Source organism: Periplaneta americana, chromosome 3, assembly GCF_040183065.1.
Source record: "Periplaneta americana isolate PAMFEO1 chromosome 3, P.americana_PAMFEO1_priV1, whole genome shotgun sequence".
NCBI lineage: Eukaryota > Metazoa > Arthropoda > Insecta > Blattodea > Blattidae > Periplaneta > Periplaneta americana.
In genome coordinates, this window is record NC_091119.1 from 99,738,677 (window position 1) to 99,861,367 (window position 122,691).

General features: G+C 34.7%; 1 protein-coding gene across 1 annotated transcript; it reads left to right on the forward strand.

The window, feature by feature from the left end:
* Positions 1–16,183: 16,183 nt before the first annotated feature.
* Rtf1 (RNA polymerase-associated protein Rtf1) lies at positions 16,184–84,029 on the forward strand. Its single transcript, XM_069821124.1, has 14 exons — positions 16,184–16,350; positions 16,876–17,134; positions 36,305–36,494; positions 36,792–37,000; positions 41,287–41,539; positions 48,719–48,817; positions 51,977–52,067; positions 56,109–56,191; positions 63,487–63,682; positions 65,982–66,076; positions 70,080–70,242; positions 71,819–71,947; positions 75,129–75,306; positions 83,492–84,029. Exons 1-14 carry the CDS (start codon positions 16,279–16,281, stop codon positions 83,596–83,598), a joined length of 2,124 nt encoding a protein of 707 aa, XP_069677225.1. The 5' UTR covers positions 16,184–16,278; the 3' UTR covers positions 83,599–84,029.
* Positions 84,030–122,691: the final 38,662 nt, after the last annotated feature.

The following is a 122,691-nucleotide window of genomic DNA, read 5'->3' on the forward strand; positions in this document are numbered from 1 at the left end:
AACAAATCGTGCATCATCAATATTATGTTTTATGTAGTTTTAATTAAAATTATTATGAATGTGTTTTGCCATAACTTTAAGAACACTGAATGAAAAGGAAATATGTTACTTGATCTAAAATAAAACTAGTAAGTTAATAATGATTCAGTAACATTAATTTCAACAAAGGGATAAAAGTAAAAGTTAGTTAAGCTTCAGATGTTTTAAGTCTAAAGCTAAGGCAAACTTCGCTCTGTTGCTTGATTGCTTAAGGGAACAAGGTAATCTACGTGTTTTCATAGTGCGCAATGCTGATTTTAAGTGGTTATTTCTCCGAAAGTGTAAAAGGTGTTATTTTCAAATTTTTATGTTATTCTACATGCTTTTAGGATTATATTGGTGGTTAGTTTGTTATATTAATTGCTATAATTGAGTTTTAAAAAATTGTATTCAATTGAAAGAAGAAAAAAAAACAAAAAAATTGTTAAATTCATGCACCTTTCTCTTGAAAACTGGTTAATATACAGGGCTAAAATTTTTCATACATATTTGTAATATACTTATCTACGTTTACTATCAAAGTTATAGATCCAGCTCGATTTTATCAATTAAGAAAAGATAATATACTTTTATAAAAATTTACCGAAAAAACCTGAAATTTTCAATACAAAAATATATCTAAATTTTGTAATACATATTATGTCAATGCAAAAGTGCTACTATTAAGTCATTATGATGTACAATGAGCGTGCAAAATTTCAGCTCTGTAACATTAATAGTTTCTGAGATAAAAGTACACAGCCTATATACATAAAAATGTTGTTTTAAGGAAACCGTGTTTAAAAATTGACATTAATTTCTGATTTACTTACAAATTTACACTAATTATAATAGCCTATTACCACTACTATTTAGGCCTACATCATTACTGTTAATTTACAACACTATCACTACTAGTATTTACATCCTGCACAACGTTTTCACTTTCACATTTCAGTGAAGGGGGCGTGACACTACTGATTTAATGAGACATCGCTTCGATTAAAAACTGTTTTTTTGTAGGTTAGACTCATCGCAACATTATAAAACTATAGGCCCTATGTATTCTTGATCAGGAAGATTCAGGGAATTTATTTCCTTTAAAAACAAAAAATTCAATTTTTTTATGATTCTGAGTATCTTGTCCCCTAAATAAATTTATGATAAAATCTATTGAAATGTCGCATACGAGTGAGAGACTTTATATATTAATTTAGATTTATTCATATAATAAAATTATGTTGACATTTCTCATTTCCTTTATATTTTGTCGATTGCTAACTGGCGGACGTCTTTAAATCAATTACAAGCCTGAATCGTATTGTGATTCACATAGTTCGCAACTAACTTTTCCCTCAAAGTTCAGCAGTAAAATGCCGAGCTTGTAACTTGGTACGTGATGTTTGCGCCAGGAAAAATCAAGAGGTAAATACAGAACGGTTTCCGTTACAACGTTCATAACTTCAATTGGAAAAATTTCCCACAATTTCGTAAGTCGCCTTCCGCTATGGCCAAGTTGATCGGTCCTCCTTGGTTATCACAGAATGATGGCAGAGGAACGGGGAATATACCTAACCCGAAAACTTGGTCCATCACAAGCCTGTATGCTGTGACACAAATGTAATATGTGCAAAGTTGGCTATTCATTTATTTGAGGGAGAAAGAGAGATGGGCTACCAAATTTATAATACGTAAGGTAACGTAATCTGATTTTTGAATAGTTTTATATTATGCGTTCATTATAGCATTTCCACTTTTAGGCAAATAAGTTGCTGTTAGTAACGGACATATGAAAGAACAGTAGATAAAGATCTGTAACTAATGTTCAATCAGTAAATACAAACCTCAGTTTGTGATATATTTCAATAAATCACCACCTAAGTAAACCTATTATAAATCTAAATCTATAAATAAATCTATTGCATTAGAGATATGTTGTGGTTTGGCTGCATTTCTTTTGGTCGCATTGTACATGCGCTGCTCGCTTGTTTGTTGCGTCAAGTTTCCGCCGCAGTTGTAGTCCCACAATGCACCGCTTCTGTATTGTGCATTTCACGCCTGCGACAATTCAAGTAGGGGTCGCAACCCCCTCTTGACAATGTGACTATTCAAGGGCCACCCCGGAATTACATAATAATCCCTGTAACAACGACAGATTTGCGGGAGTGGGAACATCAGCCATTACACGGATTTCGATAGTAGGGCGCTGTAGGGTCTGTCTGAGCGACAGTTTGTTATCCGTTCAAAATCTTCAATTGAAACAGCTCAAGCGAAAATTCCACTTTTGTTTTTTTTTTCCCCCGAAATAGCGACAAACAACGTCAAAGGAGTGACAACTAATGTACATGCTGCACAGATTAACGTATGCTAAGCAAAATCTGTGTACTATTAATTACAATGTTCTTCTTTCTTTCTTTCTTTCTGTCACTCTCTTCTTTTTTTTTAATTCTTTCATTAATTTATTTTTTAGTTTTGAATTTCTTCTCTCATTACAGTAGCCTACATGTCGTTATTTCTTTCTTTCTTTCTTTCTTTTACATATCTATTGTTTGTATCATTTATTTCTTAAATAGATTTTTGTTCGTTTTTATTATTTTCTTTCGTTACGTTTTTCTCTCTTTATTCGTTTCCTTCATTCATTTCTCGTTCTCTTTTTCTGAGTCATTTTTTTATCTTTCTTCTGTTTCTTCCTTTCTTTCCTTTCATATGCGATTCTTTATTTCATCCTTTTTTCTTCCTCACTGTCCTATTTTCCTGTCATTATTTTCTTTCTTCCCTTTTTTTTTTTTAGAATTCACTCATTTATTCATTTTTCTTTGTCTTTACTCCTTTATTTTTTACTTTTTTTTGTCACTCTCCTTCCCTTTTTTCGTTTTTCTTTCTCTTTCTTCCTTTCCTTCTTTATTTTTCTTTCTTGCATGATTTCATTAGTTTTTCATAAATAAATAAGTAAATGCAATTACATATAATTTTTTTTGTTCCTAAACTCCTTCATTTATTAACTTACTTTAATTACTACCTTCGTTTCTTTTCTCTTTTTTTTTTCTTTTCTATCCTTTATCTCACTAATGTATAATTAATTAGCCATTTTCGTCCTCTTTTAAATTTTCTCTGTTTATTTTTATTCATTTATTTCATTTCACTTGTACGTATTTACGTATTAATTAATTTACATGTTGAATGTAAGATGGAATAATTTTCTTATATGACTTAGATGTCACTCAAGAACTGTCCTATCGTCTTTCAGTCATAATTGAAGGGTTCAGAGCCATAGTGGGCCATCGCCATTTATTAAAAACGGAGAAAGCAATGGGTTAAAGTTAAGTGAATACCATAGTTTAATGAAGATTGACATATCATTGAGTTTTAATGTGTATACTTTATATTACTTGCTATATGTTTCCATTGAATTGTGGTAATAACTTCATTTTAATCCTTGTTTTCTACGGTTTTAGTAGATGGCGCTTGGCACACTATGGTTCTGAACCCTTCAATTTTTGAAGTAAGAACATGCGGTTCGTTGATCACTTGGTACCTAAATGTACGTCTATGTTTGTGTAAGATGACGATTCAGTGCATTTAATTTGCATCTTATGTAATGATTAGAGCCCGGATTTTATGTAGTATGCAAATGAGAAATATGTAGCTAAAATGGGATAATATCTAAATAAAATTTATTACATAGCTCTATTTAATATGTAATAAATAAAAAATATGTAACTTAAAATCTAAGCTTTATTATTTTCGCACACAGAAAAGAAAACAGAGCTGAAAAAATTACAGGTGCACATATGATTCCACCTCATTTAATTATTGTTTGAAGGCGCAATTAATCCTAATTAATAATTTTTCATATTTTCTGCAGTCATCGATTGCCTTCTGTCTGTTACCATGTTCTTATAAATGGAAAACGATCTCTCAACTTCACACGAAGTAACTGGCGCGTATTTCAGATGAGGAATGAAATGATACTCGGAACAATGTTCTCAGGGAGCTGCACACAATCATCTTTCAGTATTTTGCATACAGTTGTGGATCCTGGGTTCTTTTTCAATAGGCCTACATCATTGAACTTTACTTAAACACACCGATTACTCCCAGCCCAACACTCAATTTATTGGTTGTATCTTCCACTATCGATTCACGGAAGGCCAGTCCAGAAGTTTCCAGGTTTTTAATAGTGTTTGAAATTCAACTGAAGTGACTTGTGATGTAGGCTATTGATGAAACTGCCTTCGAATCTTGAAAGGCACTCATTGACTCATGCACAGATGATACACTTTTAGCAGAAAATATTTCCAACACCGAATTCATTACTTCGAAATGTTCGTTAAAGAAGTTCACAGTTTCTATCCACGTTCCCTATCTAGTAATCACAGGCTGTGGAGGTAAAGGCATATCCGGTAACAGTTTCTTTAGCTTTGCATGCGATAGAGAAATTTGCGGAATACTTTTTTGTTGCTGATATTAAACCATTCACTTCAAGAAATTTATCTCTTATGGCCTCAGTCACCTGGTGTAGTCCATGTGCCAAACACGTGGAGTAAACCATATTGGGTAAAACACAGACAGAGACCTGCAGCTTTTAGCATATAGGATGCAACATCTGAGTAAAACACCAACACCTTTTCTTCGTTAATCCCTAACTCCTTAAGTCCGTTGTTGACGTATCGAGAAAATGTAACATGATTTGTCTGTTCCAGTGGTTTGCAGTAAATTAAATGAGAGTTGGACGGAGTCTCTGGATTCAACGTACCTGCGACGAGATTTGCGATAAAATGATCCAAGGCATTGGCTGTCTCGTCAACGGCAACTCATACCTAGGAATCACCAAGTTCATCTCTATCCGTTCCCATTTTGTCAGTGTATCAGGAGTTAAAATAATTTTTCCGGAATACTGTATTGAAGTCGCAGTATTTGCGTAGGAATATGATACTTGAAACTCTGCCACTCCAAGTTTACACCATGGTATGTTTGCAATAACCATTGCCGTGCACAATCTTCATTAAATTCACTGGTCACCTGGTAGAGTGTAAGAGAAAGTCCTATGGTCTTAATTCTGCCAGTATAAATAAATAAATAAGTTAATAAATAATAATAATAATAATAATTATTATTATTATTATTATTATTATTATTATTATTATTATTATTATTATTATTATTATTACTGGTAGAAGACGAAGAAGGTTTCAGGACCACTTGTGTAAGAAAGACTTGTTTATTTACGGAGCATGTTTTTATTTCTTACATGACGTTCAGTTTTTACGTAAATGCTGTTCTAATTGTGACTTCATGGAGCACCCAATGCATTTGTCACACACTTTGCACAGCACGATTTTACCATCACTAGTAAAGGCAACATCAATTATAATTCAGTCTTTTAACTTGGTTGCGACTGGCACCATAACAATAGACTAGCCAGAGTCCGAGTCCTTGGATACCCAGAGTAACACAATCGGCCGCCATTGTTATTCCATTTCGACACGCTTGGGGTATGAACATTTAAAGTAAAACTCAATTTAGGCCAGTGTTCATGGCTCTTAAAAATTTGATTCTGATATAGGCTACAGAAGCTACATTCACTCTCTATACAACTATATACGTCAAATAACGCGCGCTGGAATAACAATGGCTGAATAATCTGCATTTCCGGCGCAAAGGATTGCGATCTACGGACTCTGAGACTAGTTAGCTGTATCACCTGATGTCAGAATAAGCTAGCATACAAAATTCTATGAGAAACAATCGATACCTCGAAATCGCAAAAAATGGAGTTGTAGACTTTGATACTATGCTCCTCAGATAATCGCGCTGAGGCACGGCTCAGTGGAAGAAAGTAACATTTTAGTAAACTTTGGTTTCTAATCACCTTGATATTTTGAAGTTTTCTATTGTTTAGGAAGCTGCTACTGTGGAATTTTATCACCCGTTCCATTGTATAACAAGGACAAGAAAAGAAAATGAAATGAATGGCTAGAAAATGACATTTGGCTATTATTAGACGTATTGAAAGAATTTAATGTAGATGTGATAAAAGTGAAAAGAAAAGTATTAATAAATGGCATACGAATTATTCATGTATGGAGGGCAACAGAAGGCTGCTGAAAGATATTTCTTTTCAATACGTCTTGGATTGCAAACTGTAACCGATTTATTTAGCAGATTTTTAATTTCAGTCTCCATTACAAATTTATCGTTGAGGTTAGGGTTCATTTTAAAAATATGTTTTATTATAAAATACTGCAATATAAATCGGAGGCTAATTATATAAATTATATAGGTTATAAAATCTCTTTTCAAATAATATAGATAGTAATGGCATAAATTGTATCAGTTTAGATTATAAAACATAAACATTTTAACAAATAAATTCCCATATCAAGCTGCAAGAAACAACAATAAAGAAAAAGAAAAAACGACGAACAAACATCGAAAGAAAGTATGAACTTCATATGTTATCCAGGAAGAAAACAGACATAAAACATTATCTAGTATATACAGTCACGAAGCTCAATACGTAGTAAATATGCATTCATAGATATTGCTAAGCACTAGGATCGCTAATATCGCCTCATTACAGACAATGCGAAATAGTACCGGCACAGTCTATTGTTCCTAGCACCCTCACAACTCAAGCTTCGTGACTGTATATCCTAGACTGTGATAAAAGTGTGTACATAGAGAAAATTGTTTCCTCTATGGCAGTGGTTCCCAAACTTTCTGAGGACGCGACCAACTTTTGGGCGAGACTTTCTTTTGCGACCCCCCCCCCCCCTCGCCTGCCGTACCGGTACTAAACCCCATTCGAAAAATATAAATCCTTGTAAAATCGAAAATAGTGATAATTTTTCTCAAAATCAGTGGATACTACCCAAAGTATGACCAAATTGAATTGTATATAGTGCAACAATTACACGAAATATTAGGTAAACATCATTTCTAGTACTTCAAACCATTAAGATTACCACCGTAGCGCTGTGGTAATAGTTCAATACGAAGTGGTAAATTCAATCAAAGGAAGGCGTTGCAAATTCGTATTTTCAGCAAAATTTGTGAAGAAAGATGAATGGAACAGAGAAAAATTCTCTCCGGCACCGGGATTTGAACCCCAGTTTTCAGCTCTACGTGCTAATGCTCTATCCACTAAGCCACACCGGATTCCCATCCCGATGTCGGATCGAATCCTCTCAGTGTACTATAAGTTCCACCTTTTGGGTTCCCTATAGTGGCCTACTATGTTCCACTCATCTTTCATCATTTCTGCCGGCAAATATCATAATTATGTAGGCCTACATCGTAATAATATATGATATGCGAAAAATAATCACTTTGCGATTTAAGACGGCGCTTACTCCGTCGGATCCTGGCCAGTAACTCAAAACCTCAGCACATGTATGGACATTGTGTCATACATAATATATGTATATATTATATCCGACATAGGGATGGGAATCCGGTGTGGCTTAGTGGGTTGAGCATCAGCACGTAGAGGTGAAAACCCGTGTTCAAATCCCGGTGCCGGAGAGAATTTTTCTCTTTCCACTCATCTTTCAACATATGATGACGCAGAATTTCTGCACGCAAATATCATACACACTTCGGTCATATATACTTCGGTACATTATAATAATATAAAATTTGTGAAGGTATGGGTTCGTTATACGAAAATACTCTTTATCACACGAAGATGACTTTCTTGGGGTAACGTGTTGAAAAGAGGTTTACAGTTGTTAAGAACAGAACTTTTAATAAACCTGACTTTTAATATACAACCTATTTTCCAATTGAAGAATGTGATGTCAAAATTCACTCAGTCCATTTGGCCATTTTTATTATTTGTATATATATATATATATATATATATATATATATATATATATATATATACATATAATATGATTTTTATTTTTTTTTTTTTCAGATTTATATCATTACATTTTAAGCTTCTTTTCTTCCAAAACAACGTCAATCCTTGTCTAAAAGTTTGTGTTATTGTGTATATCACTTGAAAACAAGCTCAGTCCGTAGACCGGTGAATAAAAAACTATTAGCCCAGCCCTTTCATAAAAATGTATTGAACGTGTTTTGAATAATAGTTTACAAGGCCAATATATTAACATTATAACAGCCAGAGATAAAATTAACAGGTTTATAAATAAACTTTATTTCTGGTCAATATCATTTGACAAACAAAAATATATTTGATTCATTCCAGTGTATTAAAGATCCCATGGAAAATTTCACTATATATGATAGGCAAATAGCCTACAGTGTTTTTGCGGACATGCAACCAAGTTTCCACAATTTTAGTCAACAACTTTTTGAGTACATTCCGGAAGAAACTCAAAACAATTACGACTACCACAAAGATGGTGAATCCGTTTTTAGGCAGTTGCGTTCAACTGGTTGAAATTCCAGACACTATGAAGGAAAATCTCATTTAAATATGTACCTAGAAATGGACTGTTTAAATTATACTTTTCTCGCAGAGCGTAGATCAGTTTTGGATCAAAAGAATACATGAATATCTCGAGCTTGCGAAAATACGCAATTTTTTTTTAATTTTTAAATGATTGCAACCTTGTATTTATGCAAAATGAGTTTCTCATCTTTGTTCACCATCATAACAAAAGTGAGAAATTTCCTTGAACTTTAAAATGATATCACTTTGTGTATGGAATGCTAAGTCCAGATTTGAGAAGCTGCTTTCTGAAAAACAGGCATATTAATCGCATTAATTATTTTTTACTTTATAACTACTAAAACATTTTCTATTCTTATGTTCGATATTGTTTATGTTTATGCTTCTAAATACAAAATAAATGTTAATAAGAAAGTGTTTGATTTATTTTGTAAATCATATCGCGACTCCTATCAACCCCTTACACGACCCCCTCCCCGGGGGTCGCGACCCACACTTTGGGAACCACTGCTCTGTGCTATTGACCAAACGGAATCAAGCGTGACCTAATGTGTCCGCACATTTTCGGTGATAGCGATCGGAAATAATCGCCATATTGGTAATCGCGATTAGCGACTGTAGTCTGTCACTAGTAGTATAGAAATGAGGAATATGATAAAAATGGAAAGTCACATTTTTATTCTTGTTAGAAAATATAATTCCAAAAATATTTAATTCAAATTTTAAATAGTTTATAAAAATTAAAATAGAAGATGAAATGAAATAAAAGATTTAGTTTTAAAGGGAAAAATCAAGAAATCCCTAGAAACAATGACTTTAAGATAAATTGTCTCTATATCCCCAAATGACACTCAAATTCCCTAGAACTAGTGATAAATCCCTAGGGTTGGCAACTCTGCCGATAAGTGCGCGCCAACAAACTCGTTGGCGCCAACCTAGAGTTCATTGGCGCCTACAAACGAGAGCTCAATGCAAACGAGCTACATTACTATATCTTAATAATGATTAATTTTATATCGATAAAGACCAAAGATTTAAGTTTGTGAAACAATGGTTATTAACAGGGTTTTAGTTGGACCGGTACTCAATACCGATAGTTATAGAATTGTCCTGGCGTTCAAAGATATCTGTTCTACGATTTTATGATCGTGTAAGCAAACTCTCCAACCACGAGATAAGTCAAAACCAAAGATAATAAATTGACAAACTTTGAGAGTTCCATTAGTTCTCAATAGGTGACACATTGGGGCAGTTAAAGTGTCAGGGAAAATGATTAACTTATATAGATTAAGCCTAAATTATTCATTGACAATATCAGTGGTTTCCAGTTAAGCCGAATGGTTTTTACAATCAGTAGAGTGGTATGAAAAAGTGAATTCTATAATGCGAATATAGGTTATTTATGTATAATATTGAAGAAAGTGATTTATTTTTGCCGCACACTATAAAAAATAGAAAGAAAAATGTGTTTCAACAATGAGTTCTAGTATGACCGAAACCACCACTGGTTTGACCCGCCTGACATTGACGATTGTCGACCGTTTGCATCAAACCAAGTTAAATGTTATGTCTGTAATAGCCAGTACAATTCCTTACGCTTAGCATTGAAATAAAACAAGGTTTTATTTTCGTTCTTTAGTTAACCAGGCTCCTTGTATTTAGAGTTAGGAAACTATTATTTACAAAACAAAATTAAACTTTTCAACGTACTTATGACTTCTTCGCTACAAGACATAAGACGCAACAATGTTAAAATAACTCTGTTTACATTTTAAACAAAATCCCGATCCCAGTTGGTATTTTGAATATTATGACTTGTTAGAAATTAGTTCATACGAATGTGGTCATGAGATAACAAGGCAACAATGAGTTTACTGAAATGGCTGAAACAAAAGCAGTATGGTGAAGGTGAAAGTATTAGTGCACAAGTTTCATATGAAGATACCATAGTGATAAAGCCAAAGTTGAAGTGAAGAGACAATTGCCGCAGTGGAAAGTGCAGCAGGTATTGCCCAGGTATCTCTGAAAATTCTGCAATAAATTGTGTAACGCATTTATCCAATGGCACCCCTCTTTTGCCTCGTAGTTGGACCTCAGATCAGTGGAATTAGGCCTATTTTACTGCTGAGAATTCGTGGATCATTATTAATTAAGGTAAGTTAAGATGTAAGATACGTTCAGAAACAAATTTTATTCCTAACAAGCCTCAGGGACTTCACAATTCGCAGGAATGGGTACATGGAAAAATAAATTGCTAAGGAAATAAGAAAGCTCAACAACGAAGTTTGAAAAAAAAAATTCGTGAACATAAACTATGTAGGCCTAAATCACACATAGCTGCATCAGAAATACACGTAGTAGAATTGAGCAGAAAGCAACACTTAGAATATGGAGTTATAACAATGCAACAAGAAGTAGCTGAAACCACTGCTCGTGTTTTATAACAGCTTACAAAATTACTAAATAGACTATCAGAGACTTTACACTGATATGCCAGTTGATATAGACAGTGGCGTATACTGGTTAAAGGGTTTGGGCTACCACTGACCCTATTATTACACAAAATATATTTTAAAATCCCTATAATAAAATTCCTTACATATTTATGTGAATTCCAGACGTCTTGATTGGGACGAAAATACGTTGATGACTTCGTCCTTGAAATTACAGTTGGGCCACTTGCAAAGTTTCTGTAGCAATGACTTTTCAATGGATATTAGTGCCAAGCCGGATAAACGTTCTTGTGTATGAGTTGATCTACAGTAGGATTTTATTCTCTTCAACGCAGAAAATGTTCTTTCTACCGATGCTGACATAGCTGGTATTGTCACAATTAATGTTGCCAATTTAAGGACTTCAGGAATAACTTGGTTCAGCTGGTTTTCATATATGGCAGATAATATTTCATGGATAGGTTTGTTCGAAAAATCAAAGACTTCTGCTGAATATATTACACTTAATTCATTTTTCAAACGTACTTGATCAAAGTGACTGTTATAGGACTGAAATAATTTGTTTAGTGCCTCATTCGGGAAGTTTTCTCTATAAGCAGAAAATTTTTGAGAATCTAGAAGATGTGTGAACTGAAGCTTTCCATAATCAGAAAATCTGTCAGTAATTTCCATGTGTATACGATCTAGTATGCTGTAGTACAGCTGCCTGTATTTCAATTCATCATCTCCTTTTCTTCGCTTTAATGGTGGTTCCATTGTATTGGCTGAAGAATTTTCATTTTCCATATTACTCCATATGGACGGAAACCCACTACGTCTGAACTCGGATATAGTATTTTTTTTTTTAACTTTGATACCTCTTGCAAGTAGTATGCTATGTCTAGACTTTTTGTCTGAAGAATATTGTAGAGCACATCTGTATGTGCGAACACACTAGCATAGACTTCAAGAAGAAATATATTCTGAAACTGTGTGAAAAAAATTCAAATATCCTTGAGCCTGCACATTTACAGCATCATCCCAGTTTTCTTCAGAGTCATTACAAATGATATTTTTAAAGAAAGCAGTCCGTTTTTCTCTGTATTCCTTTACTGCATTTACAATTTATTTTTTTTAATTTTAGTTGGTTATTTAACGATGCTGTATCAACTACTAGGTTATTTAGCGTCGATGAGATTGGTGATAGCGAGATGATATTTGGCGAGATGAGGCCGAGGATTCGCCATAGACTACCTTGCATTTACATTACGGTTGGGGAAACCTCGGAAAGAACCCAACCAGGTAATCAGCCCAAGCGGGGATCGAACCCGCGCCCGAACGCAACTTCAGACCGGCAGGCAAGCGCCTTAACCGACTGAGCCACGCCGGTGGCTCTGTATTTACAAGCCGAGATGTAAAATTCAATCTAATTGGTGCTACTTTTGGGAGTTTCTTGTTCATAAATTCCTTGAGTTTTCTGATCTTTTAGGAGATGATGAGAAAAATGCAGCTAAACCCGACAGTGTTTTGAAAAAAATGCGGCATTCTGGAATGGATGAAGTAGTTTGTTGCAAAACTAAATTGAGAACATGGCTGTAACAATGGACAAATAGTGCTTGAGGATACTTTTCTTGAACTTTTGTTTTTAAGCCATTAATATTTCCCGCCATAACTGAAGCACCATCGTATGTCTGTGCAATTAACTTATTGTCGACATTGTATTCTGCTATAACACCTTCCACATGCTGAAACAAGCAGCAGCAGTTTTGTCCGAACTGACATTTGTGAATCCTATAAACCGTTCTTGAACATTGGCAGTACTGTCGACGTATCTTAAAACAGTGGACAATTGACTCTGATTAGAGCAGTAACTTGTTTCATCAACAACAATGGCCACAAAAGGTTTTATGTTCTTTATCATAACCCCACTTATAGCAAATATTAAGTCATTCTGAATTGCGAGAGAAGTACCACGAAATACTGTTGAACTCTCAAGATGATTGGCCAGTAAATGGTCAAATTCACTTAAGGAACTTAAATATTCAATATAATTTCCTATATTTTCTGATTCCACACTCTCGTTATGACCCCGAAAAGCCAATTCTTGTTTTCCTAGAAAGCAGACTGCGTTAATAAGATGCAGTAAAATCTCCCGATTTTTTTTTTTCACAAGAGCATTGTGTTGGTTGATGTGTAGAGCTTTTCGCTTATCTAGCTGTAAATCAATTCTTGTCTTCCCAAAGTTTGCAAAGTTCATGCTACTACAAATATGAGCTTTTGATTTGTCGTATTCTAGGAATGCCGTTCGAAGGGAGTTCATATTAGAAAATCTCTCTTTTGACCACACATTAGTTTCGCGGCTAAATAACAAACATGGCCAGCAAAATAGTTTAGATAGTTTAGAAGTACCACACAACCAATTCCACTTACCATATGATATTGAAGTGAAATGGCGTGTGTACTCTCGCTGTTTTTTTTTTTACGTCCATGGACAAATTTAACCCAGGAGTTGGTCTTTCCATTTTCACAATTTCAACTTTCTCGTTGTTATGTACGACGGTTAAAAGGCACTTTTAATAAACCTTCTAGTACACAGTCATTTTCAACACAAACCTCGCCAGAAACTTGTTCTGCCATATTTTTCACAATATCACTTAATTGGGAAATTAAAAACTTAATAATTCACAATTAATATAACTCTTAGACACTCGAACAAATCACAGATTTAAAATAATGCACTGCAAGAACACAATCACATTCAATTGCTAGCGTACTAAGCTATTGCTGCTTCGCGCCTGCGAAGAAACCGATCACGAGAGCGGCAACTCGCCCGCCTACAGTGCACGATGGAAACATAAGGGAGCGGGGGGGGGGGCAGTTGTGCGAAGGACAGCGTGAGCGAAACGGTCACAGGCTACCTCTCGTAGCAAGCGGTTTCTCCAGCGATGCCGCCTTGACAACTTGTTTCTTTTCGAGAGCAGAGAGCGCATATAAATCTAACAATTACTTTAATTTTAATTGCTATTGTAAAACTAATACAAAATTATTACCTTATGTTATATTATAAACTTTTTCTTTTGTAATTTCCTTGGGCTACCGCCGGTAGCCCCAGTAGTCCGCAAAATACGCCCCTGGATATAGATCTCCAATCTCTTAACGGGCTCAGTATGGGAAAAATCCTTAACAAAAGTTTCTTTTGCACTAACATTACATCTCATATAGGCCTATCTCTAAAAGTATGCGTGAAAGGATCATGTACTGCATTGTAGAAGACAAACGGAAAATAAGTATATTAATAAATGAATCTACCACACTAAGAAAAAAGCAGACACTAGTTGTGTTTAAAATTTTCTATAGAGGTCACTGATAGGTGCCAAACTGTGTTTTTAGATCTTATTGAACTCGAGAGTGAAACAACTTGCAGTATTACTACTGATCTTCATGAAGAACTCAGTTTGTTCGGAATGAGTGAAGAATAATTAAAAGACTGTCTTATTGTTTTTCATGTGACGGTTCCTCAACAATGATAGGCATAAAAAGTGATGACACTGCCAACAACAGATAAACTAATAAAAAAGAACTATTTGAGTAGCCTATTTCATTCATTGCAGAAAAATCCAGGTCATTACGCCAAGATAGCTAATAGTATGACTACATTAAGTAAATTCAAATCTGTGCCTCTATCAAGATGCAATAAAATGCAAAGCATCAGACCAAAAATAAAATACAAGGGTTGGATAAAAAGTTATGGCAACACTGCTGTCACATGACAATGGTGCGTTCGCTAGCTGCCAGCTGTGTGAACATGAACAAGGACTGTTGAGTCAGTGCAGCCAGCGGCGACAGTACTCTATCTACTGCAGTGTGTAGAATGTTGACTTTCATAGGGACAGCGCGAGTGCCCTAAGATCATGTTTACAAAACTATAGCAATGTTCTTGCATCAAAATTGATGTGGCACGAGGTCGTAGTGCACAAGAATGTTTTTAGGGACTGCGTGAAGCACCACCACCTTCGTCCAGCGCTCTGGAGAAAACGACGATACTTCGTGGTACAGAACCCCATCATTCTTCACGACAATGCAAGGAGTCACACCACTACCGCTGTCAAGGACCTCTTGCGCCGCTGCCAATGGAAGATTCTTGAACATCCACCGTAGTCACCCGATATGAGTCCATGCGATTACGATTTCTTCGCCAAAGTGAAAGAACAACTGCTAGGTACCCGATACAATACCAGAGATGAACTTATCTGTGCTATAGAGCAATCAATACGGAACATCAACAAACATGGACGCGCTGATAGTGTACGACGCCTTCCAAACATTTGGCAGAAGGTGATAAATAAGGGGGACGACTATATTGAAGATACGAAAATGTTGCACCCCTGTGAATAAAGCCATGTCAGAATTATCGAACTGTTGCCATTACTTTTTATCCAGCCTTTTGTACAAATAGAGTACTGTTACTTCCGTTGACTTTTTTTTAGGTATATATAACTGACGGTACCTTTAATGCAGCTGTTCCCAGGACAGTTGTATAGGAGTGTTACTGCCAATTTAGAATCAAGATTATCATCTCACAGAGTCTCAGTCATCACAGTCATCTCACAGAGGAATGAATGAAGATTTGCGAAATAGTAACTATAATGATCTTCTCTGTCACTTAACTGTGTTAAATCCTAGATCATATATATGATCTAGGGTTAAATCCATCCGAAAGGCTGAGGAGTTAGAGGCCTATGGAGAAGAATGTATAGTGCACCTCTGTAATCAATTTAGAATCTTAGATAACAGGAAAATTACTAGAGCTTTCAGGGAGTACAAAAAATAGAAATTATGAAAGAAAGCCAGATGATCTATTATCACTTCTTTGCACTTCGGACACTATTGCTATATCAACAGCTGAGTGTGAACGGTCAGTTAGCTCCTTGGATGACATTGTAATCCCAGTAAGAAATTCTCTTTTGGTGAAACATAATTATAACTGATTTGATGTTCTTCAATTTAACTGGACCTCCACTTTCTGAATTTGATCCACTGGCAAATGTGAAATCCTGGGAGGCGATCAACAGAAGAACTTTCCTGTCGTAAAATAAACATGACTGCAGAAGAACATTCTTTCGAGCCATTCTGGATAATTTTAAAGGGTGAGCTAAGTAAGTACCAGCAGTTCTAATTTTCCAACTGAAGCTCTGACTATGACTAATGTACTGTATTTCCCGCCACTCAATTTTTTTAATATAAAACAGATTTTGCACGTTGGCATCCCTTCTTCAACATGACTTTAGTTCTGAAATTCGCTGACGCCGGTCGTGGCGCTGGCTATGCCGGAAGTAAGATTATATTTACCATTTTGAGAGGAAGAAAATTGTTTGGATATAAAAATATTTTGAAGGCTTTAGGATGGTAAAGCGAAAGAATTTAATCGATTCTGATAGTGGAGAAAGCGATGAGAGTGGCTCAGATTTGGATTCTGTAAGTGTTATATATTTATCTAGTTAAAAAAAACTAACCTTTTGTGCTATGTAAAGTAACTGATGTCAGGTAACTGCTATTGTTCTAAGGTTTGAATTTATTGAGTTATACCTTTGTTATGTTTGATCAAATAGATTTTACTATTTATGTGCATGCCAACTTACGTGCTTTGTTTTGGAAATGAAATATTAGAGAACCAATGTAACTCTTAGATGTAAAGATTAAGAGTTTCGCCGCCACATACCGTGCAATAGCACTTGCTTAACAGTATCTGTGTTTTCAATTTAATATTTGGTATTATTGCTAGCAAGTATTATTTCACAATAGAGAGAAAGTTATTTTGACATATGCCCAATTTCAAGATTTGAGATAATATATAAGCAGTCTACAGAAAATATAACAATTGTGACTTTTGCATTAAATAATTGAATCTTTTTGTTAGAGTCAGATCCCTAGCATATGCCTGGCAGTAAGCAATGTTACGAATTTGAGTTTTGTGTGTAACTTATGTTACTGCAATTATAGGAATTGTTGTCGCTTGCGAAGAAGAAGAAAACCAAACAACAAGATGAATCTGCTACAGAGGCCAACAAGAAGAAGCCTGAGAATGCTTTTACAGATTCGGATACATCTGATTCAGACGACGATTGGGATGCCCGAGGTAGCAGTAAGAAAAAGAAGAAACCTAAACCAGCTAAGAGGACCGGTAAAAGAACGGTCACGAAATCTTCATCTGGAAGTGATAGTGACAGCAACAAAGGAAAGAGTTCGGAACCTGAAGAAGGTAAGCAAATTCTGTGATTTTAAAGTGGTAGGAGGAATTATGACTTAAAAGTTTGAAATATCAGGTAAAATAGGTTACTAGCCTAAATAGTAAATGACTGTCACGAAATTCGCAACGACACCTACACGCTGAAATTATCGCGTAAGGAAGAAATTTCACGAAAAGAAAGTTAATGTACTCTTAAGTTTTTGGTTGAGTTTTTAAACCGCGTAAACATGATCTTCATTTGTGGGCTTGTCTAATAAGTGACAGAAAATAGTCAAAATTTGTTTCACCTTAAACCTTTTCTTGTCAAGAATCGCATGTTGCTATCTAAACTCTCTTGTCAAGTAAAATCGTTTGAGTGTGACTTAGAGTGAGTGAGAACAGTTCACTATTCTGATACCGTTGTGTAAACTAAAGTGTCCATGCTTGCTAGATCTGAAGGATCCTTCAGTTTGCTGGTAACGATTGAAAGTATAAACTGATATAGGCTACGAACATAATCTCTTTCTCTATTCCCATTTCCGCTGCAATTCATCAGTCAATGGAATTAAAGTATCTATGAAATAACCTACTCAAACCATTTGCTGCGCCAAACGATATTATCATCTGCATATTGCGATTGAAATAGTTGTTCTTAAGTAATTCCTCAGAAACTAAATGTCTTTGCTTGAATGGGTAATCCTCCATAAAAGCTACACTGATGCTGCAGTTCCCCAGAAGCATTCAAACATTGAGGATAGAAGGTGATTTTTGGGCGTGTGGGGATGGGAGTCTTCTGTGTGGAAATGGAAGAACAAGAAGGAAGATTAAAAGTTTCGGATAAATCTGAAAGAACAGATCGCCAATAGGGGAAGTTATCCCCACTCTCACTACACGGCAGCTGCTCTTTCTGTCTGCCACACCGGTGGCTCACTTCCTACGCCCACGAAAATGAAATGTGCATTCGACACTCACATATTATGCATAACACAACACACAATTAACCTACGCCTGCCAAAATGAAATGTGCATTCGATACTCACGTACTTAGCATAATAAAATACTCACCTGTGAATGTAATGCCTTCATCACTTGCATATTGTACACACAATAGTCACCAGAGCCTCGTTTGCTTTAGTCAGGATCTGCTAATGACAGGAGGTTGGTTTGGGAATTGGAGGTTATATTAGTTCTTGTCACATCATTTCCCACTTAGGGCTACTTTCCTTCGAACATAAGTAGATTAATTTTTCCCTCCTTCTCCAAGTCACTTCGTAGCTGAGTGATCTAAAGTGTTACTAATATCGTGCGTTTTGTAGGCAAGTTCGACAGATCGAATCCCAGCCCCAGCGTAAGTGAAAAAATGGGAAGTAAAAAAAAAGAAAGAGAGAGAGAGACATATAATGTGAGAAAGAGAGATAGAGGAGAGAGGAAGGGAGACAGGACGGAGTTCTCATTTTGCTTCATAGATCGTGGTTTCAGTTCCACTTTTGTCGCCTAAGTGTCACCCCACCCAAAACCCCAGTTTCCGCTCTTTCCTGCTAGAGTCTCTGGTGAACTAGTAGGGGAAAAGTGGAGAGAATGGTGGGCAGAGCTTCTACGATCTGTTCTTTCAGATTTTTCCAAAATTTCTCTACTAGGCTATATGTCACTTGCATCTACTCCTGTCTGCTCTCGTCCCTTTTCTCTAGTTCTCTCTCATTTCTTATCTTCGTTTCTCTCTCTGTATAATGTTTCTGTAATCATAAGGTTATAATTACATAACAACTTGTCTCCGATGTATGCAATGATGGGGGAGAAGGAATTGGCTACCCTACCCCATTATCTCCTGGCCTAGTTGCCTCATAAATGGTGCCTTGTTGGTATCACTTGTGAGGTTCAGACCTGTCTCCGGACAGTTGACTAAACAACAACAATTACATAGCTTTTTAATTATAAATTTCTGACCTGAAGTAGACTTGAACCATGAATTTACAGTTGGACTTGCTATCATGGAGCTACCTGTGAGATATTTGCTTGTAAGCTTTGAAATCTTCATAATGGTTTGTCGTTGGCTGAAGAGGTCCAGGGGAAATTATGTAATGAACGGGAATTGTGGTTAGGTGTTAGTCCATAGAAAATACTGGCATGTAACTAGTTTATTGGTGGAATGTATGATTTAATTGTGTGGAATTGAGTGAATCAGGGTATGTTAACTGAAATTTTTCGATTGTGTTATTTTGAAGGGGAATAAAGAAGAATTGTAATGTTTATGTGACCATGGAGTGTTGAAAAGACAGAAAACTTTTGAGCTTTGTGACCGAGATGCAATACGACCACAGTATTTTGAAAGGCTGACAACATGTGAGCATTGTTACGGAGATGCAATACTAATAATTCATCTTGTACCTCATGGCAAAGTGATAGCACAACAAGTGGAATTATTGTGTAAAAACATCTTATTATGACATAATATGTAACCGAGTATTGAGTGGATTATTTTGTTTCTTGGCATGTGTTGTATATTGATGAAGATGATGAAGGATGAAAAGGCAGAAACTTCTTCAGTGAATATGACAGGAGAGAAAAGGGCGGAGTTTGTTTAATGAATATGGCTTACCTGTGTATATTTACTGTATACAAGTAACTATCAAATAATTTTTACGTTGAAAGTATTTGTGACTACTAGCTAAAACCATGTGCTTATCACTATATAGCAGGCATGCGATAATATGATTCCAGGGAATCACGAATACTTTCCCCTTCCATCCCCTTTCCATAACACTCGAAGACTGCCTGTCCCAATGCAATGCAAAGACATCACAGTACATATCTATACACTGTCAGTGATGGAGGTAGTAATATGAGTTCTTCAAATCGACGTCACGTGTTTCATAGTGATTGGGAGGACGTCATTTTTTGTCGTTGTTAATAATAAAATCAGATGTTTGATCTTCTCGACTCAATTCAGTTATGTTTTTCACTTCAATAATAAAAGACATTTTAACAGATCTCATCATATAAACTATGGGAAGCATGTACTTTCAGGTAGCCTACATATAACACTGGTCGACAAGGTTTTTGTAACATGAATGAAAATAGGCATTTTAAATCAATTCCCATTTGCTATTAACGAATATTTCTTTTAAATCATGAAAATATCTTAAATAGAGGAAAAATTAGCAAAAAAAATGCATTTCTGCATATTGCAGTTCTTAAAGAGTCTATAGAAATCTTTTTGTGCACAGATTTACTTACTTTCCATTATTGAAGATCTGGAAAGAGCTCCGAGTCATTAGCTTTATACCATATTTTTGAGTTTGCTATAAGGTAGGATGTTTGCCCCTTTTATTACTCTAAGCACCAGGTCAACAGGAAATTACTTAGATTTGGTTTTGTCTGTGATGAGTAGTTTTAAGTGAGTGTGAACTTTTTTTTTTATTTCATATCCCTTAGGGATGGAGACTGTTTATTGACTCTCCTAAAGTTAGTTTGAAAGCAGTGTTGTTGCACAATGAAAATATTAGACCAACAATACCGTTCTGACACATTCTGTAGAAATCAAGGAAATACATTATGAAAGTCTGACTCTGTTATTAGATGCAAATTCAGTAAAATAAATACTCCTGGCAAATTTGTGGGAACTTGAAAGTTATCACGATATTACCAGGCCTGCAAGGAGGATACACAGAGAAGGCTTATTGCTGAAGACTGGTCGCCCAGAGAGACTTACATTTCAGGAAACATAATGTTAAATATGTCCCATTGGTAAAACCAAACAAAGTGCTTCTTCCTCCTCTGCACATAAAATTAGATCTTATGAAGAACTTGGTTAAGGCTATGGATAGGAGTGAAGAAGGTTTTGCTTATCTCACAAGGCAGTATCCAAAGCTAAGTGATGCGACAGTGAAAGTGGGAATATTTATTGGCTCTCAAATTAGGAAACTTCTGCTACATAGAGACTATGAGAAAAAGTTAAATGCTAAGGAACTAGCTGCTTTGGACGACCTTTTGTGCAGTGGTTAACGATTTTCTTGACAATAAAAAAAAGCTGAAAATGATCAACAGTTAGTCATATATTAACAAATAGTGTCGAATGTCACTAAAAATATTTTTCCTCCATTCTCATCTTGATTTTTTTCCCAAAATTTGGGAGCTATGAGCGACAAAGGAGAGAGATTCCATCAGGATATTAAAATAATGGAGTAGAGGTATCAAAGAAAGATGGGATTCCCACATGATTGGCGACTGCTACTTGTTTCTGGTTAGGGCATGATGCACAAGAGGACAAAGTAACTGTAAGTGTTGCAATTTATACAAGATAAAAAACAATACAGGTACATTGTATACTTCAGTTTATTGGCAATCAGGCTTATAAGAGTGTTTCCTTAGAAGATACTCTTCTTTTAGTCATAATTCGAAATAATTTATAGAATTAAATAAAGGTTTAATAAGTTATTACAAAACTAGCGATTTTTACTAAGTAAAATGGGAATTTATGGTCACTTTTTTAATATAAGCATAAATTCAGAGCTCTTATTTTTTCTAAAATTCTCTTATATCACTTAGTAAAACAATTACATGAATGCTAATATCAGTATTACAATATGTAAAATAAAACCTAAGTAATTGTGTGTTTTTGGGTGAAATCAAGTACACCTCTGTAACAGAAAAATGTTACGTCTTAAGACATTTTTACTACTCTTCATGTTCAGGAGAGTTGATTTAGTAAAAGTGACCTAATTTTGTTCATGTTACAGACAAAAAGTTGAAACTTGTCGATCAATGTAATTATTATTGTGTAGTGTTTGTAGCCATCGCTAGCAGCAATTTATGCATTAATATTGAGCTATTAACTTCTTTTTTTACAAGATGCAGAATGGAAGAAGAAACTGGAGGAAATGAAAAGCAGTTAAATAAACGTAGACTAAATGAAACTCTGTTTGAAAAACAAATTGAGAAAATAGTGAGGGTTAGTTTCACTATCCCAAAGCATATTTCTGAAACATTAAGATCATTTTCGAAGGTACATTCATCAAAGAATGTCTCATATTAGCTGCACAGGATATTTGTCCCCATCAGTCACATTTGTTCATGTCAGTAAGTCTGTTCTGTGATACCATTGCCAATAGAATAGTGGAAATGGCTACTGACATTGAGGAATAGCTTTCTGAAAAGATTCAAACTGTTTATGGTTTTCTCTGGCTTTGGATGAAACCACAGACACAAGTGACACAGCTCAGTTAGCTGTGTTTATTAGGGCCATTGATACCAACCTTAACATAATTGAGGAGTTGTTTGGATTTTGTATCTCATAAAAACAGAATCTGGGGGGAAGTTATATTTGAAGTAGTACTGAATATTGGATGAAAATTCCAACTTAAAAAAAAAAAAAAAAAAAAAAAAAACTAGACGGTATTGTGACCGATGGTGCATCTGCAATGATAGGGAAAACAACTGGTTTTATAGGCAGATTGAGGGAATTTCTGGCAGGTATGGGAATCTTTCCTGATAATTTCAGAGCTGTGCACTGCATAATATACAGAAAGATACTTTGTGCTAAATCCGCAACTATGGAGGCCATCATGAAAGTGGTAATAAAAACAGTGAACTCAAGAAGATCACACTCCCTTCACCACCGCCAAAGAGTTTCTGAAGGAAGTGGAATCTAATTATTTTGACTTGTCATACTACTGCCAAGTAAGATGGTTTAGTAGGTTAAAACAATTTTTCCTTCTTAGGGAAGAAATAGATTATGCAAATCTAGTCTTTCAGGTGAAGCTCCCTGTAAAGCAGATTTGAATAATTTCAGGGGAAAAATCTGCTTTACAGGGAGCTTCACCTGAAAGACTAGATTTGCATAATATATACGTTACTGTGTACGCTAACAGAAAACCACAATTCCAAGTCACACAGAGATTGTGTGCACTCGTTGTGGGTCTCTGGCATTTCGTCAGCCCACGCGAGTTGTGTGGATATAAAGGGAGAAGTTGGGACGGTGTCGGGTGGAGTTCCCGGGTAGCTCAGTGGTAGAGTGCTGGTACGTTCAACCAGAGGTCCCGGGATCGATACCCGGCCCCGGAACAATTTTTCCCTTGAAATTATTCAAGAAATAGATTGCTTCTTAAGGTCGCAGGTTATTGTTTGTTTTGCTGCATACTATATTTAATGAATTAAGTACGCAAATTATTTTGTTTTTAACATTCTTTATTATGCTATGACCTCTTTAACTACAAGTTTAATGCCATAAAACTTGTATAACATTCATAGTTTCTCTTGATTTTTTTGCTCTTTACGTAATTACAAAATAGTAAAGAATGCAGTTTCTTATAAAACGAAACTATTTCCATTAAAGATTCCTTTACATTTTATGTTAACTCGAAAAAACATTATTACGAATAGGCCTTCACATTCTGTAACTCAGTCTCCATTTAAGTTATTATTTTTGAAGAAAAAAAAAAAAAAAAAAAAACATTTTGAAATTTCTGTTTTGTATACTCTGCACTTTATATCACCCCAGAAGAAAAAATCTAGAGGATTAATATCTGGCATTGTAGCGGGGCATCTGATGGGTCCAGAACTTCCAATTCACCTCTGGAAAATGGCGATTTAGATATTAATGAACATTAAGTGTAATATGTGGTGGAGCACCGTTGTGTAAGAATAACATGGGTTTTCTGATTCCTAGGAGCACATTTTCCAATAAATTTGAAAGTGTACACTGTAGAAGTAACAGATAATTAGCTCCTGTTAGTCACTCAGGAAGAATGTAGGGCCCAATTAGACAATCACTGATGATTTCTGCCCTTACATTTACTAAAAATTGGTGCTGAAAATTATCTGGATATGTATTACAGGGATTGACTTCGACTCGTGTGGTTGTTGTGGAGGTTGGAAATGCTATTCCTTGTGAAAGTGGCTCCATCAGTAGCCACGATTATTTGTGGAAAATGTGGACTCTGTTCCAGGAACCAATTAGAAAATGCTAGTGTATGTTCCAGGAACCAATTAGAAAATGCTAGTGTAGGAGCATAATCTACTGAGGGATCCTGTACCTGCTGGAAATGATACAGTTGCAATAATTTGTTCTTTTAAAGTCCTGAGGATAATTCAATGAGATACACCGACCATACGAACAATTTCACGACTACTTGCACTGGGGTCTTCATAGACAAGATTTAAAATTTCTTCCTCTGCTCAGGTAGTATTTCTGTCCCCCTTCATGTTCAGGTGTCATACTCCCTGTGTCCGAAACCCTCTGCACTGTCAACACAAATTTTCTTCGATTTGGTGGTTGTCTATCAGGAAATTGGTATAAACGACCAGCTGCAGCAGCATTTTGACCATTTTTCCATAAATTAATAACTTGTCTACATAATGGCTTTTTGAAAACTGTGGCATCTTGTATAATTAAATTACCTACAAGTGCTTCCAGCTGAAGACGAAGTGAATGTAAACTTGATATCTACAAGGTTCATACTGAAATACTTAGATAAGTGAAGCATAATCCTGAGATCTAAGAGCAGAAGCTTGCGAGCTTAGAGGCATTGTTGCCAGCTTTCCACAGCTTTAGATGTGTTTAAATTTTCAATTCTTTATGCTGTTATTCGAAATGTGTACGTGTTTTTATGGAGGTAATATTGTAACACTTTCATAAATTGCGTATTTTATCATATCCGGCACAAAATCAAAACATATTTTAAATTCTTCAGTGAAATCTGGAATCAAAATTTGTGCATATATTATAGAAGTTCGTTTTTTTTTTCTCTAAAATTATCCTCGTACTATAAAATGTTAGCTTACAAGTCATTGTTGATTTTCCGATAAGTCAATTTCTAATCACAATATCCTTATTTTATTAAAACACAGTCAATATGACATCATACAATGTGTCATATTGACTGTGTTTTAATAAAATAAGGATATTGTGATTAATAAAATGTTGTTAAGCTTTTTTGTTTGTTATACTTCTAGGAATCATATTCTAGAAGGAATGTAATTTTATACGTTCCTTTCCCACTCTGTACAATAGTAGGGTGCACAGTTGGCCAGAGTAAACCTCTGCAAGAAAGCCAAGCCAATGTCCTAGTGAAAGTGATAATTGGTTAATTTTTAATGTGTAGAGACATCTAAAAAGAAATAACATGATAATGAAAAGAAAAGGATGAGAAACTGACAATATTGATCACTGAAGATGAAAAGGTGAAAATAAAGGAAGAGAATTTAGAAAACAATATTCTGAACTTTTGTGATCAATGCCTTTCATATATTTGAACTATAGGGGGACAGTTTTAATGGTGCTGAGCAGCTTTCTTGTTTCAAATAGGTTCAGGCTGTAAATTGAACTGAGCAGTGTCAAGAAATCAGCAGAGTTTATAAATTCACTTTGTTTTTAATCCTAATGCTGTCAACATTTACACTATTTTTGATGAGATAGTGTCCATCAACCTTTGATTCAAGCAAAGAATATGTGGATGAGAAGAAAGAAAAGAATGATTCTCGAATACATAACTCAAACGTGTAAATCTGTGGGTTGAAGTTTCGAACAAATTAAAAGAAAGTGAAACGAAATCTAACAATTTTAAGAAAACTTTAAAATTTGTGTACTGTCTCCCAGGACTTCTGCACTTGTGGGGAGTGTTTTCTTCCATGAAAATCATCTAGATACCTGAAATAGATGCCAAGTAAATAAGGTAAAATATTAAAATTAAAGTCAATTCAGAATTTTCATTGAGTGGATTTCTGTAACTTCATCAAAGAAAACATTTTTCTAAAGCAAGTAGCCTACAGTCTTCTCGGAAGTATGAGAATGATTTATGACATAATTGATACTATGTTTGAATCCATCAGACTAGCCTGTCATTTGTAACTATCAGGATATTAGTTTATGAGAGTAAAATTATTCTATATTCCATTACCCTATTACTTTTTTGTATTGGTACTATGTAATAGGTAGTCTTCTTTAATGCAAACAATATCCCAAATTTTTGGGGAAGCAAAACGTTCGTATTTTTGTATCCAGAATTATAGCAACCCTACTTTTAACTTAGCTTTAAACTCAGGCAAATTCTTCCAAACTTTTCGATATTGCTTATCATATTTGCCGTATTTTCCCAGTATCTCATTAATATTATTATTATTAGCAATTAGCACAGCAGAATAATATTACAGTAATAAAAATACGTAAAATAAACGAATCGCGAACGATAATAACGACATTTTGCGGTCTTATGACATCATGACGTCACAATGTAATATACTGATCAGATGAAGAGAATTCGAAGCATGTTGCATTCTGTCAACAATGAACAACAATGACTTCGGATTTAAAAAATAAAAACGTCTGAAAACCTATGAATAACAATGTATTGTAAACATTTAAAAGAAAATAGGTATGCCCTTTAGAATTTTGAGGTAGCGACTTGACAATTTTATTACTCGCCAATAGGCCCTCTGTGTAGCCTAAATAGCGATAAATCGCCCAATCTGGCAACCCAGACTACCGGTCCTAAATTAATAAGCTTAATAACTACTTTTAAATTTTGGAAACATTTCATGAAATTGATAAATGAGAATGTAAATAAGCAATGGAATATTTTATTAAACAATAAACATTTAATTCCAGAAATGTCCACGAATGAAAGCTGTCGCACTTTTTCGATTATATACGGAATATGATTTTTTTGGCTGCCCATTTATATAAAATAAATATTTCCCTACTCCTAATTGTTTACTTTGTAAAGAAGATAATACTATAATGGATATGACAAAAGAACTGTAAAAATTTAACAGCTACAGATCTGTCGTTATGATACTGGGAGGCAAGAAGGCAAATGGAAGAGCTGCAACACGCCGAGCATTAGCAACCAACCAACCAACCACTTTTGAATTTGAATAGGAAAGTATGATTGCGATGACGGAGATACATAATAAGAGTTCAGAAGTTGTTGTCAGTATTAAAAGTGATTAATATTAATGTGATATCATTTTGTATAGGTGTAGTACATTTGCGTGCATTGCAGAAATATGTAAATAATATAATAAAATACTTACATTATTGATGTCAACACCTATTTTCATTGTTAGTAAATATTCTCCATCATCTTTTATGAATTCGCGGGGTTCGGTTCGCCTTTACTTGTTGACGGAAATGACGTCATATACCAATAAACGTGGCGCCAATAATCAGGTCTTCCACTTTAATACAGTTGGAAAATACTGCATTGTTTCAACGTTGTTTTAAAACTAGACACACGTTAAAGTTGTGAGGATGATACATTTTACGTTGACGATGATAGTTGATGGTAATATAATAATAATATCGTAGCATATATAAAACAGTTGCTCTACATTGGATACCTGGTCACTACTCAATCTATGGAAATGATTAGACTCATGGCTAAGAAGGGAGCTCAGCTCCCACTAACCTACTCAAAACCGATGTCATTCCAGTTATCCAGTATGTGAAAATAACTATAAAAGAGCAATTCAAGATGCAACATCTGCAAGACTCGTCGCCCTGAGTGGCACAGTTGGTACAGCGCTGGCCTTTTGTGCCCTAGGTTGCGGGTTCGATCCCAGCTCAGGTCGATGGTATTTAAGTGTGCTTAAATGCGATAGGCTCATATCACCAGATTTAGTGGCATGTAAAAGAACTTTTGCGGGACAAAATTCTGGCACACCAGCGACGCTGATATAACCTCGACAGTTGCGAGCGTCGTTAAATAAAGCAGAAGTTAATTTAAATTTTAAATTTCTGCAAGAACATCAGAGAAGCAGCAGAGAGAGTCAATTCTGAAAATACCAATTTACCCAAGAAAAAATGAAGTCTCACTCTCGTCTAACAACAGGGCATGATTTATTACTGGCGAAACACCTCTTCCGTTTTGGGATAATGGAAACACCCTCCTGCAAATTGTGTAACTCTAATACAGAGATGGACTGACATCATCTTTCAGTATGTCTAGGCCTACAGTCACTCACAGAAGTGGAGTGCTATTGGGAAGCCAGGAAGAAGTTTTTTTCTATAAAATTGTTTCTTAATGTTTGTTCATGTGTTATTTTCTTTGAAGGTTAATGATTCTATAATTAATTTACGAGCCATTAGATAAATAATATCGTAGTAGTAATAATCATATTTTTTTCGACTGATATTTCATATGGGGCCATGCCCCACACATTTCAGTTCATGTGGTACATACACCTCCTTGCTCCAATATATTCGGCATCAATGGCTTTGTCCACCCATAATATGTATCATCTCTAGACAGTAAGTTGGTATACTGGAATACAGAAAAGTAGTCAACTTATGTGGAAAGCTTCTGTAACTAGAAAACTTTCTGAGGCTTTCAGTTTAATGTTAATTCTTGGATTCAGTAATAATACTATTTTAAATAAAATTTATCCTGGACAGGAAATGATAGTAGTATTTCTTTGCTTAACCTTATTTTTCTGTACGGTTCATAATTGTATCATCAGTGCAATAAACACTGGTTAACTACTGCGATCATAACTATCCCAAGAATACCTGTTCAGGGGATTCTTTCTTTTATGGAATAGTAAACTGAGGAAAAACTTTGAAATTAGAGGTAATGTCTGAAATTGTATATAATTCTCAAAGTTGAAAAAATATTTGTTGGTGTTACTACATCTCAAGTCTGATTACTGAACTATGTTTACTAGTCAGTGCAGTGGAGAGGGATAGGAACTGGCCACTCTATCCCATTATCTCCTGGCTTAGTTCCCTCATGTGTGATGCCTTATGAGGTTCCAATCAGTCTTCGGACTATTGACTATACTACAATTAATATTTCCTATCACTATGGTAATACTTATGCCAGGAGTTCTCACCCCATGGTATGTGGTACATGAACCACTGCTGGGTGGCATATAAAGTGTGAAATAAAAATATAAATAATCATGAAATGTAAACATAGGCTATATTGCTGTTTTCGGTATATTTTATGGAACACTCCATTAAATAAATTGAAATAGTAACTTTTTAAATTAAACATCCCTAAATAAAGCAATCAGTTATTGGTAATGGAGCATAAGAACATTTATTATGACCCTGGGAATGGCATTTGAAGACTTATTATTATGAATCTGGTTTAGTGGTACAGCTAATGTCCTAAATTAAAAATAGTGGTATGTCATTGAATAATGTTGAGAACTGCTGTGTTTTAAGCTGGTGCTTTGCTGAGTATGTCGATATGTTTGTCTGTCTTTGCCCACGCAAAGTGAATTTCATTCCAAATAGGCCGATTTACATTTTGGAAAGTCTCTAGTTTATTACTACTTCATAAATGTAGTTAACTTTGGAAAATTGTAATTATGGTAGTTATTAGTTATTATTTTTTTACACAATTTTGGTGGATATACCTCTTTACAAACGTTTTTTGACATGTACTTTACTGCTAGTTTGGTTTTGCTCATATTCATGATTTAAGTGTTATTGTATCCAGCTGGGGTCTTTGCTCGAATTCCTTTTTCGTCACAAATTGAAGAAAATAATCTTTTTGTTTGACTGTGTTTTGCAAAATGACATTCTTGTGTATTTTGCACATTGTAGTAATCAGTGTATTTTTTCTATTCACCAAAATTTACAAGCTATATAGATTTTAGAATAAATTCGGGACATATTGTTAGAGGCATCTCCTTCTCCATGGAATCGTAACTTGCTGTTTATATCCACAGCCGACTGTACAATTCATTTTGCTATTCTATGACAGAAATGTTAAATTAAAATAGTTGAAAGAGAAAAAGTACTGGTACTGTGTACCATTGCATACCATCAGAAAAAAAGCACTGGTAATAATTAATGTAACACTAATGAAGTATTACTCAAATTTGTATATGTGTGTGTGTCTATATATGCACAGCCATCATTTTTATCTGGGCTCACTTTCAGTTGCGTTTCCCAACATACAATTATTATTATTCTAGTCATACTCACAGCACACCATGCTTCACGACTACTTATCATGTTTGTAGCTGACCTAGCATATCATACTTTATTGCTACCCGTTTGTGGGCAGGCATGCCCTGCTTGGCCACTGAACTGTGCCACTGTCAGTATGCTCAGATAAAATGAAGGCTATATATATATATATATATATATATATATATATATATATATAGCCATCGGAGCGTTTATATATACAGGGTGAACCTAAGTAATGTCATTAATTCTGATGGTTAATTCCATTAGTAAACAGTAACAAAAATGTCAAATACCATTTTGCTATGTTTTGAATAGTTTTCCAGAAAAACGTACATTTTAAAATACATAAATTAAGCCATCGTGCAATGCTGTACCCAGTAGCTAATGCACATCAGAATTATGTTGCTCTGAACAACTCCTTCATCTGGCTTATTCAGAATAGGAAAGAGTAAGGTCATTGTCATGCACCATGTATAGTGAGGGACATAATTGTTGAGCGGGCGAAAATGTTTCAATATCTGTAGCGCAGTTCATAAGCGGCTATAGTTTTAATTTTCTCTCAGCATATATATATGTAGAGAACACAGACAGTAAGATACGCTTATCTAAAAATAAATTTAAAAGATTAAGAAATATTTCTAAACTTCCATTTCATTTGATTATTCCAGAGAACGAAAACAATAATAATGCTTATTTCACGTTATAAAAAACAAAATTTTAAAACATTCAAAACTCTACAGGCAAAAATAAAAATACGATATGCTATTTTACATTTAACAAACATAATTAAAAATGATGTTTTTTAAAATTTTCGATTCAATTTTAATTAAATATTCGGTGAACACAGGCAATGAGAAAAACCACAATTCGTTAACAAGACAACCACAATTTAAGTCACACAGAGTTTGTGTGCATTCAATATTGGGTTTCTGGCATCTTATCAGCCCACTTAAGATATGTGGATATAAAGGGAAAAATTGAGCTGTGTCAGTTACAGTTCCTGGGTAGCTCAGTCGGTAGAGCATTGGCATGCTCAGGCAAAGATCGCAGGTTCGATACCCGGCCCCGCAACAATTTTTCCCTTGAAATTATTCAAGCCAGACTTGTAAGCTTATTTTATGCTGTACAAATCTACTTAATGATTTAAAACAACTCTGTTTGTCGTACTGCAAGCATTTTCTCCAGGAAACTAGAAATAGTTCCCTCAGTGGTAACCGGTAAACTTACATACAAGAAATAAAATTTCTCGAGAAGTCTTTAAAACAATCATGTGTGTGTTTACATTTCTCATTTTCTCATCCATTGTCTAGAGCATGCCAGCTGTTTAGAGTACCTGGCCTAAGAAACATTATATCTGCCTCTCTCAGCAGGCAATAACCTTTACAGAGTTGTCACACTGTATTATGTTTAAAAATACCTTTGCAGAACGAAAACTTACATTTGTTTGGATCAAATTTCTGCACATTTAAAGGACAAAACTAAAATTCTTTCAATCATCTATTATCATAATACATTGTTCTCTTAAATTGACTGTGGAATTGGGAATTAATTCAATAGCTTTCCAAAAATATGCTATTAAATGTTTCATATAAAATTTTTTTCTCGAAAAGGAAGCAAAATCGAGGAAAATTGCATTAAAATTTTTTGTTTGAAATATCTCAAAGAATAAGCCCTTAAAATTAATGACATTACTTATGGTTCAGTCTGTATATATAAATTCCTTTGACTTGTCTATTTCTTAAGTGAAGAAGAAGGTGAAACTAGCGCTGAGATAGTTCAGGTGATTTTGAAAGTGGTAATGGTTGAATTTTTTGTGGAGAAGGATTTGAAAAGTTGAGAATTTTTAGAGAGCTATTTCAAGAAACGGAAATTGTTCGGGAATGTAGTAAATTACTTGTGAAATGAGAATTGCGTGGTAATGGAAGTGAAACTGTTGTGGTGATAGTAAAGTAAAGGAATATAGGGATATAAAGCACATGATATGATGTAATTGAAGACCGCAAAACTTATATTAATTGAATAACCACTGAAAAATAATGAAGTATAACAAATAATAATGAAATAAACACACAGTTCCCTTAATGTAACTTCGTTTGTACGTCTGTCATTACACTTGCCAGTACTGACAACATCACTGAACAAAAATCACCAGGCTTTGAAAATTCTGCACAGATTCGTATATGCAAAGCATAGCAATAAAATTATTCCAATTGGAATAATTTTATCATCAATCTCCATATTAGGCTTAATTTTATGTACACTGATGATAAATATCTTTTAAAGGCTTTAAGTTAATTTTAAACTAATATCCTTCAAAGCTATAAATAAAGATTAAACTTCTTTAAGCCGTGAGTGTAGACTAGCGTGAAACTTTTGTAATGTCACCTAGGTTTTTTTTTTATATGACTGGTAAGACAGTTCAAGGTGCATAAGTGAAGTAGGAAAGAAACTACCTCAGTGCTAGTTTAAGAAAAGAAAATAATAACAATGAAATAAAAATAAATGGACTCTTTGGAGTCATCTTCTTTTTCTTTGTGTATATTTTCTATTAATAAATTCTGTGTGCATGAATTGATTTGGCTAAACTTAGTTCACATTTAGTTTTTCAGTTCATAAAAACTGAGCATGGGGGAAATAAAAAGAAAAGTAATTTTAATTATGCAATAATAACGAAAATTGAGACCTAAGTATATTCAAGAATCGTGAAATTTTATAGATATTTCATGCCATACCAGAAAGTTTATATATGTGGAGCATTCAGGAAGCAAGTTCCGATTATTGTTATTATGAAGCTAACAGTGAAAATTTCCTGGTGTAAACAAAACTAACTTACTAAATTCACTTCTCTACATAGTTACCGTTTCTGTTTAGACATTCAGACATTAGTCTTTTCATAAGACTATTGGCACATCCTAAAAGGATATGTGGCTCCAATGATAAACTTGTAGTACACACGGATGTTTTTAAATCCTCATCACTTAGGAATCGTTTTCCTTCCAGCATTTTCTTTAGCGGACCAAAAAGGTGGAAATCACTCGGAGCGAGATCCAGACTATAGGGGGGATGCTGAAGGATTTTCCATCTATATTGTTGCACCAGCATTTTCATGGCATTTGCAGTATGCGGTCATGCATTGTCGTGATGCAAGATTACTCCCTGCAATAGCTGTCCTAAGGTACCACAAAGCTGTAAGCCTCCAGTAATTGTTTATGAATTCCTGCTGTCACATGGTCTTTAGCTCACAAAATTCTAATGACTGCACGCACTTTACTGTTGGACCAACTTTCCGAATGTATTGCTATTTCAAATGCCAGTAATCTGCCTGGCCTGGCTTGTCAGTGTCCTCTCTCTGGGCATACATTAACCAAGCACACTCCCAAATGCAGCAGGAAAATTAAATTATTTATTGTGCAGTATTTTACATTTAAAACATAATCGGAACTTTTTCTGAACAACCAAATATAATAAACATTTGGACAGGTGTGGAAGCATATTTTCGTTGGAGAAGAAGTTTGTTAAGTATCACCGGAATTGAAATGTTTATTTCGTCCTACAATTCTCTCTCTAAATTTGACTTCTTTTAATGTTTAATGATGTCACATATTTTCTTCAGTTGTAGAACATTCACTTAAATTTTTCAGATACAATTACACATTATTGTAAAGTCATTGTCGAGAAATTAATAAAATAATGTTATCCTTGAAATTAGCCATGTCAAAATACTAACTGCGGCTACTTCTTGAGTTAAATTTATATTGAAAGAAACAGAAATATAATCATCTCAGTTCATCAAGGTTTGTGAATAGTAGACTGCTTTTACGTTTTATGTAGCTTCACTTTGCCCTTCACATAAATGTAGACTTCACAGCATTGGTAAAAATCATAATACCAATCTTTCATTATTTTTAATTTATCAAACCAAAATATTGGTATTAATGCTGGTGTTTCTAGAACTTCTTTTTTCCCCAGTAAGTTTTTTAGTATAAAAAGGAGATATAAGTTAATGTTTATTACTGTGATAAATGAAGAGACAATTTTTAAAATGGAGTTACTTTAAATGCAAAAATATGTAGAATGTTAGAGAAGTAAGTGCAAATATTTTTGAGTAATAGACTACAATGAAAGAAACAATATCCTTCATGTATTTTGTAATATCTCGATTTGTTTTTACATACTGTTAAAAATAAATCTCAATTACCGGTAAGTATTCTGAGTGTACAAGCCTCTCACTGAGGTACTACACTAACCAAAATGTACTGTGGTGTATGAATGGGTAGTTTACCTTCAAAAGGGTGGTAGTGGAAGGATGGATTTTATCATATGATACAAAATATTAATCATAAAATATTAGTGTAAGAATGCCGTGAATAGCTTCATGCTCTGGGTTAATTACTAGTGTGGATGGACAATTTCGTATTTTTTATTGAAACAAAATGAATACTAAAAAAATAATTGAAATATACCTAACAATAATAATGATATGATGGACCATCAGGCTCAATCTTTAACACTAGAAACAATCATTCAAAATAAATAACACTTCTCACTTACAATTTAGCAAAAAAATCTTAAGAAAAAAATAACAGACACAAAGGAAATATTTTGGTGACACCTTTGAAAGACTTTCAGGTTAAAAAATAAGCGCTGATTTATTGAAAATCTTCAGAAGGCAAAAAGTACTGTTCCTCTCTGCTGTTAACCTAATTTTGCAGGCTCTTATACGTTGTTTTTGTTTGAAGAGATTGGAAAAACCATTAGGATGAGGAAAAAGTTACAGAGAAATTTTCAATTCGTATTCATTGTATCTATCACCTGTCAAAATATTTGCACTTATTTCTCAGCTACTGTTATGCATGTTGACTGTGCTAAATTTAGTCATGTGTAAGTATTCGCACTACCTGTCCAATCCAATTTTGGTACATATTTGATTGTTTGAAAAATCCATTCTACTGGATGATAATATTGTACTGATATTCATAGACGAGTTGCAAAGTAACAGCTCTTCTTTCTCATCTTTGAAAAGTATAGTTTATAATCCTCGGTTCAGCCATATTTTTTAGCCTTTGAACATTTTTATCAGGACCACTGGAAAATCTTCTATTACTGAAATATGTAAATCGAAACAAAAAAAATTGGCTTTTTAATCAGTGTTATTGTTTAAATATCACAAAGCTTGACTGGAATCTCAGTATTGTAGTCTAGTAAATACAGAGTCCCCCACTCTTGAACATTGGGTAGTGCTGATTGCAAGAGATATTGGTTATTGACTTTGAAATAATAGTGTGCTTCAATAGTCTAGGAAATAAAATGGATACTAGTTCTAAACTTATTGTTTCAAATCTTGAGTCGATAGACTTTGAGAATCCTAGGATTTAAATAAAGATGTTTTAAGCAAAATGTGAACAATCACGATATTCAACTTGTCCAGTATACTGTATTTACTCGAATGTAATATGCCATTGAATATAATATGCATCCCAATTTTTTGATCGTAAAATCCAGAAAAAAAAATTGCTGTCGAATATAATACGCACCTGTGCTGAAAACCACTCAAGATTAAAATTATTTTATCAAGACAGGTTATAAAGGCACCCTTGCCCCTAGCTATATGTCACATTCATCCTCACTTGCAGTATCAGAACTGGAACTTCCAGTTAACAGGTCTGGGTTGATGCCAGAATATTGAATAACAATGACTAACTTCATGCCACTTTTTCATAATAAAATTAATTATTGGTAAATTCTTTTGGTTTATTTAAAGATGTGGGATTGTTAAAAGTTGTACTGGTATACACATAATCTCAGAATAAAAGAAAAAGTGTCATGAAGTCATTCATAGTCAAAAATAATATTCGTGTTAATAATGATTGTTGTCAAAAATGGACATGAAATTACGAATGAAAAGTGCACAAGGATGATAAAACATGACTCTGCAATAGCCGTTTCCATTAGCAGTTTCCTACCATATCTCGTAGCATGAATAGTCTTAATTTAGATTTATTCCAGTTTGAGAGTTTGCATGCAAATATAATACGCCATGGAATATAATATGCACCCCAGTTTTAAGGCGACATTTTGTCAAAAAAAGGTGCGTATTGTAATCGCGTAAATATAGTATATTCAGATAACTGCAGTCCACTATCATGTAGGGGCCTCTGGTGCTCATAGCAGGAGCAAGATATTTGAATAACTTGTCTACTGATGAATGAACTACACCAAATCTAGTTACATTGTCTCAAGCCTTTATTTGCAGCTGTGATCAAAGTTGTGATGTTTTGTTACAGGCGAGGTGTCAGACTCTGAGGGTAGTGACTCTGACAGCTCAGCATTGAGCCAGGAGGAGTTCAACGATGGTTATGATGAAAACCTGATGGGTGATGAGGAAGATCAGGCCCGCCTGGCACAGATGACTGAGAAGGAGCGAGAGCAGGAGATCTTCAAGAGGATAGAGCAGCGTGAGGTGATGAAGACCAGGTGAGGCAATATGCAGCATATCAGCATATTTTATCCCTTCTTGTTACTTCTTTCTTTTCTTCTTGCTTCATATCCCCCCTTCTCTTTCTCTCTCTCTCACTTTATTTATTTACTTTTTTTTGTGTGTGTGTTTTTTTTTTCTGCTGCTCCATAAGGGACCATGAAGTGAAATAAGATAGGAATTATATTCTACCTAGGTACTGTATATTGATACAGTGAAGCTGTAGGAAACTTTACAGATTACAATTCCAATCTGTGATTTGTTTTCGCTGTTAATTGAAATAATTTTTGTTTTAGGTTTGAAATTGAAAAGAAACTGCGGTTAGCAAAGAAACAAGAAATGAAAAAAAAGAGAGATCAGGAGAAGAAGAAGGAGGAGAAAATGGATGCAAAAGAGAGAAGTAAAGAACGTAAGAAGACAGTAGAAGAGAATAGAGGGAAAGTGGACAAAAAAGCAGCAGCTATGAATTTGCTCAAGGCTCGGCGGGAAGAGAAACGAGAAAGAGGTAGGTGCATGTTGGCTGCAGACCTGTTCTTGGTGGCTGAATGGTTACTATATTCTCTGTTAGATTCAAAGTGCACAAAAAAGAGTAGAATTATGAAAATATGTAATATTACTTTTTTTTTAAAAAAGAGATATAATCATAGATCGAGAATCATGGATATATAAAGAAAACTCGTCCACTACATTGTTCTCATGAACAATGCATTCCACTTTGGTCCAGACCAGTTCTGTAACATTCATGTCACACATGTAAGGTGGTAAGCAGATGACTTCATGGCCATGCTACTTCAATAGTTATTGATTCACCTGTAAATTATTTTTTGTCTGTTTTAAGCAATTCCATGATAACTTCCTTTCCAAATGACTTATCCCAGCTCACTCCTCTTTCTGAAGTCAAGCAGTTATTTCAGCCTTCACTTTGTATAGCCAGGCAACATAGCGCTTCCGTTGTTGATGTCTCACATGACGTCATTGTTCTACATGACTTAATCTCCACTGAAGTCTGATCAGTAGCAGCATTTGGTTTCTGCGCACTTTGGAATGTATGTTGCCGGGCTATACTGTTTAGTGCTGAGCTTAGTGGTAAATTTTGAATCACTTTTCAAAATTTGCATATATCATTTCCCCATGATAATCAACACGTCTCCCGAACCCACACTTTCTGAAGTCGAAATTGCGATAGAAAATCTGAAAAAGTACAAGCCTCCAGGTATTGATCAAATTCCAGCAGAATTAATACAAGTGCATTATATAGCGAAATTTATAAGCTTGTACTTGTAATTTGGGAAAAGGAAATTGTACCAGCTCAATGAAAGGAGTCCATAATCGTACCTATTTTTAAGAAGGGGGGGGACAAGACTAACTGTAGTAACTTTTGAGGAATATCACTTTTGTTGACGTCCTACAAAATTTTGTCGAATATCCTTTTGAGAAAATTAACTCCATATGTAGATGAAATTATTGGGGATCATCAGTGTGGTTTTAGGCGTAATAGATCGACTATTGATCAGATATTTTGTATTCGACAGATAATAGAGAAAAAATGGGAGTATAAGGGTACAGTACATCAGTTATTCATAGATTTCAAAAAGACATATGACTCGGTTAAGAGAGAAGTTTTATATAATATTCTTGTTGAATTTAGTATTCCCAAGAAACTAGTTCGATTAATTAAAATGTGTCTTAGTGAAACTTACAGCAGAGTCCGTATAGGCCAGTTTCTATCTGATAATTTTCGAATTCACTGCGGGCTAGAGTAAGGAGATGCACTATCACCTTTACTTTTTAACTTTGCTCTAGAATATGCCATTAGGATAGTTCAGTATAATACAAAGGGTTTGGAATTGAATGGGTTACATCAGCTTCTTGTCTATGCGGATGACGTGAATATGTTAGGAGAAAATCCACAAACGATTAGGGAAAACACGAAAATTCTACTTGAAGCAAGTAAAGCAATAGGTTTGGAAGTAAATTCCGAAAAGACTACGTATATGATTATGTCTCGTGACCAGAATGTTATACGAAATGGAACTATAAAAATTGGAGATTTATCCTTCAAAGAGGTGGAAAAATTAAAATATCTTGGAGCAACAGTAACAAATATAAATTACACTCGGAAGGAAATTAAACAGAGAATAAATATGGGAAATGCCTGTTATTCGGTTGAGAAGCTTTTGTCATCTAGTCTGCTGCCAAAAAATCTGAAAGTTAGAATTTATAAAACAGTTATATTACCGGTTGTTCTGTATGGTTGTGAAACTTGGACTCTCACTTTGAGAGAGGAACAGAGATTATGGGTGTTTGAGAATAAGGTTCTTAGGAAAATATTTGGGGCTAAGAGGGATGAAGTTACAGGAGAATGGAGAAAGTTGCACAGCACAGAACTGCACGCATTGTATTCTTCACCTGACATTATTAGGAACATTAAATCCAGACGTTTGAGATGGGCAGGACATGTAGCACGTATGGGCGAATCCAGAAATGCATTTAGTGTGTTAGTTGGAAGGCTGGAGGGAATAAGACCTTTGGGGAGGCCGAGACGTAGATGGGAGGATAATATTAAAATGGATTTGAGGGAGGTGGGATATTATGGTAGGGACTGGACTAATGTTGCTCAGGATAGGGACCTATGGCGGGCTTATGTGAGGGCAACAATGAATCTCCAGGTTCCTTAAAAGCCATAAATAAGTAATCAACACGTCTTTTTGTCCCAATTTTATAGTGGACCCTATATGCACCACTATAAATCTTCTTGATGCACTTCCAGTAACAATACTTTTCATTTCACATCATCTCTTTTTTCTTTTGCGCCATCATTTCTGGAAACTTAAATTACTGTTTACCCAGAACTCATCAGAGTAAAATACAAATTTTGCTCCTTGCATTAATTTGTATAAAGGAGTTTCAGCACCAGTTAACAATGTCGGTATTCTCAATATAATAATAATAATAAGAATCAATCAATCTTCTTAATGTATCCAGCTATTTGCTGACAACATAAAGTCCACTATAGTCCACTGTACTCTTTTCAGCTCTTATTTTTCATGAGAAATGAAGGGTATTTTGATCGGTATTCATTATAGATGCTTGTTGCTAGTAGCCAGAGTTGGGGTGTTGGCAATATATACTGCAGAGCTATGTCTTCTGCAACTGGTACCGATGATTTTAATTTACTTCTTTTGTGGTTTATGGAAGAATGTGTTCTAGATCTTCATCATTCTTTTGTCAGAAGCGAGCCAGTTGTTGATCCATAGGTTTATAAAATGAGACCTTACTGAAGCAAAGGCACTGGATAGAAGAAAATCTATTTCATGACTATTGAAGAGAAGCGCACAATATCCAACATACATTGTGCGTAGTATGCAGAGTCAGACCAATTCAGTCAGTATTGCAGAACTTTGTCAGTGTACAGCTCTGTGTTTGCATGTCAATATGTAATATTGGTCACACAATTCACTGCACAGTTCACCTATACACAGCTGACGTTTGGTTGGTGAAATTTCTTGTTCTGGCATATCCTATAGTGAAAGTCATGTACTGCTAGCCAAGTCATTGTATGGTGCAGATTGCATCCTCCCTGCATCCATTGTGTTGTGGACATGACATCTGTAGAATAGAAGTCACTCCATACTTTCCATTCAGCTCCGTCAGTCAATTAACACTGATGATCATTTGTTTTGGTATCATTTCTAAATGAAAGCCATGCCTTTGTGCATCTCTTTGATGGAAGTCATGCCTGACCACCAATCAATTTTCTCTCTTAAATCAAAATTTCTAATTGTGGGCACGATTCTTTTCTGTATGTAGAACTCCTAAGTGCAGTCCATTATTGCTTTTCTATGAGAGTCATCGACTTAAACTTTCCAGTTTCTCTCCCCTTATAAAAATTGATAATATAATAAAAGTAACATTCCAACAATTCTTCATTAGCCACCTGTGGTGCACTCTGGATACTCTCTGAGGGAACTAAGTAGTCTGTGCTTATGACACTAGTGACAACTATGAGCACACTTGTAGAGTCAGATGAATAACAACAAGTTAAAGGCTCTGTCATTGAAAAGGAGGGAGGAACTGGTGACAACTGTGATGCTGTAAACAAATTTCTATTCCCATACCATTTTGTGGCAATATAATATGGACTAACAAAGACATGATGCTTCTCATTTTGTTGTTTCAGAGACTGAACAAATATAGATATATTACAAAGATTCTGAAGACTTCTACAAGGCTGTGAAAGGTGCAGAACTGGGTTAATAGTCTTAGGAATCTAGACATATAAAAAGCTACCAGACTAACGTGTATTGAAGACCCCTGTGCTGGCTGAGTGGTCAGATCTCTAGCCTGTCACGCAGGCAGCCCAAGTTCGAGTCCCATTCAGGTCTGGGATTTTTCATTGAAAAATCCATAGTGACACTAGTGGTGGACAAGATCGCAGTTGAGGTTCTTCTCGGGGTCTTCTCATTTCCCTATCTTAGGCATCCACATCATTCCGTCACCATTCCATAGCATTCCCTGATTGCCAGCTGGCAACGCATGGAGAGGACTGACCTAGGGACGAGGGGGGCGGGGGAGGGTTGCCTGCTCGAAACCTGGGTACGCAGCAAATCTTAGTGTAGTCAGCTGGTGTGGGTTTATGAATGTGCCTAGCTTGAGGGTTAGCGCAACTGATCGTAACAGGTCGCAGTGCTGGGCCATAGTGCCCCTCTCCCGAAAATTCTATTCCAACATATACTGAAGCTTATTCCTCACCCAAACTGAAATCTAAATGTAGGTGTTGTTATATTGCAGAGGAAAAGGAGAAGCAACAGCGAATTGAGCAAGAGAAGAGGCGAGAAGAAGAGAAAGAAGGAGCAGAAGGGGAAGAGGAAGATGGAGAGCAGCCAGAGGAAAAGTCGAGCAGCTCGAAGACGAAGTTGAAGGCATCCGATATCTATTCAGATGACAGTGGCTCAGAGAGTGACAAATCAGATAAGGCTGAGAGTCGGAGACGTAGCAGTAGCAGCAGCTCCAGGAGCAGCAGTGATTCAGAATCAGATAAAAAGTGAGTATTTAGTGTTAGGTATATATGAATTGTTTAGCACGATATGTACAATGATCAAATTATATCTCGAGATTTTGACGGATGTGTAAGTTTTCAAAACTCTGATGGTGAGGATGTAATTTTTGATATGCTGTTTGTGCACAGTTTCTTGTTAATTATTGGGCGGATTTTGTTCATATTTACTACTTACCATATGAGGCATCTTATGTTGGTAGCGTGCATGTAGATGTCTGTATTTTTATTTTAGAAGTGACGGTAATATGTGGCAGTTTACTCAAATGACTTTATTGATTTTCTTTTTGGATTTTTTGTTGAATGGAATATGATGCCAAATAAAATAAAAACCTACATACTCATGAAAGAAAAAATACTGAAATATGCATGCAGGTTTTTATAAAATTGTAATACTCTACATATGTAAATATGCTGTTACAATTAATGTAAGTTTAATGGGATACACATAATGATTCTTTGCTGTTGGATTGTGTAATGAAAGTCATTCTGAGATTTTCCTGTGTGAGTGAAACTTTTGTGACTGTCAGTGAAGGATGTTTTATATATGAAAATATTCTTCCTCACATAACATTACAGAAATCAAAATCATAAGAGCAAGATTTGAATAACATACATAAAATGAAGCAGTAAATTTATAACAAAGAAATAAGGAAGTACTTTTCATCAAAATATAAATTTATATTCGTAATCTAATGCTGTAAAATTAACAAGGACATGATTTCCGAAGAATGCCATTTTTGCAATTGGTTAAGAATAGAGATGGAGATGATGTTGATGTTGATATCTAATGCTGGATGATGTTGATATCCAAAGCCCAGCATTAGATATCAACATCAACATCATCTCCATCTCTATTCTTAACCAATTGCAAAAATGGCATTCTTCGGAAATCATGTCCTTGTTAATTTTACATGAGATGGAGTGAAACATGATTTTTCACTCACCAGTGAAGCAGTGACTGTTCATTTTCGATCATGGTTATTTAATCAGTGATCCAATGATTAGAGGCGATTTCCAGCTGCCAGTGATGATGACACGAGACTACACTATAGAGCACTCTTGGATCAGCTGATCACTAGTAGAGCAGTGATCTAGTGAGTGGGGCAATTGGGAGTGATTTCTCACTATGAAGTGCAAGTAATCAACTGTTTTGAATTAATTATTGGTGAAAGTGATTAAAAACTGATTATGATCGTGAGATGCATTGGTGTTAAAATAATGAAGGGATAAGATATGTGTGCATTAACAGTGGGGAGAAAAGAGTTTTTCTGCTTGGAATTTGGCACTTAATGTTTAAATTTAGAATAATATTAGAATAGAATTACTTCACCTTTCTTAAACGAAATAGAATATGTTCAAAACCAAGCTCTCAGACTCATTACTGGTGGAATGAAAACAACTCCAATAGATTCTATGAGATTCCTCACCAATATTAACAGCATCAAAATGACAATAGAAGAAAAAACACTGATTCGATATGAAAAACTTATCAGATTACCAGGAAACAATTGGCATTCATACAGTCCTCTCTGTAGATTGAAAACTCAAAAAAGTTTCATATCCATGGTTCAAGAATTAAAACAGAAAATCAATATCCCGAATTTAAAAGAAAACTTACAAATTAAACCAAACCCTTTAACTCTATTAAATATAGAATATAATCTAAATTTAACAGAAGAAATACTGAAATCAGAAGTAAACACTGAAATACTAAAACAATTGTCTTTAGAGACAATTAATATTAGGTACCCTCCACAAAACTGGCTTCATTTATACACTGACGGATCCTTAATCTCCAGAGAACAAGGTGCCGGTGCAGGTGTTACGTGCTGTCTCTTCTCACTTTATAGATCTCTTGGATATGGAACAACAAGTTTTGATGGAGAAATCATTGCAATAAGTGAAAGTCTCAGGAATCTTCTATGCCACATCAATAAATTAAAGAATGCAGTTATATTGTCAGACTCCAAAGCAGCTATTCTATCAGTAGTCTCTAAACACACACCTTCATCTCAAACAGCAGAAATAACTAAAATGCTCTCTCAATTAATATCACTCAATAAAAGAATTGTATTCCAATGGATACCATCCCATTGTGGAATCCTGGGAAACGAGAATGCAGATGCTTTAGCAAAGAAGGGCAGCGCTGCTACTTACAGACCTGTTACTAAATCTATGTATTACTCTGTGAAAAGATTTAGTAAATCTACATAATTAGACTTCAACAAACAAAATTTGATAACACAATCCCAAGGGAAAAAATGGAACTCTCTGCATCATAATTCACAGTTAATTCCCGATTTTACCACCAAAATCGTCTGTAGCTGCATTTAGATTGGCATCAGGCCATGATTGGCCAAACACATGCATAGAATTGGAATATATCAGTCTCCTAAGTGCCCATTGTGCAACTCAAACCAAGAAATGGATTCGGAACACCTCAAAATCTGTGCTTCAGTGGCTGGCCATGATAATATCTTTGAAAAATATTGGAGTGCGAGAGGTCAAATGACTTTATTGTCAAACACCTGGCATTAGATAACAACAACAACAACAGAATAATATTTGTTGTAGTTCGAAGTTCAGTGGAAAAACTGTATTATAGTGAAATCTGACATATCAGTTGAGACTATTTGCAGGATTTAAAAATAAAAATATTTAACTTAAACGTTGCCTAATTTTCATTTGGCAGTATATGCTAAAAGTAGTAAACTGATAAGTGTGGTTGAACAAAGTGATATTTGTAGGCCTGCATTGTTACATTAACTTTAATAATCCTAGCATCACCTTTTTTTTTTTATTCACACATTTCACAGTTATAGTATGGCTAAATTACTACAGTTTACAATAAATATTTGTGATAATTTTCCAGAAAAGCTACTGTATATTCGAGATGGCAAACATTTCTTTAGCTTCTCTGGCTTCTGTGATATGTATATAGTGATAAACATGTGGTTTTAGTTTTCAGCTACAAATACTTTCAAAATAAAATTCGTTTGATGCTTGCCAGTATATTCTAATGCTCTGTTATAGCCCGCTTTCTTTTGGTTATTTAACGACGCTGTATCAACTACTGGGTTATTTAGTATCAATGGAACTGGTGATAGCAAGATGGTATTTGGAAAGATGAGGCCGAGGATTCGCCTGACATTCACCCTGTGGTTGGGAAAACCTGGGAAAAAACCGAACCAGGTAATCAATCCAAGTGGGAATCGAACCTATGCCCAAGGGCAACTCAGGATCAGCAGGCAAACGTGCTACTGCCTGAGCTACGTTGGTGGCCCCCTTCTTGTTACTAGACTTAATTAATTTTTAATGAAAAAAAAATTCCGACTTTTTAATTGCGCTTCTATAGTTCCACCCTGCTGACTAATAAAATTTTTACCTGACTGGTTAGCCACCATACAATTTTTAAAGCCCTGCTAATTACCAACATAACATGCGAGAGGTCCAGGACGAATTAATAGAGAAATGGTCGTTTCCTTAGTATTGCATCCTGGACCTCTAGACTGTAATATTTGAAACAAATAGGGGACAAAAGGGCTACAACAGTGAATTAGAATATACAAAAAAGTATCCAATGATTTTTATGTTGAAAGTGTTTAAGGCTGCAAACTAAAACAACTGTTTACCACTATATTCATCTTATAGAAGTCAGAAGTTGGTAATTCTTCAGAAAAGCTACTCTAAAAATGCACGATTTTTACAACCCCTAAAAAAAAAAAAAAAAAAAAAAAAAACGAAACTTTAAAATCTTCAAAGTCTTCTGGGCCAGATGGAATTTGCAACCTAGTTCTTAAAAATCTACGTAAGAAAATTATGCCACATCATTAAGTTGTTCAGCTCAGCACTGAAATTTTAATATTTTCCTTCGTCGCTAATCATTACAATCTTAAAAAAAAAAAAAAAAAAAAAAAAAAAATCCATGTAATGTCAAGCAGTTCAAAAATTGCTCAACAGATGGCAGAAGACTGCAAGGTAAGAAATTGAGCTGTATGTTGAAATCACCGAGATCGTTGTGCACATTATTGTTTCATGGTGCAGTGAGTAAATCATGCTTGATCACTGTTTCACTGGTTAATGAACAGTTCACTCACTGGAGTGAAAGTGATTTTTTAATCACCAGTGAAAAATCGCTGCTAGTGATTTTTCTTTCCATCTCTAGTTAAGAATGTTACATGCAGTATACATCTTGCATATAAAATTTCTCACTCTCTCCCTGTCGCCCACTCTCCCTTCATCTCTCTCCTTTTCTCTTGTTTCCCCTCTCTTCCTCCATCTCTCTTCTTCTTTCTCGTTTCTCCTCTCTTCCCCTCTCTCCTCTCTCGCTCCCCCCTCCCTTTTCCTCTCTCTTTCACTCTCTCTCTTTCACTCTCTCTCTTTCTCTCAGTTCTTTTCCCCTGCTTACATTCCAACATACTCCATTTCTCATCATATTGATCATACTGTTGCAGTGTAGGCCACTTTCCATTGTATAGCAAGGGCATGAGATGAAGAGAGACATGAAATGCACTGCCCAGTATACCTTATATTCATAATATATGTTTCGGAGAAATTTAGTGTTAATTGCAGAATTTTTTCTGCTAATTTTCATTGCGAATTTTTCAATGTCAATGAGTCCCAGGCCTAACTAGATAGTCACTGCTCTCAGGATAGTGTTCCATGCTATAGGTCTGTTGTCATAGGCACGTTTGTTACACATGGTTGAACTAAAGCAACATTTAATACATTTTAACATTCATGTTATTTCTACATGTTGATTTCTGTAAATAATAATAAAAAAGATATTAGAAGTGATTGCAATAAACATACAGGGTGGATGTTAACCTCTGCACCAAAATGGAACTGGTAATAGATCATGAGGAGAGATTTGAAAATCTAAATAAGTTTTTTCTCTAACATTCACCATTTTAGAGGAAATCATTGTGTTTCTTTGAAGCATTTGGCAACATTACGGCTACTGCAATAACTATAAGCAAGCTTGGCCTGCACTTATTATCTTCCCCTCTCCCTCTGTTGTACTCAGTTGGTAATGCTTGACGGTGCTGTACATTGCAAGATTATTTCAACGATTTTTGCTTTTATTCAATCGAAATTCATGACTAAACGGTTAGTTTGCAAAAAAAGATTCAAAACATTAATTGTTCAGATTATTTTTACCTATCTGCTTGTATAGCAATCAGATATTTCTCTCAGACCATTACCATAATAGAGCGCTGCAAACATTGGACAAGGAATATTTTTTTCCTGTTTAATGGTGTTCATTGAAGAAAAAGTGTAATAAAAGTTCTGTTATATTTACCATGTAGAATCACCTATTAAATTTTGGTGCAGAGGTTACCATCTATAACTGTATAGCTGTTATATGTAAATTTGTCAAAAATGAATTACATGTTTCTACTTACATCTTACAATTATAAATGGAATCATATGTCTTAATTTCGAGATTATGGAAATTGCCTTTTGTGAGTAATCCAGAGAACAAAAGTTCTAATCATTTTATTTGAGCTCATATTAAATGGTTTCGATCAAGTATGTCAAGTAATGGTTCAAGAAAATAAACTATATGATTAGGCACAGATGATCAACTCAATAGTTTAGTTGGATATTAAAAGTGCATGATGTGATAGGGCAGCAGTCACACATTCCAGTTTCATCACAACTCATGTTTTCTTTCCAGTTGAGAATGAGACCAACTATAAGCCAAACATACAGTCAAGTCAGCTGTCGAACATAATTCAAATATGCACAAAAATATATGGGAAAACACACACTCCCACCACAAGCTGTCATTTTAGTTCAGTGTACATTGTTGTCGTCAAGGTGGTTTATGATGTCATTAATTAAAAACGATTATATAAAAAAATTTATTGAAGAAATAGAAACGAAGTCAGCAATTTATGACAGAAGTTTAGCAAAGTAGAAGTAAGAGAAAAATTTTGCTCGGTTATTTCTCAATTTAGTATAGAGAATATAAAACTTACATTTATTAATCTTACACTGTGTATAGGAGTAAGCCAAAAATTTCTCTTACGTAATTTTCTTTTGTAAGCAATTAGCAAGGCACAAATTATGGCAGTCTCTATAAAATTCATTGCAGTCAAAGTGTACGATATTCATATTCAAGGGAATATTATGTAAAATTTAGCAGTTGGGTTGGCTGTGTGCGATATCTATTCACCTCAACTGTTTTGTTAATACAAAGTTGGTAGTGCAAAATGCATGAACCCAACTGAAGAGGTTAGTTGAGTACAAATCTTTTGTCTTTGCTCATCCTAAATAGTAATATCATTTGCGCATGACATGGGCACTGAATTGTTGGAAAATGCATAATGTCACTTTCGTGATATTCATTTTCCTTTTCTCGAATTTAATTATTTTGCTTGGTAATTGAAATTCAATTTGCAGTGAATTTTGGTGAAGTCAGGAGGTCCTGATTAATCAAATCCACTCTCATCACCTCCATGCTGAAGCTCTCTGGGATCTTTTGAAATTCGAGAGAGAGAGTGGTTTGTGGAAAGCAACGGGAGGCTATACCGCATTTATCTTTCCCAAGAAAAACTGTATAAGTGGAAGGGAGAAAATAGGAAAGATTGGAGAATGCTGAGTTTGCAGTGAAAGACCTGCTCTTGGCAGGAAACTATAAATGAATAAAACTGAAACTCAATTCTTAGGAAAAGAAAAGCTGAAAATAGGATAGTCCTATGTTCGATACTGGGTGAATTGAAAATGCTACTGAGAGATTAATTTTACTAAGATGACTGACAGTTAAAGGGTTCAGAATGATAGTGGGCCAAGCGCCATTTACTAAAACCGTAGAAAACAAGGATTAAAATGAAGTTATTACCATAATTCAGTGGAAACATATAGCAAGTAATATAAAGTATACACATTAAAACTAAATGATATGTCAATCTTCATTAAACTATGGTATGCACTTAACTTTAACCCTTGCTTTCTTCGTTTTTAATAAATGGCACTTAGCCCACTATGGCTCTGAACCCTTCAATTATGGTACATTCATTACATTCATTGTATTTCAGTGATGAATCTCTTTCTGAAATGTGTAAGATAATTGCATGCATAGCATAGTTTATGCATGAAAAAAGTCTATACCACAAATGGACACTTTGAAAGACTTAAATCACATTTCATTGTTTACAGGTCAGTTAGCAGTTCGCGAACTAAATCTAAGAAGGTGCAATATGTGACGAAACGAGAAGATTTGAATAAAATAAGGTTATCAAGGCATAAAATGGAAAGGTAATTTGTCTAGATGATCAGTAGAATCTAAATTTATATGCACTATAAAGTAGTATTGCTACTTTGTAGGCCTATATAATATAAAATGTAAAGGCAAAACAAATTTAAGCTTAGCATCTCTGTAATAGTAACTTGTACACATAATATGTTTGACATGTAGTTTAGTAGGTGATTACTTGCTTCCTTTAGGTATTATTGGATAAGCCTAGAAGATTTAAACTTGGTAATGTTATAAATCACGTTTTCTCAACCATAATGTACACCTTGTTTACTCAAATATAATTGATATAATTTTTAGCTTATAGTTAGAGGTGTAAAATTATAGTATTACATGTAATATTTTTTATTTATAGCTAAAATATTTTTAAAAATATAATTTTATAGCATTCATTATTTGAAGAAATAGTGTTTATTAGTTAAAACCTATTTTGTTATTTTATGTATTTGAATCGGTTGTTTAAGAGGGGTAAATGAAAATAAGACTTATAGCTCACAGATCACATACAGCCTACATTTTAATGGACATATCTGAGCAGTGTTACAATGTTCAGTTAAGTAGTTTCAATTATGTTGCCAAAAATGGACACAAACAAACAAAAACCATGAATCTGTAAAAAATGTACACAGCTATATGTTGATGATGGCACATTTTGCTGTAACAGTATAACACTGAATGAATGTTTGTGTTTAAATTTAATGGCAACCAGTAATTTTATTGTAATTTAAAAATGGAATCTCCTGGCTTAGTTGCCTCATGAATGTTGCCTTATTGGTGTCACTTATGGGGTTTCAACCAATCTTCAGGCTGTTGACTGAAATACAGTGAAACTTCGATCCATCGTTTTTTTAGGGGAATGTGGAACAAAAACGATAAAACACGAGGAAATGATAATACCAGGAACCATTATATGTACCAAATTTATGTGTATAATAGATGAATAGATGGCACATTGTTATGAACGCATCCTACTGTTCCCTACAAAATTTAGGGGAGAAATACCTACAAAATCAATGCATTTAATTTTTAACAATTATCTTAAATAATGTAAAATCGTAATGGGCATGCCTTGTAATGTTTTATTTTGCACTTTAAGTTACGCTGTACACCATCTTTGCATCATTTTAATATGTGATATATCAGAGATTGCAATACATTATCGAATATCGATCATTTACAATATCTATCAAAGTTTCAGATTTGTGATAAAAATGGGTGAAACAAGATAAATGCAGGAAATGGATTAAAAAAGAAGAAAAAGCACGAGAATGCACAGAACTACTTGCAATGCAATACAGATCAAAAGTTACACTCTCAGAAATTAGTTATTGTTCATGATGAAGCGATGCTTGAGAAGCATTTCATCTATGGTTTTGGCAAGTCTTTATTTGGTCCAAAGATAATAATGGAGAGCAAAGAGCTCATCTTTTCAAAGTAAAGCTATTCATACGGAAAAATATTGCGGCTATGATTTCCAATGATTAATGCAATGACATGACAGTTCGAGGAATATTGAATTCGTGAAAAAATAGCATTATTTATCTAACTTTTTCTGGGACCAAAAAAGCAGGTGAAAAAGTTGGGTAAACGACAATAATGGAAACGATGCAACGAGGTTCCACTGTACATATAATCACAATATTACAAACAGCTAGTGTCTTCCATCACCCCTGCCCGGGAACAATATCTGTGTGTAGCTTGGCAAGATAGACATGAGCCTTCCAAAGCACATGTGCCAGTGTGATGTGTTTATAAGCCCCACCAATAGGGTGACCAACTCTCCTGTATTTTTCTGGATCTCCCATATTTGAGCTATTTTGTTTGGATCCTCCCAGCTCCCATACTGATGTTCTAATCGTCCTATGTTTTCCTTTATCAATCACGATTGCTAATTTTGTAATGTAATCTAATAATAATAATAATAATAATAATAATAATAATAAACTGACACTAATATCGATAGTTTAGTAGATATCAATCAGTACAGTAATTAATTCTGTTTTTTTTTTTTTTTTTGATAGGCTAAAACTAAGAAACATGCATAATGCATATTTCTAAATATTATTGTGACCTAACTTATATTTGTATTATAATTAAATAGATAGTTTTATATTATTTAATATAAACCATTCTATCAGTGAATCCTAGCTTCACACCCCAAAAATTACATTAAGATTTGTCATGACCAAGTCTTCCGTATTGTGATCAGAAGTTGGTCATCCTACCCGCCAATCACAGTAATGTTCTATACTTTGTCACTACAGTGTTATCACATTGTCGTATTCTACTTGAACTTCGTTCTGTTAACATAGTTTGACTACCATACAGGAATAGAGGAAAGATTATATTCATTGTCAGCTTTTGAGTACAACTGAGAATTATGTATTTTGCGTGCAGGAGAGATATGAATGCACTACTGAATCAAAATATCTATTTATTAAGAGGAAGCTGTTGAGTATTCTTCTGAAGATGAATGAATCAACATAGCTATGCCTAATGTTATAACAGAGAGGTGTGAATGTTTTAATGTTAACAATTTAAGTTGCCAAACTTTACAGAGGTTATGGTAATTTGTTGCCCTTTTACTGACTGATATTGTTAAAAATGAGTAATTTAAAACGGTTTTGTTCACATAATGATTCACACCATTTATGTTCCATTCTAGTCTCCATCCACGAGGTTTTTTACTATAGCTCGCCATGCTATAAATGTCTATGTCAGAGAGTTTCAGAGTTATATTTACTCCACATGCTCTGTAGATCAATATTGCACATGTATGGTTCATCATATTCCACGAAAGCAAAGTTCCTGACCATGTTCTGGAGAACGAAACAAAATGTGAAAAATTAATTGAAATTCCTCGCTCATATTTTGCTGAAAATACAATTTATCGCAGCAATATCCATTTATGGCATTAATTCGCAATAATAATGAAACTGACTTCAAAGGATTGTAATTGTGATGAAATGTAAGGAAAACTAAAGAAAAGGAATAAAAAGGCATTCTTATTTTTATTATGTTTATTATAATTGCGATATTTTCATGCGTGTACTTATGGTGCATATAAATCTGGGCTCTAATGATAAGACATAATTTATGGATTATCAGATTCCATTAGCTATTTATGAAATGTTTTCTGATCTGTTGTGTACATTTTACAGGTTTGTTCACCTACCGTTTTTTGACAGAGTTGTTAGAGGCTGCTTTGTTCGCATAGGAATTGGCAACCACAATGGAAAACCTGTTTATAGGGTAAGTTTATAATAAGATGGCAGGAAGTGGGAAACTTGCGTGAGTTTGTGGCTTGTGGTTTAACTGGACATGTCTGTGTCTTTCTTCCTGTACTGAGTGACTCAGACAAAATTAAATAACTTCTTTGTTAGCGTTAGTGAAAACTCATATGTGTAGTTAAAGAAAAAAGTAAAATGTTGTGGCTATAGTACAAATTATTTTGAGAGTTTGTCTGCAGAGGGATTGAAGATGCCCTTGCTCTCGTGATTTTGGGTTGGTCTGTCAGTGTTCCAGATTTCTTCTTCTTCTTCTTCTTCTTCTTCTTCTTCTTCTTCATCTTCTTCTACTTCTGCTATGGTACTATAGCCCAAATCAGGCCTTGACCTCCTCTATTCTCCTCTTCCAATCAGATCTGTCCAGTGATGTTCTCTTCCATGCCGTTACTCCCAAAACTTGTCTAGCATCCTCTCTCACTGCATCGGCCCATCTATCCTTCGGTCTGCCTGTCGATCTTTTACCATATATCCTTCCCTCCATTACTTTCCTAGGTATCCTCTGGTTCTCCAGTCTATTGATATGCCCAGCTCATTCCAATCTTCGGAGTTTGATGTGTGTCACTACATCCATATCTCGATATTGTTCCATTACTTCCTGGTTATACTTTATTCTCCATTGTCCATTTTCATTAACTGATCCAACTATCCACCTCAATATCTTTCTTTCAAATGCACCTAAGGCTGGTTCCGGATTTCACCTGTTTGTAATTCTGTCTGTAGTCTTCTGACAGTAATCTGAAGTTAATGATTTAAGTATGAACATCTTGCTAGGGGAAAAACATTAATTGTGTTCATTTGATTCATCTACTGCAAATAGATTGGTTTGGTTTATGTATGATATTTTGAAAGAGTAATAATTAATGATCTATAGAATATACTGTAAAGTAAGATGAGTGAGATGGAATATATAAATTTATGTTAGTAAGAATAGAATGCTGGAAGGAACGTAAATAAAGTGTGGAACTAACAGATGGCAGATATTTAAGACCAGTAAGGAGAAATGGAATGTATTGGGAGTAAAGTTAATAGCGAGAGTAGAAGAGTTGTTAGGTAGCTAACAGACTGTCGACACTGCATACTAATTACTAATTGTAGGTAAATGTAATAGAAGTTATGGTGAAACCCGTATACAGAAATGTGGTAGTACACCATAACTGGTATAAATGTTGATGACACTACAAAAAAAAATTGGGTCGGGATTTATTTTGATGGAATATATAATACAAATTGTGCTTTACTGTAGTGTGCGAACTCGCATTGGCTTCAAAACAGTACTGATATTCTATAAATAGTCCTCCCTGGAAGTCATTAATAATCTAATTCACTTTAGGCACACTATTAACCAGGTGACTCTGGAACATTGTTTTTTATGCAAAAGTTTCGACCCTGAAGTCTTAGAGAGTCCAAATGAAAATTTATAAGTGTAAATGACAGACCAGTTTTTAAAAGGTGCTCACACTTTGTAAGCCTTCATTCTTCCATTATCCATTAGTCATTTTCCTAGTATATTTTAGATCCTTTTTCATATGGTGCACAACATGCAACGTGTGTGAGGTGGCAAGTAATGTAAAGCTTCAGTACATTACTATTAGAGGTTGAGGCCCTACTATTGGGTTTAAAAAAATTTAAAGTATGTACTACAGTATAATACTGTAATGGAGGACAAATCAGTCTCCTGACAGTGGGTTATGTATAACTCACTTCTGAGGTTGAGATGCCTGGAAGATGGAGTGATGTTAAACTGATATGATAAGATGATTACGTATGATTATGTGGCGCCGGGAGATGTCTTAACTCTGAACTTAACCTATAATTCCGACAATGGACAAACACAGGAATAATTTCTTTTAAGGAAAAATTTCTGTGCTCATACCAGGAATCGAACATGGGACTTCATTAACTGTAGTTCAGCCAACGGCGTGGCTCAGTCGGTTAAGGCACTTGCCTGCCGGTCTGAAGTTGCGCTCGGGTGCAAGTTCGATCCCAGCTTGGGCTGATTACCTGGTTGGGTTTTTTCCGAGGTTTTCCCCAACCGCAAGGTGAATGCCAGGTAGTTTATGGCGAATCCTCAGCCTCATCTCGCCAAATACCATCTCGCTATCTCCAATCTCATTGACACTAAATAACCTAGTAGTTGATACAGCATCATTAAATAACCTACTTGAAAAAAAAAACTGTAGTCAGAAACTCTGACCATTGGACCATATCTCTTCCAATTCATCAATTCTTATCTGAAATATTATTTGCCATTTGGATTCTGGCAATAGCTTTGTCTTCCACCCACCCTTTTTTTTTACTCAGAGATTGCTCACCATGCTGGTTAGTGTATGTTGGTGAGTAGCCGATCTCATTTGTTCATCATGTTTTCACATGACTATGTATTAACAGCTGTACCACCTGAAGGTAGGCATTGAACACTAGACTCTTATCCAGGTTGTGTGTGTATGCGTGTATGCTTGCTTGCATGTGCGCATGATATAAGCATACTATATGCCAAAATCATAAAATATGCAAATATATGGTTTATAAAACTTTGCATATGGAAACAGAAGAATGTAAAATATACTTACGTTTCAGTTTCCACGTCATAATAATCCATCCAGCTCAAGAAAGAAACCTCACATAAACAATACAGTACAGTTTGTATCACTCTGCTGTTAGGAGCATGATTAGTTCATGGCATCTATCTACATCGTAGCTTTCCCTCAGCACATGTTCTTTCTGGCTATCATAGGTGTTAGAGAAATGCTGTCTTCTTATTCGAAATATATTACAGTAGAACCCTGTTTATCTGAACAAAAGAGGCCATTGCAGATAACATGTCTTTTCCAGACAGTCCATGGTTTCTATTTTCGGTAGTGCAGTAATTGTTTCAACATCTACAGCATGAATACATGCGGAATAAATTACCATCTCTCATTCAGTCATAACTGTTTTCACAATTCTTAGGATAGATGGAACAAAAGACACGTAATTCCAAGCAAAAAATTATTTTCACTTGACAGAGTCATTGTATACCCATTGGTCGCAAGGAACACGAAGCAAGTGAACTGAGGGTGTGGAAAACAGATTTCTCCATTGCATTCCATAAAAAATATGTACCTTTATTTATAGCCTTGCTGTGGGGTCAGAATAAGTCTGTAGCTGTCTCATTGATATTAGAGGGAAGTATTAAAAACATTCAAAACAATAGCTTTGTTTCCACTCTTCAGAGGGTTCACCACTTTTATGTTTGTCTACAACACTTTGACCTGCTTCACACTTTGCCATAGTATCACAACTATGGGGCAGGCTGTTGGCACATTCCCTTCTGAATGACGTCACTCTAAACACTGCCATTGAATGTATCTTTTTTATGAATGATGTAGTCTCGTGGTAAATATAATTGCAATTAAAGTGTAATGATCTATTTCACATACTGGTACCGGTATTTTGTAGCATTATATATTTAAATACAAAAAATAAACAGTAAAATGTAAAATATGATGGACTAATTCTTTTGTGCCGAGAGGTGTATGTAGTAGATATCCAGTCATGAGACATCACAGCATGTGCATTTGTTGATATCAGGTTTCACTTTGGAGTTGAACAGACAATAAATATGCATTTGCATTTAAGTCTGATATGTAAATATGACTGAATCTAAGACATAGAACCCTCACTTTTATTTGCTTCTGAAGGAAGTTATGCTGAGGACTTTTATTGTCCTTGAAAATTCATTGTTGTAAGGTTAGAACCTGTAAATTGCCTTATCTATTGGTGGGAATTGTAACTATTTAACCAACAAAGGTGTCTGTATTTTGTAACATATGAGACTGTTGGTTATCGTATAGGCCTTGTTACGACTGTTTATGGTATGAGTATGACAACAAAAAAATGGAAGTCTGTCTTATACACTTCTTTGTATTTCATGAAACTATTATTGAAGATGTTATTTTGCTTCAGTGATGTGATGGGATGGTTATGATAAATGTTCCATTATAATTTATTCACAATGCTGTTTCAGGTATGTGAAATAAGTGGTGTTTGTGAAACAGGCAAGATATACCAGTTGGGCAACACGAGAACGAATAAGGGATTGAAATTGAGGTATGGATTGTGAACATGTTGTTAACTCAGGAAATATTGTATTTTCATTAAGTTATTCTTTATTAAGATTATTAATTGATACTCACTTTGCACTAGTAATATCAGAATCCTGAGTCTATATAAGTAACAAGACATCATCTTGTGTACTGGTGTATTGTATTACATTTTCTCCCTTTCTCAGCATTATTTATTTATTTATTTCCTTTGTAGAAATTAGGTTATTTCTTACAACAATTTTTATTTTTAATGATGAATAGTATAGGGTATTTCAAAAGTCAGTTCAAACATTAAACCGCTATAAATATTGTAATATTTGAGATAGGCAAAAAAACAAAAACATCACAGTGTTGGGCAAACAATGGGCTTTACAAAACTTTGGGAAGATGTCCGCCGTTCTCTTGTTCAACGTACAGCAGTCTGTCTGCGACACCATGCACACCATTTTGCAGATAATGTCTTGGAATATTGGCCATTTCTCGCGAGATGGCATTTTTCAGTTGCAGTAGGGTTGTCGGATATGTCAGGAAAACTCGTTCTTCAAGGTAACCCCACAACGGATTGAAATCTGGAGATCACGGAGGCCACATTGTTGGAACGTGCCTACTGATGACACGATCGCCAAACATCTGCGTAATTAATTGTTTTGCAGGGATAAAGATGTGGGGTGGAGTGCCGTCTTGCATGAAGATTATGTTTTCCATATCGTGATTTCTCAGTCTAGGGATGACGAAGTTTTGAAGTTTTGTAACATACTGTAGTAGCACTCCCCTTTTACTATAACAGTTTGTCTTATTCCATTATTGTCCACACCTGTGGAGTAACGGTTAGTGCGTCTGGCCAGGAAACCAGGTGGCCTGGGTTCGATTCCCAGTCGGGGCAAGTTACCTGGTTGAGGTTTTTTCCGGGGTTTTCCCTCAACCCAATATGAGCAAATGCTGGGTACTTTCGGTGCTGGACCCCGGACTCATTTCACCGGTATTATCACCTTCATCTCATTCAGACGCTAAATAACCTAAAGCATCGTGAAATAATCTACTAAAAAAATAGTAGTGGAATTAACACTCGTAATTGAGGTTCGATTTCCGACCAAAGTCATCAGTAGGCACTTTCCAACAATGTGGCCTCCGCGATCTCCAGATTTCAATCCGGCCGACCTTTGGTTGTGGGGTTACCTTAAAGAACGAATTTTCCTAATATATCCAACAACCCTACTGCAACTGAAAGATGCCATCTCGCAAGAAATTGCCAATATTCCAAGACATTATCTGCAAAATGCTGTGCATAGTGTCGCAGACAATGCTGTATGTTGAACAAGAGAACAGCAGAAATCTTCCCAATGGTTTTTTTTTTTGTAAGCCCCGTTGTTTGCCTAACACTGTGATGTTTTTGTTTTTCCCTATCTTAAATATTATAATATTTATAGTGGTTTAATATTTGAACTGACTTTTGAAATACCCTATACTTGACTTTTCGTCATTCACCCATTTGTGTAGACCAGGGCTGGGCGTCGGGAGCGGAACCAATCTCTAAATGGGGATGCTTAATATTCATCTGTCACTGAATCAATGCTGCGCAATGTTCGGCGGGGAAGAAAGGGGATGAAGAGAAATCATAAGGCTCCCCGTGAGAGAGTAGAATCCGCTCTTGCTGTCCAGCCCTGGTGTAGACCAATTTACTGACTGAGTTGTTGCCCAGAATGTGCCATAGAATGCTGGTCTAAGCTGCACCTGCGATAAGATGAGATGATGATGGAGATTTGTTGCGATGCTACAGGGGAACTGAAGCTCTGAGGGAAACCCCCTGTGTTACCTAGACCACTGGCTTGCCCAACAAGTTATAAATCGGGGGTACGCCAGGAGCCGAACTCGGGTCCACAGGATGACAAGTCCACCTCTCTAGTCACTAGGCCACCATGGTGGCTCTTGATACATAGATATTTTGAAATTTTGTGTTTTTATTTTCTGAAATGATTATAATGATACATTTGAACATTGCAGTGCAAGATCAAAAGAAATCATTTTAAGTGTTAAGTTAAGGAAAAGGGAATGGGATAATTTCGAAATTTTAATATAAATCTATATAAAAAATATTCGTGATAAATACTCTCATGAACTAAGTACATGCTGTCCACACAGCATTCTCTGAACTGTACGAGTTTACATCACTTGTTTTGTTCATACCCAGCACAGCAGCATCGGTCGAAAGATTATTTCTGTCCTTAAACGAATGAAATCATTTGAATGATCAACTCAAGGGTAAGAAAGATTGGACAGCCTAGCCTTGATGTCAGTAGAGAAGAAGCTACAAGAATTAAAAATTCTCCAACATTTTTCAGTGATGTTATCAATGAGTTTATGAAGCAAGAGGAAAGAATGGAGTTTTCCTTTAAGTGAACAAGTTATGATTTCTTTGTTATTTTTTTATTAGTTTCGTGCTCGTTGTCGAAATCTGCTAGATTGATTTAATGACCATAATACATAATATGCTTCTAATGCTGGATTATAAAATATTGCAAGGTAGTAGTGACATTAAGTTCTCTCTAAAAGAAGAGCCTACCCTAAGGCAGCAGACACCGCACGCCACTGCTTAAATGACTGTAGTCTTTTAGCATCTTCATCTCTACTATATTCACTACTAGAAAATGGCTGGGCTGAGGTAGGCGAGGCTATCTCTATGAAAGTGTGGAACTGGGCGTGAACATGTTAATTTCTTATTTTTCCTAACCTAACATTGTGCAATTCTCAGAAATTTAATTTTAACTGGTGAGAGGAACAAAACCCTTCTCTCTTAAATACAGGGTGCTACCGGGGTGCTACTCGCCAGATGTCGTTGGTGCATCGGGTTATTGGGATGTGCGCAGTGGAAGACTTTACAAAATAAACAGTGTGAATTTATGTTAACAAATATAATTAACAAATAATAAATTACAAGTACATAAATGAGTTGATGGAATAAAACGTGAATATGTGAAGTTAAATACAGAGAAATAATATACTAAACTAATCTCAAACACAACAATAAATAAAGTCCGAACCTTCCATACTTTGATCGTTAACGGCCAATATACTTTCAAAGTCACAATTCAATCTAATTAGCAGGTTCCAAAATATTAAGTTCATGACCTACAAAAATATCCCACGCTGGAACATTCACACAGCATCTCAACCAACATATAAAACTTAACATCAATGTCCAGCGATTTCCATAAACTCTTACTCAATGCCCAATTAGATTTTAAAAGTTATAACTAAAGTCGAACTAGTAGACTCAAATATTGACTCGATAACTTACAGAAAATAATCCAAAGTGAAACAGTCACACACACATACTAAATGTGCATATAATTAGCTAAAGCTTGACTTTTAATTACAATCTGCATATACTATAAATCTCTGTACTATCACACAATGAACATGATACCCGAGAGAGAGAAAGAAATATGTTGTTGTTGTTGTCTAATGCCAGGCGTTTGACAATAAAGTCATTTGACCTCTTGCACTCCAATATTTTTCAAAGATATTATCATGACCAGCCAATGAAGCACAGGTTTTGAGGTGTTCCGAATCCATTTCTTGGTTTGAGTTGCACAACAGGCAGTTAGGGGACTGATATATTCCAATTCTATGCAGGTGTTCAGCCAAACAATCATGGCCTGTTGCCAATCTGAATGCAGCTACAGACGATTTTCGTGGTAAATCGGGAATTAACTGTGGATTTTGATGCAGAGAGTTCCATTTTTTCCCTTGGGATTGTGTTATCAAATTTTTTTGTTGAAGTCTAACTATGTAGATTTAATAAATCTCTTCACAGAGTAATACGTAGATTTAGTAACAGGTCTGTAAGTAGCAGCGCTGCCCTTCTTTGCTAAAGCATCCGCATTCTCGTTTCCCAAGATTCCGCAATGGGATGGTATCCATTGGAATACAATTCTTTTATTGAGTGATATTAATTGAGAGAGCATTTTAGTTATTTCTGCTGTTTGAGATGAAGGTGTGTGTTTAGAGACTACTGATAGAATAGCTGCTTTGGAGTCTGACAATATAACTGCATTCTCTAATTTATTGATGTGGCATAGAAGATTCCTGAGACTTTCACTTATTGCAATGATTTCACCATCAAAACTTGTTGTTCCATATCCCAAGTGATCTATAAATTGAGAAGAGACAGCACGTAACACCTGCACCGGCACCTTGTTCTCTGGAGATCAAGGATCCGTCGGTGTATAAATGAAGCCAGTTTTGTGGAGGGCACCTAATATTAATTATCTCTAAAGACAATTGTTTCAGTATTTCAGTGTTTACTTCTGATTTCAGTATTTCTTCTGTTAAATTTAGATTATATTCTATATTTAATAGAGTTAAAGGGTTTGGTTTAATTTGTAAGTTTTCTTTTAAATTCGGGATATTGATTTTCTGTTTTAATTCTTGAACAATGGATATGAAACTATTTTGAGTTTTCAACCTACAGAGAGGACTGTATGAATGCCAATTGTTTCCTGGTAATCTGATAAGTTTTTCATATTGAATCAGTGTTTTTTCTTCTATTGTCATTTTGATACTGTTAATATTAGTGAGGAATCTCATAGAATCTATTGGAGTTGTTTTGATTCCACCAGTAATGAGTCTGAGAGCTTGAGAAAGAAATATATAAAAAACGACAATGGCTCCGAATTCACGTACCCATTTTAAATAACAAACTGAAATTCAGTATACTCGGAACTATAAGTAGAATCGTATAGAAAGTAATAATCAATTTGGAACACAATGTACTAGAACAATCAAGAGAGCAGTTTGACAACTGTATCGTTACATGTTTTATTACAATATAACCAATACCTTTCATTAATCACCACAATTTTCCAGGCTATCTTGAAACCTCAATACGGCGTATCTATGCAGTATCCGCGTATCCTAATATGCACGCAAAATCAAACCGCGAAAACCACTTCGCCTAATCTGTAACATACAATGTACCAATACGATGTAACTTGCGACGACTACAAAACCTCGTGCAATCTCTCATACACGAACCAAGACATAATCACTAGCGAATCCTCTCCATATACAATGCAGCAAATATATCGTAAGCAAATGTAACAAAGTACCAAAATAAGTTCGTAATTTTGACTTAACTACTCAATGATGAATGTAATACAACTTTGCACATCGCAACTGACTTGCTGAGTAAAATCAGCTGATCAACTAGTTCTCGAGACAACCTTGCACGTCGAGATTGAGCTCCTGAGTGAAGTCCTTTCCTAATAAACATAAAAACGAAGACTCGGTTCTCTCTCCCTCAATTGTTTCAAACCCTAGCCAGCCAATAGGAATTTATATATCACAATAGAAAGGAAAAAGATGGCGCTATCGGTGGTGTGCCAGCAATGCGAACTCTGTCAGTGATGTAGCAGGCGAGATGATCCGCTGATACGTCGAGCTCGGCTCACTGGTTGTATTATATTCTGCTATGAGTATATATAATAATATTATAAATTGTTTCTGTGGTGGTATCCAATTTCCCTGCTGCATAGCAATGTGGATATTGTCATTACAGTAGATATACAGTTTCATTTTTGTGTGTGTATTTTATTTTTCTTGTCTCATTTTTTGGTGTTATTTAATGGTATCACATCTTACCTTTATCTCAATTCCTTTATCGTAATTCAAACTTACATCCCAGCCTAGATAGCTTAAAGTATTTACTTTCAAATAACTTTTAGAGAACTCGGAGGTTCATTGTTGCCCTCACATCAGTCATCAATCTGTATCCTGAGCAAGATTAATCCAGTCCCTACCATCATATCCCACTTCCCTCAAATCCATTTTAATATTATCTTCCCATCTACATCTTGGCCTCCCCAAAGATCTTTTTCCCTCCAGCCTTCTAACTCCATACATGCTAGATGTCCTGCCCATCTCAAATGTTTGGATTTAATGTTTCTAATTATGTCGGGTGAAGAATACAATGCGTATAGTTCTGCGTTGTGTAATTTTCTCCATTCTCTTGTAGTTTCATCTCTCTTAGCCCCAAATATTTTCCTAAGCATCTTATTCTCGAACATCCTTAAGCTCTGTTCTTCTCTCAAAGTGAGTCCAAGTTTCACAACCATACAAAACAACTGGTAATATAACTGTTTTATAAATTCTAACTTTCGGTTTTTTAAGAGCAGATTGGATGACAAAAGCTTCTCAGCTGAATAATAGGTGCGTTTCATTTCTTCCTGAGTGTAATTTATATTTGTTACTGTTGCTCCAAGATATTTGAATTTTTCCACCGCTTCTAAAGATAAATTTCCAATTTTTATATTTCCATTTGGTATTATGTTCTGGCCTAGATCATATATGTAACAGATAGCTCATCCTTATGTTAAAATCGGCAGCACTTTGAAGAGAACAATCGTCAGGATCGCCACCTGTCCTCCATAAACAAACACAAGATGGCAGTACAGTCGCTAATGCAGTTCAAATGGGAGTTATGACGTGACTCCTTATGTAACAACTAGATGGCAGCATAGTAAACCTAACAAAATTTGTTACTGTCAAAGCCTGTAAGACTGAGCAATCTGGGTATATATGATCTAGGGTTCTGGTCATGAGACATAATCATATACTTTGTCTTTTCTGGATTTACTTCCAAACCTATCTCTTATTTGCTTCAAGTAAAATTCCCGTGTTTTTCCTAATAGTTTGTAAATCATTTCCTAACATACAGTATTCACGTCATCCACATAACCAAGCAGTTGATGCAACCCATTCAATTTCAAACCTTCTCTGATATCCTGGGTTTTTTCTAATGCCATATTCTAGAGCAAAGTTAGAAAGTAAAGGTGATAGTGCTTCTCCTTTCTTTAGCCCACAGTGAATTGGAAAAGCATCAGACAGAAACTGGCCTATACAACAGTACTGTACATTTGACTGAGACACATTTTAATTAGTCAGACTAGTTTCTTGGGAATAGTAAATTCAATAAGGATATTATATAAAACATCTCTTTAACCTAGTCATGTCTTTTCGAAATCTATGAATAACTGATGTACTGTGCCTTGATACTCCCACTTTTTCTTAAATATCTGTCTAATACAAAAAATCTGATCAATAGTTGATCTGTTATACCTAAAACCACATCTATGATCCCAATAATTTCATCTACATATGGAGTTTATCTTTTCATAAGAATACTGGACAAAAAGTTTAAAGTAGTTTAGTAAAATATATAATAAGAAAGTATGTGTCATTTACATGGTTCTTTTTATTCCTGGTTACTTCTTTCATAGTTTTGGGATTATTTATTTGCAGACATGGTGCACAGGAGAGGGTGTTCCGACTGGAGTTCATTAGCAATCAGGACTTCACGGAGAGCGAGTTTATGAAGTGGAGGGAAACATGTGCACTGCAGGGCATCTCCATGCCTACACATGACGAATTGGAGCTCAAGCTCAAGGACATCAAAGAAGCTATGATCTACGAATTCAAGGAGGAGGATATTGAGAAGGCTAGTGAACTTTTCAGATTTGTGTGTATTAATCTGACTAAACTTGTGGTTGCATTAACAGTAATTGATCAACAAATATCTGAGATATAAAATTGTCCAATCTTGGGTAATTTTTCTTTTAAATAGAACTGTAGTTTTCTTTTAAATGGAACTTAATTTTAAGTGCAAATAGGTAAATCTTTTTTACATCCATTTAACTGAATTGATCAAATTTTCTAGAAATCTTGAACCTTGTAGATATCAGTTCATTACTAAGACAACAAAACTCTTCAAATTTTGTAGTTGAAAGTATAGGAACATTTCTCATTACACGTAATGTACAGAAAGTTTTATCATGCTGTAAAAAAATGGATAAGCAGTATGTTTATAAAAATAACATTTCCAATATCTGTGATTCGGGGGTTTGAAGCAAAGATAAATTTTTCATACTTAAGGGACTAGGGACTAGTTTTTTACAAACAAATTGTCAAGAAATCACTTTTCGTTCTTTCATACGAAAATGTCCCATGGGCACTTAGGAAGTTAATAGTAAGAGGTTTTTTTCCTCGTATGTATTCTTTGAGTTTCAGGAGCGATTTGTATATAGACCTGCTCCATACATCAGTATTGCATCCCCTTTCACAAATTTGTTTCTTTCTCGAAACCACGTGTTTAGATGTTCAAAATACGCCATGTGCATGCAGTTTTCACCAAATTTATCATATGCGTCCATGCATATATTATCCGATATCTAACATTGAGAAATCTTAAGTATCTTGAAAATTAAGAAGTGAAAATAATATGTAAATAAAAAATATGAATAAATAAATATTTGACTTTCAAAAATGTATTATGCCTAAAGTAATTTAGATATCATGAATTTCTCAGTGTTAAAATATTACCCATGAATCAGGGTCTATAAAAATATGAACTTGGTATGTTTAATTATAATGCTCATGGAGCCTTTTGGTTATTTCGCTAATTTGTATAATTCAAATAAAATTAGCTTTGAAACTAGCAGTCCGATTGAGCTGAAAATTTGCACATATCTTATTCTTAATGTATGTAACAAACAGTTAAATAAATGAAAGAAGTCGAATTAAAATTATAGGTATTTCAAAGCTTACTAAATGTAAGGGATACTACCTTAGTCCCTATTTACACTTGCTATTTGTCATGCAACATCAAGCGCTTTCTGTCGGCTAAATGTAGCATCATCATTTACACTTGCCAGATTTCTCATCTACAAGTCGACGCAAGTTGTTAAGCAACGTCCTATATTAAGCACTTTCTGTCGGCTAAATGTAGTATCACCATTCACTCTTGGCAAATTTCTCGTCTGCTACTCGAGGCTAGTTGTTGAGCTCGAGCAACGTGTGAATGATGTGGTGAGCCTTTTAAATGAACAGAATGGATTTGAACAATAGAAAAACAGCTGTTTTGCTTCTGCAGCTTCAAGTGTTTTTTAGCCTTTAGTTTTTGCTAATGAGAAGCAAAAAAGAAACCAAAGAGACTCGGGGAAAGGAAATGGATATCCAGAAGGCAGGAGAAAGGGTTATTCCATGTTCACAGTAAAGATTTCACACTGGAACAAAATTGCCCAACAAATATTTATTGTATTAAAATGAATTGTCAGTTTAATTTTTTTTTTCTTGCATATTGACTTTTGATGTTCTTTATTTTTGTTTTGATGTCAGATGGAATAGTATTGGGACAAACAGACTCCAAATTTTTACAAATAAACTCCAGTACATTTTCCCTCTGAATCCTAATGTGATAGTCCTTACTTCTGATGTCATATAAGCATGCACATTGCTCGTAATGCTCGATTAATTTCATTGCTTGGTTTTTGTTCCACTCTGACATGATGCTACAAAATGCGCGGAAACAGAGAAACAGCTGATTAAAAGTTGTCTGCTACTGCTTTTTCGAACCATGTTCGGGTCCTGTCAGTGAATTCGGCTGGCCCACCTACGTAAATGTCGCACAGAAATAGAAACAGCTTCTACCCAGCAGATGTTGAAAGGGAAGGAACGAAATCTATACTGCACATGCTCCCGCGCTGTAAGTCGAACGACATTGAGCAAATGTAAATAGGGACTTACATTTAGAATTAAACAGTCATATTATTGGCACAAGTAGATTTTGTTCAGGCTTCTTGATCTTGATTGATGGCTTTCCATTTTTCATAATATCATTTTGCTCATTGCACTAATGACATTTTATAGGAAATTATATCTGACCAATTGGTTATGTGTAGTAACTTTCATATATATTGTCTGTTTAGGTTCTCTTCTGTGATTGGCTTCTTTTTTAACAGATTGTACGAGAGAAAGAAAGGTTCAAGACCAACCCTTACAATTATGCAATGAAGAAAACTCAGTTGATGAAAGAGAGGGATATGGCACAAGCACGGTAAGAATGTGAGATCCCACTGAACAACACACAGTTTCTTGTTACAATTGAGGCATATTCTGCGAACATAGCTATAGTTTGTCCTCCTATATTACTGTGGGAAGCTGTACTACTTTCTAGGTGCTAAGAGTCTACCTTACATGCATGCCAAAGGAATTTCTTACACAAGGCCACTTACTATATTGGCACTCTGCTCCCCCATCCGGTTTTTTAAGGTTTTAGACCTCTTAAACACTGAAACAGGTAATCCATTATAATAATTATGTTAAGTGACTTCCCAGACTTGAAGACTATATCCAACAAAATCCACGATGAAAGTTAATGTTAATGTTATTCTAGTTCAGTCGATCACATTGTATCAAATGTGTTTTTAAAGACTTACACGGTGTTACTTTCAAAACTTCACATTAACTTCTAATTCACACTAAAATGTCGAGAGGTTTTTTAAGAAGACACTTTCGCTACACTACAAAAAGTTAAACTATCTTTATCTTCACATAAATTTTCAATGCCTGACTTTGCTTTCTGAGAAATATTAATCATTTGAGAGAGCTACAAGCTTTTGATAACCTCATTCTGAACAGAGATTCTAGCTAAAGTTGACAAACAGTCCTGGTTCATTGTAGAGCACAAATATGTGCTTGTCAGTTTTAACTTACTGAAGCTATGCTCTCCACTTACCAATGAGATACCAGTATGTATAGTCAACAAAATCCTAAGAGATATCTAAATGTTGGGGAAACAGTCCGTCATGTTGTGTTTGAAAATGTAATTCAAAGTTGAATGAAGGTTTCTATGTTTCATTATTCACTACTGCCTGTAAATGTCTTAGTTCATCGTAGAGCATCTGGCCATTAATATCACTTCCTCCTGGGGCTTCATCTTTTGTTTCATACAGAAATTACTCCTTTTTTTGTGGTGCTTTATGAAATACAGGATTAATGTCACGTGCTTCTGCCATTTCTGTGGCATAATCAGAGTCCCAATAATTTTTTCAGAAATTCTTCACATTTCTTTATTAGAGAAGCAACAAGTAAATCCATGTCCATTCTTTGCATACTTTTACTCTCAAGATTAATTTGAAACAACACGTCATGCCAAATCACCAAAGAAACTATAAAATCAAAAGATGTAGTACGTGCTTTTAGAGATTTTGCTTCGGATGTGGTTTTTGGGTCATTCAATTCTTGAATAGAAAGTAGTGCATTGCATATTTCTGCCAGCTGGAGGGAACTGATTTTAAATTATTCTGCATTTCCACCTTGTTTCACAAATCTCTTTACGAATTAGGTGTATGTGCCGATCGTTAAGAATTTTCCACCTTTTTATTCACCTACAGAATAGAACAAATAAAAATTGTAATACACCAAACAGAGATATGTTCTTCACCATAGATGAGATGGTACCACCAGTAACTAAATTCAGTGAATGACATCCACAAAGATTGAAGAATGTCCTGGGATACTTCTCTAGACTTCTATTTTGCACTCTTTCTTATTTCCAACCATGTTGGCACCATTATCATGACCTTCTCCTCTACAGTTATTTATATTAAGTCCACAGTTTTCAGTCTCTTCTAGAAGTGAAGAGTCCACACCTGTGGAATAACAGTCAGCGCGTCTGGCCGCAAAACCAGGTGGCCCGGGTTCGAATCCCGGTCGGGTTAAGTTACCAGGTTGAAGTTTTTTCCGGGGTTTTAACCCAATACGAACAAATGCTGGGTAACTTTCGGTGCTGGACCCCGGACTCATTTCACCGGCATTATCATCTTCATTTCATTCAGATGCTAAATAACCTAGATGTTGATACAGCATCGTAAAATAACCCAATAAAATAAAAAATAAATAGAAGTGAAGTAATTAAACTTTCTCCTCTTGAATCAAATACTGGACAGAAAGAAAGGAAAATTGTCTTAACTTGAGTAAGTTCTTCAATATAATCAACAAATCTTAAAGTGAATGACAACTGTTCTTGGTGGCTAACATAGGTTTACAGTCAAGTATCACTGAAAAAATATAGCTTTCTAGGTCTTGTTGATGATTTCATTATTTACTTTAGTTCCAAGGAGTTGTATTAGCTCATTTTGGACAGTCTTATCCAGAAATTGGTTATAAATTTCTTTTCACTGGATTCTTGTAATGTGTTCTGCCATCATCAGGTCATATTTCCCAAATAGTTGTACAGGGCCTAAAATGATGCCATTGTTTCTTTGCAAATAGCTTGTTATCACTTCCCCTGAATGCCAAATTATGCTGAGATAAAAAATAGTTATTTCAATTAAATGTTCTAAACCCCTCTTCAGTGCACCTACTCTTTCTCTCTTTGACTTTGAAGCTGACCATTAATACCTTTATGATTATGAATGTACTTTTCTGCATCACGCCATTTGCCATAGCACACGAAATGTTCACTTGCAATTTCGTGCTATTTCAAATACTCACTGATGTGCTTCCAGTTGTAAGTTGTGATCGAGAATTTCCAAACGGTTCGCAGTAAAAACAAATCCTGTTTTTGTTTCGGAATATTTAAGCCATTGGCGATAGCATGTTTCATTTTGGCTAGTTTTCTGGTGCAATGATACAGAGAAAATTTGTTGATTTATTTTCGAGATTTTTCGGAGGCTCAAATGGAAAATGTGAATCAATGGTGTTAAAAGACTATCCACGCATTTTGTTATTGATGTTTGGGAACAAGAAGTAGGATGGTCCCATATCAGGACTGTAGAGCATATGAGTCATTAATTTCACACCTGAAGTGACCAGAAAGTCCATTGTTGTTCCTTTATGTGGATTATTATGGAGATCATTCTGTATGCACTTTTTCTAAGACTGTCAGTAGACAAAAGCTGGTATACCACTTTACATTAACCATATGACGACCCTTCAATGGAACGGAAATGACAGGACCAAAGTGATAAAATAATGAGGCAACTGTCTTCTTGCTAGTGCTTTGGCCCGTTTTGACTTTCATTGGCTTATCTTCATGTGGTAAGAATCCATTGTGTCAATTGCCTTTATTTTTTGGCTCATAGCAATAAATCCATAACCTGTTGTGATTTCAAAAACAGAATTTGACTAGCCTTGATAATTTTTTTTTTAAGAATTTCCATGCCAATCAACATGTGTTTGTCTCTCAGCTTCTATCAAATTATGTGGAATTCTCCAAGTTATTACAATCATCTCTAATAATTTGACACACAGCAGTGATATCTCTGTCACTGATCTCTGTCGCAAGTCGACCTTCGTGGAATCATTGCTCATGTAAATATATCCACATTTGAATTCCACAAATCAACCATACACAATCCTTGCTGATGATGCTTCATCTCCAAAAGCATTTCGATGTTGGATGAATTCTTTTGACGTTAATAGCTTGAAAGTCTTATCAACATGAATTCTTGATAGACTGTTAACTTCAATATTTACCAGCTAAACTAGAAAATATATTTTGGATTTGTAAATAACAGTTATCTTGGAAACTGAATTGCATTTATTATCGAACAAAAGAGAAATTGGTTTATTGCTAAACATATCAGTTTGCAGAAACTTTTAATGTGATCCCCATATATCAATATTGCCGATTGTAGAGGAGAAATTAGTTTGCATACTATCTAGTTTATCTTTTGAATGGAAGGAAGAGAATATCTGGATGTCCTCTACTTGAATCTTCGATCTCAGTTAAATTTATTGTCCATTTCTGCTTTATTTAATTCAGAATTAATAACATTCTATAGCCTTTTATCTGAACAGTTTGTGTAGTTGAATTTTTTAATAATCACTGAAAATTATTTCAGGTACATTCAGCTGTGACATGAAATGGACAGTTTCCAAAATAAAATCAAAACAATAATCTTACAACTGAATTTTCTGGTGAAATAGGTGACAAGAATGAAAATAATAAGAAAATAAAAATACGTTTTTATCACGTGATTTTGACTTAATGTTGCAAGTTGAATTGTACAAGAATTCTATTGTAATTGGGTTTTGGAATGCAATGTTTGCAGAGGTGATGACTTAGAAGCATCCAGAATCCAGCAGAAGCTCCAGGCACTGGAAGAAAGAGCTGAGGAACTTGACAAACTACGCACCTCCACCATCTCCAGTATTAGTTACATCAATGATCGTAACCGCAAGAAAAATGTCGAAGAAGCTGAGAAGGCCATTATGGTATTGCTAACATATCCAATTATTGTTAGTGTTAATATTTGTATTAAGATCAAGCAAAACCAAGCACTGTGTACCAAAGCCAAAGATAAAAAATGGAGCATTTTAATTAAAAAAAAACAGAAATTATTCCTGAAATCCCACGTAAATCTGCAGTATTTCAAAATTCAGACTGCTTACAGAACACGATTATTTGGCCAACACTTGAATAAAATAGGAATTTATACAAATCCAAATTGCCCTCTATGCAACAAAGAAGAAGAAATGACTGAAGATCATCTCATAACCTGTGAAGTTCTACCTGATGGATCCACCACAGAGAAATATTGGAGAGCAAGAACGCTAATGGCTTCGTTGCCAAAGCCCGGCATTAGATAACAACATATTTGTATTAAGATTGCCACCTTACTTTGCTCCCTTTTTTATTCTGACAGTAAATTGATTTAATGTAGAATATTTCAATATTGTATAGATATATTACTGCATAGTACATTTTCTGATCAGTTCATTTATATTGCATTACATGAATTATTAACTTTTAGAGCCATAATCTCTGTGAAACAGACACCTCCATATAGAAGAACAAAAAATTATCCCTTGTGCATGTCCGACCAAGAGGGATCTTAGTGTAATTGTTAGTTCAGATATTCTGTAATTTTATTATACATTTCATATGGAAAAAAAAATGCTCTAGGCATCTCACTGCTGCCAATAATATCTGACAGTAAATGTAGGAACAAAGTGAAAACTACTAATTAGTATCGCAGATAATGTGATTTTACAGTCCTGGTGTATGTCTCAACACTACAGATCTCGTGCATGCTTAGGCCAGAAACATACATAATAATAATAATAATAATAATAATAATAATAATAATAATAATAATAATAATAATTAAACTTAATAACAATTATATGACTTTACATAATTTAAGGGTCATATCTTACACACTGAAGTTTTATAGCAACATAACCTCAATCTAAATATTTTTGTTCTCCAATTAATACGAAATATTACATATTGAGGCAATGGACCACAAATCGTGGGTTTGAATATGATCTCCTTATAATTTTACATTGAATAAGTCAGTGTACCATTGCCGTAAATATTCACATTTCCGTGATTTTGACACAGGTGAAGATTTGCCTTCGTAGATAGACAATAGCTTAAATAGAATACGTACAGACCAATCTTCATGATAGATAATAGCTTAAGTAGAATACTGCAGACCAGTTTTCATGACATGTTATTTTGCCTCGAAGGTTATTACTTAAAATATATTTTATTGTAAGTGTGTGAAATACTGCTGATTGTGTCTGTCTGAATATGAAAAGTCCTTGTAATAAGTGCAGAATTATTTGACATCAGGGAATAGACAGGATACATGGATGCTTAGACAGATAAACAAATTGACACAAAAAAATACAAGGTGTATTTTGTGCATATTATGTTGCATACATGAACACATATATGAAAACAGAGTTTAGAATTATGTGTAGATTATTTTCCCTGTTATGTACATTATATCTGCATACTTCTTCCAGGACATTTATTTTAAAATCAGTATTGTATTTGCAGGAGGAAGTGAGAAGAAATAAAGGGAAGAAAGCAGACGACCCATTCACACGGAGAAGCACGAAACCACGAATGGTGTTCAAGGTTCATGATCAGGAGAATATGGATGGGCAAATGTTAATATCAGCAGAGGTATGTGACAAGTGCACAGTCTACTTTATAAATAGCTTTGTTTATGAAAAACACATTAAGAGGTTTGATTTTTTACTCTCTCTTCAGAAACTGCTTTTGACAGGCTAACTATTAGTCACAGACAGAATTTAGCAGATACCTTTACACTTACTATCGACACCTCAGTATATGGAGACCAATCTGGAAAAATGCTTCATGTTCACTTTTGGTGCAAAAGGAGCTGATGTTACAATCTAGTGGCTTAGCATGAACACTGTCACGTGTCTAAAGCACGAAACTGAAAAATGATCCCAGATATACGAAAAGTCACATTTCCACGTAAAACTGGGATTATCTCAGCACCACAGACCTGTGACACGAAGCATTCTTCCCACTTTGTCTTCATACGTGATGTACTAAGTTGCTTGTTTCTTCCTGATTATGAATCAAATGAGCAGAAGGCCTTCTTGACACACCTCTGCTATAATAAGCTTATTAAAATGTTGTTGAACTTTCGGATGTCCACTGTTGTGATTAATCTTAAGCTTAAAAGAAAATGTGAGTACTCGAAGCAGAGTGTAGTAAGTGGGGAAGTGACATTTAATAAACAAAGCATTACGAATTTACTTGTACTTTTGCCCACAGGAAGTAATGCAACTGTTATTTTAGATAGAGTTATATCAAATGAATTGTTGGCAACCACTTTCCAATTACAATGTTTTTAAAAAATTTACATTCATCTCACCATTACTCATTCTAAGAAGTCAATCCATTTAGATTTTTGTAGGTATAACCTGTCTGATGAAACATTGCAGTTTTCAGGTGAGGGCGCTCGTGTGTCGTGAATGCGATCTGCTCAGTCTCGATGCATGGCGAGTCAGCTGGAGAAATGTTGGTACATTCTGACAATAAAAACATCAACAGCTATTATGAACATAATCAAATACAATTACCAATACCATAATTGAATGTCATATGTACGGTATATACACTTACCTTATTCCAGAAGTAGCTGTATGGCCGAGGCAGAGGTCTCAATTTCATCTGCACAATCAGTTGACCTGCCTTCGTCTACTATATCTGTGCTGCTATCTGGCCTATCATAATCCATCTCATCTTCATCACACTCTTCATCATTACACACAATGCCTATGTTTATTACTATCCTTTTAATTTCCTCTTCCATTAATGCATCACAATGCCAATATTAGTCCTCAATATGTTTAGCAGGTTGGCAACATTTTATCCAGTCTTTTTTGCTGATTTCGCTTATTGATTGTGCGGTCAAAACTGGCAGGGAAATGGAACCAACATTTTTAGATGCTGTGTTTTGTTTCACCAAATTCCAAACAAGTTCTATTGGATTTAGGTCGCAGTGGTAGGGTGGTAGTCGGAATACAGTAAACCCATGTTCTTTTAGAATCCTGTCCACTGTGTATACAGCTTGTGGCTTGTTTTGTCTATTTCTATTAATTCTCGTTTGGTTAATTCTGAGTCTGCAGTGAGATTTTGATTTTTAACCATGAAATTATGTCTGCTTTTCTACAGGCCATTGTTGATACTTTATTTTCTTGTACTGTGTAATAAGATGCATTATCTAACACAACAATGCATTCAGATGGCAGATTTGGTATGGGATGTTTCTTTAACCATTTATTATAATTTTTGCCGTTCATTTCATCATGATAATCTGCAGATTGAGATTTGCAGTCATATATCAACTCGGCCCCTTCGATGAATCCTATTTCACCACCAGCGTGAATAACAATAGCCCTTTGCCCAACACTTTGGTTTACGTGCACACCTTGCACATCATCATGCTGCCAACACTTTTTTACAGTATAATGTTTCACCAGCAACAGTAACAAATATAAATGACACTCGGGAGGAAATTAAACGGAGAATAAATATGGGAAATGCCTGTTATTATTCGGTTGAGAAGCTTTTGTCATCTAGTCTGCTGTCAAAAAATCTGAAAGTTAGAATTTATAAAACAGTTATGTTACCGGTTGTTCTGTATGGCTGTGAAACTTGGACTCTCAATTTGAGAGAGGAACAGAGATTGAGGGTTTTTGAGAATAAGGTTCTTAGGAAAATATTTGAGGCTAAGAGGGATGAAGTTACAGGAGAATGGAGAAAGTTACACAACGCAGAGCTGCACGAATTGTATCCTTCACCTGACATAATTAGGAACATTAAATCCAGACGTTTGAGATGGGCAGGGCATGTAGCACGTATGGGTGAATCCAGAAATGCATATAGAGTGTTAGTTGGGTGGCCAGAGGGGAAAATACCTTTGGGGAGGCCGAGACGTAGATGGGAAGATAATATTAAAATGGATTTGAGGGAGGTGGAATATGATGATAGAGACTGGATTAATCTTGGTCAGGATAGGGACCAATGGCGGGCTTATGTGAGGGCGGCAATGAACCTCTGGGTTCCTTAAAAGCCAGTAAGTAAGTAAGTATAATGTTTCACCTGTATAAACATTTGACTTCTTTGGCCCCTTTTCGTTTTGTTTTAGCATTCTCAGGTATGCTGCATGACGTGCAACACTGTCCGACCACTCCATTAAAACATGTGACATGTTTTTGCATTTCTTAAATTTGTATCCCATGGATTTCAGCAGCCTCCAGAATGTATCTTTTCCGCCATTAAACTGTACTTTTTCCTTAACAGCATTCAGGAGCTTGTGTAGGGTCGGAATTTCTTTTCTCTTCTCATAAAACTCCAAAAAAGGTCTGCGGATGACACATTTTTCAAAATCATCAATTACAATTTTCTTTGGATGTGGGCGGCTTTTACCAGGAGTTGAAAATTGTCCTTTAATTCGCTTTGCTTCCTCACTGTCCTTAGCTATAATATTTATTGTTCTTTCACTCTTCTCCATCGCCTTGCTGTTCTTTTCACAGCATTCATTAATGGAATGATAAGACCTTTCTTTACAAAATTTTAGCACATTGTATATAATCTTTCTGCTTTGTGAGTGTAAGACAACGTTTGTACAGTGACTTATGAATCACCCTGTGTATGTCTGTCTCTATATATATATATACATATATAAATTTTCCATCTCTCAGTTCTTCATTTTGTGGATTAACCATCTCTTTTTTTTTTTAATAAGCGAACAGTACGTAAAAACCAAAATCATCCAATATACATTATGGTTGCAACTATAATGTCTACTTTTTTGTGACCTTAGGCAGAAGATGAGAGGAGTAGATTGGCTATTGAGGCTGCCATGACAGTAACACCAAGCAGAGACCATGAAAAGGAACCTGAGAAGAAGAAGGAGGTAGCAAAGGGGGGGACCAAAACTGATGACCTCTTCTCTGCACATGACTTTGATATTAAGATCGACTTGGAAGTCCCTCTACCCAGTGAGTATATACTACAAAGCTTAGAATTAATTGTGAACTTCTTTGGTTATACAATAAAACTTCATTTTAATATTAGTGCTTTTAAGGAAAGATTTCAAAAGTCCTGGTAGAACTTCAATAAAAACAGTTGTTATTGTGACTTTGCTATATATATTGTGTGTTTGCGCAAGTGTATTTTTATGCTGAATTTACAGTGACGTGACATTTATGACACGCCATGCCACATCTTAGTATTGTTTTTGACTATAATTGTTTATTTACTGTGCCCCCTTTGCTTATCTTAAAAGTTAATAATTTACATTAACGTTTTCGATACATATGTGTCATCTTCAGATGTAGAGTGTTAAATGAACATTTATGATGAAAACCTTGCCTTATGGTCTGGAACTTATTATGATTTTCGGATCTTGCTAAAGTGAATTGCTCTAACTTAACCTAATTTGGTCTATAATACACATGTTACATTAAGTTAAAATCATTTGCAGTCCATATAGTACACTTTAAAAGATTTAAAATTATTTAAAAGTGATATAAAACTATAAATATAATCAGAGGAATATAAAACGTTATTGGACACTTTAAAAAACTGTAAGCACTTGTTGGCTGTGTTTGCCAGTTTTTAACATCGTTAGATGGGGTTGCTTCTGTTGGTCTTGATTTTAACAATGAACTAAAACGGAGTACTGTTTATATCACTAACATGTCTATAATTATTAACAATGTGTATTATTGAAGCATTTCATTCGATTTTGATCTATATTGATGTGAAAATCATAGATATATGTTGCTATGTGTCGGTGGTTTGACATTATTGGTACAAGATGGATGTTGTCGAGTCCATGAGTTTAATACAGCCTTGCGTGTCTGTAACAATATGCATAAATGTTAATAAATTGAATTGAAATTGGCTGGTGTTGTTTTAATTGAATTTTAGTTGAAACTGCTTCTGGTAGAAACTATTGCAAGAGAGTGACTTACGATTTGACGTGTGTTGAACTGCTCCTACTTTGATGCTTGGCTGATATTAAACTGGTGGGCTCACTCACAATATTTCTTAGGTTACGTCGTCTAATACCGGAAGTGGAGGAGGAGTTGGAGGAACCTGTGTGTGTGTTTGTTTGGGCGGGAATAATTTAAATAAGTTGAAAAGTGGATTGTTTGTGTTGGCAATTTGTTCATTTGAAAGGAGTTTTCCTGAGTTGAATTCTTTTATGATGTGGAATTGTTCGGCTGTTTCTATTGTGGGATCATTTGTGATTTTTAGTATTTTCAAAGTTTCGTTTATATTTGTTAAGTCATGATTCTCGTCTATGAGTGTTGTGCGAATTTGGATCTATTCCTATTATAAATGAAGTCGGAGGTATGTTCGCGGAATCTTATTTTAAAATTGCGCCGGGTCTGTCTTATGTATGTTTTAGTGCAATTTTTACATCTTAATTGGTATATGCCACTGTTTAGGAGGGGTTCGTTATTATTGGTTTTATTGGGAATTATGTTATTTAATTTGTTGTTGGTATGGGGAGCTATATTGATGTTTTGCTTTTTAAAGAAGTTACTAAGTTTATTTGAGATCTTACCGTAAAATGTTAAACTGTGCCATTGTTTTTTGTTTTGTGTTTTCTCGGGTTGAAGTGTTGTGAAATCTTTTTTATGTAATTTTGTTTTCCTTTTTTGTATTAGGTTGTTGATTAGTTGTTTTTCATATCCGTTTTCCGTGGCTAACTGCTTTATGTAATTAAGTTCTTTATTATAATTATCTTTATTTAGTGGGGTTGTAAGTAATCTGTCAATAAGGAAGCGGAATTTACTCATTTTGTGTGTGGTGGGATGTATGGAGTGTTTATTTATGGAATGTGTAGTTGCTGTTTGTTTCCTATGTATGTTAAATGTTATTGTTGGGGGTTCTGTTGTTATATTTAGGTCTAGGAAGTTAAGACTATTCTTGTTACTTTGTTCTAATGTGAATTTTATGTTCTGGTGCCATTTATTAAACTCATCCAGTATTTGATTATTTGTGTTTTGAGTGTTTTCGTATATTATTATTGTGTCGTCGACGTATCTTGCGTAAATGCTGAAGTTGAACCTATTGTTTAAATTGTTTATGTGTTTGTTTTCTAAGTCTTGTAGGAATATGTTAGCTAGGTATCCAGACAGGGGGTCGCCCATGGCTAATCCTGTTGATTGGGTGTATATTTTATTATCAAATTTGAAATAATTTTGTTTTAATGATGTTTTTAGTAATTGGGTAATTTGTTGAATTAGATTGTTGTCTAATTGGGCTTCATTGAGTTTTTTGATAATTATATTGATGGTTTTATCTATTGCTATATTAGTGTATAAGTTTGTAACATCTAGTGAAAGTATTTTGGTATTGTTCGTGGTTTTTAGTTTTTGAAGTTTTTTTATGATTTGTTTCGTGTTGATAATGGTGTATTGAGTGTCTTGAATGATGTTATTGCTTAAGAATTTGTATAAGTGTTTATTAAATTTGTAGTTTGGGGCTTCTCTGCAATTCACTATTGGTCTCATTGTCATTTTCTGTTTTGTGTTTTGGGAAGTGTTTTTAAGTTGGGTGCTTTGGGGTTCTTCATGACAAAGTTGTGGGTTTTGTTATTTGGTATAAAATCAGGTGCATTTTTTATGGCGGTTTTTATTTGTTTTTGGTATGTTTCTGTGGGGTCTGATTTCACTTCCGTGATATGGTTGCTGTTGAAGAATGCACATGTCTCGTGTTACCCAGCACAGTGTGCCACGAATCCTGTTGCAAGACCAACGTGATGATCGCATGACGATTTGTGGTGACCTCATCTGTAGTGCTGACAATGATCCGACGTTTCTCAACCGGATACTAACTGGAGATGAAACTTGGTGTTTCCTTTACGATCCGCAACTGAAACGACAATCCGCCACGTGGAAAATGCCGTTATCACCACGACAGAAAAAACTGCAGCAAGACAGGTCAAAAGGCAAGGTGATGCTTGAACTGTTTTTTGATTCAAATGGAATTGTTCACATGGAATTCATCCCAGAAGGTGCAACTGTGAACAAAACCCGCTACAAAGAGATCCTTGGCCGTTTAAGAGATTCAATTCACCGTAAGCGACCTGAGCTATGGCGTACAAAGAATTGGCTGTTGCTACATGACAACGCCCCTGCACATCGCTCTGTCCTTGTCCAAGAGGAACTTGCAAGACAACAGGTGACAGTTCTTCCACACCCTCTGTACTCACCTGATCTCGCACCATGCGATTTTTTTCTCTTTCCTCGCATGAAAGCAACCCTACGTGGACGTAGATTTCATTCTTCCGAAGAGGTCATGACTGCCACAAGAGAAGCCATACAGGACCTTCCTGCCAACATCTTTCAACGGAGCTTCCAGCAGCTATACCAACGTTGGCAAACGTGCATAATGGCCAACGGAGACTATTTTGAGGGAGGATGTGGTTCTGTTTAAATGTACGCCGTGTTATGCAGCATCTTGTGATACATCCAGATTCTTGTGGGAGCCTACCCTCCAGGCGTCAAGTCTTAGAACTTAATGACTGTACCATGTATAACAACACTATTAGATTATCAATTCGAAAATGCAGACAAGTGAGTGATGATATAGTAAAAGTCCGACTCTGCCAAACAAATCCGTTCTGGTTAGAGAACACGCATACTTTAAGGAGAATGCTAGGAAATCATGCTAAATCATCTTACAGATGAGGAAAATTACTTTTTACCTCACAATTAAAAAATTCGCGGATTTCGCAAATAAGAAATTTTCAGGTTCCTACTTATGAGACAGTATGCATATTACTACTAGGCCTACTGCTATTATTGCTTCTATTATATTATTACTACCCTGGGTAAACACCTCAATCGTCTTGGCATCCTGCCATCATCAGCCTGCATTTTATGCCATCAACAGGAAGACATGGATAGGCAACATCTTGCAAAATGCCCTGCTCTGAATTCCTTCAAGGAAGTCGACCGCTACTGGGAAGCCAGAGCCCAAATGTTTTTGATTACTTAATTCGTAGTTTTGTTCATCACTTTCTTGCTTTTTCCTCAGTCAATGATTGTAAATATCATGTACTAGCCATTAGACAAATAAATAAATATTATTACTACTATTGCTATATTTCATTTTTTATTGTGAGCATATTTTCAGTTCTATGTTTAACAATAATTAAATCTTTAATGTATTAAAAATAGACGCACTGTATCTTAAACTTTGTATTTCTTGGAGATCCTTGCAGATTCGAGGACTATTTTTTGGAATCCGTACAGTTTACACTCCAGTTCATTTGAATACAAATTTCTGCTTTCACTAGTTCTGTTGACATTCTGTTCCTGTCATCTGTCCAAAATTTGCAACACTGATTTTTATCTTTGTCTTGTGTCATTGTTGTTATCACTGCTTTGAAAATTGACCATCCATTGTAGAATTCATTTCTGTCGAAAGTAACTTGACATTTATTTTCTACGTGAACTAGGCCATTAAATGAGAACAGATGCAATTACAAATATGTTATTGTCCCTAAATCATACTACTTTGGTTAGATATTTCAATAATCTGTCATACACAATGGTGAACCCTTTTATTACAGTTTGTCTTTCGGTCTCTGTGAGATCTTCAAAGAACATAATATTCACTTCAAAACCGAAAATTGAGTCCTTTTTACGAATATCCATTTTATGCAACAGTTACATTTGATTTTAATTATTTCTGCATTCTCATTACTGTCTTCATTAAAGTCGTGGATATCACTATGTTTTCCATCTTTTGCAGAAATGGTTCTTATTACCCTTATTTGAGGCATCTGAACCAATTGAGAATGGGGTATTTTTTAGGTCGTTCAGAAGTCTTTCTTGTGCAAATGGTAAAAGAACACCTGTAACAAGAGCTTCACTTTTGGTTTGCCCACAGGTTTTCTTTTCTTTTTTTCCTTCTTTCCCCTCCCCCCCCCCTCCCAGCTACTGAAGGTTAATTAAAAACACAATAGCAAGGTTGTTTATTACCACAATCTTGTGAATTGTAGGAATGGTGATGGAATAAGTATTCCTAATTGATGTTCTACACCATGACATGTTAAAGTTAACTCATTTGCTGTGACTTTATCATGTTTAGCTGAATATTATGGAAGCATACAGGAGAAAATCCGTAAACGATTAAGGAAAACATAACATTTTACTTGAAGCAACTAAAGCGATAGGTTGGAAGTAAATCCCAAAAAGACAAAGTGTATGATTATGTCTCATGACCAGAATATTGTATGAAATGGAAATATAAAAATTGGAGATTTATCCTTCGAAGAGGTGGAAAAATTAAAATATCTTGGAGCAACAGTAACAAATATAAATGTCAGTTGGGAGGAAATTAAATGCAGAATGAATGTGAGGAATGCGTGTTATTATTTGGTTGAGAAGCTTCTGTCATCAAGTCTGCTGTCAAAAAATCTGAAAGTTAGAATTTATAAAACAGTTATATTACCAGTTGTTCTGTATGGTTGTGAAACTTGGACTCTTACTTTGAGAGAGGAACAGAGATTAAGGGTGTTTGAAAATAAGGTTCTTAGGAAAATATTTGGGGCTAAGAGGGATGAAGTTACAGGGGAATGGAGAAAGTTATACACTGCAGAACTGCATGCATTGTATTCTTCACCTGATATAATTAGGAACATTAAATCCAGACGTTTGAGATGGGCAGGGCATGTAGCACGTATGGGCGAATCCAGAAATGCATATAGTGTGTTAGTAGGGAGGCCGAGACATAGATGGAAGAATAATATTAAAATGAATTTGAGGGAGATGGGGTATGATAATAGAGACTGGATTAATCTTGCACAGGATAGGAACCGTTGGCGGGCTTATGTGAGGGCGGCAATGAACCTGCGAGTTCCTTAAAAACCATTTGTAAGTAAGTAATTTTCTTTGTTCTTCTCAGGTACCAATAGTTTATTAATAGCTGTAAGCCATCATACGTAAGTGTAAATGAAATATTACACCCTTTACACTTGCAAGAAAATTCATCCTCTCATTTAAGCAGCCAATCCTTGTACTTATCATTTTGTCAACCACTTATCACGAGAAGAACTTAAATATCTTTTTCCCAAATTCATTTCGGACAAAACTTAAAACTTGCTGAAATTCCTGGACTTTGCACATGCTTAAGCATAAGACTACACTGAACTGCAAAGCTATAAGAACTGTACATGGAGGAAGAGAATATTGTGTTTTGAATTTTAAATTGTTCCATTGTTGAGCATTCAAGTTTCGTTAAAATATTGCTATAAAACTTTATTTATGACGAAATTTAATTTAAAATGGTAGATTTAAGTCATATTTCTAAAATAAAATGTTACTGTCACATCAAAATTATCAGTTTTAATTTAATTACGTAAATTTCATTGTTGTGTAGCGTAAGATAATGTCTGGCTAGCTAATGGTTTAAAGTCTATAAGCACAATAAGCTTCAGGCTGCAGTGCAAGCAGTGCAAAAAACTACATAAATGTTCACTTCTCAATCCACCTTGCTTGCATCATTAAAAGCATGGCACAGATGCTCACTTTTAAAGTTATTTGACGGACTGTCATTATTGTGCTTACGACTAATGGGTCAATTTGCACCATATTGTTAGGGACACCCAATTTTCGCGAATGATTTTTTCACGAACTTCTGCTAATTGAATCAGAGAGTTAACATTTTTGTAGGTATGAACGAGACTCGTTACATGTTTTACAGTTGCGATCTGTCGCGAATTTCGCTCGTTTTTTGCGAATTTGGCAATTTTTTTTACGAATATCACCGAATTGTACCTTCATTAGTCACAAAATTATATCATTTTATTTTCGACAATGAAACATTCGAAAAAATACCAAAAGTGTTTCTCTTTCATGTTCTATCATGTGGAAAGCATGGCTGCTCAGCTGTGAAATTTGAAAATTTGTGTGTCGTGCATGCACAATGTTTAAGTTCATTATACACTAACACAGTACAAAGAAATGTGTAAAAGATATTTACTACATTTTCAGCAAACAGCAGAAATAACTAAAATGCTCTCTCAATTAATATCACTCAATAAAAGAATTGTATTCCAATGGATACCATCCCATTGTGGAATCCTGGGAAACGAGAATGCGGATGATTTAGCAAAGAAGTGCAGCACTGCTACTTACAGACCTGTTACTAAATCTACGTATTACTCTGTGAAAAGATTTATTAAATCTACATACTTAGACTTCAACAAACAAAATTTGATAACACAATCCCAAGGGAAAAAATGGAACTCTCTGCATCATAATCCACATCGTCTGTAGCTGCATTTAGATTGGCAACAGGCCATGATTGTTTGGCCAAACACCTGCATAGAATTGGAATATATCAGTTCCCTAACTGCCCATTGTGCAACTCAAACCAAGAAATGGATTCGGAACACCTCGAAATCTGTGCTTCAGTGGCTGACCATGATAATATCTTTGAAAAATATTGGAGTGCAAGAGGTCAAATGACTTTATTGTCAAACGCCTGGTATTAGAAAACAACAACAACAACATTTTCAGCAAGAGTGCACAACGAAGACTAAGGCATAATGTATTTTGATAATTCGGCAGCCAAGCATCTCTGTCATAGCATGTAAATGAACAGAGGCCTAATGGTTTTTATATTTACGTGACACTTTTTTCCATCTACTGTGTAATCAGCCGTAATAATACTGGGGAAGACTGTAGGGGAATGAGTATTTTATTATCAATTTTTTAAAGAGTGATTTCAGTGTTTCAATTCAAACTTTTACTTCACGATTTACATATTTAAATACAGACTTCATTCTTGATTTATATATTTAAATAACGACTTTTTTTTTATACGAATTATAGTAGTTTTATTTTAGCAACTCTGATGTATTTTATTCACCATTTTACTAATTAAAATTTCTATCACAGTTTCCCAATGCAAAAGGTTTCAGTCAGCCAGAGATGGATTCATAAAACCAGGCACTCTGGGCAGCGCCCGGAAATCTGGCAACCTCATAAGTGGTCCATTAATTGTGGTGAATGTTTGGAGATTTCTATTTTGATTTATGAGAAATGCAAGATATAAATTTTGTTTTTATCTACTGCAGTACAGAGAACATGTTGGTAACGTGTGGCACGTAATAATTCCAGATCTCTGTAATGTTTTTGTGTTGTGTTGTTGCAGATAATCCTGTCAGTGTGACACCAAAACCAGTGAACATTGTGAAGGACACAGGACCTAGACGATCACTGAATCTTGAGGACTACAAAAAGAAAAGAGGATTAATCTGAAACCACTTCGGATTTGTGTTATGGACGTGTTACATTATCATAATCATGATCACATTCATTATAACCGTCATTATCATCACCTCCATCACCATAAATTGTAATTTCAGGTGTAGTGTGGACAGTGTGACTCCAGTGCGTCTGACTAGAAACCTGAAGAACATGACATTTCATTCGTGCAATTGGAGTGATGCTGTGTAATAAGATCTTGAACTCGTATTAGACAATCAGGTTAGTGGTTCTCAGAGTCTGTGTACCTCAGCCTTGATGAAAATGGGCCTCACAGCTTATGATATTAATTGTTTCATTGTCTTTAAGTTTTGAGAAACCTGACTTTACATTGGAAAGTTTGCCTTCACCCAGATAACTGTGAGCAGTGTGCTAGCATGAGTATTCAGTGTATTCTACTAGCATTATTAAACACATGAAATATTTGTGTTTGTTTCTATTTTAATGATTCTGAAATTGTGCAGTGAGCTTCAATGTGCTTGTCTCCAAACACGAAGTTCACAATTGAACCATGTATACTTGGAGGACCGACATTTTTTTATTATAAAACCTGAATACCTCTAATTGGAAGGGAAATAAAGCTGGAATCCCTATAGTATTAATGTGCTGCATGTAAGTAAGACAGTTGCATATAAGGTAAATTGATTCAGCAGCCATTTTCACTTTTCACGGTAGTCCCTAAAATAAGGTTGGATGTCCTTGCAGGCTGATATCTTGCAACTACTTCCATAGTATTCGTAATTGGAAACACTGGAATTGGTACAAAGATTCAGTACATGCATAAATCTGCCTACACTAAAAATATACCAAGTAGCACAACAAAAAAGTGTCTGGCATAAGATACCTACCCAAAATCAGGAGAAAGTGAATGGCTGAAAGGAATAGGAGTAATGTCAGTTTTCTTTCTTGTTCAGCTTGTATAGATGATTTAGCAGAAAGTTAATGAACCAGTTGTTTAGTAAATGAACTATCATATTTTGTGTGTCAGCTAGGATATTTACATTTTTATAAACTTATTAATTGAAGAAGCATATGTTTCATTCATATAATTTATCTTATTGTTAGTGTCTCTCAACTTTCCTTTATTCTTGAAACCTGAAGAGAAAAACATATGTAAATTCCAGAAACAATATTCTTGTCTACTCGTACTTTCTGACCAATTGAATTAATTTTCTTTCTTTTGCCGTAATAAACAGAAAGTAATGTAGTAATGACTTCATTTACAAACATGACCAAATTATCAGAGTAAAGATTTTATTGAGTAAATTATTGTATGTTATAGTATAACTTCTTCACATCAGTACTTTGTGCATCATCTTTCAAACTTCATTAATGCTTTGATTTGCATGGTCATACTACAATATTGGTGACAGATTTAATGTTCCCCCCCCCCCCCTTTTCTTTTAATTACTTCAGTGCGCTAGTTTTTACCGACTTTCTGTTAAAGAGTCGCTTGTGATTCTGTTATTTTTATTAATTCTCCCCTCGACTATTAATCATAAATTTTCAATTGGATTAAAATACCTGGACTACCTGTACTTCTAGTCTAATAATTCTTATGCCTTTCTCGATCAGTTTCATCCATTCATAGTTTTCTGCCTATAGGCAGATCCTTCACTGCAAACTCAGCATTCTTCAGTGTTTCCTCTTTTCTGCCTTCATCTTCGTCTCCACATATGATTCATATTTTAATGTTGTCTATCATCTGATATCTTTTTCTGCCCCAAACTTTTTCCTATTCACCATTCCTTCCAGTGCATCCTACAGTAGGCAGTTTCTTTTTAGCCAGTGACACTGCCAATTTTTTTTTCTCTTCTTGATCAGTTTCAGCATTATTCTTTCTGAGCCCATTCTTTCTAGCAGAGATTCATTTCTTATTTTATCTGTCCATTTCACATGCTCCATTCTTCTCTATGCCAGCACAAGTGTTACAAGAAAAATGCAGAGATGTGTTTGAAAAAAATAGTGGGTTTCACACTGTGTGTAAAGTTTGAAGTGTGCTGGATGGTCAGCAAGAAAAGAATTTTGATGTGTGACATGGCCTGCTATAAATTTGCCAGAGTGACTTCTTGTGGCATGGAGTTTTTATTTTCCCATTATAAAGCAGTGTTCCGTGAAAGTTGTCAATTTGTGATGGGCAACTTGAGGCTGAATCTTATTGTATATTGTAATTCTTCAGCAACATAGTATAAATTATATTGGTGAGTACTGCGTATTGTTTATATTCACATAAAATAATTCAAATATAATGAAATATTTTACTTTTTTGTCATATATTTCAAGCATTTTAGCACATAAAAAATGTTTTTTGCTATTTTTAGCATCTTAAAATCCTAGCCCTAATAATTTAGATATTAGTAACTTTTACATTTATAAAAAAAAATTACAGAATTTAATATCTGACTAAAACAGGGATAAATAATTGAAATGTCTACCTCTCTTAACCCCAGTCATCAACTAATCAGTCTTGGAATTCTTTATTCCACAAAACTATATTTCCAACTACATCAGTTTTTGACCTTGCCCTCAGGTTGAGATCACACAATTCCCCATAGTTCTAGCTGATATACTGACTCCACATCCTTTATTGGTTGTTACATTTTACAATTTGTTATTGCTTCATCTTTTTCTTTTATTTTACTTCTTTGGCTTACAAGGGATGCCTCCTGGTATGAATACTCAAACACAGATGAAACCTGGCTCACCTTACTAATTTGAGGGTGCTGAGTCTCGTTATAATGGTCTTCCCCTTCTCAAATCATCAGTTTAACCTACAGTGACACTTTTGCTTTGTTTTGAAGGGAAACGCAGTTGCGAAAATGTTCTTAATACACACGAAAATTAAAGAATATTGAATAAAGTACATACCATATGTTCTTAATTGTGTAGGTGTGAAATGTCAATAAAATGATCATAACTAAGGACACCTTAAAACAGTGAATAAAATACATCAAAGTCGGTAAATAACACTATTGTAATTCGTGAAAAAATTCATTATCAAATGTGTAATTCATGAAAAAAGTCGTTATTAAGTAGCAAAATTTGCGACAAATCGCAATCGTAAAATATATCAACAGAATGAGTCTCGTTCATACCTATAAAAATTTTAACTCTCTGACTCAATTAGTAGAAATTCGTGAAAAAAAACTATTGACGAAAATTGGGTGTCCATCATAACAGTAACAAGGTGAGAAATGGGAACAATTTGCGTTGCACATTAAATACAATATTACATTTTTTAATTGAACACCTCAAAATCTGTGCTTCATTGGCTAGTCATGATAATATCTTTGAAAAATATTGGAGTGCAAGAGGTCAAATGACTTTATTGTCAAACGCCTGGCATTAGAAAACAACAACAACATTTTTTAATTAGTCCTTCTCTTCAGTTTCATAGCCAGCTGCTTGTCATGCATATAGAATCATAGTTTAGTATAATGGCGCACATAATTGATTATAAATGACGAAATGCAGCTTTATGTTGAACTGTCTGTCATAAACCTTTTGCTGGATCTAGTCAAAGTCTCACAGCCTTCTGAAATAAACTTTATAATGTCGGAAAAAGTACACTTCCAGAGGCTGAACATAACAGTTGTCTTTGGCAGTATAATCTTTAGAGTGTTGTTTTTATCAGAAATTTCATCTTGCAAAATCTTTATTAACAGCCAAAACTTGGGAAAAAAAACCTGGCAAGATATGTATTTACCATTTTTACTTGTATCGACAAGTATGTTTCCTAGAGATTGGCAAACCTCATCAATATCTTTTTGCACCCTCAGACCAAATTTCTCTCCAGGTTCTTGGAAACATATACATCACTAGTTTTCCACACATAGACATAGCAACATCAATTGTGTAGCTGTGGCTTATCTTACTTAGCAATTGGACAATAGATACAGTTGCCTTTTCTCCTTTGTAAGAAATAGTACCCCAGGACAAGACATCGTAATTCACTTTGATCTATTCCAAATTTTACTTGACACTATTGATGCAGACACTTTCAATCCATTCACACCACTGAAAAATTCGTCTGTGATTGTCTTTATATTAGCTTCTTCTAGTACAGACCCAGAAACAAAATTTTCCAAGTTCCAGTTATAACATACTGTGCTCAGGTGGCCCAAATTTTGTTTCTGGGTCTGTACATCTTTTCGCGTAAAAAATGTTGTTCCAGTATGAAACACTATCCCATATTCTTTTTTGAACACATAAAAAAATTTCCTTGATGCTTTGAAATTGTTCAGCCTGACACTTCTAGCTGCTTGTAATGCGAAATTCTGCAAATGCCAAATAATGAATAGGTGCACCATAATCTCGAGCTTGCCTGAATCTTGCCAGTGTGAATTCCTTGATTGCCTTTATTTATCAAAATAATTGCAACCGAAGTCATCACTGTGACAGGCTCACAATTGCACTTTTCAAAACTGCAACATAAGGGGTGCAGCCTTATTGAATTCGTTCAGAACAAACCATAAGTGTTATTGAGTTTTTTTAACTTTAGATGTTGCTGTGAGCTAAATGGTTAATGTGACGTGTAAGACTATCACCACGAGACTCAGTGCCCTCAAATTTGTGTAGTGAGCCTGGTTTCATCTATAATTGAATTCAGACCTGAAGGCATCCCAGTTTCTTTTTTCATTCACATTTAACAGTATCTTGTTGGCTGTAAATTATATTTTTATCATCTAATTGATCAATTTTGTTCCTAGACTGCTGTAATATGTTTAATCTTTCGGCAATTTATTTTGAAGTGTAATACTTTTCAGCAAGTGAAAATTTTACTAGTATGTTTTTCTGGAGAACGATCAATTTTGCTTTTGTAGTCTCACAATTCTACTTATCTTGAAGATGACTGAAGACATGCAAGAAACAGTAGAAAAACATTGGTTAAAATATCCTTTACATTTATGAAACAAATCAGAGAAAAAAATATTTATGAATTATCTGTAAAAAAAAATCAATTGTATCAATATAACTTAAGTGCATAAACAGGCAAAAAAGAATAGTTCAGTTCACAGGCATAATTACTTATGTTTACTATTTCAGACATAGTAACAATGAAACTCAAAGGTAAAAGCTTCAATGGTTCAGAAACTTCAAGAAAGCAAGTGTGGTTATAACAGGTTACATAGATATTTTTGCTTGTTTAGTGTAAGCCAACAAGTACCAGTAAAATATAATGCTTACTCTAATAATTTGGTCACGTCTTTTGACATTGAGGAAAAGGAGGAAAAAATTGCGTATTATACAGTATAAAGAAATTTGAACCTGCATTATGGTGTTTATTCTGATTTGATAAAGGGAACATTCTACATCATATTGAAACCTCCCTTGAAAATTATTTATGGTAAATGCTGTTAAGAAAAACTTTTTTACAAATTATTATATGCAATATAAACTGTGAATTTTAAATAGAGAATAACAAGTTCTGCTCAAGTAGCAGTTGAGGCAACTTTCTACTTTTGCTGGAAATAAAATGGCAAAGCAGATGAGTTATACAATGATTGCTTATGTGATGAAGTGAAAATGATGAGACAGTAATATCAGGAGGAAGGTTTAAGGGGTACAGCAAACATAAGATAAAATATATCCTAATAGAATTGGTACTACAAAGTACAAAATTGATTGTGCAAAGAGAATTAATAATTTAATTACTCTTTCAATCATAAGAGCAGTATGAAATCCTGCTTTTATTTCTGTCTGCTAAATCGGTATTTCACAGATGTGTAGATGTGTTCAGCATGAATTGCCATAAGACAAAATGTTTTTCACTAAAGACGGACTCACAAATAAGAATCATATTATCCATGTCTTCTACCAGAACTTGTTTTTAATCTGTTGAAGATATATCAGCATATTAATATTTGTCGTAAATGATAATCTATGAACTGATGGATTTTACATATTCATAGTTTATTGTATATGAATTCATGACAGAAGTGGAAAGATCAAATTGAATAACTGAAAAACAAGCAGATTTTGCATCACTCACATAGAATAAACGAGATATTGTCACAATCTCTATATTCAAAACTATTACTGGTTTTCTTCAAACAGAACTGTGCAGGAGTGATTATAGAGACGGTTATTTCGTTCCAAAGCAGGAATACTTAGTCACATCTCGAAATCGAAGTGACAAAAACTTAAAATGTTAAAATGGTTGCATTTGTGAGATACTGTTTCATCAAAATAATTTAAAACCAATACTTTTTCTGAGACAGTCTTCTGTGCATTGTATCCCACTGTTGGACGAAGTCTTTGTTCAAGGACTGGATTTTTCTTGTTCTTACTGCCTGGAATTTGTCAAAATTTAATTTGTCTTACCTATCAAAATGGATTCTATGGCATTCATGTTATTGTGTGTTGACAAGAAACTCAAGACTAAACACAATTTATTCTTTCCAATTAATGAAAAAAGTACACATCAAATCACACTTTGAACTGATCTTTTCCAACCTCGAGGCTCCAAGCACCAAATTGATAGTTTTAAACATATTTTGAGTCATTGTAGACCCAACATTTCATTCAGTTTTTGCAGCACCATGAACAGTTTATTAAAGAGAGAACCATTCATATTAATTGTGGACATTATTGTGTAAGAGTAAGTAAGATTTGTAGCAGTCTGTGTCAATTATTGACAAATGAGAGTGTGTCTTTAGCATGCATCTCACTGTTGAATCCAGACTGATCAGTAATGTAAATGCATCTAGGCAATTAGTTTTTAAATTTATCTCTTGGGCAGTGGTTATAAGCTCGTTGATTTTTATTAAGCTCTTCTTCATTATTCGCAAGAATAACATTTCAATGGATACCTAATCATTGTTGTATACCTGGAAACGAGAAAGTCGATAATATTGCAAAACAGACAACATATTTGCAACCAAGACCTCTTAAAGTGATATCTCTATCCAGCGCTTTTGCTTTAGTAAAGTCTCATTTTATAAACCAATGGATCAACAATTGGCTCTCTTCTGACAAAGGAAACATTTTTCAGTCCTGGAAATGTATAAAAACTTGCCCAGACATGTTCAAACATTTTTAACAAGAGCCAGAACAGGTCACATTGTCACACAATTGTACCTACACCGATTTCACCTTTCTGATAATCCTACTTGTCTGTGGTGTAATAATCATGATGAAGATCTGGAACACATTCTTCTATATTGTCCATCCATAAACCACAAAAGAAGTAAATTAAAATCATCAGTACCAGTTGCAGAAGACTCAGCTCTGCAGTATATATTGACTACACCCGAACTCTGGCTACTAGCAACAGGCATCCATAATGAACACCAATCAAAATACCCCTCATTTCTCATGAAAAACAAAAACTGAATAATTACAGTGGACTTTATGTTGTCAGCAAACAGCTGGATACATTAAGAAGATTGATTGATTCATTATTCGCAAAATACATTATGATTTTTCTACTCCAACATTGCGAATTTGGTTTTAATTTCAAATGGCACAGATGGGAAGCACTGAAATCACTTCTGCCCATTAATCATGCTGTATGTATTTAAAGCCCTTTTCACAAGAGTAAATCTTTTTGACTTTCTCACTTTAAAAATCTTGGATACAATTTTATAGAAACCAACACTCATATTTAATTTTCAATTCTCCCCTCCCCCACAGATAGTTTAGCTTAATTGATAAAAGTAACATAACAAAATATTTTTCTGACTGTAGATAAGGAATATCATCTCTTGCTCTTTTTATCGAGTCAAAAAGTCTAATGCTGACCTTTCTCTTTCAAATGTTGCCTTCTGATTTCTTTTGGGGACTGAAGATATGTCAGAGGTGTCTGTATCTGATTCTGATTCGTCCAACATAGAAAAGATGTAAAAAGTTTTGACAGAACTGTTAGCTGCCTTATTATGATTTTCTAATGCATGTACACTTAGCGGCAAAAAGAATGGGCCGGCCGACAATTTCAAAGTTCCAGAGACATCACATTGCGCATGCTCGTCTCGTCAAAGCCATAGTTCACCAGATAACACATAATTAAACCATTTAAATTTGCTGTATTTTGTTTAAGAGTCTAAAATATGTAGTAAAATCGAATGGCGGGTTGATTCTAGATACATCAGGGCCCTTGAAGAGTGAAATAATAAAATTGATAAATACAAAATCTACCGGAGCGAATATGAACAGGAAAACCACGTATTATGCCGAACTTATATTAACAGTCACAGTAGCATAAGTCGTTACGCATTGGTGTATTGAACAAGTTGATAGTAGAGTTCAAGTTCGAATCTCCCCCAATCTTCTTTTTTTTTTTTTTTAATTACAAATTTGCAATCATATGTGTCCCGCAAAGCTATAATTATGTGGCAATATCTCTTAGAATATGCCCAAACTCTAATAAATAATAAATCTCCCTCTCTCTTTCAAGCAATACTGCTATCTGTTAATACAACGTTCTGTCTCGTCATTACGCCTGAAGATGGCACAGAAACAATAACTTAACTCATTACCCTGGTTCGCATAGGTTATTCTGCGTATGCTACTCTCCGACAGGACTTCGATTGGAGAAATGTCATTTTCTCTGACGAGGTAATTGTCTCCAATAGCAACGATAGTACTGCCCTAGTTTATTGCATGAATGGCCACCGATACGATGAACGCTTCGTGAGACGAATTATTAACAAGTTGGGTTGCGTGTTGGGGGTGGATGTCATACGATGGGGCAGGACTTCTGGAACGCATCCACGGGCAGTTTACGGCAGAAGTCTATGAACACATTTTGGCAAATGTAATGATCCCTTCCGCCCGAAAACGATATCCAGAAGGAACACTTTTCTTCCAGCAGGATAATCATCCGATACACACCGCCAACCAGATTCAAAGATGGTTTACGAGGAGGCATGATGTCGACCTAGTCGACTGGCCTCCAAATTCACCAGATATGAATCCGATTCAAAATTTGTGGGCTGCAGTCAAAAGGATCCTACGCTCTAATTGGGCAGAACAACCACCCATTCGGACATATGAGGAATTGTGGGACAGAGTTCTAGATGCGTGGGAGGAGATGGCCAAGAATTTAGACCTGTTCCATAATCTTGTGGACTCCATGCCGCGCAGAATGAGGGCAGTTGTTGACGCAGGTGGTTTGTGGACGAGATACTAGTCCCCACCACAGGCCTTTTTTTTTGTTAATAAGCTTATATTAAAAATTGTTTGCTTTTGTTAATTTAATTATTTATTTGTGTTTGATATGCATCCGGTTTTTTAGGATGTGAAACAAGTATTTTTGTTTATACAGGCCAGGTCTCATCTATTAATAGCCCACAGGTGATGGGCAATAATATTTTTACAAGGCAGGCATAACAAAGTTTGTTAAAAAATGCCATTTCACATTTAAACTAATAAATTAAGTAAAAGTTAAAATAAAATAATAATATTACCGTACCAGGAGGCGAACTCACAACCTCTGGTACGGATGTCAGACTTCTTACCACTAGGCCACACACTGCTCTTAAAGTTTACTACACTATAGACGGACGACTTTCAATGAAGAGACACCACAGCAATGCATTGCAGTGGGTTATGTTTACACGAGTGAACCGCGAGATAGAACTTAGCATTTCTATCGACCAAGAGTTGGCCCATTCTTTTTGCCGCTAAGTGTACAATGTTTTTGTTCAGTTGATGCTCTTATGAAGATGTTTCCACTGTAGTAGTATTATTTTTGTCGCGAAAATATTTTGGTGTGAGAAGATTTAACATTTTACTCATATTGGAAAATTATAATCAGTGAATCATAATTAACAGAATGTCTGCTGACTATTGGACTATTGTTGATTAAATGATTACTTTACAGTTTGCCTACTCTTGACAGTAGAAATCCAATACAGAATTATTAAGAGAGTCGAAGAAAATATGTTTATGACTATACAGGCCATGCAGATGAGGGTATTGTGAACAGTGCCATGGCAAAGAATTGCCAGAACAGAAGGCTGAAAGCCTACTCAAACACAGATTTTGAACGATTTTCGAATGCTATTTTTGTTGTACCTTGCAATTCATTTTGGCAGCTAATTTTTTATATTTCATTTTTATTTTACACTTCCTACCTACACTTATACAAAATTTCAAGAGAGGTTTCAGCATGATTTTAGAACATTTCCTTGTAAGCTGTATTATAAACACTTTTCTTTTTTTCATTCATGGTTACTCTTTATATAGAGTGGCAAATATGTATTTGCTAAGGGTCTGTAGATAAAAAGCAACATATATTGAGCTTCGAAACTTTATTGGTAAATGTTTTCACATTAGTAAGTAGTATAACCACAATTTGTTTGATGCACTGCATTTAGTCTATCCTGATATGACTTCGACAGACTTTCGAACAAATCTGTTGCAAATTCCATATGACTTGAATAATGGTGACCACCTATTTCTGTAATCATCAGTTTTTCAACTGTATCCTGCAGATTTGCTCCGAAATGTTCTTCCACATTCTTATCAGAAAAAGCCTTGGGCCATTCAGCATTTCCAAAAAAAAAGTCATTGCCACTTTCTTGCAGCAGTGCCTGAGTTGTGTTAGCTGAAACAGGAAGCCTTGTTAAGAAGGAAACACACTTTCTTTGGATCCAGGATATTATTTGAATCTCTTAGGAATGGGAAAAACATTATCTCTTAGAAGAGTTTGTCTGAAATATTCTTCATCCTTTGACACTGTTATTGATTGAGAATGCCCACATACGAACGTTTTGATAATATGGCTGAGACTGTCTGGACAAAGAACTCATCACTTGGTACGAGATGCATGAAGTCATCTTTGTCCCAGTCTTGCAGGTAATCACAAAACCATAATCGATCTTCATTGTTTAAGAAAGTCTTCGTAGGCTTTGGAAAAACGTGGAAAGATTTCATATCAGCATGTTGTTTATATTTTCTGTTGGTTTTATTGGTCACCTGTTTTAATCTCTTCTGTTTAATGTCTTTAGTAAAGAATTGCTTCTCCTAGTTTTCCACTGTTAGCTACAATAATGTCTTTGGTTTCTTGGGACAATTTTTATGGCCTCCCTTAATGTGCTCCTAACCTCTCTTCCAATATCAGTCACCCATGACTCATTTTGGTGCAACTTTAGGGCTGTCCAATTCTGGTTAATGAACATAGCTCCAGCCTTCATTGTCTCCCGATATGCAATAGCACAGATGTGATCAATGCACATTTTTTCTTCGGTGTCATTAAGTTGACATTGTTCATATTAACCTGCAAGACACAGTAAATACATATTAGTACATACAATCAGAACACATCATAATATTTCACTTGTTGTTTGATTACAGTGCTGCAGATTCCTAGCAAATACATATTTGCCACCCTGTACATGTGTCCACATTTTGCATACCCTCCAGTTAAGGTTATCTCGTTATTTTGTCCGTGTAGTTATGACATTACTTCCAATAATAACAGAACTTTCACAACTCATTGTGGTCAGCCTGCATATTATTAATTTACCACCTGCTTCTGAGTGTGTGGGCTAGTTATGAAGATAGTACACACAGAGAAAATCTGTCGTATGTTTTTGATATATATTGATACACAAGAGTATGGGTGATATTTTCCTTTGCTCTGTTCATAATTTTATTCATGATAAAACATTAGCTCACAGTCATCTGTAGATGTATGCATCCCAACATCATCCACTTTCTTGTACTGTCTACAGTGTTGTCAGAAAATTTAAGGATACTCTAGTTTTTCTGCTGTATTTGGATTAATTCTAGAGGATATTTTATTAAGGCCATGAGTGTTCAGATAACTAAACTGAAATTTTTGGTACATGTTACATTACTTCAGCTGATGTAATCTGCTAGTTATGCGTTTCTTAAGTTTTTTATATTTTTTTAATGACTCAGTTTCCTCCATTTTTAAATACAAGTAGAAAATAAATCTTCTATTGTCATTGAATATGAAGGTAATGTAAAATGTTATATTACTTAAAACATAATATTGTAGTTATTTGAGTTATTTATGCTCCAGGTTTTTCAATTTTGTTTTTACATTTTGATATGGTCTGAAGTGCATTTTTATTTCTTAGAAGTTAAATTCAAAACCCCTTTAAAGTACTAACTTTTTTAACCTTGTAACAATAATAATAATAGGTAAAGTTACAAGGTTAAGAATCTGACATTTTAACTGTGACTCTTATCACAGCATTGTTGCAGGGCTACGAGGTTTAAAAGGTGAGTTCTTTTAAGGAATTTTTAAACAAATTTCTGAGAAATAAATTTGCACTTTAGACAGACATTTCAGAATAATTACAAAATGAACTAAATGTAAAAATCTGAAGCAATTTTTCAAACCAGCTGCAGAATTGTTTTAAATTATCGAAAATGTTACATGAATTTTATATTCATTGACAATAGATTTATTTTCTATTTAAAATGTAGAAAATAAGTTGTTAAAAAAAGAGTAAAACTTAAGGTACAACTAGCAGATAATAACAACTAAAATAATGCAACCTGTACCAAAAAACAATTAGTTTAGTTATGTAAACAACTTATGAACTCAATAAAACATCTTGAATTTGTCTGAAAATAGCAGAAATAAATTAAGAAAGCTTTCTAGCAACACTGTAGCTATATGATAATGTAAATGAAGTGCAATACATGCAGATGCTCCTACAATAATTTTTGAGGCACATTTCATTAATACAATTATACATGACAATTTATACAAAATAAACTTAATCAGCAGAATTTGTATTTATGTTTAACAAGATGTGCAAATGTAATGGTTAGTCCACTGTGTGTGTGATTTATGAATATAAATGCAAGAGTGGTTGGATATATGTTTTTTTTACATAGTTACTCATAAATTTTTACCTTCTACTGTAAACATAACATATAAGAGACATCTGGCAAACTCTTATTATTGTCATATGTGATCCAGTAAAAATTGTGACTGAAAATGGCCGCTGAACAAAGGGAAAGAAAGTGGGTGGGAAGAAAATTTATGTTTTTATATGCTTTGAAAATGAATAAGGTACAAACATTTAGGTAATTTATTGCATTGTTGTAAATTATGCGAACATACATATTGTTATTGAGCAGCTAAATAAAAAATTGCATCTGTTATCTTTGAGGTAATTCTGCTTACAATGTAATAAAATGAGTAAATCTGCAGATGTATTTAAGATCAAGTCCCAAATAGACAAAGTTGAAATATGTGGTGAATATAGAATCTGATAGAAGATTTTCTCGGTGTATTTCTATTTCCCATTGCAACAGTTCACTATTTCACCACAATTTACTATTCATATAGAAAGTAATGGGCAATCATTTTCTTCCATCATATCAACAAGACACGAATACCATGCTATTTTGTGTGAGGTATAGTCAATGGAACAAGTAACCAATGAAGTTATTGTGCTTCACAGTATTTGTTGAATAAATTTAGCACGTGTTGCTTTTATCAAACACTTTCTAAAAGAGCAGAACTGCTTGTTAACTGTTTTATAGACGAGATTGTGGGTGCAATGTCTGAACGGTGTGCTAATGTCCATCCATTAAAGGAGGCTGTCAGACACATTTCTCTCTGTGAAGTGAATATCTTGGATATCTTTGACATTGTGGTTGTTTCTACATATATCGGAATATTTGATATTTATTTATACAATGAAGTTACCTATTATAGATTAAGAAAAAATGTGTATAATTCAAATTTCCTCACACTGGAAAATTTTTATTTTACAGAATCCATAATAGTCTTGCAGCATTCGTTAAAATAACTTAGTTAATTAACATCATTGTAAGCATTTAATAATTTTATAATCTTTTTAATGAGAATTACAGATACAGTGAAACATTAGTAAGCTTCATGCTTAGAGTTAGTGCAGCAATTTAATCATCCCTATACTTGTTTCTGATTCTCTGTTGATATACTGCAAACAAACACTAAAGCATCGTCAGCATTGTATAGATGTATACGATGATAGAAAACAGATTTCTCAGTTAACAAAGCATTTCAGTTGAAATTATCATAGAAGTAACCTGCATCTATTTATATAGCTCTTCCTTATACATGTGACTATTGAAAGGAAAAGTAAAAGTTCCTGGAAAAAAAAAAAAAATTAAAAATACTTAATAGATATTGTCACAATCTGAACGTTTATTCTTGTTAGCATGTGGACGAAAGATGGTTGATAATTGTGTCTGTTGTGCTCCTTTTCGTGGTTGATGCTATGCCCTCTTTCAATTCTTTTCATTTTTCTTAGCTGATTTAAAAGCATAGTATCCTGAATTCAGCACCATTTCACCCTAGTCTTCCTGTTTCATATATTCATTTCTTATGTTATCAATGAAGGTGCCAGTATGCAATGGCATTTTCGCGAAATGATGCTTGTACATTTAAGCTATGAATACTGGTACTTCAGAAATGTCATGAAGACTATTCACTGATAAAGAAGTTGCAGTCATACTACAATAGAGGAAAGATTTTGTTTTCATTAATGCACGAGTGCAGTTGTCTGTACATTTCACATCTTGTGTAACTGAACATTGAGCACTAGGTACTCAGCATAGAGCTCAAAATAGTAGTAAATCACATGTTTCTTTTATTTGCGGAATTGTCGTAAAGGCTGTAGTAATTCATTATCGCCAATATGATCATTATGGTCAGGTACAGTCTGGTATCTATAAGATTGTCATTGATCGTTCTGGTCAGGTACTTAAAGAAGGAGGAGATATGCTAAATGAACTGCATTTAGAAGGTTTTGAAACTACGTTTAGCAAAAAATAATTTGCTAAAATGATCCCATTTGTTGTCAGACCTGTAACTGAATTGTGTTTCATTCACATTGGTTGTTGTAAACATATGAAGTAATTGGTCACAAAAGAGTTAAAAGAGTACAAGATTAAATTATATACATATTTGTTTTGAGAGTATATTTTCTACCACATTTCAAAATCCTTGCAGTTTGTTCTTGGACAGAACTTTCTTGGGGATGGGATAAAACTTTTCTTATGGGAACCCATTTTCATGTGGTAATTCATTACCTTTAATACATTCACGTTTCCTTCTGTTTGTCCTGTAATTGGGTAATAAATTTGACGTAAGACGATTCTTAAAAACATGGAAGTTGTAAGCACTTACCTATTTTCATACACTGTTTCAACTGTGAATGGAAGTTATGAGATGTCATCAGCGAGAGAGTAAGGACCACATCCGTCAAGTTGGACAGCCTAGGACCACTTAATGCTGTTTATTGTATTGTTAAAACATGGATTGTTATAATCTGAATGACATGATTACATTGTTTATAATCCACATGAATTTGGGCTTGCTCGGCATGGCACGGATCGGAAAAACAGTTGTATCTTTGCAAGGCCGTAATAATTGTATGAAGTGGCGATTTTGGTGTTTGGTTTGACTTAATTGAAACAGAAGCAATAAGAAAAATTTTGTGATTAAGATACTGTGTAGAAGTTCTCAGCAATTTTAAAACAACTGTGGATGTGGTTTTCTAATATATGAAGGTACTTTGCCATTGCTCCATTGCTTATTCCGTTTTAAGTAAAACTTCATTTATACCTCCTTCCTTTTTCCACAATGTGAAAAACAAGTCATAAGTTCCTCTAACACATTTTGTATAATTATGTATTGTCTGTATGTCTTCAAGACCGAGATTTCCTGCTGTGGCAAACATGAAAACTGTAAATACGTGCACATGCACATACACATACACACACCATGTGTGAAAAGAAGAATAATGTGATATATTTGCGGTTTATTTTCTTTTTTATTTGGAATTACATAATCTTGGAACACATAAAGCATACTGCTGTTAACTGTAACATGCATTGACAGGAAAAAAGAAAATTCAACACTGCGTCAGATATAAAGATATACAATGTAACAACTCATTAAAACATTTTTTCATTGTTCCGACATATTTTAATGTTGAGAGCAGTGTTTTCTTCTCTGTCTTGAAGAATTTCCTTTGTCAGAGTGGTTTATGCATGCAGGTGAACGAGTGTGGTTTATGGCATTGGCAGCTTTTCGACTCAAGACAGGGCACTACTGTACTACCAAAACTCTAGAAAATCGAGCACTAGTGCAGTACTTATCACCTACCAGCTGGGACGTGGGAGTCCAAGCTACTTGGAACTGGAGTACAATTCTCATGATTGCGTCAGTTACTGTGTTGCCACGTCTGATGAAATCATCATGGTGAAAACTATGTTATATCGACCATTAATCGAGACTAGATGACAATAGAGACACCGGAGAGAAATTCAACAAGCTGATAATGACGAGTTGAGACTTTGCGGCTGAGTGAAAGGTCAGCCAGATGATGTCAGTCGATCTACAGTAGTGATTCTCATATTTTCTGTGTTGTCAGAGGTTTTGGCACATCAGCATTGTCTAGCAAAGCACTTACATTGATTGAAAATTTTAGATTCTGACAACTGCACCTTATGCACCTTATCCATAATGGATTCGAACCATCTCAGTCATTGTACCACACTGAATAATGTAAACAGAGATGTAACAGCACTGTACTGGGATGCTTAAATACCACCAGTCTGATGCCAATGGAAAAGAGGAAAGAAGAAGAGAATGGTTTATGACTTTCCTACTCCTCATGCATCCAGACTGTTCTGTGCAATAAATGTCCTTCCAGCAGTAAATTTTGTGATGTGCCTTAGCCGTAGTTATTGTTTAGTCATAGTGGAATTGCAGTCGTCTATGAGTTTCGCTCACTTTAAAACTGGTAAGAAAATACGTTAGAGACTTAGATCTGATGAATGAGAGGTCCAAGGGAAGACTCTTCTGGAAATGATTCAGTTAATTATTTTTCAGCCACATTTTTATGAAAACATGTGCTTGAAACTCCTAAATAATCGGCTCATAATAATTGTGTTCAAATGCTCTAAAATTCCTTATACAAGGTCGAATTACTGAACATGTTTTCCTGGGAGGCCTCACACCATTCTGGTAGCATAGCTGAGACCTTCATCAGCCCCTACCCTCTTGGAAAATACACGTGGCACCCTTGTGCTTACAGTTTGTTTTTTCTGTATCCAGACTCCAGAACCACACAGTAATACTGGTACTACTAATGTTTATAGAATTATTGTTTTTCATCTGTTGCTTTATTATTTAATGGTCATTTTTATCATTACATATATTCCTTTAAAATTTGCTATCTTATTGGTTATACCACTGGCATAATCAAATGAGATATCACATCTTGGTAATCAAAATTACTTACTTATTCGAGGACTTCATTTTTTTTGCTATTTTGAACTTCATGTGATGTTTTGATTATATCATAAGTTCATAACATTTTATAATGTTCTTCCCATTGTCTTTTCTTAATCATGTTTATTTTTTAAGTATTTTTTCATATTTATTTTGTATGCAATTGTTTGCTTGCCATTAAAATTATATACTAATCTGCTTATGTGCTGTCTTATATTTTTGTTTGGCAATTGCAAATTTTTTGTTTATATTCTGCTCTTAATTTTCTGTAAATATCTGTGAAAGGCTTCATTTTTTCTTTTATCGCTTTGATTCTTCACTCCATATTTTTAGTACCGGTACGGTACTTTTTTGTATACATTATGCTATTTATTGTAAATCAAACACATGTAATTGTGATTCAGTCGAAATTGGCTCAATGATTTTATGTTTAATCATTTTTTCTACATAAGATGAATTTATAAATGAAATTATCTATTTGGTATGTTCCCAAAGTGTTCACAATGTCAAGAGTAATTAATTATCACTTACATAATTTTATTATATCTCCAATCTAAGAAATTCCTCAGAAACAAATTGGGATTTAAAATGTATTGAATTACTATATAAAATAAACATACTACAATCCTTTGCAGAAATAGAATAGAAAACGTTATTTAGTTCGCTATAAAATTAATTAATATCATAATTTTATTGTAGATCCAATTGAAAGTTCCCCCCTCCCTCACAGATAAAAATTTTAAGACTCACACAGATTTTCAAAATTATGAATATGAGCAGCGGAAGAAAAATTAAATTGCATTCTAAGAATTGTGAAGAGACCCGTAAGCGGCAAATGAACAGTCAGAATTCATTTCCCACCACAAATCCAGGCAAATATGGAAGAGTAGGCTCCCATTTACGTTGGAGGTAATCATCTGCCTCGTATCGAAAGGATCTGTAAAAGATTTTGAAAGAATGAAAAAATCCTATTATTAAGTACTAACTTTTTAATATTCCCCTCAATTTTAAATATAGTCAAATGTCAATTATCCGAAATGTCAAATATCTGAACCCACATTTTCTCCACTTGAATTTTTAGTCCATTATTTTTTTAGATGTACAGTACAGTATTTATTTTTCTCTCCCTTTATAATACATTGAGAAAGATCCTAGTTGGCAGGAAAAACAGTTATGAAATTTTAACCGAGTGTAAGACTTTGTTTATACCTACCTGCTGTACCTCCTCAGAAATTCTCAGTTCAAGCTCCTGTGTGCCCTACTATCAGTCATCATTTGACCTCAGTAATCCTGGTCAAATACCATTCGTTAAAATGGCTTCACACACACCTACATATATGAGGGGCTCACAACCAGAGTGGACCAAGTCCACCAGTGATCAGTTTGTGGATTAATACAATGTCGGATGAAGAAAACTTAGATTTATTCATTGCCATAACAAAGTCCATAACTCATTTGCTACTCCACAGAGGGCAGCATTTCCAACGAAGGTGAAGGTTGCTAAGCGTGAGCCAGGAACTTTAAGACTCAATATCTCAGAACTACTCCAGATGGACTTGGTCCACTCTGGTTGTGAACCCCTCATGTATATCTTCTTCCCTCTCTCTCTCTCTCTTTCTTTTCTTTATTTTTTTTTCCTTTTTTTTTTTTTTTTTTTTTTTTTTCCCATATTGTGTTCTGCAGGATACTGAAGTTTCATAATCTTGTGCTTTGTGGAGTGTGCTGTATACACTATGAGGCATGGCATCTTCAATTGAATGATATTGTAATGTGTTAATAATAGGTACAAAGTTATAAATTTTAAACTGCCTAGTAAAAGGAGACAGTGGATCTCCTCTAGCAAGGATGTATAATGTAGGAAAATCTGCTATCTCCGATACCAAAGAAATTGAGGAAATGTTTTAAAATTTGCTTCCAAAATTGACTCCGAGGATGGTTCGAAAAAAAGAACTATGAGGAAAAGAAATGATTCTACTCTTGAACAAGCAGTTTACTTGTGATTTGTGCCAAGGTGTTTGAAAGGAAAATTGATATCAAGTTCCTGATTGTGTGAGAAGGTATTGCAACTTGTGGTTCTTCAGTTTTTCAAAACCACTACTGGCTAATTAAAAAACTTCAAATCATGGCATGGCATAAGGGAGTTGCAGATTGAAGGAGAATCCTTGTCTAATAATAATAGTGCATCTACCAGCAAAATGAAACAAAATACAGAAATCCTTCAGTTTTATGCACTTGTGGTTTCTAGGTATGATTCTCTGAATACTCGAATATCCTAACTATAAGCTGATCTCAGCTTGTTTAGATAATCGATGTTCTACTGTACCTATTTTTGTAAAAGAATAAAGTAATACTAGAAGTAAATGAATATGCAAAGAATTGTATATTGGGAATTTGTACAGAGTTAATTACATACTCCTCTTACGCATTACAATTTATAAATGAAGTCTTACTTTTTGAGATATAAGGAATGCATTTTTTATGTCCAACCCAGAAAATGGAAATGTACCATCTTCTATGTACAGTAAATGATTTCTTTATTTATATGATGTAAGAGTAATGGAACGGAGAAAAATTATCTCCGGCGCCGGGATTTGAACCCGGGTTTTCAGCTCTACGTGCTGATGCTTTATCCACTAAGCCACACCGGCACCGGAGAGAATTTTTCTCCGTTCCATTACTCTTACATCGTATGATGACGCAGAATATCTGCATGGAAATATCATATGTACTTCGGTACATTAAAATAATATATATGATATGCGTAAATCACTTTGTGATTTAAGACGGCACTTATTCCGTCGGATCCCGGCCAACTAGTCACTCATAACGAGTGCACCTCAGCACATGTGTGGACTTCGGTCCTATGTTCATAGACATTTATGACATAGTGCAGAGGGCGGCCACTAGAGGGAACCCAAGAGTTGGAACTTAATCAGAGACAATTCTGTCCGACGCCGGGGTGGTATCCGGTGTGGCTTAGTGGATAAAGCATCAGCACGTAGAGCTGAAAACCCGGGTTCAAATCCCGGCGCCGGAGAGAATGTTTCTCCGTTCCATTATTCTTACATCGTATGATGACACAGAATATCTGCATGGAAATATCATATGTACTTCGGTACATTAAAATAATATATATTCTTTATTTATGTTTTTTAAACACTAGTTCAAGAAAATAAATTATAAACGTAATATCATTCACAACACCATAAAAGGAATTGAATAATTGCAAAATATATAAGATGTGTACTGAGAAAGTGCTTTCTTTAGGAAAAAGTCAAAAGATTCACCACCTGCCCCCTCCCCTCTCTCTCATTTTGAATTTCGTTTCTCTACTACCTCTAAGAGTAGTGAAAAGACTGGTTACCATTTTGAAAGCCAGGAAAGTATTTAGACCAGTGGTCGTCAGCACTCGCTGAAATGTGCAATGGGTACGCGGTGCTGTCCCGTGTGCACTGTCGTGCAACTAGCAGCTACGGAGTGCACCCTAGTGCACTGCGTTTTCCGCGGGTAAGCGAGACTAGCCCCAGCGTGCTCTGTGCTGATGACCCCTGATTTAGACCATCAGCGTGACTGGCTTCCAATTTGGGAAAAAGGAGGAGAGGATACCTTCAGCCAGAAGAAAAAAAAAGTTGTAGCTAGCACAGTTAAAATATTTTACAAGGTGACTTTGCTTTGCATTTATAATACGTATTCTCCAGAAAGAAAACAATGGTGGTGCTGCGCAGAACTGAGGTTTGTAAAAACACGACCATTTTATTTATAAATTCAATTTATTAAATTCTAATGTTCAGTTACTGTTTGTCTACAGTATTAACATGTTATTTGCTAAATTGCTATTTTTAACTTCCTATATTTTATGGAAACCTTTATTTTTTTATGTTTATATACATTTTTTGTTTCATAAAATTATGAATTCAAACACTCAAACTGAATTTACAACTGGGATAAGAAAATATGCTTTCGTCTTTCATTTGATAATACCAATTTTAATCTTGAAGGAGTGCTGAAAGATCGTTCTGCTTTGCAAGAGAAACTTTATGTAACTGGAATGATCCTAAGCAACTCTTCCATATTCTTGAACATTTGTCTAGACCAGTGTTTTTCAATCTTTTTCAACATGTGGCACACTAAAGTTACAATTTAAAATCCTGCAGCACACTCAAGTAATCTAAACCAGTGATTCCTTATGAGGTGGGAATTTTTTTCATAAAAACAAGTAAAATACGATTTTTTTAAGGTTGCTATTTGCTTGAGAGCCAGCGGAATAGATATAATAATTTCACAGTGATGGGTCATAGTGCCCCCTCTCTTAAAATTGAAGTTCAATTCACTTCAAGGTTGATATGATGTTCTAACTTTACTGATGTGGCAACCCTGGTTGCGCGTCAGTCATTCTCTTCTCTGCCAATCGCATACCTGCACTGTGCTTACTGAATGTTGTCTTGTGCCTCTTTCGCTGAAAGTTGACTTTTGTGGGTTCACTTTCTTTTCACATTTATTTTTTCAGTTTTGCATTTACAATATTTACTAATTTCATTTTCTCGCGGCACATCAGTTGAAAATGGCTGGCGTAGACTATAAGGAACAAATTAATTTACCAGTATTCACTGACATAGATTGAGGAAAATCCCCCAGCAGTAAATGATAATTAAACACAAGCATTTGATTTCTGGTACCATTGCTCAACTCCTTTAGTACCGTACTTAAAAGTTTGAATTTTGTTTCGAACATTTTAAGCTCTAAATCAATTTTAGGACATTGCTTCAAGGAGCTTTACCATTTCCACCTCCTAATAACAACTCTAGAATATTAGGTTTTCTGAGTCCTTCCTGATTAAATCTTTCATTTATACTAATAATTGTAAGTAATTGATTAACTAGCGGACTTACTCGTGTTAATTATGTAAGTTTGTGCAGCTTACAGCTGTTTCAGTGCTTCATCACCATCCTCAGAGCCTACTAGATCTCGGCGTCATCTCGAACTTCTCTGCCTGTTATGTGGGTGCGTTTGATTGTTGAAAGTGGAGTCAAATATAGTGTGTGTGTGTGCGTGCGTGCGTGCTGAAATTGATCTGTGTGTTGAGAATTTGATCGGGGTGTGTTTTAGTGTGTTTGTATATTTCGTATTGTTCTAGTGTGTTGAGTTTTTGGTTCTTGGGTTGTATGTGTACGATTTCCATGTCCGCATTTATGTTATTGTATGTATGGTTAGCACAAATTTACATAATTAACACGAGTAAGTCCGCTAGTTAATCAATTACTTATATTCAGGTGTTAAGAGTAGTGTACGGTACGCAAGATTCAAAATGGATAATAATTGTAGTTTCAGTAACAAAACAGTACTCCAGTTTTAAATAAGTTTCGGCATAATCCAAAATATATTCTTGTAACGGACCTGCAAACCTTTTTGTACAGATACAGAAACAAAATTCAGGTGACCCAAATTTTGTTTATGGGTCTGTACTATGATTTCCCCTTGTTAGCAATATTCAAATGAGATCCATTTTCTGTGACTTTTTTTAAATAGGTTCTTCAAAAATAGTTTTGAAGGTTTATTCATTTCTGCAGCTGCTTATATGGTTGTAAACGATTTTTACATCAAAGATGAGCCCAGAAGCAGTTTGCACGTGACCCTGAAGTGTCTTGTTTACCATTTCCAACTACATCATCACATGATATATTAAAAGATCAACATGTTGAACTTGACTCAGATAATTTTAGTAGAACTCCTACTGGCTGGTCTTTTCTTGCTCGCACATTAAATGTACTACAATTTGTGGATATATCTTTATTTTTCTTTTATATGGCCAACACAATAAATCAATCTTGTTGGACACAAAGCTTTTATTTTCCCAATATTCCTAACTGGACTATATACCTTATTTTAGCCTTACTGTTTTATTAAATTATTGGTTGAAATTTTTAGGTGTGGCCTGTGCTCAAGACAATTAAAAAATTCTCTTACTTTCATTTCCACTCTTTCTCATGTAATGAACAATGAATACCTACTCCACTTAGTCTGCAACCCCTAACTGTTCTGCGCGGTCCCTTTAAAGTAGGGGACGTAAGCTCGGGAATTTACATTGCTGCCAGATTTCACAATGCGTCTATCTTTGTCTTAGCCTTTCTGCAAGAACATAAGAATTTTTTTTATGTCAAAATTGAAAATCTTGTGGCCATACACACGAAAATACTGTACAGTATTTGATCTTCCAAGATTTCAGTGAATTTTGACTTTCCAGTAAAAGAAAAGTAAGAAAACACTACCAGCTTGTGGGCCCATTGTAAACATTTTCTTACAGTTGGAGATGTAATACAAGTATCTTGAATTACTAAACTTACGCAGTGTGCTTCACAGTGAATAAAAAGTGCCAGTATTTATTTCCCAAAATTAACACTTAAACTCCTTAATTTTTTCCAGTCATAGGCATTAGGAACACCATCACATAATATCTGGCCATCTGATCGTGAAATAGAAACTGCAATCAAATCATGACATAAATTATTGACTACTTATTTTTTCGCACAATGTATAGATTGACAAAGCCCTTGTGAGGTGGAGATTACTTATTGATCCATTTAAAGCACAAACCAAGCTGTTCATTCCCCCTTTGCTATCATATATCACGAAAAATATGGGCACCCATGCATGTATGTCATTGCATATGTGATTCACAATAGGGCATTATTTTATATCAAGCCAAGAGTTCATTTTGATTTTACCATCAAAAAGATTTTGTCTGTTGCAATCGTAACCTCTCAGAGTGAAGTACTGCAAGCAACTTACAATTTTTATCAGACAAAGTTTTGCTTTAGCTTTGTCATTCTTATGGATGTCACTTAGTTGTTTTTTAATTGGATTTGCCTGACTTGTTGAAATCCTAAAACTGCCATTTTGTGACACACGGTATATTTCTCAGTAGTTTTCTTTAGTAGAAAAAACCATTTACAATGAAGATATTCCCCATTTTCATAGCCTATAGCTTTTGTGGATTGTTTTTTTAGAAAAGCACTGCTTTGAAAACCTGCAAACAGATTAGCAGTTTCAAAATGGAGTCATACATGTTTCTTATACCAATAGGTTTAACATTTCAGGGTTTTGTCTTTAAAGCTTTCTGCTAAGATAAATGGCTGATTTGGAGATCTGAATACTGTATAATCTGTATTAGTCTTGAGATATAATTGATTGCTCACTTTGAAACTTATTATTTCAATTTTAGAACAACCTGTATCCAAAAGAGCCCTTTTATTCGCATATTTTATTAAATAACCTTTTATATTTGGCCAATGTCCTTTGTCTGCCTACCATTTTGTTTTTGTAATGAATTTATGAATTTATCTTGTAATAATGCACTCACACTGTGGACTATTTTAGACTGCAATATGTCATATAATAAATATTTCATATTATGGAAGTAATGCGAATGTCAGTTATCCCAGCCAAGAACATTGTTATAGACGACATTTTAAATATGGGACAAACCTTTATCCATGATGGGCCTCACATTTATAGTAGGTACTTAAAGAAAATTTGATTTGTATATTTTTTTTTTATCTCAGTACCAATTTGCATTGTAATGTTTGCATTGCGCAAATGAAAACAAAGAAGGTTTTATCTCGGTACCAATTTGCATTGTAATGTTTGCATTGCGCAAATGAAAACAAAGAAGGAAAGGCTTACTGGTTTTATTACTGCTTTTCAGTAGATTGAGGTTCTCCCTCCCCTCTCCTCTTTCTCACACACATTCAAGTGTGTCTGAAAATACAGTAACTCCATGAAATTGATACAAATTATTTGGCAAGGATAAAATAAAACTGAGTAAAATTTCTTTATACATATTGGAATATTGGAGGGGATGGTGTCCTTGAAGAAAATTATTGGGGGGAATGTATGCCTCCTTGTCAGACATGTCCGTAATTTAGACACATCCACATCCCATGAACACTAACTAGGGAGTCAATTGTCAGTCATTGTCTTCAACATCATCACCATTCGACACCTGGCTTCAGGTTATCTGAGAAATTAATACAGTATTTACATTAAAATGTTCAGACCTAAAAGTATTTATATTAAAATTGATAGATACGTACACTATATTCTTAAAAGTTTAAAATATCATTAAAATTCTTCTCTCCATCGTTTACATGTGCTTGTTTTGTCTCTTCTGCATCTAGGTTGGTAACCCAGGACTATTCTTGGGAGGCAGTTTTGATTCATTCTTTCCACGTGCTCCTTCCATGCTCCTGTTAATTCCTTATTGTGGAAGTAATATCTTCTATTTGTAGTTCTTTTCATATCCTGGTTTCTTCACTTCATCTATGATCAATAAGCCAAAATCCTGCCACTGCTCATAACACATTCAAATGCATACAGGAGAGATGGTATTGCTATTATAATGTAGAACTTCAGTAGACTGTCTTTTCTGACTTTACTGGAGAGTTAGTAACATATACAGAAATTCACCAGAATCGTATCACATATTCTCCTCTATGAGCTGCGTTGTCTTGATGCAAATAACTTAAGACAAAGAACTGTTCATATTTCAACTATATGTAAAAAAAAGTTATCTTTTGTAGTTGATGCTTTAATTTTACTTAATATTACTTCTTTTTCTATAGTATGTTGTCGTTTTTTGTATAAAAGATATAATCCTAATTCCCAATATCTGTTTAGTATGAAATTGTCCGAACATTTCTATAATTTGACTTTATAAAAAAAAATGGAATAGTTCTATATAGAGCTATCTTCAGGTAGATTTTTTTTTGTACATAACCTCAAAATTAAACCTTTTACTCGCACGTTTTTCTTTTATTATTTTTAGGTTCTTAAATAGGAGCTTGATGGTTATAGTTTAGTACATATTTTTGTTGTAATATATTTTTTGGTACTCAGTCTGTGGTTGCTTAAGAGACAGATAACAGTCCGTAAAATTAATGTTTATAGAAATCAATCTTATAAAGTCCTCGTGAAACACTTTACGGATTGAATTTGTTGTAACCATGACAACGCATTATTTAAGGGCTGCCTTTGTAAAATTGGTATCGAAAATACATAGCAATAAATAGAAGGTCGTGGCATGCCAATATGAATAAATATTGAAAATAAGATTAAATTTCAGTTTAATACTCGTTTTAGAAACCACTTTACAGATTGAATACCAAAAGATATTGTATAATATGTAACAAGTACGTGAAAGCTCCAGTGGCCTCGTATGATATTACAGACTTAGCTTACACCTCGTCCCTAACATCAGAACTTCTCTGCTAAAGATATATTTCATGTACTAGTTACACCAGGGGCGTATTTTGCGGGCTACCGGCGGTAACCCAAGGAAATTACGAAAGAAAAAGTTTATAATATAACATAATGTAATAATTTTGTATTAATAGTTTTACCATAGTAATTAAAATTAAAGTAATTGTTAGATATATTTTGTGTAATAATAGGGTCAGCGGTAGACCAAACCCTTTAACCAGTATACGCCCCTGAGTTACACAAACAACTACCCCTTTCTTTAATTTATTGTGTTTGGGATTCTATTACAGAAGTCCCATTTTTATGATTGTATGAACCTAGAAAATTCTGTACTCTATATCTGGCATTGATTAGTTTGACATTTTCAATCTGGTAAAGATTTATAGTAGCATTTAAGTATAGATTATGATTGTTATATGATGAAAGCACAGATATTGCAGACAGGTGGTGCTTTACGCATATAAAGTCATAAACGTCACAAATGCACCGGAAACTTTCACTGCTAGAAATATACTTTAGATAGATGTAATTGCGAACATAACTTCTGAAAAGTTCAGCAGTATCCACGTGATCCAGCCATGATAAGTAGCTCGTTGGAAAGTTTTAACTCATGTAAATGTCTGTATTTTATTAATTTTTCATTGGAGAAACTGGCATACATAAATCTGAAAGAGAAAGGGTCAGTTTTATGTAACTTGTTGAAATATACGATTTTTTTAAATACCTTCAAGGTATGTTAATAAAATAATATTCTAAGGTGACAAAATATATGCCTCATTAACAAAAATATGACACAGTTCCAGTGAAAATGTTCCGTATTCCTCTTGTGTTAAAATTCACTCTTCACTGAACCATCAATTCAGTAGTAAATAGTGAAAATCTGACATGTCCCTTTTTGAAACTTTGGTTGATCTGTGAGTTAACATACAATGTTATAAAAATATTTATTTATATTAATTATAACACAGTAATTTTCCAATACAATATTGTGTTTTGTTAGAAGGTATTATTTTTAAATCCTTTCTTTTGGCTGCATTGTTTAAAAATGACTGGAGAAGAATTAATTGTTTCTCACATTGTAGGACATGTCAGGATCTGGATATTTTATACAGAATTTATTTTTGTATTACATCATTTTAAGGACAGGTTACATATGTAGCTGAAATTATGAGTACACTGAAGGTACAGTGTGCAATGAACTTTTTCATGTCTTGGCACAAAAGATTCTGTTATTGTGAATGGATATTGGTACAGAATCTCCTTGACAATAAAATAACATTCTGTCCCACTTTGGTATTCTAAAGCGTCTTTGCAATGCATCCATTTCTGCAGTATTGATTTGATGTTTGATTTTGATTCTTTATTTAATAGTCCAACTCTCATAGCCATATGTAAGAATACTTTCTATCATTATGCTAATAATATTCTTCTTAGTTCCTGTGGATAGATGTCTACTCCAAAAATTCATTCAGAACCCAGAAGCATGCTGATCTTCAATCTTCACAGTTCATAAGTTTTCGAGAAATTTCTCATTAGGTATTCTATATCCTCTAGCATGTTAAATAATTACTCGATCGTCTGCAAATGACAAAGGGTGCGTTAATTTATCAATTCTTTATACACGCATTCATCTGCATGACTTGTTCTACTTTTCCAGTGCCTGCTCCAAATACGGTATATTTTGAATAAAGTAGGTGACATGCGACTTTCCTGGCATAATCCTTTGGTTGTTGTAAACTCTTTGGTTATTCTCTCATCAACTTTTATATACATTCGAAAGTTTTTATATAAGTGTGTATCAGTTCTAATCCTATTCAGATATCACCATATTCTATCTATAGGGACAGAATCATACACTTTCTTCAGGTCTGTGAACACTTGTTGGATTTCTTTCTCTTTGGCCGCAATTTTTTCAATTATGTGTCGTACTGTAAAAATATGACCAAAACATATTCCCATCGTAAAACCTGCCCACTCTTCGGAAATAAATGGTCTCATTACTTCCTCTAATCTTTCCCTTAGTAACTTCCTCAACAGTCTGCTGATACTTGACATTACACTAAGACTTCTGTATTTTGCAGCATCTTTTTTTACTACCTTTTCTTTGTATATTGCTGATTTATATGACTATGTCCATTCTTTCTTTTCCTCCATAAATTTGAGATTGGTTTGTACTTCTCATTTCATTCTGTAAAGTTTTTGAAAATTAGTAGTCATTACAATTCCATGTTGTTGAACTCCAATTCCTACCCAATAAAGATATATTATGAGTAATAAATTGTTCTTTAGATAAAACAGATAAACTTCTTATTTTTTATTCTAAAATAGGCTCAATCTTTTCAAGAACATAATCTGCTTCAGTTGACGTAATTAAAAAACTTTCACAAAATTGAGAGAAATTAAGGTTACGGAAATGTTTCTTGTTTTTATATCTCTTTTCTTGGGTTCTTCGTTACCTGAATCACGTAATAGTGATATTATATTTCTTCTCCAAGTTATTTTGAATCCAAAGCAAAATTATATTAAATATAACAAATTTAATTCCAATGGCAAGGAGACTAAGTTCTTTGCAAAAATCCCATTCACTTTTCAGCATATGACTTTGCACTTTTCAAAATTTTTGTAATGGTGGAAGAGAAGTAATAATATATTTGAAAAGTTTTCTCTACTTTTCATTTTCACTTTTCGAGCCAGTTTTGAAAAGTGATAGTAGAATAGAAACTGCAATGAAAAGTGCAAAGTGAAAAGTTCATTGGTGGAATAGGTCCAAGGATGCCCTTTATCACCTATCTGTTCAACATCTACTTGGAGAATTTAGTGAAGAACTGTTTTCAGAACATGAGAGAGGTGGTAGTAGGAGGAGGAAGAATAAAGTGCATAAGATTTGCTAATGATATAGTGTTATTAGCAGAAGATACTAAGGCTTATGCTACTGGAGCTAAATGACAGCTGTGAGCAGTATGGGATGAAGATAAATGCGATCAAGACTAAGACCAGGTTATTGGAAGAAAACTAAAGAAAGTGAGCGTGCAAATTCGAAATGAGGTAATAGAACAAGTGGACAGTTCAAATACCCTTAGGTTGTACTATAATTAAAGGGGAACACAACACAAAATAACAACTTATTATTAAATGAAAGTTTCTGAATAAATATATTCAACAGTGACTCAATTTCTTTCTTCTTCCACCACGTTCTCTTGCAATCAGCTGTAAAAATGTTTGCGTGACGTCATTGAGCCGATAGTCCAGGTCTGTCATTATTGCTTATGTAGTAAATGTAGTAATTCAGAATTTTATGTTACTGTGAGTTTAATTTCATTCAGTTAGAATTATTAATTGAATATGCCTTTTTGTAGTGTTTTTGATTGTTCTAATAATACCAACAACCTTGATAACAAAAATCTGGAATTATTTCTTCATAGATTTAGAAATTGGAGGAGATACTGCAAAAGGAAACATTTTGATCATGGACCTGGAGCTAGATTATGTTCGTTACATTTCATTGAAAATAACTTTGCCCAATCCTAATTATTAAAAATGAAATTGATGAAAAACGAATACCTAGACTAAAATCCTAGTGTACCTAGTGTGAAATGTGAAAATCATAATTTCAAACTAAGTATTAATAACAATACTTCAAATCACTGTGATGAACCGTCAATAACAAAACAGATATGATCAGAGAAATATAAAATAAAGTATAGAATGGAGTTAGTCCAACATATTTTAGAAAACGAAGAAGAAACTAGAAGACAGATGAACCCCCGGCTGCATGTGTCGAACCTTCCTAACATAATGAAGGAATACAGTGTCAAATGGATAACGAAATGTTTGCTATTATGCAGAAATTCCAGCCTTATAGTGATTGAGATACAAACGATAAGAATTTAGATGACTATTTACTGTATATGTACCAAGTAATGAAGAAATGAATGATTGTGAGTTCAGTATAGACAATAACGATGTGAGAAATGAAACTGTGGGATTACATAATAATTTTATCGTGACTTGAAGTACTCTGGTACTACTGTTCGAGATTTGTGTTGTACTGTATGTAAGCAGAAAATTAAAACTATTAAGCACTATATGAGGGGTACAGTGATCCATGTTAAAACTTTTTGTGAATATGGTAATATTTTTGCTTGGACGTCTCGGCCCACGAAGGGCAAATGACTGGAAGAAAATATATTGATTGCGTCTGCATTGCTGCTTTCCGGTATTCTGTTTACACCATTTCGATCTTTCTGTAGATCTATTAGCATGACAGTGATTTCTTGAACAGTATTTGATCAGACTGTAAATATGTTTGCTGCCCCAGTAATGAAGCAGCTGTGGAAAAATTGCAGAAAAGAAGAACTAGAATGTATGAAGAATTCCGGGAAAGATATTTGGCTAGCAGGGGTTGGACAGTACGACTCACCTGGGTATTCTGCCATGGATTTGCGTACAGGTGCTATAGTGGACTTTCAACTAGTGCGAAAGAGTATGATAAAGGACGAGTTAGAGAGACCTCTATGTGAGAAATTACTGAACAGGCTGATGAAGAAAGAAAACTGTCCTATACAGATATTTCTCACAGGTAGGCATCGAAGTGTCAGAAGTTTAATCAGGACTCAGTACCCAGTAGGCCTATAGAACATGTCTTTGATATATGACATATGTCGAAAAACTTAATGAAGAAAATTAAAAGTGTACAGAAAAAGTATCTTGAAATTCAAAGATGGAAGAATATTATTAATAATCACTTTGGTGGGTAGCAGAGTCGTGTAATGGAAATGATTCCTTACTGATTGATAAATTCACATCACTGATAAAACATTTATAAATTCTTTAGCCAGAATTAACTTAGTAAAGAAACGGTTCCAAGTCACGCAAAAATAAGCATCACTCTTCACAGTTCTCACATTATCTGTTTCCACACAATAAACAAAATTCACTTTGGAATTCATTTCACTTCATTGTGAACATTTAAGCCAGGATTTTTTATCTGTCCTAACTGTTTCTATGATCTGAAAATCATTTTCACTCTTACCAGTATTATAACTGTCTTTCTCAGGTTCAAACTGATAACGTTTTATGCCATGCAAAGCCATAATTTTACTATGTCTACGTTCCATGACAACAATCACCTGTATCACAGGCAGGCTCAGTGACGCCATCACCGCTGTGCTTTTCTTTCATTTATGAGCATATTTTTTTTAACCAAACGGGGCCGTGTTTTCACTGAATGTCTCGTAATTAATACCACAATTAGAATATATCATCATCATCATCATCATCATCATCATCATCATCATCAATAGCTATCAGGGTTTAGGCCATTTGGCCTGTTCCGTCTCAGGTGAAAAGCTGGTCTCTCCATCGCTTCTTCGGGCGTCCACGATCTCTGTATCCAAGGGGTCTGTAATTTAATAATCTCCTGGGTAGTCTATCATTTGGCATCTGTAGAACATGCTCATGCCAGTTGCTCCAATACTTCTGGATTGTCTCTGTAATGGCTGCGATATTTAGTTCTTGTCGGATGTCTTCATTATATTTATGGTCATAGAGAGTGTAGCCTGCTAGTGGTCTTAGTAATCTCATCTCAGCTGCTTCTATTCTTTTCAGTTGACTAGTTGTTAGAGTATTAGAATATATTGCTGATTCAATTTCTATTTTTGTGATGTGTTTCCCTTTAATAATATGAGCTGTTGCCAGGAAATCAAAAGGAGGATAGCAATGGCAAAGGAAGCTTTTATTTAAAAAAGGAGCATCTTTTGCGGACCTTTAGAAAAAGAACTAAGGAAGATATGGGTAAAGTGCTTTGTGTGGAGTGTGGCATTGTATGGGTCAGAAATATGGACATTATGACGAAGTGAAGACAAACGACTAGAAGAATTTGAAATGTGAATATGGATGAGAACGAAGTGTGTGAATAGACAGACAGAATAAGAAATAAAGCTGTGGTAGAAATAGTGGATAAAGAAAAAATGCTGAAACCAATCACGAAGAAAAAAGAAATTGGCTGGATCACTGGCTAAATTGAAACTGTCTACTGATGGATACACTGGAAGGAATGGTAAATGGAAGAAAAGTTCGGGGCAGAAGAAGATATCAGATGATATACAACATTAAGATAATATGGATTTTATGTTAAGACTAAGAGGAAGGCGGAAAATAGGGAAAATTGGAGAATGCTGGCTTTACAGTGAAAGATCAGCCCTTGAACAGGAAGTTATTAGTTAATAATTTAGTTTTTAATGAATTTAAAAGTGTAAAATTATTTTATGTTAGTCACTCCATTACGAAGCTTTTTGATATTTTATAAATTGTAAATTCTCTCTATTTATTTGCTTTCCTAGAAGATACGTTTTATGTGTCTTTGGAGAAAACAAAATGTCCTGAGGGGAGTCAGTGATGTTTAATTTATTTGAGTAATAACTCTCACACCTGGAGCTGTTAATTCTTTGACAACCTCAATCTGAGTTCTGAATAAAGCGTTTTGTGTCTTCATGCAGCAGACAGAAAAATACTCTTGTAATTTTGTTATTGTAATACCTTCAGTCTATTTGATGTAGATCTTATTTTTATAAACCTGCGTGCCTCTGGTGATTATGTGTATTCCAAAGTACACTTTCTGTACATGTCTTATTCCACTGCCTCTGCTTTGCCTTTCCTTACCTCTTTTATTTATTTTCCTCTTAAGTCTGCAATAGTCCTGTCTATTAGCTTCATTTTTACTACTAATCCATTTTAGATAGAAAAGCCTCTTTCTTCTGTTCATTACCTTTAATATTATCTCCAATCATCCACCTTGTCACTATAAAAATTCTTTCAAATGATTATAAGTTTCTTCTGCACTCCATTCATCTTTGACATCTAATTTGGGTATAGTGTCTGTTTATAAAGGGTCCTTTATACTCTCTTCTTACAATAAATGCATGTTATATTTAGGAATTTTGTATCCCCCTCCCCAAGTTCTCTTCTGGATCTATACATTTAATATACACTACTCAAACTCTCACAGATTACATCCCAATATAAAAAAACTGGCAAATTTATCAAAAGAGAATTACATCAAAATAATAAAAACAATATTACTAGTAATGTCACAAAACCTGAAATATTTCATCAAAATTTTACTTCCAAAGAATTAACTATAGCTATATAAAATTTAAAAACCAAGAAATCTCCTGGCCCCAACAACATTCATTCCGAATTTTTTAAACATCTGGGGGAAAAAGCCAAGTCTGTACTTTTATCCATTTTCAATTTATCATGGAACATCTCAATTCCTGCAGCTTGGAAAAAAGCAATCATTGTACCAATTCACAAAAAAGGGAAACCTGCTCATGATGTTAATAGTTATCGACCAATAGCACTATTAAGCATGATAGCAAAAACCATGGAGTCCATGATCTACAATAGATTAACTTGGTATTTAGAATCCCAAAATCTTTTATCACCAAGACAAGCCGGCTTTCGACAACTACACTCTACCAATGAACAAGTCGTATGCCTCGGCCAAGAAATAAAAGACAGTTTTAACAAGAAAGAAGATACCTTGGCAATATTTGACTTTCAGTTAGCATATGACCACAGTCTACTATATACAGTCACGAAGCTTGAGTTTTGAGGGTGCTAGAAACAATAGACTGTGACGGTACTATTTTGCATTCCTGTAATGAGGCGATATTAGCGATCCTAATGGTGAGCAACTATCTAATGTTTGCATATTTACTACGTATTGAGCTTCGCGACTGTATATACTAGACTGTGATAAGACTCTGTTTGGAGAAATAAATTATTACTAAAACTCCAGAAATTAGGTATCTCCAGCAATATGTTCAGATGGATATCAGAATTCCTTAGTCAAAGATTCATTGCCACTAAATTCAATAACTCACTTTCTAGTTACAAACATTTCGAGGTCTACCTCAGGGCGCTGTCCTCAGCACAACTTTATTCAATATTTATATAAATGATTTACCCTCCCTATTAGAGGAATCAAACATGAAAACAGCACTATTTGCAGATGATATAGTTTTGTGGACTTCCAGATCTTACAGACATAGAGACATAATTCAAAACTCTGCTCTTAAAGCTCTAAATCAACTACATGAATGGAATACATCAAATTTGATGACACTCAATTTAAGCAAAAGTAACTACCAGATATTTTCACTTGATAAAAAAGAAAGAGAATTCAATATCCAATACAATGGCCAACACCTTCCTAGGACTTATGAATCCAAATATCTTGGAGTTATTTTCGATAGTAAGTTAACATGGAGCAACTATTTGAAATACATTTCTGAAAAAGCTCGTAAAAGATTCTCCCTTCTAAAAAGACTAGCAGGAAAGAAATGGGGATGCTCTAGGAATACTTTGAACACTACTTACAAAATGTTTATACAGCCAGTGCTGACATACTGCGAAGAAATTTTAATTACCTCGCCTTTCATAAACGAAATAGAATATGTTCAAAACCAAACTCTCAGGCTCATTACTGGTGGAATCAAAACAACTCCAATAGATTCTATGAGATTCCTCACTAATATTAACAGCATCAAAATGACAATAGAAGAAAAAGCACTGATTCAATATGAAAAACTTATAGATTACCAGGAAACAATTGGCATTCATACAGTCCTCTCTGTAGATTGAAAACTCAAAAAAGTTTCATATCCATGGTTCAAGAATTAAAACAGAAAATCAATATCCCGAATTTAAAAGAAAACTTACAAATTAAACCAAACCCTTTAACTCTATTAAATATAGAATATAATCTAAATTTAACAGAAGAAATACTGAAATCAGAAGTAAACACTGAAATAATGAAAAAGTTGTCTTTAGAGACAATTAATATTAGGTACCCTCCACAAAACTGGCTTCATTTGTATACACCGACGGATCCTTGATCTCCAGAGAACAAGGTGCTGGTGCTGGTGCTGGTGTTACGTGCTGTCTCTTCTCACTTTATAGATCTCTTGGATATGGAACAACAAGTTTTGATGGAGAAATCATTGCAATAAGTGAAAGTCTCAGGAATCTTCTATGCCACATCAATAAATTTAAGAATGCAGTTATATTGTCAGACTCCAAAGCAGCTATTCTGTCAATAGTCTCTAAACACACACCTTCATCTCAACAGCAGAAATAACTAAAATAACTAAAACTACATAGACTTCAACAAACAAAATTTGATAACACAATCTCAAGGGAAAAAATGGAACTCTCTGCATCATAATCCACAGTTAATTCCCGATTTACCACGAAAATCGTCTGTAGCTGCATTTAGATTGGTAACAAGCCATGATTGTTTGGCCAAAAACCTGCGTAGAATTGGAATATATCAGTCCCCTAACTGCCCATTGTGCAACTCAAACCAAGAAGTGGATTCGGAACATCTCAAAATCTGTGCTTCAGTGGCTGACCATGATAATATCTTTGAAAAATATTGGAGTGCAAGAGGTCAAATGACTTTATTGTCAAACGCCTGGCATTAGAAAACAACAACAACATTTTATCCTAGGCAATGCAATACTACTCACAAGCTACCTAGTAGTCTATTCCACATTCAGTACCTATACTCTTTACATCTTATAGGCCTACTCTGATCTATATTACTTTTTTTCGTAATGTTATAATCTATGGTTGACTTTTGTCCCCCATGTGCTGGACTAATATATATTTATGTCCATTATTTCCTACATTTTCCACAAAATTACTTGTACTGCAATCAACTCTTCCATATGATGTCTCCCAATACAGTGAAACTTCCCAATAGTGGACACCGACGGGGAAAAATTAAATGTTCGTTATTGAGAAGTGCCCGTTATTTAGAAAATCGTTAATATGCACTGTGTACAGTACATTAAAATTTCTCATACATATTGAATACTATATTTTACAGTACAATAGCTACAATAGACAGTGAGATTGTGAGATTGTTTACAGTATTCATCCAGAGAAAAATCGTACCAGTAAATGTTTTGTAAGTGAAATAAACATCAGTCACTGTACCACTTCACCTTACATAAAAATCTAGAATTATTGATTGTTTATTGTGCATTTTGGATATCTTAGTTTCAATATGCATCAGTAGTTCAGAAGTCATTTTGAGTCCCTCTGCATCATTCTTCTGAAGAAAAAACTGGTTCAACTGTTGGGCATGTTCCATAGCCCCACTGAAATTAACCGGTGGCTGTCCCTCTTCTTCCCCTCCTGCTTCTTCTTCTCCATCACTATGGTCACTGGTGTACACTGTCACTGACTGCTGCATGGAGTTTATGAGTTCTGCAACATCAGTATTCTGGTCCTCTGTTGAAACATTTTCATCAATTGTAATGTAATCTGATCCCTCTTCTCCATACATCCTCATTCAATTGGGCTACATTTTCAGTGGTGTCACTTTCTGTGGCGTCAGTGTTGGTTGAGTTGGAAGTTTCATAGCAAGGAAATCCATCTTTAAGAAAGCAGTTTCGAACAGTTTGAGGTATAATTTCCTTAATAGAGGATGATATCCATAGAACAGCATCGAGGACATTGATACTGACCGATAGCTGGCTCGCTGATTTTGCTGTCTCCATATTAGCCAACAGATGTCTTACATTACACTGATGATAGTGAACCTTGAAATTCTTTATTAGTGGTTGGCAGGCTGATGTGTTGGGTGGAAAGAAGACCAGTTGTATGTTTTCCAATGCAATATCAGGATGAGATGAAGCATTGTCTAAAAACAAAATGATATTTCTCTTCTGTCTTCCCATCTTCCTGTCTAATCTGCCAATCCATTCTGTCATCTGGTTTCGAATCATCCAAGCTTTGTGATTTGAGTGCCACTCTATATCCATTCTGTTTACGTCGACTCCTTTAAAGCACCTTGGCCTCTGCGCCTTTCCGGTAATTAATGGCATTTCAAACTCACCTATCATATTTACACATAGCATTACTGTTAACTTCTATTTAGAAATTTTACCACCACTGCATTTTTCACTCTTCAAACATTATTTTGTCTGGCAGTGCTTGAAAAAAAAAAAAGACCCGTTTCATCATAGTTGAAAATGTCTCTCTCATGAAGCCCACCACAAATATCAGTAAGATTACTTTTCCAGTCAGATGCAATTTCTGGATCAACAGAAGGAGATTCACCACATACACTTTAGTAGGAAATATTGTGTCGTGACCGAAACTTGTCTAGCCAACCACCTGAAGCTTTAAAATTAGAATAACCCAAATCTTTTGCAATTTCTAAGGCTTTCTTTCTAATCAAGGTCCCAGATAAAGACCTCTTATTTGCTCTAGCACGGCAGATATGTTAAATTGTCAATGGCAAGCCCCTCAGTTTTAAGAAAAGCTCTTTTTATGTTCTCATTTACATTCTCAGTGTAAGATTTTAAAATAACATCCTTGTTTTTCAAAATTTCACTAACCTGAGTTTTTCCCACATTAAACTTTGTGGCCAGCTCACGAATACTTAATTTCTCCTTCTCACTATGCTTTACCATATTCACTTTCTCTTTTAGTGACAAACGTTTATGTTTTTGTGACACTTTTAATGTGACTGTACTTCCGAACACTCAACTTGACAAACTAAGAACATTCAAATGCACGATAATCATTGTTGCAAAGAGTTCCGTTAGAATTCCGTTTAATTTACAACCGTTTTGTTTTCTTTCACGCTGTCCGTTATTTGGAAGTTTTAATTGTTGTTGGGAGATACGTTTCAGTGTCCGCGTCTGTTATTGAGAATGTCCGCTATTTGGAAGAATTTTATCATAAGGGCCAATGTTATTTTGCAGGGGAATTTTAAACTGTCCGCTATTGGGAAGTAACCGTTAACGGAAGTTTCACTATAGTATTAATTCCTGTCTAGAGTCCACACTTTCTACTTTGTCAATCAGCTCAAAGTACTCATACCTGATGTCCACTGGAGAATCAATTGGTGCATTAATGTACCCACTATAACTATAACATATCACATAGACCATCAAAATGAATTTAATAAATTTCTCACTTATTTCCTCCCAGCTGATAATGTTTGGATTCCATTTCTTTTGATAAATAGTCGACATCAGCTGCAGTATTCGTTGATTCCACTCCATGCGCAAATATATTTACGTGTTATTTTCTTTCACTTCTCTTAGTTATAGTCAACACAGTCACAATCAGCTTTCTTCATTTTAATTTCTTTGAGCATATCTTCATATTTAGTACCGGTAGTTATATATTGTATATTTGAAATTCCAAAAATCCTGATCCTCTTCTGAAGCCATTTTTTTTATGTTAGTTAATCTGTCCGATTTTTTCTTGCTTGAGAAACGTAGAATAATAATTTTCACAATAAAGAGGAGCTAATCCTTTGCTCAACCTCCAATTTGGAGGATCAGAGCTTGACTTTAGAATATCTCTTTCTTCCTAGTAAGTTTCCTTCGTCATGACTAATGAAATGTGTATGTGTGTGTGCGTGCGCATGCTTATACTTGAAAACAAATTAATATGTTTCTAGGAAAACGGGTAAGGATATATATATATATATATAGCGATAAGGATTTTTTGTTTGTTATGCGTGTGCAGTGGTAGGACTTTTAACTTGCTATTTGCCCCAACTCTACGAATGTGGCACATAGATA

Bases quoted from the DNA above. Each gene is read 5' to 3' on its own strand.
- Rtf1 (XM_069821124.1), top strand. From the start codon at position 16,279: ATGGTAAAGCGAAAGAATTTAATCGATTCTGATAGTGGAGAAAGCGAT. The intron at 37,001-41,286 runs GTAGGTGCATGT...GTTATATTGCAG, and splicing joins GGAAGAGAAACGAGAAAGAG to AGGAAAAGGAGAAGCAACAG. The intron at 48,818-51,976 runs GTAATTTGTCTA...TACATTTTACAG, and splicing joins TCAAGGCATAAAATGGAAAG to GTTTGTTCACCTACCGTTTT.